A 144,179-nucleotide genomic window follows, 5' to 3' on the forward strand; every position below is an offset into this window, starting at 1 on the left:
GAGAATCTGTGAAGTAGTTTTGACATAATCCTTAAAAGCCTATAAGGAGAAACTTGATCCAGAATCTAGATCACCTCCAAAATTTAATGGAGTCTTCCATGGCCTAATATGCATCTGTGGTGAAAATTTTGTCAAAATCCTTGCAGTAGTTTTGACATAATCCTGCTAACAGACAGACAAATAAATGCTGGTGATTTTATTACGTCCTCGGCGGACGTAACAAACAAAAAAGAATTTACAGAGGTAGGAAATCCTGAATGCATCTCATAGGAATAATGACAAGTCACACAAACACATTTAAGCAATCAAATATTTTATCTTTTTTTTGCAATTTACAATTTAGAACAATCTGGCATTAGCATGCAATGTATTCTAAAGCACACACAAACCACGCTACCCAGAAAAATCCCTTAAAATCTAATAACTGAATAATAGTAACTGATTTTTTTTTATTGTATGTACATTTTTTTCCTTTAAAATCTACCCTAAAACCTCTTAAGTTCATTGATGAAGATAAGTAAACAAAGTGCTCTTGAGCACCAAGCCTTAAACATATTATTAAGTAAATTAAGCTAAAATATACTGTACTTTCATGTTGCTAGCTCAAACCCACAATTCCAGCAAATGAATTTCATTATTATATTCAATAGCAAAAGCCATCAAACAAATGCAATGATTGCCTAGGACTATGCCATCAAACAAGAAAATGGAAGAAAAAAAAACAAAAAAAAAACAATAAATTATCCAACTACTGGGAGTAAAACAAGACCTATGTAAAGCTCCCCAGAGAATTGACCATCTCAAATTATACTGTCATTATTTTGGCTGATATTAATTAAAAAGACACTTGAAATTCAACTTTAATGTGTCAAGTCGGGCTAAAAACATCAGGGTATATCTGCAATTGAGAAGCCTTGGGGTCAGTCCTTCACAAATCTATGACCTGATTGTCATACTGAAAACAAGCTATGTGGCACCATTTTTATACAAGTTCAAAGCCCAAATAAATCTTTGGGAAGACTTTAAAATGCACAACTTAACAGTTTGATACAGAACTCCATTTTCCCGGTGAATCAGATTAAGGCACACAGAACAACCTGCAGTATCTGTTAACTTGGCAAAGTAGAATCACAGTTTGTCGGGCCGAGCTCTTTACAAAACAGAGCCGTTTACAGATTTCAGAGATCAACAAGCAGAGGACTTGCTGTAGTTTGGCATCTGACAGAATAAAGGCAAAATGCAGGGAATGCATTTTCTTGTAAACATTATGAGCTGTCAAGCGCACATTCAAGCTTGCTGCCTATGCTTGCTTTACAATGAAATGCAGAGATAATAATCTAAGTCAACCACGCTCAAGTCTCTCTTCATGCCCAAAACAGTTTGCTAGTGAAAAGAGCCAACTTGCTCAGCGTGCTGTCACGCCGTCTCCTCTGTCAGAGGTGAAGCCAGACAAGGAGAAGGTTTACTTATTTCGTGCAGCACTTTCTTTCTTGGTCTTCCCAGCTCTTGGATCCACCTTCTTTCCCGGGGCAGAAGCACCTGCTGTTTTTTGGGTGCCATCTTTGGTTGTGTGCTGTGCAGCAGAGGCTGAATGATGACCACCAAGGGTGGAGGATTTGGAGGCCTGTGTGGACGCTGAGGTAGTGTTGGAAGGATGTCGTCGACCCCTACCTTCATCCCCGGCAGAGGATGAGTGATGCCTCCTTCTACCTCCCTCCTCTCCCATTGGTGGCTGTGAACAGAGATCAGAGGTCACCAAATGTTTACAGTTCATGTCGAAATATGAAAAGAAACAATTCACAGGCTGTGGATAAATCTCCAGCATTCAGCCCATAATGAAGATGGATGGAACTTCGTTGAGTACATGTACAGCACAACTCAAGTAATCTTAACACAAATTATACAAACTGTACATGAAGTCATTTTAGTTCCATATGAGAGATCCTGTAGAATTTTGTACATAGGTAAAAATTATGTTTGTGTAGGACTCCACTTACTGTTAAAATGATTTGTAGTTTTAACACATCATGGTTCTGCACACATGCATAAATCCCAATGAGTTGCTAATTCAGATAATAATCAGCAGTCTGCAAAATTTAACGGTTAAAAAGCAATGTTATTTGGATCAGTATCGCCTGACACGGGTTCTGCCGGCAAAGAAATGAGCGGTGGGTGGGAAAACAGCAGACCTGTGCTGTGGTTTCACTGCCCTCTATAGTGCCAAAAAGCACTCGTGCTCGATAGTAAAGGGCAAGATACATTTTCTAGCCTCAAAATTTTACTGTATTTTTTCATCTCTTTCTACACTCAACAAAAATATAAACGCAACACTTTTGGTTTTGCTCCCATTTTGTATGAGATGAACTCAAAGATCTAAAACTTTTTCCACATACACAATATCACCATTTCCCTCAAATATTGTTCACAAACCAGTCTAAATCTGTGATAGTGAGCACTTCTCCTTTGCTGAGATAATCCATCCCACCTCACAGGTGTGCAATATCAAGATGCTGATTAGACACCATGATTAGTGCACAGGTGTGCCTTAGACTGTCCACAATAAAAGGCCACTCTGAAAGGTACAGTTTTATCACACAGCACAATGCCACAGATGTCGCAAGATTTGAGGGAGTGTGCAATTGGCATGCTGACAGCAGGAATGTCAACCAGAGCTGTTGCTTGTGTATTGAATGTTCATTTCTCTACCATAAGCTGTCTCCAAAGGCGTTTCAGAGAATTTGGCAGTACATCCAACCAGCCTCACAACCGCAGACCACGTGTAATCACACCAGCCCAGGACCTCCACATCCAGCATGTTCACCTCCAAGATCGTCTGAGACCAGACACTTGGACAGCTGCTGGAACAATCGGTTTGCATAACCAAAGAATTTCTGCACAAACTGTCAGAAACTGTCTCAGGGAAGCTCATCTGCATACTCGTTGTTCTAATCGGGGTCTCGACCTGACTCCAGTTCGTCGTCGTAACCGATTTGAGTGGGCAAATGCTCACATTCGCTGCCGTTTGGCACGTTGGAGAGGTGTTCTCTTCACGGATGATGCGAAGGAGATGTGTTGCACTGCATGAGGCAAATGGTGGTCACACCAGATACTGACTGGTATCCCCCCCCCCCCAAATAAAACAAAACTGCACCTTTCAGAGTGGCCTTTTTATTGTGGGCAGTCTAATGCACACCTGTGCACTAATCATGGTGTCTAATCAGCATCTTGATATGGCACACCTGTGAGGTGGGATGGATTATCTCAGCAAAGGAGAAATGCTCACTATCACAGATTTAGACTGGTTTGTGAACAATATTTGAGGGAAATGGTGATATCGTGTATGTGGAAAAAGTTTTAGATCTTTGAGTTCATCTCATACAAAATGGGAGCAAAACCAAAAGTGTTGCGTTTATATTTTTGTTGAGTATAATAAGAACAAACAAACAAACAAAAAATCGTCCCGCCTTCATCACTTTTTTTTTCATGTCAAGGATGATAAACTCATGCTTTTTATGGTGTATTGCACACCAAGAGTATTGGAGTCACAATGTTAGAGAGGAACTGGCATCCAGTGAAGCAAATCAGCCTTATAAAAACATGCAACCGACCAACTCTACCTTCTCAATCACACCACAACACTTACCACCACCCTGAAGTCCTCCAGGTTCTTATAATGGGAAAGGTGTTCCTGCAGTCTTGGGTCAATGGGCTGGTTCTTAATTTTAGAATATTTCAAAAAGGCCCAAAACTTCTCTAGTCCATACAGCTGGCCTACAAAAGAGGAAGACAGGATAGCTCAGTGTAATAAGTGTGAGCCAAATTAGTTCTCAATGCAGGAAACCATTTTTGAGCTGTTGCAGAGTGCTTCAGACAAGGCGGCGACCGATTATCGGCCTGGTCGATATTCAACATCAGCTATTTATAAAGCCGATTTGCAGATAAGACCATTTCATTTGGCTATTTGGCTCTGATACAGCTACAGTTGCTGCTTTCCAGTGATTCATATATCATCCATCAAGATAACTTACCTTTTCCTAGTGCTGGGCAGTATACCGGTTCATACCGAATACCAGTGTTTTTTTTTTTCTATGATATGGATTTTAGAAATACCTACATACCGGTGAGTGCGTTGCGCAGAGCGGCGGAACGCCGTGCCCCCAGGGCATTGTTTGAGTGGGGACAGTTTAGCGGTTGCACCAAACAAGCAGCATGAGTACAGCCCGTGTAGAGTGAACGGATGTTTAGCGGTGAGCATAATGGCAAATCAGGGGTAAAGTTCTGAAACTGAACCAGAACGAGAAACTGAAACGGAAGAACTTGTACCGAAACGAGGAGCTGTGTCCGTTGTTTGGAAGTACTTTGGGCTTAAAAAGTCTGACGTCGACCAAACTACAATACTATGCAAATGCTGTCGCGCAAAAAGTTGTAGCAGGAGGAGGAAACACGAGCAATTTACTCCACCACCTCAGCCGCAAACATGTCCTGGAATATGAGGAATGTAAACTACGAGCTTCGTCCTCCTCGTCTGCAGGTAAAGTTAAAGCAAGCTGCACACCTTTTCTGTTTATGTTATTTATTTATGGATGATTCCTTATTGAATGTTCAGGGAATAAAGAAGTTTTACTTCAGTTACTTTGGAGTTATATGAGTCATATAGTTTACATTGTTTTCAAAAGATGTTTAAGTTGGAAAACTTACATAATAAAAATGTCTGTATTTTGACAATCAAGCATTCTTATTCCTCTTCATTAATACTAGTGTGGACATTCATTTTTCTACAATATTCACTCCTCATAACAGTAGAATACGCCATTCCAAGCCATTTTATTGCAGTAATTATTCTCTAAATCATTAGAAAATAAGGCAAACACCCAGTTGTGCTTGAAAAGAAAAAATACTGTCAAATACCGTGAAACTGATATAATTTAGAAAAATACTGTGATATACATTTTTGGTCATACCGCCCAGCACTACCTTTTCCTTCAGAAAAATGAACCGAACACATACATCCACATTTGTGAACCGCTGTCCCTATAGGAATCAGTCCCCCTTAGTACCATCAACAGAGGAGATGACAATTACACGACCAAGCTAAATAAAAAAAAAAAATCTGATGTTTTATATGGACTACAGTATTTTTCAGGCTGGGTATAAGTTGTGTGTGTGTTTTTTTTTTTTTTACTAGTTTGGGAGATCCTGCAACTTATACTCCGATGCGACTTGGATACAGGAAAATCACACATTCCTTATTCACAGTAATAACAATAATGACACTATTTATACAGGACTTTTCTAGGAAACAAAACCCTAAACAAAATAAACTGTAATAATAAAAGAATAAATATCAATAATATACAGTACATTACAGTGCACAAAACAGCATATTAAAGAGCTGATATACAGAAAATAGGTGTGATTTATACTCCAGTGCAACTTGTACTCCGGTATGACCACAGAGTGTTAATAATGGCCAAATCCTGTACATTTTTTTTTTATATTTAACCCAGTTAATCATAATTCAGTTTACATGAATGCTGCAAATTCTAAAACAAACTTTCAATTCTTCGATTCTTCTTTTTTTTGCAGAATATAAGCTGCATTTTCTTTTCATTCTTTTTTTTTTTTTTTTTTTTTTTTTTAGGGGAGATCCTGCGTCTTATGCTGCGCAACCTTTGGGTACCCCCCCCCTTCAAGGGGTACTTTTTTGACAGGTACAATTTATACTGCAGAAAATACAACAATTTTCAGCCAATGAGATCCTGTGAATAATTTTTATGGAGTTGTTGTATGTATTTTGGCTGTTGTTCAAGGTCACCACAATGGATCCAACACAGATTCGCATTGGGATGTAGCAGAAGTTTTACGCAGGATGCCCTTTCTGATGCAACTTCCATCCAAGTAATAACCAGGACCCTCTCTGCTGAGCTTCTGAGAGCTGACGGGATCATGCTCGCACAGAGGAGACTGGCTACAATAGCTGATGGAGTAAACTTATTAAAATTAAAAACTATCATCATGTGAAAGATCCTAATTTTAAGTTTGCATTGAACAACTATCACAATGACCAATTACATGAGTGTAATCTAAACATTTGGGCAGATCAACGGCGTCAGGTGTATTGCGAGAAAATTTGGCCACCGCAGCAGGTGGACAGTGGCGGTAAATATACTTTAGTATGTGATTACCTTTCTCAAAGTCCTTGAGAGTCTCTTCTTGAAAGTCCTTGAACAGCTCTAACCTGAATCTCTTCTCTAAACCATAGCTGTAGTATCTGAAGAGACACTCCAGACCGTACCTTTGGGAGGGGAAAACAAACAAATATTACCCACTTTCTGGTGTAGTGAAGTGTCGAACAAACATATGCAGCTTCCAGATAGAAATACATTTACATATACAACTTGTTATCCGATGTCCCCACTAAAATGATCTATAGCAGCCATTGCCCTCCTATGCCAAAAACACTTCTCAATAATGGAATCTCTGTGTAAGAGATTAATGGCTTTAATAAATCTGACAAAGTTCAACCAGAAAGACTAGTCATTTTGTTTAAATTAGGTGAATATCATATGCGTAAAGACCTGATGGGCATGTCACAGTGTTGGTCGACACCCCCTTGCAAACCATTCAGTACCACTTCTACATGTAGTGCTTTATTAGTCAAGAATGTGGGTTTGACAAGTGAGTAGATACCTCTGGCAAACATACAACAACGCCGTTATTAAAGAGCCTTTCCCAGTAACCCTTTAAGGTTGTCAGCTTAAACGTGACCACAACAGAAAATTACATCACTAAAGTCTCTGTCCAGGACTTGACTGGGAGATGCTTTATGTACAAGGTCAACATATTGGAAGACTAAGACAACTGGGAGGATTGCACACAGCATTACTATCAAGGGCATGGTTTTTGTCAGGCGAAATCAGAATAAATAAAATAACGTTTTAAAAATCGAATACACTATATGCAGTTGTATGCAAAGGTTTGGGCACCCCTGATGATTTCCATGATTTTCCTTAATTTCAGTTAAATATATCATACAGCAGACAAACAGTGATATTTGAGAAGTGAAATGAAGTTTATAGGATTTACAGAAAGTGTGCAATAATTCTTTAAACAAAATTAGGCAGGTGCATAAATAGAGAGAGAGAGAGAGAAAAAAAACAAAACAATATTTAGTAGATCCTCCTTTTGCAGAAATAACAGCCTCTAAATGCTTCCTATAGCTTCCAATGAAAGTCTGGATTCTGGTTGAAGGTATTTTGGACCATTCTTCTTTACAAAACATCTCAGGTTTGGTGGTTTCCAAGCACAGACAGCTCGCTTAACATCACACCACAGATTTTCAATAATATTCAGGTCTGGGGACAAGGGATGGGTATTGATAAGATTTTATCGATATCGATAACATTATTGATTCCGCTTATCGATCCGATTCCTTATCGATTCCTTTATCGATACCTCTTGTGAATTTTCTGTGTACTAAAAGTAGGCTTTACAGGTTTTCTATGTCAACAACATTTTAAATTGGTCACTGGATCCTTGAGCTCTGGACATAAATAAAAATAAATAAAATCTGTAGTTTTTGTCAAAAGCATTTCCTTTCACACATTTTGGCATGAATGTTTCTCCATACCCCTGAGCTGAGCTCAGACGGCTGATGCATGTCAGCGCAGGACGTCACATTTTGGGAGGAAAAAATGTGTTTTGATCGACTGCAGTTTGTTTGAATTACAACATTTGGAAAGAGTGTCATTTGATTTAAACTGCATTTTGCTTTGAAGTTAATTCCGACTGGACTCTATCGTTTTATCTTGACTAGGCAGAGAGCCGCGCAGCATTTGGAGCTGTGTGAACAGAACGGAGGACTATTCTCATTTCTTTCTCACAATAAGACAGGAGTCAAAAGTGACTCACGATTGACATATTCAGGGATGAAAGTAGTGAAAAACAAAAAAAAAAAGCTGTAACCCAAAATTACCCCCACATGAAAATGTTTGAATTGTACAAGCTCTGAAATGCAATCTGGGTCTATTCCAGACAATAAACTGCAGTGAGTGCAGCATCCATTTTGGTGAGAAAAAACCCAATTTTCCATATTCAAATTCATTCCAGTAGTATTCTGCTCTTACTAGGATGCAGCAGTTTTCTAGCTTGGCAGATAGTTCTGGAAGAAATCACTGAAGAAATTAACAAATTGAAAATATGGTTTGACCGAAACAAACTGTCATTAAACTTAAATAAAACAGGGATGTGAGATGTTCACAGGAAACAGTAATTTATTTCTACATTTATTTATTTATGTTCATTGTTAGTTGGTTTTATATTTTCTGTTGTGTTTTGTTTCATCAGGTTTTTTTTGTCTCTTTCTCTAAAATTGTATTGTAGCATTATTAGTTAATATGAGTTATTACTATTATTGTTGTTGCTATTATTATTAATATAGGAATAAAAATAAAAAAAACAAAAATTACAAATTGATTCCTTTACAAAAACGAAGGCTGAGCCATTAATTATCCAGAAAACAAATGCACACAAAACGTGCTGACTGAGACGCGAACAGCTTAATGCTAACTTTAACATTGAAAATGCCACAGACATGCTAACGCGTTAGCATCGGTCCCGCTTTTAAGTTATAAAATACATCAACTGTTTCATAACAGGTCAGTTTAACATAAAAAAGGTCAATATTACTCACAGACATATGCTCTTTAGGGTTTTAGCAGAGAAAAATTAAGATAAAGCAAAATAAAACAATGGAACAATGAAGCAGGAGATCGAAGCACTGTTTTGATCTGCGAATCACTGCTTTGATTGGTTCAAGGTTCAAAGCAAAGCCGTTCTGCAGAGAAGTTGATTACAGACCCGCTGCAGGGTCTGTAATCAATGTAGAGAAATGATCATTTTCCTGACAAACACCCCGAAAAACAACGACCACTCTGAAGGACCAATAAGGGAATCATTAAGCAAAAAGGTTATTGATGTCGGTGGATCAAATCACTTCTTAACGATACATGAAAGGAACCGGTTCTCGATACCCATCCCTACTGGGGACTGAGATGGCCATTCCAGAACATTGTACTTGTTCCTCTGCTTGAATGCCTTAGTATATTTTGAACAGTGTTTAGAGTCTTTGTCTTGTTGAAAGCTCCAGCCCCAGCGCAACTTCAACTTTGTCACTGATTCATGAACATTGTTCTCAAGAATCTGCTGATATTGACTGGAATCCATGTGACCCTCAACTTTAACAAGATTCCCAGTACCTGTACTGGCCACACAGCCCCACAGCATCATGGAACCACCTCCAAATTTTATGGAAGCAAGAGTTTTTCTTGAAATGCTGGGTGCTTTGTCACCATGCATACCACCCCTTGGTGGTGGTATGCATGGCTTGTCCCCCTGGCTTGTCCAAATGTTTTTTAGCATACCTCAAGCGACTGTTTGTGGCGTGTATGCAGAACAGGCTTCCTCTGCATTACAGCATCATACAGTATCTCCTTGTGCAAAGTGCGCTGTATAGTTGAACGGTGCACAGAGACACTATCTGCAGCAAGATCATGTTGTAGGTCTTTGGAGCAGGTCTGTGGGTTGACTATGACTGTTCTCATCATCCTTCGCTTCAGCTTATCTGAGATTTTTCTTGACCTGCCACTTCGGGCCACTGTGCCTGTGGTCTTCCATTTCCTCACTATGTTCCTCACAGTGGAAACTGACAGCTGAAATCTCTGAGACAGCTTTTTGTATCCTTCCCCTAAACCATGATGTTTAACAATCTTTGTTTTTAGATCATTTGAGAGTTGCTTAGAGGATCCCGTAATTGCCACTCATTAGAAGAGATGCAAAGATGGGAAACATTTGCAAATGGCCACATTAAATACCCGTTCTCATGATTAGATTCACCTGTGTAAGGACATCAAGTGTCAATGAGCTTACCAAACCAATTCTGTGTTCCAATAATTAGTGCTAAATGTATTCAAATTAATAAAATGACAAGGGTGCCCAAATTTATGCACCTGACCAATTAAGTTTAAATAATTATTGCACACGTCCTGTAAATACTATAAACTTAATTTCACTTCTCAAATATCACTGTGTTTGTCTGCTGTATGATATATTTAACTGAAATTGCTGACCCAAACAACCAATGATAAAGGAAAATCATGGCAATCATCAGGGGTGCCCAAACGTTTGCATTCAGCTGTATGTGTACACACACACACACACTGACCCAGATAGATTATTGCATCAATGTTTGTCGAGTAACGGGCAGGGTGCACATTGAGTGTCTGCTGTACCAACTGACACCACATGAAACATTATAAGATCATGCAACAGTAGCCACAAATGCGTAAAAATATTCCAAATATTTATGTGATAATCTAGCTTGGTCCAGTCTCTACAACATATCCAGCATGACCGAGTAGTGCACAGAAATTCTGCGGGTGAGCGAAGCAAGTTTTTCAGTTAATGTATCTGTGGTCACCATATTTACAAACATATTCCAATAAGTTCTGATATTATAGCTACTTGAATTCAAGGAGTGTTTTTGTGCTCACTCTATATATGTATAAAAAAGGGGTGCAACAATAAACTGTGGAACCTGAAAAACCAATATATATTTGTGTGTACTGAACTTTGTACTGTTAAAAAAACAGCAATGTAAAAACTTTAGGCAGAATGTTCAGGATTTGGAAACTATAGATAGTCAAGCCAGTTGTTAAACATTGCAAGTAATATTACTGCACTTTTTTAAATTTTGTGCAAGTATTTTTGTTCCAAACCTGTATGAAGAAACCTGGTAGGAATATATAATGATTTGCACCGTGACCTTAAAACCATCATTCATACTGAAAAATGAGGAAGGTGTACTGTTGCACGTCTAATACATAGAAACCAGCGATTCTCTACCCAGTTATTCAAGTGCCACATGACTAGGGATGGGTATCGAGAACCGGTTCCTTTCGGGTATTGTTAAGAAATGATTCGATCCACCGACATCAATAAGCTTTGTGCTTAACGAATCTGTTATAGGTCCTTCAGAGTGGCCGTTGTTTTGGGGGGTACATAAATAATAACGTACATAAATAAATACATACATACAGAAATAAATAAGTGTTTTCTGTGAACACCAATCAATCAATCAATCAATTTTTTTATATAGCGCCAAATCACAACAAACAGTTGCCCCAAGGCGCTTTATATTGTAAGGCAAGGCCATACAATAATTATGTAAAACCCCAACGGTCAAAACGACCCCCTGTGAGCAAGCACTTGGCTACAGTGGGAAGGAAAAACTCCCTTTTAACAGGAAGAAACCTCCAGCAGAACCAGGCTCAGGGAGGGGCAGTCTTCTGCTGGGACTGGTTGGGGCTGAGGGAGAGAACCAGGAAAAAGACATGCTGTGGAGGGGAGCAGAGATCGATCACTAATGATTAAATGCAGAGTGGTGCATACAGAGCAAAAAGAGAAAGAAACAGTGCATCATGGGAACCCCCCAGCAGTCTACGTCTATAGCAGCATAACTAAGGGATGGTTCAGGGTCACCTGATCCAGCCCTAACTATAAGCTTTAGCAAAAAGGAAAGTTTTAAGCCTAATCTTAAAAGTAGAGAGGGTGTCTGTCTCCCTGATCTGAATTGGGAGCTGGTTCCACAGGAGAGGAGCCTGAAAGCTGAAGGCTCTGCCTCCCATTCTACTCTTACAAACCCTAGGAACTACAAGTAAGCCTGCAGTCTGAGAGCGAAGCGCTCTATTGGGGTGATATGGTACTACGAGGTCCCTAAGATAAGATGGGACCTGATTATTCAAAACCTTATAAGTAAGAAGAAGAATTTTAAATTCCATTCTAGAATTAACAGGAAGCCAATGAAGAGAGGCCAATATGGGTGAGATATGCTCTCTCCTTCTAGTCCCCATCAGTACTCTAGCTGCAGCATTTTGAATTAACTGAAGGCTTTTTAGGGAACTTTTAGGACAACCTGATAATAATGAATTACAATAGTCCAGCCTAGAGGAAATAAATGCATGAATTAGTTTTTCAGCATCACTGACCTTTCTGATTTTAGAGATATTGCGTAAATGCAAAAAAGCAGTCCTACATATTTGTTTAATATGCGCTTTGAATGACATAGCCTGATCAAAAATGACTCCAAGATTTCTCACAGTATTACTAGAGGTCAGGGTAATGCCATCCAGAGTAAGGATCTGGTTAGACACCATGTTTCTAAGATTTGTGGGGCCAAGTACAATAACTTCAGTTTTATCTGAGATTAAAAGCAGGAAATTAGAGGTCATCCATGTCTTTATGTCTGTAAGACAATCCTGCAGTTTAGCTAATTGGTGTGTGTCCTTTGGCTTCATGGATAGATAAAGCTGGGTATCATCTGCGTAACAATGAAAATTTAAGCAATACCGTCTAATAATACTACCTAAGGGAAGCATGTATAAAGTGAATAAAATTGGTCCTAGCACAGAACCTTGTGGAACTCCATAATTAACTTTAGTCTGTGAAGAAGATTCCCCATTTACATGAACAAATTGTAATCTATTAGACAAATATGATTCAAACCACCGCAGCGCAGTGCCTTTAATACCTATGGCATGCTCTAATCTCTGTAATAAAATTTTATGGTCAACAGTATCAAAAGCAGCACTGAGGTCTAACAGAACAAGCACAGAGATGAGTCCACTGTCCGAGGCCATAAGAAGATCATTTGTAACCTTCACTAATGCTGTTTCTGTACTATGATGAATTCTAAAACCTGACTGAAACTCTTCAAATAGACCATTCCTCTGCAGATGATCAGTTAGCTGTTTTACAACTACCCTTTCAAGAATTTTTGAGAGAAAAGGAAGGTTGGAGATTGGCCTATAATTAGCTAAGATAGCTGGGTCAAGTGATGGCTTTTTAAGTAATGGTTTAATTACTGCCACCTTAAAAGCCTGTGGTACATAGCCAACTAACAAAGATAGATTGATCATATTTAAGATCGAAGCATTAAATAATGGTAGGGCTTCCTTGAGCAGCCTGGTAGGAATGGGGTCTAATAAACATGTTGATGGTTTGGATGAAGTAACTAATGAAAATAACTCAGACAGAACAATCGGAGAGAAAGAGTCTAACCAAATACCGGCATCACTGAAAGCAGCCAAAGATAACGATACGTCTTTGGGATGGTTATGAGTAATTTTTTCTCTAATAGTTAAAATTTTGTTAGCAAAGAAAGTCATGAAGTCATTACTAGTTAAAGTTAATGGAATACTCAGCTCAATAGACATGCTGTGGAGGGGAGCAGAGATCGATCACTAATGATTAAATGCAGAGTGGTGCATACAGATTTAGACTGGTTTGTGAACAATATTTGAGGGAAATGGTGATATTGTGTATGTGGAAAAAGTTTTAGATCTTTGAGTTCATCTCATACAAAATGGGAGCAAAACCAAAAGTGTTGTGTTTATATTTTTGTTGAGTGTAGAATGGATACATGTGAAGTGAAGCTTTCCGCTTGAAGCACACTCCCCAGTTATGACATATGCCCACAAATGTACAAACATACACACACACACACAAATAATGTAGATGAATTTTACTGAAGAATGACTACATTTTTGGAGAGTTTAAGTAATTAAGTAAAAGCACAGTTATGTCTCATTTGGACTTTAAAATGACTGAACTGATCTTAAGACTACTAAACCCTTCAAATTATAGCTCATAGTGGTTTGCAAAAGTTCTGTTTTTTTTAGAACAACTGAGGCAAAATGATAAACCATCTGCAAATATTTACTAACCATTAGCATTTTGGTACTTGCCCCTGGCTCCATCAGACTACCACAACTAAGCTTCTTTTACCCCACTCATTCATTCAATAAAAATGTACAGTTTTAGTTTGATTAATCATTTTTACACCAACCTGCAAAAAACACCACCCTGGTTTACTGGCAAAAATTTAAACTGAAGTGTTACTCTATTCCTCTGGACTAAAATTCAAACTTAAACTTCCTTAAAGTCTTGTGTTATCGTGCCAGAGTTCCTTCAAAAGAAATAGTAAGTGCATTCGGCTTCTCCTTTGTTTCACTCGGGGTCACCACATCAGATGCGAGGTGGACCTGCATCTTGATTTGGCACACGTTTTTCACAGGACGCCCTTCCTGGCACAACTCCAAATTACATGGAGAATGGACAGGGGTGGCCTTGAACCGGGAACCTTCCTCACTGTAAACAAGCACATTCAGCTGCTGGGCCACCACCTCTACAGTTCCTTCAAATTAAATACTGTGCAAAAGGAACTAGAGATCTGTGAGCAAAGTGATACACTTCACTCTGTTATGTTACATTAGTGGTATTAAATGTTTTACAATGAAATACCTGAATTAACAAACTGGTCAACTGTTGTATATGCAATTAACGCAATTAACACACACACACCAAAGTACAATTAACTTATAAGACACTGGACCATAGCTATTTTTAATGCACATCTTCATAGTGTGCTACCACAAGTTTCACTGAGATCCATAAAACAGTTTAGGAGTAGTTGTACTAATGAGACCGACATAATGCAATCTGTCAAGTAAATATAAAATTACACTTATCTTCCTCTAAAAATGTTAGATCAGAATTGTTTTCTTTCAAGCACATATTCACATGGTGTGCTCCCACTGTGTTTCACTGAAATTCATCAGAGGAGATGTGCTCGTGCTCACGAGGTCAGTATCATGTGACGTATCAATTCTCTCTACCACATATTGGGGGGGATGTGTTTATCCAATTTTGCAAGTGTGTCTGTCCATGAATGTTTGAAGAGGAAGCAATGTCAGGGTGTGGTGTGGACATGAGAGTTTGAAGTAATTAGCACTGCTAACTGTCAGCGATATCCATGTTAAAGGCCCTGTCACATCTTGACAATTTAGCCAGTGTATGCAGACATATGAAAAATGCACAGAATACACTGGATATATCTAATACATTAATGCAGCTGTCACACCATGATGATTTAGCCAGCGTATACTGACAGCCCCATTTCCACTGAGCAGTCCGGGTCGGTACTGCACGGTATGGTGCTGGTCAGAACGGTTAAGTCTGGCATGGATTGCATTTCCACCACCGGCAGTACCCTTTTGTTTGGCTGGTGGACATTTAAATGTTCACGAACACGTCTTCGAGCATGCATACGCTGTTGTGTGGCCCCACCCCTCCACAAGGAGGCAAAACAGAATAAATTAACATTCTTAAAATTAAATTTTAAAAATATTTAATTTTCTGGAGAATTTGTCCCTCAACGAGCTTTTCTTTGTACAACCTCCAAATCAAAGGTAAGGTGGCCAATTTCCTCCATGAACTGCTGGTGTAATCAGCCGCTCACTGCAAAAACTTAAAATATGACGGGACAGGAAGGAGTGAAAACGTAAAAGTGATCACAGCCTTTTGTGGTGTCCGATGCAGCAGGTGCACAGACTACTGGCCCCATCGGTTTGAAGAATAAGAAGGAAAAAAAAAAATCTGCGAGTGTCAGTGTTGAACTTTAGTTTTGTACCTCTGTTAGTGTGCATGTTCAGACTGCTCTGTCCGGTATATGCAAGGGGTTTTTAATGGAAATGCATTGCAGTCGCACAGGATGTTTTGTTTGATGTGAGTGAAAATCTGTGATACAAAATCCAGTATATATGATGTTTATATGGCAAATAATAATAATGCACCCAATACTGAAGACACACGGTAATGCAATGCAATACAGCATAACTGCAATAGTCCACAGAAAAAGCCTGCGCCTCCTTCTGGCTCGTCCCTTGCAGGGCCGTGGGTGCGCCTCCATGCTTTGGGGTTTTTTGTCCACTCTACCTTGGGAGGGCTGGGGTCTGGTGCATTGCCTCTCCTCAGAGCATGTGTGGCCTTCCAAAACTGCTAACTTTCAGTATTGATTTCAGTACACTAGCAGCTACTGACACAACAACGTGCAAGCACTTGTGTCAGATTAGCTTTCTGTCCGCAAAAGAGACCTGGTGACCAAGGAAGAAGAGGAAGAGGAGGAGGGATAATAAAGACAATTTCTCTTTACCATACAGACTCGCCGGCATATCCCACAAGTCATCAAAAAGCATTCAGTTTTGACATATGGTTAAAATTTTAATTTTAAACTAATTCCAGACAAGTTATTTAAATTAACATCACGTCTGTCATTTTATAGTGAAAATATCAGCTATATGTTTTAGTTTTAAAGTAATGCACTAATTTTGAAGGTTTTAATGTTTGGACAGACACACATGCTGCAGTGCATTATGGGTAAAGTTTCACAACAGGAGAAATGCATTGAGACACTCTGATCAGTCTGCACTTTAACCACTGCACACAGACAACAGCATTAAACTCTTTGTATATTGTGCCTAAAACTCTCATGACCATATTCTCTGGGTTTATAGATGTTGTTATTGTTTGTTTTATGTAAACATGCCAGAAACCTAAGTTGTATGAGCTACGAATGTTTCCTGTTCATGTCATTCTGGGGGAAAGTGAAGTTTGCTCTTTAACATCCTGCTTATTGTCCTTTACAACACTGTTTGTCCTCTTTGTTCCAGAGTAATACATAAAAGATGTCTGAAATTCGGTTTGCGTTGTTATTAAATTCCACGCAGATTAAACGTAGCAGACACAGATTATTTGGACTATTTGTTTTAGCAGTGTTCACGGCAGTATTCGCCCTATTGAGATATCCCATAATCCTTTGCACTCCAGAGAATTGCTGCAGCCTCCAATTAACGTGATGAAAAGCGTACAAATGTACACTTTGGTTGTATAATGTTCATTTACAATTGTCGTCATGTGGATTCTCTGTGCTGTTTAGACTGTGCTGTTCCTGTTCAGACGGTCCCTGGATGGCCGTCTGAGCAGGAAGAATTGACAACATATTTATGGAAAGAGCGCCACCAGATTGAGAGGTAGGGATTTTTTTTTTTTTTTTTTTTACCTCATGTTATCCTCGGAAAGAGACTCTAGGTGCATTTGGGTGGAAAAAACAAGCGTTAGCATTTGTTAATGCATGCAGATCAGCTATTTTTAGCCAGATCCCACACTGAGGGGCACAGAGTTATAAAGAAAAAAAAAAAGCGTAAAAAGTCTTTGTAAAGCTCAGTGCAGGTGTGCTGCCGTCACGGTGCTTTCAGAGCTGACAACTCTTCTCAACTCTGAGCTGCGTTGCAGCAAACAGATGAAAAGCTCACAGCATCAAATGCTTCGTGGGTGAAGTTGGAAGTTCCGTCGAACCGCGGCCTCCGCCTGCCCACGAGCTGCAGTGAGAGGTTGACATCACGCTGCCGTAAAGGGGTACTGGGCGTCTAGTATTGGAGCAGTTTTATGATTACAAGTACAAGTAAATACATATGGAATTGGACTGATACCAGATACTGGTATCGGCATCAGTGCATCCCTAATTCTATTCTAATGAAAAATCAGATAAATAGCAAATAAATAAATAAATAGCATGTGTCAACATTTTCACCTTCAATACTACATAATTTCCTCTAGGTAGTCCTACAAAGATAATGGAGCAGTCAGTAGCTACATTTACATGGGCAGTAATATTCATATTTTAATCTGAATAAGGCCATACTCTGAATAAGAAACTCCCATATACGTGTGAACAATTTGCGATTACTGTACCTTAACCCTCGGGGGTCGACGAGGTCGTATACGACCTCAGAGAGTTTGCTTTACATTTTCACGGGTATCTTTTGATCCGTAGAAGCTATCAACGTATTTCAACTTATTTCAAGCTTTCAGTGCATGTCTCCGGTTTCCAGTTTGGCCCTCCCTAACCTGTGTTTCTAAAGCTCTGAAAATGCCTGTCCAATGGCAGCGTGCGCCTTATGCATGTGACGCGTGGTTCTCCAATCAGATCGCCAATACTCATGACAAAGGTTGTTTGTGAACAAGAGAATGATCTGCTTCGACTCTGTACGTATGCTTGTAGTCACTCGGCTGACACTTTTTACAGCTATAAATTACTTTGGTGTGGCCCCTGGGGGATGAAGTCATTAAGTTTGCTGACTTGTCTTTCTGAGATTACAGTGTAAATGCTATATTGTTATAATAGTATAATGAGAGGTATTACAAGATACACAAAGTAACTTATTTCTCTTTTGTTTTAGTGATGAGTCACAGGAGGTCGTCAGCAAGCATGCCTCTTATGAGAGAAGGAAGTGTGTCCTATGCTTGGACAAACTGAACAAGCAGCAGTCCACACCATGGAAGTGTTTTCTATGTGATGTCCCTCTGTGCGTGGTGGCTGACAGGAACTGTTAGCACCACACCTAATCTGTCAGGACGAGTGACTTTTGTTATTTATTGAAGAAAAAAAATATATATTTTTTTTCCTTATTACAGAAATTCAAAATTTTGCACATTGGTCAAGTAGACCTCCAAGATCATATTTCAGCTGTGACTTTGCTTATTCATTGGTGTTTAGTGTGTTTTTACAATAAAACTTTGTAAGATTTATTTTATGCCTAAATTTTTCCTTTGCATTTCTTGTTTTATAACTTTTTGTACTTTCATGCAAATAGAACAAAGTGTGTATAGTATGAAAATTAGGCTTGTCCTGAATAAAAGGGTATATACTACTTGATTGTGGCTCATAAGGTGTTGTTATAACAGCACAATAAAAAAAAAAAGTCCAGGCGAGAGAAATGGCCAAAAAAGGCCTTAGGGTTAAATCAATTAAGGTCATAATCAGAGTAAATTAAATCCAAAGTACATAATAATCCAATTAAGACGTGGAGTATTTCGGTCTTACTATGATTGAATAAAGTACACTGTAGACATGTAAACACTTTAGACTATGACCTCCTACTGGAGTTTTACTAGCTTTCTGCAACCCATAAGACAGAGTGGATGCCAGGGCTCTAGGGTTCAAAAACTGTTAGCCACTGTGGATAATTGGTGGCAATAGCCACATGGGAAGTTAATTCGCCACACACTGAAATGATGAAGGGTGGGTGTGTAAATATGCACAAGTGTAAATTCAAAACAACATTCAAAACAGCCCATAAACTTTAATATAAACTGCGACTGAAAGAGGAAGCATGTACCGTTTTTACAGTTTGGGAGTAATTGAAATCACTAAATGACTTGTTTTGAGGAGAATGGGGGATTCCACCACCCTACCCACCCCACCTTGCATCTTGTATCACAACACCTGCCTTGCAACTTTAGGGATGCCAACCCTGTGTCCTTTGAATGAGAGTCTCACGTCTCTCAAGAAACACAAACTGCTTTATGACACTAGAACAACTGATACACGCCGTAGCTACAAACAGAGGTGGAAAACTCCAGCTTCAGAAAGTAAAAGTTCAACCACATATTTGTTCCAGCTTCCTAATAATCCAGCTGGCAGGTGGATGAGCTAATTATTGAGATCACCTGTTTTAGGTGCACAGGTAGAGAAGCAATACATGGCAGAGCTTTTATTTTCTGAAGCCGGAATTTTCCACTGCTGGCTACAAGCCAATGAAGACTTTATTCTTTACGTTCCTCATCGTGTGTGTGTGTAATGACAGTTTTGTGGCATATGTATTCCTGAGCTATAGGGGGAGCTCTGTAGAAAAGAACGGAAAAAAAAAACCCAAAAACAAAAAACCCAGTGAGAAACTGACCAGAGATGCACCATTCCACTTAAAAAACAAAAACAAAAAAACTCAACAGCACTACAGCTTAGACCTATCTATTCTGAAAGAACAAAATATCGCAGATTTGAATTTTCACTCTTAAGTTAACATCAGATCTGTGAGTGCAGTGATAGTTTCTTCTGCAATCCATACAGATTTCTTAAAAAGTACTCTAACATCAGAAATTACAGCATAATAATTTGCTGATGGACTTTCACAGTCAAGCAGCAGCCGCACTCAAGCAACCAGTCCTCACCTGTAGTTTTCTTTGGCATCATCCAGTGCATATAGTTTGAACTCCTCATACATCTTCCTGTTGAAATTGTCCCTCAGAAAGAAGGACCAGAACCTGAAGAGAGTGTTCATCTCCTGAGACTGGCCGATCCCCAACCGTTTCCTCTCTGGAGGAGGGGAGAGAACAGGAGTGTACATGATTATGCATGATATGGTATAGGACCTAAGACCCCAGAGAATCACACTGAGTGAAATTCTTGTGGTATTTATTGTTGTACGCTAATGCCCAGATATGGGTTTAATATCGGCTGTTCTGAGTCTTTGTAGATGGGTGAAGTCACGCAGGACTTGTCCAGTATATAAACAGTCTCTGGTTGTGTCAGATTTATGCACAACATTAATTAAATGCACCATGACCACCACAACGTAGGTTCACCCCAAAACACATTTCCATCACAGATGTTTCATTTTGGATGTGGGTTTTTTTTTTTTTATCTTTGTTGTGTACTAATTTTTTATTATTATCATTATTAGTATCATTTGTCATGACTGCAAAGGGAAATAGAAGAAAGCTGTAAGGCTGAATTATAGTATTTTCTATATGGGGTATTGAAGGCAAAATTAAACAAAAGTAGAACCAAATGGAAATAGTGAAGAAAATAGTATTTATGTTACAAAGAAAATTAAAAGCCTCCATCATTATAGTCATAAAATAAATACTGTGGAAATGATTTTTAGCAAGAATTTTTCCAAATAAGTGAGTAATTAATTCTGTTCCCATTTAGCTTGCCTACATTTTCCACTGGCTATATAGTTGGTAGTTATTTTACACTTCAATTATTTGAAAACAGATCTTTAATGTGAGATTATATTTTACTCACATTTACTTTTTTCAAGGACATGTCACAATGTGAGAGGTGTGTATGAACAAATGTAGCTGAGTCATGGCCTTGTACCATTTAGGCATCTTCGGCGGTACTTGTGATATCCCTGCTGAGTGAAGCCATTGTCTCTCAGAAGCTCATGTGAAGGATGCCAGAATTTGGGAAAAGACTGGGGTGTGCAGCCATAACTTCCGGACAGTGGGGCTCCTTCTGATGGAGAAGCATTGGAGCTGTTGTGCAAAGTTGGGGAAAAGAGTGGGTAATAGAGTGGAAAGGTAAAAAAGACCGTAAAGTTTTAATATGTACTTTTCAAGAAATACACATGCAGTTGAAGCTCAACAATTACATTTCTATTGCATCACAATTCATAGAAGTTCAAAGTCAATATTTTTCTTTTTTTATATTAAATACAATGTTTTATGATGGGTGAAATATTTGTATATTCAGGCCTGAGTGATATGGCCAGGTTACAAAAATTGATCCTTCACAGTAATGTTACATAAGTTCACAAACTAATAAGATCAAGGTATCAAGTAGGTGACCTCAGGCTAATGTTACCCAACTGTCACCATTAGAAAGAGCTGAGTGTATGGTGCATCCAGAAAGTATTCACAGTGCTTCACATTTTCCACATCTTTTTAGGTTACAGCCTTATTCGAAAATGAATACCCCATAATGACAATGTGAAAAGTTTTTTTTTATTATTATTATTGCAAATTTATTAAATATAAAAACTAAGAAGTCACACGTAGATAAGTATTCACAGCCTTTGCCACAAAGCTCAGACTTGGGCTCAGGTGCATCCTGTTTCCACTGATCATCTTTGAGATAGATATTACAGCTTAACTGGAGTCCACCTGGGGTAAATTCAGTTGACTGGACATGATTTAGAAAGGCACACACCTGTCTACATATAATGTCCCACAGTTGACAGTTGACAATGTCAGAGCACAAACCAAGAATGAAGTCAAAGGAATTGTCTGTAGACCTCTGAGACAGGACTGTCTTGAGGCACAAATCTGGGGAAGGGTACAGAAACATATATGCTGCTTTGAAGGTCCAAATGAGCACAGTGGCCTATAGAAGGCCACTGTGCTCATAAATAGAAGAAGTTCAGATCCACCAGGACTCTTCCGAGAGCTGGTAGCCTGTCTAAACTAGGGCCTTAGTTAGGGAGGTGACCAAGAACCTGATAGTCACACTGTCAGAGCTCCAGCATTCCTCTGTGGAGACAGGAGAACCTTCTAGAAGGACAACCATCTCTGCAGCAATCTTCCAATCAGACCTGTATGGTAGAGTGATCAGACAGAAGCCACTCCTTAGTAGGGCTGTCACGATTAGGAATTTCTGGAGACGATTAATTGTCAGACAAATAATTGCGATTGACGAATATATTGTCTATTTTTTTTCTTTTTTTCCCCCCACTTCTTTATATTCTACTATTGTAGTATAATTACACAACTCTGGAAGAACGTTTGGCTTCTGTGAGTGGAGAAACTGGGAACGTGCACCATTTTTATTTTTATCTTCATTTCATACAGTCCCAACTTTTTCTGATTTGTGGTTGTTTTTGTTGGATTTCTGAAATTGTTTCTCCTCATCAGTCACGTTTTGTGCTTAAACACTACATTAAGCTCAAGATTGAACAAATAAATACCTTTGGAAAATAACAGCTGTTAATGTTCAGTTCTCAGCTGCTTTTTGTTATCTGTGCTTTTTTTTTTTGTTGTGGCTCAGTTCATTCATATATTCTCATTTTTAAATATGTTTTAAAGATATCTGACCGTTTATTTCATCTCATGATCTCATAAATTCAGCATACGACGCGCACATGGTGTGAACAGGACGGTAACGGCAGAATCACACCTTTAGAGAAAGTTCAGAGAGAAGTAAAAGCTTCATGTTTTGGTTTTGTTAACATGTTCACTCGGGTTAAAATTGTCTCTCTGCTCCGCGCTCGCTGCGCACTGATGGTTTTCAGACTGTAACGTGTCGCGCCTGCATTCAGGAATCTCCCTCATGCACCCCCTCCCAGTCAACAGCCTGCAGACTGCGCTGCAGCCTGTTAACTCCGCACGCGTGCGCACACACAGACGCACACACAGACACACACACCGACAGCTCCGCATTTTAGACGGCTTTTGAGAAGACGGCCGCTGTTTTAATCGGCCGTCCAAATGGCAGGACGGATCGCCTTAAGACGAGAGCGAGGCTGCAGCCACAATGACGTTAGATTCTGAGTCGTTTTATGCTAACTGTGGATAAAATAAATAATTCACGGTAATCGAATATGAAAAATAATCGCGAATATGAAAAATAATCGCAACTGACGAATATTGTAATAATCGTGACAGCCCTACTCCTTAGTAGAAGCCACAAGGCAGCTCACCTGGAGTTTGCCAAAAGGCACCTGAAGGACTCTCAGACCATGAGAAAAAATTCTCTGGTCTGATGAGACAAAGATTGAACTCTTTGGCGTGAATGCCAGGAGTTATGTTTGGAGGAAACCAGGCACCATCCCTACAGTGAAGCATGGTGGTGGCAGCATCATGCTGGGGGGGATGTTTTTCAGCAGCAGGAACTGGGAGACTACTCAGGATTGAGGGAAAGATGAATGCAGCAATGTACAGAGACATCCTATATGAAAACGTGCTCCAGAGCGCTCTTAACATCAGACTGGGGTGACTGTTCATCTTTCAGCAGGACAATGACCCTAAGCACAAATCCAAGATATCAAAGGAGTGTCTTCTGGACAACTCTGTGAATGTCCTTGAGTGGCCCAGCCAGAGCCAAGACCTGAATCTGATCGAACATCTCTGGAGAGATCTGTAAATGTCTGTGCACTGATGCTCCCCATCCAACCTGCTGGAGCTTGAGAGGTGCTACGAAGATGATCTGGCAAAACTGCCCAAAGATAGGTTCACCAAGCTTGTGGCATCATATTCAAGAAGACCTGAGGATGTAATTGCTGCATCAACAAAGGACTGAGAAAAGGGTGTGAATAATTATGTACATGTGATTTCTTAGTTTTTTATTTTTAATAAATTTGCAAAAATTAAAAATTATCATTATGGGGTTTTGTGAGTAGAATCTTGGAGGAAAAAATTAATTCACTCCATTTTGGAAACTGTGTCACCATTCAAACATTACCAGTACAATAAAATTCAAGCAAAAGAATGAAGTAGCTTTATTGTGTTTTTCTGATGCAATTTGTAACCAATGTCTTTGATCCAAGCAGCAGCCTTATTACAGCTAAGGACAGAGGGTTTACTGAAACGAGCAAAAGGACCTGATAGATGCAGAGCGTGGTCGGTGCTCACGGGAATCCATCACCCAGCCAATGTGGGCCTCATGAGGGGGGTTCGAACTGTGGCTGGTCTTCTTCTTCCTTGGCATCTGACATAGAAAGCCAGAAAGAAATCCATGACAATCACATTTTAGCTTTCAAACCAAGCTGTTCATCATGACATAGCTCAAATCCAAAAAATGATTTTGCACTTCTCATGGCACTTTTACTTATAGCTTATTTTTAGAGCACAAGCACAAAGTATTCTAAACAACAATAGTGTCACCATTCATTTTCACACTGTCAACATAACATGTCCATTAGCGATGTCCCGATTAATATACAGTTTCATACAAACATGTTTCAGCAACTATTTATTAGAGCTGAAAGAACTGCTCAAGGAAGGCTAGTTGTAAACAGAGCACTAAAAAACAATGAGGCAATTTTTGCCTCACCTCATGAATTATTACACATCATACCAGTGCATTCCTGTTAATTACTGATCTAATAAAGAGATATAATTATGTTTTGACATGGTACCAGAAAGGGATCAGAACATCCAGTGAAAAATTTAAACAGCCCGTGTAGCAGCATCCTCTGCTCTGCTGTCCATTAGTTTCCTTAGTATGAATTTACGGGGTTTTTTTGTTTTGTTTTTTAGTACACCCAATCCTCTGTCTCCATGACTCTGTAATTCACAATGCTAACATTAGCAGCTAACGCATTTATGTAATTATGCAATTAATGATCAGTGAAAAGTCAGAACACACAATTATGATAATAATTAATAATTGTATACCAACAAGTTAAATAAAACTTCAGATTTTTTGTAAAGGAGCATCCTTCAACCCTATATACAGGGTGCTACCTTTCCATCGACCGTGCCACTCTCCTTCATGACAGGGTAGAAACGGGGTGTTTTATTGGGATCCTGGCGGCTAGGAGTGCGCGGCGTCCTGGGAGTTCTGGGTTGGTGAGTTGTGGGTGATTCAGGAACTGTTTTGGGCAGAGAGCAGGCCATTTCTGTGCCACTGTTCATGACTGCAAGCACACATTTTTAGAAAAGAAAAAAAAAAAAAAAAATCTTTCATAATCTGTCCACAAAAGTCACCGCAAGATGCAGCTTTCTCAATGGTAAATGTTTTCAATGAGTGATAACCATTTATTGTATGTTACTTGACAACAAATCTTATTCCTATATAGCATTTTAAACAACAATCTAAAGCTTGTTTCCTGAAGACTTTTTCATGTCTTCTTGACATAAGGATAATAAGCATTGGGACCTCGTGTGGACAAGACCTCCACATCTAGAGGATCCACACTTGGGTGCACATCAGGCATTTTTTTCTCACAATGCAGACTGCTGCAAAAGCAGTCCAAATGTTTAAAAAAAATGATTTTCACCTACTAAGGCCGAGCGCACAGCTACTTTCAGATAGTTTAACAAATAAACAAGACTGGTTGTCACACAACACGGGTAGTAATATAGCATATGATCATGCTCTAAACTGTGACCAAATCGTCTTGAGTCAGTGCTGTTGTGTGTGTTTTTGTAACTACTCATGCATGTGCAACCTGCAAATTTGCTAACTTTTTATTGGACAAACCAGGAGAAAAACTGTGTGTCTGCCAAATAAAGCTGACAATGACAATCTCATGTTGTTGAAGTCTGTCTCTCCGAGTCTGCTCCATTCAGATCAAATTTCAGAGCTCTGCTGACTTCAAAGGACTTTTAGTAGCAAAGTTCATTCCAGCCTTAAACCACACTGATTTAAAAAAAGAAAAACCCTAACTGTTAATTTAGCTGAAAACGGTTTTGTTTCTCCGTCTCTGCTCCCCGAGAGAGCGTGACCATGTGTGTGTGTGCGTGTGGGTGGGTGGGGGTCGTAACTGTTTAAATTCCAGCTCAAGTTTTCTTTATTTTTGTTTTCCATTCAGTTACTGTTCAATAAAATCACTTAATCCTGCACTTTATTACTGTGGTGCGACTTACTGTGTATTACGAAAACTAAGAACAATAATATACTAGCCGTTTATATAGGGCTTTCTCAGCAATCAAAGCACTAAACAAAACAAACTAACGATAAAAGACTAAATAGCACCAATAATAAATAAATAAATAGATAGATAGATACTACAATAATGCACAGAAATTCCAAAGTAAAGACCTAATAATTCATGAAGTGTAATTTATACTACAGTGTGACTCTGGGAAATATGGTATACTGAAAACTTGATTTATTTATTTTACATACTTAGATTTACCTAAAGGAGGAGGTGGATGAATCAAATATGAGTGAATACCTTCTACGTTTGAGTATATAATTTAAAATATAATCAGAAAAAGGCCTTTCCATCTGGTCATTACTTACACTGCTCACCTAATTAAAGGAATACTATGTTCCCTTAGTTTTGAGCAGTCTAGCCATGATACACACACACACACGAGTCAGAATATACCACTGACCAAGGAAACAAACAATGCAAATCTGAAAAAGTTCAGTGAATGTCCTGAACGGTTTGAAGATGCCCTGCTTCTTTAACCTGACCTGCACCCACTCAAAAACAATTTGAAGGCCCTGATGAAAATTCTTCAGCAAATTAACAAGTAAACAGGTTTTTAAAAAAACTGTTTATACTTTGTGAGGGCTTGAGAGAGCTTTTCTGACAGCAAGGCAAGGAAGGAAAAGGAAAAGAAAAACAAAAACACAATGATAAAGTGACAGCACAATGTTGAGGGCAACAGAGTAGAAAATGGTTACCAAACAGTTTTACTGTCATTTCTCCACAACCTTTGATTAAAATATAATCATTAAGATTATAAACATTAATCATTATAATCATTTCAGTTTCATTTTATTGTGCAATTAAATGCTTCTGGTTAGAATCATTTCCTAGACTCCCAAGATTTAGAAGTATTAAAGTAATGTAGCTACAGCTAACCATTAGGAAGGTTAGTTTGTGTGATGTTGGCTGCACACCAGCTCCATCAACACACCTGACATGGGAGGCGGTGGGACTTCCTGGTTTGGGTCCATTGGAACTTTGGGGGTGAGGGTGTCAAACTCATCTTGACTGATAACACTGAGCTTCTTAAAGTTCTCGATGTCCTGCTGAGGAAAAGATAAACAGTTAAAAATGGAATTTACAAAGCTATAATTCACAGTTTACAGTCCTGAACTGTTAAACCAACTACTTTGTTTGCCATCTTATTCAGTCAGCTGAGACAAATGATATTAATTGAGTTAGTGAAACTACACACAGTGAGTGAAGTGTAAAGCAAGTTGCAACTCAAATGCAAACTCAACTGAAGTCCTCAAAAGAGTCATCGACATAGACCAAGTTTAGTGGGTCTGCTGTCATTTCTTTGTAAGTTATGTTCACAAGCTGCGTCATGGACGCACAGGCAGATACATGGACAGACAGAAAAAAAATAAAAATTAGACACGTGTCAAAAATATGCCCACTGCATTATTATTATTATTTTTTTTTTTTTTTTTTTACAAGAAATTCGCTGTTTTGCTGTTTTGAATCTTGTCCCATCTCACGATCCGTGACTCGACGCGAGAAGTTGGTTTCAACAGAGTTCCGGTGTCACAGACCATAAGGGTCCCCCCCCTAAAAATGGGCCCGCCCTGCCTTCACTGCGCATGTGTCATTTGGGACCACAGCAGGTCATCTGAGACAGACTCTCTACACCCAAAGCAATCAAAAGGAATAATGTGATTATTAACCATCAGATGACAAAAGAAAAACCTCTTAAATCACTCTCAAGTCAGTCTGAAGCAGAAACGAGGCCATTTGGAGCAGAAACGAGGCAATAATCAGTGAGTCGCTACTGACTCTTTGAAATGACAGAGGCGCAGTGAAGGCAGCAGCTGAATTTATGTGGAAATGATTGTTGTACAAAAGCTTCAGGTATCTGTCGCTGAGAGAGATGATGACTGGAGGGCTGTTTTAGAAATAAGGTGATAACTAGCCATTGTTTACATGGCTTTGAAATGGCAGAACTCTGCTGGCGTACCGAATATAGCAATTAAAAGCACTGTTTTCCACATTTCCGAGATCTCACACCCCTACACGTTACTGTATCTCAGCTACGTATATCTGTTTTGTGACCAAAAACAGACAAATCAACTCTAAAATAATAACAATAATAATTAGATAAACAAAAAAGTTTCATATTACAAAACTGCTGTAACCAAGCCACATCAGCATATAAACCAAACCTGATAAAAAATTGATAACAGTGAAAACATGGTTAAAACACATGCCACACACTGTAGTCATGTGTGACACACAGCAGATGTGGAGATGTCCCAAGGCAGTGGACTGTGAACTCTACACGTCAGCATCAAAAGTTATTCTCGCAACCTTGGGATGTGTACTCAGATGTGGAATTACCCACATGCACATAACCTTTGAGCAGAAGAAGAGCTGATTACACAGAAAAGTGATGTTACTATCAGAAAACAGTGTTTGTGAAGTCGATTTTCCCTCTATTCAGTGTGACAATGTTTAGTAATTCAGTTTATTTATTAGAATCATTTAATTTGTATTAACACAAAGCTTTTTTTTTTTAAGTTATCCCACTTCCATTAAAGAAGACACTTAACATATTTATCTGCAGACTGGGCTTACATACACTCCAAAAAGTCCAATTATGTCTCCTTGAAGACAATGAACCAGTATTATTTTCCCTCATAAACATCTTTACATGATGTGCTACCAATGTGTGCAGTTTCATCAAGATCCATAAAGTGGTTGTGGAGGACTTGCATTAACTAAACAGTTTAGTTACCACTAACTACTACTTCCACATTAACACATTACACTCTGAAAGAACAGTTTAAAAAAAAATTGTGAGCACCAATAGCATAAACATCTTTCTCATTAAAGAGACATTATGAATCTCCCATGTGCCTTCTGGCAAAAAGCATCTGAAATTTAGCATCTTCGTAAGAAAATCCCTCTCTGTTCCATTCCACAATTAAGCTGTGTAACTCGAGATGCAAGAGACAAATGTTGCACTATGCAGTGTTTCCCCCCAAACACACCCACAGAAGCCTATAACTACTTCAGTGTTGCACATGTCTTGATGGCTTCCCTCACTAAGGCTCACTAAATGTAAGGCTGCAGGCCTTAAATTTAGGCCTGCAGCCTGCAGCCAAGGCCTCGGTGAACCCCATCCTGACCAGGTCCGCATAATCACGGGTACACCAAAATCAAAAGTCTGTAACTGCTTTATTATATGGTAAACAAGAAAACTGTGAGTTTGTCAAACATACTAAAACTGAAAAATCAATCTCAAGTTTCAACTATTTATTATTACTGTCATACTGCACCAACTGACATCCCATCGATCGGCTGGAGATGCCTGTAAAGTCCGTGACGAAGAGTCAGGCTTGTTTTCTTATAAAGTTCGCCATTCACCTGTCTAGCTTCCGCATAAAATCGACCGACTACTCCATCAAGCATCCGTCTGTCATAAGTTACAAAGTTGGGCGCATGTCCCTTTTCAGTGACGTACTTGCGAAACAGGTTGGCTGCTGACTGTGTATTTCTGCGGGTGTTCTTCGCATCTTTTTCATTGAAAATTTGTTTTAAGTCAGCGTCGCTAACAGACGCAAACCTGTCTTCTGCCATCTTGTCAACAAACTGACAGCCAAAGTAGGCACTGTATCGCGTTATCTGATTGGTCATTATCGATAGAAGACGTTGCTTGATTAGCTAGCACTACGCTGCACGTGAGGTGTACTAGTTTTGCACATGCTGTCTACTCGGCTCCACCAATGTCAACTCGGCATGTGGTACAGCTTAGAAAGTGGCGAATGGGCCAATCAGAAGTTGGCAAAATCCCATACCATATAATAATCAAAATAGTTATTTGTAGTAGCCCAAGTCATCAGCTACGAAATTATTATTTTATTTTCGTGTTGAAAGTTTAAACAGATCCGACATGTTCCAGTTTTTAAATTCTGCTGACATGAAGGCACAATATCACACAACCCAGACAGGCACAGAGACCGCATTCATTAATTCCACAAGGTCCACATTAATTAAATCTTTTTAGTATAGCACTGAATAAATTCAGCTTTGAATAAAAGTCCATTTAAGGCGATTTAAAATCCTCAGATTTCATACACAGGCATGACGCTTTACACCAGTTTATTGCCAAAAAGTCATGGAAAAAGTAACAAGAATAACCAAATCTGTTTAATTATGGAAGGAAGTGTTATCTCCCTTCTTCCTCCGTTTGTGGCTCTGACAACATGCGTAGCTTTCCAGCATTTTTCCACCTGTTTCTTGACAAGACTCACTGAGAGTCAGCGCACACTGCCCGCTGAGTTGCCCTGATCTAAAATGGCGACCTTGCCGGGACACTTGGCAGTGAGGCTGTGGACTCTAGTATTCATATTAACGTCTGTGGTGTAACCAGATCCACAAATGCATATTAAAAAAAAAAAATTAAAAATATCTGTGTCTGTAAAAATCATGCGACTAGATTGGGTGTGTCCTTACACGTGATTTTTGCTACACTCCTTTCATGGAAGATCCACAAATGCGTGCAGCAGTTTGTACCTGTGTGGAGACTTGTCTGTGCTTCCATGACTATACAGTGTCACACCACAAGGGGGCGAAATCACCAATGGTATCAGTCACCCCTATGTTTTAAGCCTGGCTGGAACCTCGAAGAACATCCATTGATTCGGTTTGAGGGCATCTTTTTTTTCCCCCTGTGTTTCGGAGACCAGGAACATGAATGGATTATGGGGCCATTAGTGTAGCAACACTAGTTTTGCTACACTAATGCCCCCATACAATAATGGCTACTAAATAATGAGTACTAAAGACACCCAGTCTGACGTAGTAATTAAGAAATCCCATCAAAAGCATTTTTAAATCAAAACAGTGCAACACTTCTGATTTCTGCACATTGTTGTCTAAGATAAATATCTTACCTTGCTGCACTCAGCCTGCTCCTCCCCTTTCCAAAGATCTTGTTCATAATAATACAACCCATCGTTAATGGCTTTGGCCAGTTCTGCAGTAATCTTGGCTCTCGACTCATGGTTGCCTGTCCGATCACCACCAGGATGTTTGCGGAGGTAGGGAGGGGTCTGGGTAACAATAATGATCTTGTTGACATCTTGGTCATCTAGCTCGTAGTCAGAGTCATCGTCTTCTGACCACTCAGTGAACTGGTTCTTCCGAGGTGCCATTTGCTCCATTTCCTCATCAAACATGAAGTCCAGTTCCTCTTGGTCAGGTTCAGCATGGGGTGGGCACCGCAAATCCATTTGAGGTACCTCGGTGCGTTCCTGGACAATAGACAACACAGCTATTAAAATGAAAAGATGTTAGTTTAGCTTTAGTTTTGGTTAAGGCGACGTCTGAACCCAAACAACTAGAACAATGAGGTCTAATGTGCCTGTTTAAAAGCAGGAGCTTATACAGTCAACTGCACCCTTGGGTCTTACCCAGTGCAAAGTACAAAAGTATCAAGCTCATGGTAAGGGTTTCTTCAATTCCCTGCAGTTACAGTAGTGTTCAGAATAATAGTAGTGCTATGTGACAAAAAGATTAATCCAGGTTTTGAGTATATTTCTTACTGTTACATGGGAAACAAGGTACCAGTAGATTCAGTAGATTCTCACAAATCCAACAAGACCAAGCATTCATGATATGCACACTCTTAAGGCTATGAAATTGGGCTATTAGTGAAGAAAAAAAAAAGTAGAAAAGGGGGTGTTCACAATAACAGTAGCATCTGCTGTTGACGCTACAAACTCAAAACTATTATGTTCAAACTGATTTTTTAGCAATCCTGTGAATCACTAAACTAGTATTTAGTTGTATAACCACAGTTTTTTCATGATTTCTTCACATCTGCGAGGCATTCATTTTGCTGGTTTGGAACCAAGATTTTGCTCGTTTACTAGTGTGCTTGGGGTCACTGTCTTGTTGAAACACCCATTTCAAGGGCATGTACTCTTCAGCATAAGGCAACATGACCTCTTCAAGTATTTTGACATATCCAAACTGATCCATAATACCTGGTATGCAATATATAGGCCATAGTAGGAGAAACATGCCCATATCATGATGCTTGCACCACCATGCTTCACTGTCTTCACTGTGAACTGTGGCTTGAATTCAGAGTTTGGGGTCGTCTCACAAACTGTCTGCAGCTCTTGGACCCAAAAAGAACAATTTTACTCTCATCAGTCCACAAAATATTCCTCCATTTCTCTTTAGGCCAGTTGATGTCTTCTTTGGCAAATTTAACCTCTTCTGCACGTCTTTTATTTAACAGAGGGACTTTGCGGGGGATTCTTGCAAATAAATTAGCTTCACACAGGCATCTTCTAACTGTCACAGCACTTACAGGTAACTCCAGACTGTCTTTGATCATCCTGGAGCTGACCAATGGGTGAGCCTTTGCCATTCTGGTTATTCTTCTATCCATTTTGATTGTAGTTTTCCATTTTCTTCCACATGTCCGTGGTTTTTTTTGTCCATTTTAAAGCATTTGAGCTCACTGTAGATGAACAGCCTATATTTTTTTGCACCTGCGTATAAGTTTTCCCCTCTCCAATCAACTTTTTCATCAAACTACGCTGTTCTTCTGAACGTCTTGAACGTCCCATTTTCCTCAGGCTTTCAAAGAGAAAAGCATGTTCAACAGGTGCTGGCTTCATCCTTACATAGGGGACACCTGATTCACACCTGTTTGTTCCACAAAACTGACGAACTCACTGACTGAATGCCACACTACGATTATTGTGAACACCCCCTTTTCTACTTTTCTTTTTACTAATAGTCCAATTTCATAGCCTTAAGAGTGTGCATATCATGAATGCTTGGTCTTGTTGGATTTGTGAGAATCTACTGGTACCTTGTTTCCCATGTAACAATAAGAAATATACTCCAAACCTGGATTAATCTTTTTAGTCACATAGCATTACTATTATTCTGAACACTACTGTACATGATTCATAAATGTTTTCACATCACTTTTTTTTTTAATGATGCTGTGCCAGAGAAACTGCTCAACTAAATGTTGCATGGATCAGTAAGTCCTTTAAGGCCTTCCTGGGCCAGTGCTCATCTCAGGTTTCCATGGTGTGAAGCAGACGAGAACCCATGACTCAGTCAGATCCCAGCAAAGGCCGGTACCCATTTTACAGGAAAGTGGACTGAGAGAATGCAGATTAAGTGTCTTGCCCATTTCCTTATCCACTGAGCTACCTGCTCCGCCACATAACACATAGGAGGTCAACAGTACAGAGTGTTGTGGAATGAGTCACAGTTAATAGAATTAAAATAAGTGACAAGTCATCATACTGTAGGTGACTCATCTTGCTAAAAGGCAAATCAAATAAAAAAATATTAACGTGTTGCCCGTGGGAAACCACGGGCTCTAGATTGGGTAGTGTTTATAAGATAGGAAGCTGACATTTTTCAAGGGTGGTAATAAATTATGCAAAGTTTCTATAATAATTTTCACTGAAAGTGCAGGAAATTAAAATGAGAAAGTTTTGTGAACAATTGTATTTATTCATTTGGCTAATTTTGTTGATGTCATATTTTACAACAAGCATGGTTGAGATATTTCCTTTGTTCAGAGCTTGTATGGTTACCAGGGACTGTTCACTGTTGTTAGGTAATATCCCTAATTTCTCCAAAAACATTAGTCCTATCAACTTCCAGTTATCACAGCATTCATCCTTGATCCAAAACACATAAGCATACTAAACAGCAAATGTCAGCTTCAGCTCTCCCCAGATTCTCCGCGATGGAAGTTACACCCACACACACGTACACAGAGGCCACATGGCTTTTAATATATATATTCAAGGAAAACCAACTAGAGCCCGACCATATGGATTTTTTGAGGCCGATGCCGATAACGATATTTGGATGAAAAAAATGCTGATAATCAATAAATCGGCTGATTTGCTGATAGCCGATAAATCAGCCAATATTTTTTTTTTAAATGAATATGTTCTTTTTTGGACCCTTAACAAAAAAGGTATGAGCTAAAAGCTGAAGCTTTGTCCTCATATTGATTAACTTTATAACAGAGAAGAATTTTCAAGTTCAAAAAAATGCAAAAATGCAATTGGAGCAGTTAGGGGGCTATTCAAACGGGCCAACTAGTAAGATATCACTCCTGAAAACGATCTTTGCCATATCATGTGAGGTAAATCTGCCCTACAATTGGATTTTGGAAAACCATGTGACGGAGAACCAATTCCGATTGGACACTCACATTGCGCACATCGTCACACATCTTCTATGAGGAGTATCAAGGTAGCCCATGGTGGATCGAAAGTCCGCGTAGTTAACTTTTCAGCAAAAAAAACAAACAAAAAACAAAATAAAACAAAACAAAAAACTTTCTGATATCATTAAAAAGTTATTTACAATTTAGTAAAGCTTGGTCCCAGCCGTCGTATACGACAGCGTCAGTGCCAGAGGGTTAATGGGGAACGGCAGTAATTCCCAGAACCCTTCCGGACAACCAGTGAATCTGAATGTTTCAACCTCTTAGCAGTAAATGAAAGTTTTTCATGTTAGAAATAAGGTCTACATAACGTGGGCTTAATAAAATGCATGACTGACACAATGAAGCACATTTGACACATTACTACATAAACTGAGTTAAACTGAAACGGGAGAAATGTGGGGTGAATGTAATGGCAAAGTTATTACAAACAACATCCTTATAAACGTACTTGTATGCTTTTGTCAGCCGATCAGTGCAGTGTGACAGCAAACTACGGGGCCATTGATGAACACATTTAAGCAGGGGTGTAAGCAGCTCTCAGCTGAATGGAGTCAGAGCTCCATCTACTGGACAAACGGTGCAAGGGCATTTTACACTGCCGACACAAACATTATTTCTGTTCTGTTTATGAGAAATTATCAGCGTTCTATCGGCAAAATTTCGGCCGACAGTGAGTACTTTGAAAAAGGCTTATATCGGCCGATAATATCGGCTGGCCGATATTATCAGAGCTTTAGGCAGGGCTGGTGGCCAAGTGATTAGTGCGCTTGCTTCAGTGCAGAAGGTTCCTGAAGTGATCAGATGCGGGAATATGGTATATCGTCATTGGCAAAAAACATAAATAAAATGCAATGTCAATTTTTCCAGTATCATGCAGCTCTATTTATGAGGATGAGAAAATGTATTAAGAAGTATGAAGTGTGGAACTAACAATGGGTCATATGAAATAAGTAAACAGAGAAGAAGGGGCAAAAAGCCAGAAAAGTTGTAAAGGAAGTGAGAGGGGAAAAAAAAAAAATACTCAACTGCAAATGGCGGGAGGTCAGGTTGGAGCAATGAGGGAGAGGAAGATTCGACAATACAAACATCACCACTCACATGCTGACTGTTGTGTGGGCCGCTGAAGAGGTGGTACTGCTGGCCCACCACCACCAGAGGGCGCCCTGCCTGGAGTGCGGGCTCCAGGTACCAGAGGGCGCTGCCGCCTCACAGGAGCAGCCAAGGTGACAGCTGTCACCCATTAACCAAAACAGCTGACATCCATCAGCGGAGGGGTATATCAGCTGGACGGCATCTCCACCTCATTGCCGAGATATCGCTCTATCAAAGAGGTAACGATCTCAGCCAAACGTGCTATTAACTGAAGCCGTAATACTTGTTGCTTGTTTGTAGGACAGCTGACTACTGGACTGGACATATTTGGATAAGTACTCACCTTCCTACATTTCCATATTGTTTTTGACGAGAGGTGGTGTCTCCACCCTCCGTGTTGCTGGGTGCAGCCGCACCCACACCTGACTGTTTTTGTTCCTCGCCAGCAGTACCGGATCCGACGAGCGGAGGCAGTGGCCACCTGGGAGTTCGGGACTTGGCAGCTCCAGTATTCACGGGGGTTCGGTGGCAGAGGAAATCGGGTTGGTTCCGGTTCGACTTGGACAGACGTCTCCTATCGTTGAGCCTGCCCACACGACACCGCTGTAATTGGACTCAATCTCAATATTGTAATAGGTTGTGTTTGTTGTGCCTATTTCACAACAGTAAAAACAGTGTTATTTGACTCCTCCATTGTCTGTTCATTTGCGCCCCCTGTTGTGGGTCCGTGTTCCTACACTTTCACAACAGGATATCTCGGCCAGCGTCATGGATCCCGAGGGGCGTCAACCGGCTGTTGAACGGCCAATGGAAGAACAGGGCGCACAGGCGTCCTCAGGAGGGGTGATCGGTGAGTTGCAGCGGATCCTCACCGCTTTCACGACTCGGTTGGATTTGATGACCGAGCAGAACGTCCTCCTGAACCGCAGGGTGGAGGCTCTCGCCGCGCAGGCTCTCCCTCCCACCCCCCAGAGCCGTACGGAGGCTGTGTGGAGACGTGCGCAGATTTTCTTATGCAGTGTTCGCTCGTCTTCGCACAGCGTCCCGTCATGTACGCGACAGATGCTAGCAAAGTAGCTTATGTAATAAACCTGCTTCGCGGCGAGGCACGCGCTTGGGCTACAGCGCTCTGGGAGCAGAATTCATGGCTCCTTCTGACATATGATGGGTTTGTGAGGGAGTTCAGAACCGTGTTCGATCACCCTAATAGAGGAGAAACCGCTTCAGCCGTGCTACTGTCAATGAGACAGGGGCGTCGGAGCGCAGCTGCCTATGCAGTCGACTTCCGCATCGCGGCTGCGAGGTCCGGCTGGAATAGCACTGCTCTCCGCGCCGCCTTTGTAAACGGACTGTCTTTGGTTCTTAAGGAACACCTGGTGGCTAAGGACGAACCGCGGGATTTAGATGGGCTCATCGATCTTGTCATACGGCTAGACAACCGGTTAGAAGAACGTCGTCGGGAACGAGACGAAGGGCGTGGCCGGGCACGCGCCGTCCCTCTCCCTTCCGGTTCCGACCGTGCTCCGCCTTCTCCACGCTCCACGGCCCCCGCGCTCCGTGTGGCTACAGCTCCCCCTGCTGACGAAGCTATGGACACGAGCAGGGCAACATTTAGGGCACCAGATGCACAGAGGAGGCGGGCCCGCGGAGTATGTTTTGTTTGTGGCTCGATAGAGCATCATGTGAGAGACTACCCCGAGCGGTTAAACACCAACGCCCGCCCCTAGAGACTGGGCTAGGGGTGGGCCGAGACATTCACGTGGGACACACCCACATTGCTACACGACTCGCAGTTACGATCCTTTATGAGGAATCAACCCTGAAGGCCCCAGCACTGGTGGACACGGGCTCTGAGGGGAATCTGTTGGACAGCAGATGGGCCAGGGAGATAGGGCTCCCTCTGGTGGCGCTTACCTCGCCTGTGCAGGTTCGAGCACTAGATGGCTCCCTACTCCCTCCAATCACACACAAGACACCCCCTGTAACTCTGGTGGTGTCAGGGAATCACCGGGAGGAGATCAAGTTTTTTGTGACTCCTGCCACCTCCCTGTGTGATTTTAGGATTTCCCTGGATGTTGAAGCACAATCCCCGGATTGATTGGCCGTCCGGGGTAGTGGTTCAGTGGAGCGAAACCTGCCATCGGGTGTGTCTAGGTTCCTCGGTTCCTCCCGGCTCCCAGGCTAAGGAGGAGGTCAGAGTCCCGCCCAATCTGGGGACGGTGCCGGTGGAGTACCACGACCTTGTCGACGTGTTCAGCAAGGATCTGGCGCTCACTCTTCCCCCCCACCGTCCGTATGATTGTGCCATTGATTTGGTTCCGGGCAGTGAGTTCCCGTCCAGTAGGCTGTACAACCTCTCACGGCCTGAGCGCGAATCAATGGAGACCTACATCCGGGACTCGTTAGCCGCCGGGTTGATCCGGAATTCCACCTCCCCGATGGGTGCAGGTTTCTTTTTTGTGGGTAAAAAAGACGGCGGACTTCATCCATGCATCGATTACAGGGGACTGAACGATATCACAGTTCGCAATCGATACCCGTTGCCCCTGTTGGATTCGGTGTTCACACCCCTGCATGGAGCCCGAATTTTCACCAAGCTCGATCTCAGAAACGCGCATCACCTGGTTCGGATCCGGAAGGGAGACGAGTGGAAGACGGCATTCAACACCCCCTTAGGTCACTTTGAGTACCTGGTCATGCCGTTCGGTCTCACAAACGCTCCCGCGACTTTCCAAGCGTTGGTTAATGATGTCTTGCGGGATTTCCTGCACCGGTTCGTCTTTGTATACCTAGACGATATACTCATCTTTTCTCCGGATCCTGAGACCCATGTCAAGCATGTACGTCAGGTCCTGCAGCGGTTGTTGGAGAACCGGCTGTTTGTGAAGGGCGAGAAGTGTGAGTTCCACCGCACGTCTTTGTCCTTCCTGGGGTTCATCATCTCCTCCAACTCCGTCGCTCCAGAACCGGCCAAGGTTGCGGCGGTGAGAGACTGGCCCCAACCCACAAGCCGTAGGAAGTTGCAACAGTTCCTAGGCTTTGCTAATTTCTACAGGAGGTTCATTAAGGGCTATAGTCAGGTAGTTAGCCCCCTGACAGCCCTGACCTCGCCAAAAGTTCCCTTCACCTGGTCGGATCGTTGCGATGCCGCGTTCAAGGAGTTGAAACGGCGCTTCTCGTCTGCACCCGTTCTGGTGCAGCCCGATCCTAGTCGCCAGTTAGTGGTTGAAGTGGACGCCTCGGACTCAGGGATAGGAGCTGTGCTGTCCCAGAGCGGGAAGACCGATAAGGTCCTTCACCCGTGTGCCTATTTTTCCCGCAGGTTGACCCCGGCCGAACGGAACTATGACGTCGGCAATCGAGAACTCCTTGCGGTGAAAGAGGCTCTTGAGGAGTGGAGACATCTGTTGGAGGGAACGTCCGTGCCATTCACGGTTTTCACTGACCACCGGAACCTGGAGTACATCAGGACCGCCAAGCGGCTGAATCCCAGGCAAGCCCGCTGGTCACTGTTCTTCGGCCGTTTTGACTTCCGGATAACCTACCGTCCCGGGACCAAAAATCAGAGATCGGATGCTTTGTCCCAGGTACATGAAGACGAAGTCAGAACGGAGTCATCGGATCCCCCGGATCCCATCATCCCGGAGTCCACTATCGTGGCCACCCTCACCTGGGACGTGGAGAAGACTGTCCGGGAGGCCCTGGCACGAGACCCGGACCCCGGAACCGGGCCGAGGAATAAACTCTACGTCCCACCAGAAGCAAGGGCTGCGGTCCTGGACTTCTGTCACGGTTCTAAGTTCTCCTGTCATCCTGAGGTGAAAAGAACCGTGGCAGTCGTCCGGCAATGCTTCTGGTGGGCGTCCCTGGAGACCGACGTCCGGGATTATATCCAGGCCTGTACCACCTGCGCCAGGGGCAAAGCCGACCACCGCAAAACATCGGGATTGCTACAGCCCCTGCCCGTACCTCATCGCCCCTGGTCTCACATCGGCCTGGATTTCGTCACGGGCCTCCCGCCGTCCCAGGGAAACACCGTCATCCTCACGATAGTGGACCGATTCTACAAGGCGGCCCACTTCGTGGCCCTCCCGAAGCTCCCAACGGCCCAGGAGACAGCGGACCTCCTGGTCCACCACGTCGTCCGGCTGCATGGGATACCATCAGACATCGTCTCCGATCGCGGTCCCCAGTTCTCCTCGCACGTCTGGAGGAGCTTCTGCCGGGAACTGGGGGCCACGGTCAGTCTCTCGTCCGGGTATCACCCCCAAACCAACGGGCAAGCAGAACGGGCCAATCAGGAGATGGAGCAGACCCTACGTTGTGTGACAGCCGCGCACCCGGCGGCCTGGAGTACCCATCTGGCCTGGATCGAGTACGCCCACAACAGTCAAGTGTCATCAGCCACCAGCCTCTCCCCTTTTGAGGTGTGTTTGGGGTATCAGCCCCCATTGTTTCCGGTGGTTGAGGGAGAGGTCGGTGTGCCCTCGGTCCAGGCCCACCTGCGGAAGTGCCGTTGGGTGTGGCGTGCCGCCCGTTCTGCTTTGTTGAAGACCCGGATGAGGGCGAAGACCCATGCAGACCGGCGGCGGACCCCGGCTCCTACGTATCGTCCCGGGCAGGAAGTGTGGTTGACCACCAAGGACATCCCACTGCAAGTACCCTCCCCGAAACTAAAGGACCGATACATAGGACCGCACAGAATCCTCAAAGTCATCAATCCCGCCGCAGTGAGGCTTCAGCTTCCGGCCTCACTGCGGATCCATCCCGTGTTCCATGTCTCAAGAATCAAACCACATCACACCTCACCCCTCTGTACTCCGGGTCCGGCACCACCTCCTGCCCGGATCATCGATGGCGAGCCGGCCTGGACTGTGCGCCGGCTTCTGGATGTTCGACGGATGGGCCGGGGTTTTCAATACCTGGTGGACTGGGAGGGGTACGGCCCTGAAGAACGCTCCTGGGTGAAGAGGAGCTTCATCCTGGACCCGGCCCTCCTGGCCGATTTCTACCGCCGCCACCCGGACAAGCCTGGTCGGGCGCCAGGAGGCGCCCGTTGAGGGGGGGGTCCTGTTGTGTGGGCCGCTGAAGAGGAGGTACTGCTGGCCCACCACCACCAGAGGGCGCCCTGCCTGGAGTGCGGGCTCCAGGCACCAGAGGGCGCTGCCGCCTCACAGGAGCAGCCAAGGTGACAGCTGTCACCCATTAACCAAAACAGCTGACATCCATCAGCGGAGGGGTATATCAGCTGGACGGCATCTCCACCTCATTGCCGAGATATCGCTCTATCAAAGAGGTAACGATCTCAGCCAAACGTGCTATTAACTGAAGCCGTAATACTTGTTGCTTGTTTGTAGGACAGCTGACTACTGGACTGGACATATTTGGATAAGTACTCACCTTCCTACATTTCCATATTGTTTTTGACGAGAGGTGGTGTCTCCACCCTCCGTGTTGCTGGGTGCAGCCGCACCCACACCTGACTGTTTCTGTTCCTCGCCAGCAGTACCGGATCCGACGAGCGGAGGCAGTGGCCACCTGGGAGTTCGGGACTTGGCAGCTCCAGTATTCCCGGGGTTCGGTGGCAGAGGAAATTGGGTTGGTTCCGGTTCGACTTGGACAGACGTCTCCTATCGTCGAGCCTGCCCACACGACACCGCTGTAATTGGACTCAATCTCAATATTGTAATCGGTTGTGTTTGTTGTGCCTATTTCACAACAGTAAAAACAGTGTTATTTGACTCCTCCATTGTCCGTTCATTTGCGCCCCCTGTTGTGGGTCCGTGTTCCTACACTTTCACAACACTGACGGTCAAAAGGTGGCAGAAAACAAACAGCAAGAAAGGAAATGGCAGAGAGAGAACAAAGATGATACAGGCAATTAAAATAAATAAACAGCTAATGTTTGGAAAAGTAAAAGTAGGAAAATATGACGTGGAAGAAATATTCTGAGGTTTAAAGCTGACTGACATTTCCTAGTGAACAGTGGATGCAACCAGCCACTTTTGCAACATCTGATTGGCTTCCTGCTGTTCAGTACCTTTGCCTTTCCAGCTGACTGACGATGGCGTTTCTCCACCTGGATCCAGGCATCTGGGTCAGGCTGGGTTGTAGCAGCGTCTTTGGAAGGGTCTGTGCCAGAAACTGAATCTTGGCTGGAGGAGCTGGATTCAGTAGAGTCCCGAGGCTCTGAAGACTCAGCAGTAGTCTGGTTTACAGGTGATGTAGCTGAAAGTACAGTCACATCACACCCAGACAAAACATCAGCACAGCCTCAAAGATCGCTCATCATACTGTCTGCTCTCATTCAGGTACAGAGGCGCTACAGTCTGGAAAAATGACCTTAGATCTAATTCCATTTTAAATTCAGCCAACATTCAACATTAATCTAATTGGAGAAACAAGAGATGTCACCATGGCATTTATTTATATAGTGGAAATACTTATAGAACATTAACAGGTCGAATACACAGATAAGGCAATTAACAATAGTGATAATTCAATCTCATCAAAAACTACAAAAATAAAATGTCCATGATTCAGTGCCTCAAGTGTATCATTATTCTGTTTTATGTCACAAAATGATACACCAGTAAAGCATATTTGAAAATGGAACATTTTTGGCTTTTTGTTTGTTTTAAAGATTACATTAGACAGTGCAGATTTGTACATTTTAAAGATTAAATTAGTAAAAAAATAAATAAATAAAATCTATACACTGACGATCACAATGACCAAATCTGCAGTCATAATGCATAGAAAGAGGGTACTTATGTGCTGTAAGTGGTTATTTGGATAAAATAAGGTTCTCTTTGTATTACATTATGCAACTCAGTTCATTTTTACACTGTTTATAGCAATGTGTCAATATCAATCCAGATATCAAATTAGGGTGGATCCTGGCTTTTGAGTCACAGATACTGGCTGAGCATGCATGCTGATCAATTTCTGATCCTTTAAGTTGGAGATTTTGCTGTCATACTGTCAGCTTCCTTGATTAAGCACGACATCATAACAAAGCCACCCCACTGGGAAGAGCAAGTGAGCAGATTCACAGCATCAACACAGCAAAGAGTCACAGAGGTGACTTCTGCTTAATTAGCCAATGTACTGTCTCAAGTGTCACTGCAGTTTAAAGTTGCATCTGAATGTCAGTGTTTTGTCCATGAATGAAATGGATGAAATAATTAGATCTGATTGACAGTAGAGGCAGGTGATGTACACTGAGCATAAGAAGACAGCGAGTGAGAGACTAAGATATATTTTAACTAATGTAATCATGGCAGTCCAACAGAAAGGAGGCAACCACAGCTCAGTCAGTACAGCAGGCATGCATGAACCACAAATAGGCGGATCTGAATCCCTGTTGTGGCTGTGCTTATGTGTTCCTACCCAAACTTTTAAAATGGGTGAAATGTGATCTTAAAGAATGTTCACCACCATGCTGTACAAAGCTATTAATTAGGGGCAAAGAGTGCCTAAAAATATTTTAGAAGCACTGATATCACTCTGTACTGAGATAGACAATATTAAATGACCGTCTTGTGCCTAAAAACATCAGTGACATCAGGGTTTGCATTAGAGGTTTTGGCCACCGAGTTCTGGGACACACTAGGTATTGAAAATGTGTCTCCCAAGGCCCAGCAATAAGACCCAGCACCTCAATGCAGCAAAGCTGCCTTGCACGAGCACTAAATTCAATCCATAGAGCTGCTAATTTCAGGAGCTACCCCAGTGTGCTGCAGTGTATTAAGAAATATGACAAACGATGCCATGAAGGCAAAGTGTGTCTGAAATTATGTAGTTTTACATTTGGAAAAAGGCAACGTAAATAAAAGTAAATCCATGACGATGTAGGGGTGCAGGTCTTTTCAAATTAAACAGCAGGTTGATCTGGTTATTCCTTTTGCATGTTCAGAATTGCCTGGAAATGTTATTAAAGTGAAGCAAAATAAAATAAATAATTCACGATCTGTAATGTTTATCTATTGTAAGCACCACATCTTGAACCAATTTAATTTAAATATGATGCACATTTCATATTTAATTTTTACATTTTATGCTGTTATATATTAGTCATAAATAATGTTAAAAACAAACTGATATTTGATGGATGTAATGTTTGCTGCTGTTTAAAAAAAAAAAAAATCAACACACTATCTTTAATCTGAGCAGCAGAGAGCTGCGTCACACACTTTAACACCGTGAGACAGAGTGCAAATGTAAACTTTTTTCATTAAATATTTGTTATTTGCATCGGATGAATAGACTCTGCTGCATGATTATTATTTCTTTATTTGTTGACTAGTGGCACAACGGGTAACATAATAATTGCCATCATTTTCTCAAACACAGAGTCATTAAACCCAAACATGTTTCGATACGCTTTGGCTTATAGATTCCAAATGTTAAGACAACCAATTCCATTTATTCTTCCAAACTATCTGGACAGAGGGGTACAGGCTGTTGTCCACTCTAGTGGTCTGTACAGATCTATGCTCAAAAACACAGCATGCTGATTCCTCCTGCTGCGTAAATGAGAGTGAGAAGTAGACACCAGTTAGGAGAATCAAATTAAAGAGACAACGTTACTTTAAAAATAGATTTTTTAACATTCTGAATATGTGGGATGTCCTGCGACCCGGGGATAAGGTACATTTTATATCTTGCATCCAGCGTTAATGATTTTGTATCAGGACAGTGTCACCGTGAACCCTGAAGAACACATCTCTAATTATGTATATTAATAGAAGACATAAAGACATGGGTGACCTCTAATTTCCTGCTTTTAAATTCAGATAAAACTGAAGTTATTGTACTTGGCCCCACAAATCTTAGAAACATGATGTCTAACCAGATCCTTACACTGGATGGCATTACCCTGACCTCTGGTAATACTGTGAGAAATCTTGGAGGCATTTTTGATCAGGATATGTCATTCAATGCACATATTAAGCAAATATGTAGGACTGCTTTTTTGCATTTGCGCAATATCTATAAAATTAGAAAGGTCTTGTCTCAGAGTGATGCTGAAAAACTAATTCATGCATTTATTTCCTCTAGGCTGGACTATTGTAATTCATTATTATCAGGTTGTCATAAAAGTTCCATGAAAAGCCTTCAGTTAATTCAAAATGCTGCAGCTAGAGTACTGACGGGGACTAGAAGGAGAGAGCATATCTCACCCATATTGGCCTCTCTTCATTGGCTTCCTGTTAATTCTAGAATAGAATTTAAAATTCTTCTTACTTATAAGGATTTGAATAATCAGGTCCCATCTTATCTTAGGGACCTCATAGTACCATATCACCCCAATAGAGCACTTCGCTCTCAGACTGCAGGCTTACTTGTAGTTCCTAGGGTTTTTAAGAGTAGAATGGGAGGCAGAGCCTTCAGCTTTCAGGCTCCTCTCCTGTGGAACCAGTTCCCGATTCGGATCAGGGAGATAGACACCCTCTCTACTTTTAAGATTAGGCTTAAAACTTTCCTTTTTGCTAAAGCTTATAGTTAGGGCTGGATCAGGTGACCCTGAACCATCCCTTAGTTATGCTGCTATAGACTTAGACTGCTGGGGGGTTCTCCCATGATGCACTGAGTGTTTCTTTCTCTTTTTGCTCTGTATGCACCACTCTGCATTTAATCAATAGTGATTGATCTCTGCTCTCTTCCACAGCATATCTTTTTCCTGATTCTCTCCCCTCAGCCCCAACCAGTCCCAGCAGAAGACTGCCCCTCCCTGAGCCTGGTTCTGCTGGAGGTTTCTTCCTGTTAAAAGGGAGTTTTTCCTTCCCACTGTCGCCAAGTGCTTGCTCACAGGGGGTCGTTTTGACCGTTGGGGTTTTTCTGTAATTATTGTATGGCTTTTGCCTTACAATATAAAGCGCCTTGGGGCAACTGTTTGTTGTGATTTGGCGCTATATAAATAAAATTGATTTGATTTAATAGAGTATATAAACTTAATAACCAGCACCCGTAACTGACTCAAATGCCACTTCAGTGTTACTAAACAGTTAGGAGTGGATTGGAGAGGATACCTACCAACATTTGCAGGGTTGAGTTGTGGAGTCTGTCTAGGTACAAACTCAGGACAGTTGATGAGCTGAGAGAAGTCGGTCCGAGGGGAACCCACGATGAGAGGCAATGGAATAGGCCAGCGCTCAGGGTCACTTTTACAACGGACCCTATCATCTACCAGTTCCACCTCTGTGCTGTTCTTCAGAGCCTGAGCAGGATTGATTAAAACAAGCACAACACTAACTTAGTAAAGATATTATTTAATCACTTTCAGGTTCCAGAATGTATTGACACTAGAATTTCTATACTGCATGTGAATGTTTTGGCTAATCACAACCATATAATTATGTTACTGTTTAATGGATTACCTCCATGATGAGGTTGACATCAGTGGTAAGGGCCTGGACTCTGTGGAAGCTAGCAATAAGGGAAATGGGGAGGAAGCCTTGTGCATCCATTTTCCTCCGAAGGAAAAAGTCTCGCTCCAGGTTGTGGAGGCTGAAGTAGTACTCACTGGAAGACAAAAATCATACACTGACTGGACAAAATCATCATATGTTTTTGATTTAATTAAATTATAATCTAATATAATATAATTCCTGCCACAACTTAACTTGATCTGTTGTCAAATGCTTTCAATTACAACACTAAGTGCGAACTTAGAGTGGCTTAAAGGACATATCGCATTGAAATCATAACAATTTAGATTTAGGTTGTTAGTTACCATCCGATGATCCACCAGGATTACTTTGTGCACTTACGCAAACGGTTTCAAACTATACGGCATTTGCAACAAACAGCAACGGAGACGTCGAAAAACAAAGTACTCGTCAGTACTCTGGTGTTTCCGACAAGTGACGTCACTACTACAAGCACCCCAGCATGTGCTTCAATGGAATGTAGCTGCTAACGTTAAGAACCACAGATTAATTCCAAAGTTGACATAAGTGTGATGTTGTGTTATGATGACTCGTTTTTAAGTGAGAACTGTTCATTTTGATATAGTAACGGTAAAAGCTGTGGCTCCAAGAAGGTTGATGTGCACCTGAAGCCGCGAGTCATAAACGCAGCCTGTTAATAACCATCTCTGCTGCATGATCACCTTTGTTCACGATTGAGTGTTATAAAAAAAAAAAAAAAAAAATCTGCTGTCACAGAAAAAAAAGAGCGTCTCATCAGCTGCACAGTGTACGCAAGCACACACAGTGAGCTTCGCAGCACACATACATACACACATTCCAACTCCAAATTCACTCTCTCAAAGAAAAAAAAAGAAAAAAAAGAAAGAAATATAGCCACAAAACATAAAAGGAGTAAAATCCTGAATATGCCAGACTCACCGTCATGTTATGGATTAATTTCCAAATGTAAACTCACCTCGATCAAAGGCACGCGTATGTCCTGGAATGCAGACACACACTGCTCCAGCAGCGGCTCCAAGCGCGTTTAGTTTAAAGCATCAAGATCAATGTTAGCTTTGGTTTCGTTTTGTTCCTCTTTCGTACCTTTTGCGCTAATGATTTGCAGGCTATTCAGTGATGAGAAAAGTCAAAGGCTCATTCGTCCACCTTTTCTCGACGATTTGTGACTTTTTTACTTTTTCCCTTTGTTCAGGAATTGTCGTATGCCGTGGGACTGGGCCATTGGCTAAATATGATAAAAACAAAACAAAAACAGTTCATGTGAAAATAGAAACTTTTCACAGACATGCATTTTAAATGATCACAATATTCATCTAGATATTTGCCGATTGACAATGTACAAATATATCACATAAAAGGTACAGAGTACACATAACAGGAAGTATGGGATCAAAACTGTGTGTGGTGTTCAGGTATGGTTTTCCAATTTTCCCAGAGACAACAAGAGTGACTCCAAAAATCACAGAAAACAGACTTCAATTTTAGATGTTGTATTATGTAGATGCCCACACTCAACAGTTCATCTTTATATCAGCCTGCAAGATGATCACAAACACACACTCTGCCTCCTGTCTTCACCCTACATTCCAGCCTCACCCCCAGATGGGTGGGCTGTTTGCTCAATGTGGATCAATTAATTATGTGTTTATAGTTGAAAGATGTTGCAGTTAGACCTTTATTTGCGGTGTGTGCACTCGTATTCAACGGAATGTGTAAAAGTAAAAATGTGGTCTGTCCGTGTAGCGTGATAAGCAGGACAGTATGTATCATGGCACACAACATAAGGCTATTATTATTACTATCGTTATCTGTTTAAGAGGATATGATGTTATTAATAGTACAACACCAATTCCAATGAAGTTGGGACGTTGTGTAAAATGTAAATTAAAAACAGAATATATTGATTTGCAAATCCTCTATATTCAATTGAATACACCACAAAGACAAGATATTTAATATTCAAACTGATACACTATTGTTTTTGTGCAAATATTTGCTAATTTTGAAATGGATGCCTGCAACACATTTCAAAAAAGCTGGGACAGTGGTATGTTTACCACTGTGTTACATCACCTTTCCTTTAAACAACAATCAATAAGCGTTTAGGAACTGAGGACACGAATTGTTGAAGCTTTGTAGGTGGAATTCTTTCCCATTTTTGCTTGATGTACGACTTCAGTTGTTCAACAGCCTGGGGTCTCCGTTGTCATATTTTGTGCTTCGTAATGCGCCACACATTTTCATGGACTCATCAGACCACAGCACACTTTTCCACTTTGCATCTGTCCATTTCAAATGAGCTTGGACCCAGAGAAGGCGGTGGCATTTCTGGTTGTTGTTGATGTATGGCTTTCACTTTGCATGGTAGAGTTTTAACTTGCACTTGTAGATGTAGCGGGGAACTGTATTAACTGACAATGGTTTTCTGGTGTTCCTGATCCCACGCGGTAAGATCCTTTACACAATGTCGGTTTTTAATGCAGTGCTGCCTGAGGGATTGAAGGTCACGTGCATTCAATGTTGGTCTTCGGCCTTGCCGCTTACATGTAGAAAGTTCTCCAGAGCTTCTGAAACTTCTGATTGTATTATGGACTGTAGATGATGGAATCCCTAAATTCCTTGCAACTGAACATTGAGAAACATTGTTCTTAAACTGTTGGACTATTCTTTCACGCAGCTGTTCAAAGTGGTGATCCTCGCCCCATCTTTGCTTGTGAACGGCTGAGCCTTTTGGAGATGCTCCTTTTATACCCAATCATGACACTCACCTGTTTTCAATTAGGTGTCAATTAGGTCTTTGAGCACTGATCAACTTTCCCAGTCTTTTGTTGCCCGTCCCAACTTTTTTGAAACGTGTTGCAGGCATCCATTTCAAAATGAGCAAATATTTGCACAAAAACAATAAAGTTTGTCAGTCTGAACATTAAATATCTTGTCTTTGTGGTGTATTCAATTGAATATAGGTTGAAAAGGATTTGCAAATCATTGTATTATGTTTTATTTGCATTTTACACAATGTCCCAATTTCATTGGAATTGGGGTGGTATTATGTTATTTGCATTATATGAAGCTAGCAAAGTAGCAAATTAGCCATGAGACATACTGCTCCAACACTGGACTGAATTATTGTTTAGTACTGTGTAAATAAACAGACTATATTAAAAATCTTCTAAATGTTTGTGTAACAGTTAATGAGACATTTGAGCACCAAACTATAAAGGCTAATAAAAAAAACCCCCTCTCACTCCATTATCTGTCACACCATATAATATCATCAGGCATGTCTATATATACACACACACAGACACACAAGCCTGCAGGCAGTAACCATAGCTGAGTGCACACCCTGAATAACATAGAGATTAGAGAAACTCCCCCTTTCCAATGCCCTATTCTCTCTCTTCCTCGTTCACCAACACTCAGTTCTGTAGCATTTCCTCCCACAGGCCTACATATAATTCATCATGTCCCGTCCAAGGAAGTTGGTCTATATTTAGAAGCACTGCACCTTTCACTATTCTGAGCTTTCTTCTGCTATGAGGCCAAAGCTGTCAGTGAAACTCATAGCCCAGGCCGCCCCCTGCAGGTCAGGCCAAAACCAGAGGTGATTTATTGGTTACACATGCTGTTTCTCTCACTCAAACAAACACACACACACACCATAAAACAATTAAGGGAACAGTGTTCTATTTTGAGCGGTATATACGAGGTCTATTAGAAAAGAAACCGACCGTTTTTTGTTTTTTTTTTTAAACTATATGGATTTGATTCATATGTTTTTACGTCAGCCAAGCTTGAACCTTCGTGCGCATGCGTGAGTTTTTCCACACCTGTCGGTGACGTCATTCACCTGTGAGCACGCCTTGTGGGAGGAGTGGTCCAGCCCCCTCGTCGGAATTCCTTTGTCTGAGAAGTTGCTGAGAGACTGGCGCTGTACTTCATCAAAATTTTTTCCAAAACTGAGGCACATCCGAGTGGACACCATTCGACAAATTAAGCTGGTTTTCGGTGAAAATTTTAAGCCTCTGTTGACCCAGGACGTTGTGAGAGAACAGAGAACTTTCAGAAGAGGTCAGAATCAGCAGTTTATCCGGACATTCCACTGTTAAAGGAGATTTTTTTTAATGACAGACGTGCGGACGGATTGGGGTGTTGGCTCCCAGCTGGCGCGGCGCGCCCGCCTCAGGAAAAACACCTCCGTGTTGATAACCATTTGTAAAATCCAGGCGGCTTTTGGTGGCTTTCAGTTTAGTGAGTATCTGAGAAACTGTTTAACAGCAGGGCATGTTCCAACTTGTCCTTAAGGCTTCCAACGGAAGTGTTTGTCCTGTGGCGGGCGCGCCGTGCCGGCTGTGAGCCGATGCGCCAATCCGTCCGCACGTCTTTCATTAAAAAAAATCTCCTTTAACAGTGGAATGTCCGGATAAACTGCTGATTCCGACCTCTTCTGAAAGTTCTCTGTTCTCTCACGACGTCCTGGGTCAACAAAGGCTTACATTTGGAGGTTTTCAGCTTGAAACGTCACCTCGGAGCGCTGCGCAACGTCTCGCTCTGTGGGAAGTCCTTACAGCAATAGAAACAATCCAAAATCTCTCATCAGCCGTTAAAATTTTCACCGAAAACCAGCTTAATTTGTCGAATGGTGTCCACTCGGATGTGCCTCACAGTTTTGGAAAAAATTTTGATTAAGCACAGCGCCAGTCTCTCAGCAACTTCTCAGACAAAGGAATTCCGACGAGGGGGCTGGACCACTCCTCCCACAAGGCGTGCTCACAGGCGAATGACGTCACGGACAGGCGTGAAAAAACTCTTGCATGCCCACGAGGGTTCAAGCATGGCTGATGTAATCACACGTGATTCAAATCCATATGGTTTTTTAAAAAAATAATAAGGTCGGATACTTTTCTCACAGACCGCGTACTCAAAAATAAAGTGTATTCACTCATATGACTGTTTCAATGGACAGTGCATCCGGAAATTATTCACAACACTTCACTTTTTCCACATTTTATGTTACAGTCTGATTTCAAAATGGATGAAATTCTTCCCCCCCCCTTAAAAATACTCCATGAGGGCAACATGAAAAAGTTTTTTTTAGATTTATGCAAATGTATTACTATTAAAAATAATAATAATAAAACACTAATAACAATAATAATAATTCAGTTCATTGGCTATGATTTGGGCAGCATGTGGTTAGCACTGTTGCGTCACAGGAAGAAGGTCATGGGTTCAATTCCCACCTGTGGCCTTTCTGTGTGGAGTTTGCATGTTGTCCCCATGTTTGCGGACTTTTCTGCCAAACATTCCTCTATCTGATCCATGAACGAAATGTAATCAGCGTACACGCTGCAAAAATGTTTAAAACATTACAGGAGAGGAAGGACTGAAAATGGAAAAGTGACCAATCACAGCGTTTGCAGTCTCCACTGTTAAAGCAGGTGCGCGTCAGCCTATGGGGAAGGTCCGCAGCCACATAGAGGGCTCTGTTGCGACTGGGCACGTCCAGAGTGCTTTGTCCAGTACATGCAACGGGTTTTTAATGGAAATACATTGTGATGGGACAAGACATTTTGTGAGCGAAAATCCATGATACAAAATCCGGTACATACGGTGTTTATTACATGGAAAACAATACAAAAATACTGGGACTTTTGCTTTTGTCTGGTGAGTGCGAGTATTCAGTTTATACGATGATGTTTAAGTGAGTTTTATGGCCTGATCACACGGCATACGACGATTCCTGAAAGAAGGAATAAAAGTCATAAATCGTCAAAAAAAGGTGGACAAATGAGCTTTTGACTTTTCCCATCACAGAATAGCCTATGAACCAAGAGCGCAAAAGGAACAAAAGAGAAACAAAACAAAACCAAAGCTAACGTTGATCTTGACGGTTTCAACGAAACGTGCCTGGAACCACTGCTGGAACAGTGTGTGTCTGCATCCTGCTCTGCGTCCCAGGACTCAGTGCTGGGACAGAGCTCTGTAGCACCTGAGTCCTGGAGAAGCTGCAAAGAGAACCGTGCGTTCCGACCCACTGTGGAGATCTGTGCGCACGTCGGTGGTCCACCTGCACCTGGTGCTCATCCAGAACAAAAGAGGGATCATCTCCATCATCAGAACCCTCACTGTCTGCCTCATTAAAAAAAACAAAAAACAAAAGAAAACAAAAAAAACACCACCCCACTAAACAAACACTAAATACTTCACCAAAATAATACACACTCCAAACACGCCAAATATTTCTCAAATCTCTCAAATACCAAAACTCTAATCGCTGTCTGTACACCTGCAATGCTCACATACTCAGCGTTTTTCGCCTGTCGTTGCGTTTGTAGATTTGCTTGCAGCTGCGTATGTTTGCTTTTAATGTATGAGTACTGTAGTGTGTAGCCCTTACCGCACTCCTGCCTACATTTTTTTTTTGCATTGCAGAAATGCACTCCGTTCTCAAAACGATAAAGCAAAAGGCACTCAGGTTTCCAGATGTACATCGGGACACACTACATCCTTGTCAGAGTTGGGAACATCAGATCGCAAAGTTCAGAGTCCTTTTGTCCACCCCCCTACCCCCCCAAAAGCAGAAAATATTGCCATTTAAAAAGTCACAAGCAAATTTAAAACTTCCTGTCTCTTGTTTCAACATTGAGAGCGAGGCAGAGGGAGAGAGAGAGAGAGAGAGAGAGACAAGGAGGAGAGTAAGAGCTGTCTCTCTCTCTCTTTTTTTTTCAAAACCCTGGTGTTTCTGATCACCAATCAAAGCTGTTCACACACGAATGTCTGCTGCTGCTGAAACTTTTTCAAACTTGATGCTCAAAGTCATATTTCTGTAAACTGCTGTCTGGTTTGCACAAACCGAGGTGCAGTTCACTCAGAGATCACCGCAGATGACACAAAATATTATGTTGTGACGGCCCTCAGCAGCTCCATGGCAACGAGGCTGATCGTGCTCCTGCAAAGCCCCCCCACTGGCTGGACTTTTTGTGCAGCAACACCCTCCTCATGTGCGTGTAGCGCTGGAACAATACCACGAAGCAAACAATCAATTTTTCAAATTTTTCGACAGTTTAAAAATCCTGACAAAGCGCCAGCTGCAGGAACGAAGCTGCGCGAAGGTTAAACGATGCCAACAAAAGTCAATCAAAGTCCAGATTTCTTGTTTCGTTTGGGCATCGTGTCCTTCGTTAGTGCCATGTGATCGGGCATTAAAGAATAATAATAATTTTACTGTAGCATACATTTCAAATTAATTTAAATAAATCATAATTCAAAGAAAGGCTTTCAAGAAAAAAAAAAAAAGCAATTTATGAGTGACTGGTGAGGGAACAACGCAGTTCCTTTCATTCCTATGGTAGTGTACAAATCTGAACCAGACCATGAGCATACCACACCAGTGTTGGTAATTACAACTTACATTTATGGAAATGCGTCTGTCTACTCAACTTTAAGCAACGATGACGACCAAACACATGAAAAACAAGGATATTCCAAAACACTCACATTTGTCGTTTGATGTATTCTTTAAGAAGTTTTTCATCCACTGCATACATCTGGACCTTGTTGCCGTCATCATAGTAGTAAACCATGTTAGTGACAAACTCTGTGGGAACTTGGACAGAGGAGCCATCAGAGGACCGAGAGTCCCGGTATGTCTGAGAATACTCATATCGACCTGAAACAGCCAAAGAAAAAGACAGAAAGAAAGAAATATTTAAAAGCTACTGTTTGTGTGCAGACTGATCTGTCCATGTGTTTTTGCCAACAGTTTGCTCTTTTGGCATGTCAGTGAACGTGTCTGTTTAAGACAGCAACAAGTGATCACAACTGTGGCTTGTTTGTTTTGGGAGGGGATTTTTTTTTGGGGGGGGGGGTGTGCAACAGGTGTGAAAAATAATGAAAAGCAGGAAAAAAAAAATTATCACATTTTTCTAATGTTAAAAATAGTCTGTTCAGGTAAAAAGAGTTTCAAAGCTTTGTAACATGGACTTAACATTAGACCAGCAAATTACACAATTATTTAATGAGAAAATTCCATCACTAAGGTAAAATTACCTCTACCACGACCTCTCCCACGACCACGACCTTTCCCTCTGCCTCGAATTCCTCCACGGATGCTGCTGCCATCGCTTCGGACATTCGTAGAATCATCCCCAAAGTCCCGAGGCTCTCTTCTCCAACCTGTGTACAAGATATGTGGTGTGAAATACTACACATACTTCATGTATTTGTAACATAACATAAAATGAAACAGTCCTCTGGAGGGCTCCATGGACACATTCAGATGAAAGTAATGCTTTTTAAAATCTTGTGTCATGTGTAAAATTTGACAACTAAACTTTTTGTTTATTCAACACACACACACACACACACTGACTGTGTGCAGTGGGTGACCGTGTCCGTTTAAACTGGCAGCACAAGGACAAGACAAGGTAATCATCCTAGTAGTTTATGGTGTACTACAACGTTATGTCATTAAATATGAACTCTGTAGTAATTTTAACTTATACACATAAAACTAGAAAATTGTGTGCTTATTTCAAAACCTCCGCTCATCTCTCAGGTGACTCATGTAGAAGACATCTTAGAATTGCAGTAATACAATCTGTTTTTTAATCTGTCCAGCGAAATCTATGGTTCTATTTTTTTCCTGGCAGCGGTTGCTTTCAGACATTATGAAGGAAACCTTTTTTTTTTTTTCTCAAATAAATTTGAAAAAAAACAAGAACAACAACCTTTTCACATTATCATTATGGCTTATTTTGTGGAGAATTTTTAGGAAAAATATGATTTTTTTTCCATTTTGGAATAAGGCTGTAACATTAAAAAAATGTGGAAAAAGTGCAGCACTGTGAATACTTTCCAGATGCACTATAAATTAACAAATTAATCTGAAATTGAAATCTGAAATAAAAATGAATCTGACCATACATGAAATATCTCTGGTTCATGCTGTGTGCAATGAAACAGAAATAAAAATAAATACAAGAATCTCTCATTTTGTTTATTTTTTGCATTTTCCATGTAGTTCCCCTTTTTCTGACAGATATAAAATAAAAATATAATTAAATAAATGTCTATATGAGGTCATACTATTGTGGGACTTGAACGTATAAAGTGCATATCACTAGCAAAAAAAATGTCAACTGAGTGGACTATTCTAAAAGAATAAAAAATTATGGTGTAAATTAGGGTGTGTACCCCGCCTCACCCCCTTTGACTGCTGGGATAGGCTCCAGCCCCCCGCAAGCCTTAACTGGAGTAAGCGGTTGAAGATGAGTAAGTGAATGAAAATATTGATGTATTTAAGGATTATTAACTGAGCACGAGATCTGTATGTGAAAATATCAAACCGAGGTATTGACAGTACGGACCAAGCGTTAGCGAGGTTAATAATTTGTTTATTATATGGCTATATATACACACATATATATATATATATATATATACACACACACATATATATATATATACACACACATATATACACACACACACACACACACACACACACACACGAAGTCTGTGAGAAAAGTATCCGACCTTTTTATTTTTTGCAAAAACCATATGGATTTGAATCACGTGTGATTGCGTCAGCCAAGCTTGAACCTTCGTGTGCATGCCTGAGTTTTTTCACGCCTGTCGGTTGCGTCATTCGCCTGTGAGCAGGCTTTGTGTGAGCACTGGTCCACCCCTCTCGTCGTTTTTTTTATTGCGAATAAATGTCTGAACGATTTGGAGCTTTGCTGCATCAATTTTTTTCCAGAAACTGTGAGAGACCTCCAGGTGGACACCGTTCGAAAAATTAATATGGCTTTCAGGGACGATTTTATGGGGATTAAACAGATTACGGAGTGTTACTGCCGCTTTAAGGATGGCCCACAACTGCTGAGAGCGCTGTGCGCTCCCAGCGCCGATCGACTTGTTCAGACCCCGCTGAAACAACCAGATCATTTCCAACGTGAAGGCTTTGTTGATCCGGGAGGTCGTCTGACTTTCACAAAACGGCAGGAGACGTGGACATCAGCACTTTTTCGGCACATTCCGCTGTCACAAGAGTTTTTTTCATGGAAAAAGAAGCGGATGAATGCGCCACCATGCCGCTCATGGCGCGGGACAAAACCACCTCGGTGTTGGTCTCACAGGACGGCTTTGAGATGGCTTTCAGACGGATTCCGGTTGCTTTCCAGTCGTGTGATTATCCGATTGTGATTGTGCATGAGCTAGACATGCCCCAACATGTCCCGTGAGGCTTCATCACGGTGTTGCTTACATACTTTTGCTCTTGCCTTTCGACAGACAATGCACTGGTTGATGACTTTTTGGGCAACTCTTCTACCGTGAACAACCCAAGCCTTGCTCCTCATCCTTAGCAGCGTTCCAGCAGCTCCTTCATGATGACTTTGTTGGGCCAAGAGAACACCAAGCCAAGACTCAGCCGGTAATAATGGGACACTGATTTTGTCTTCCTTGAAGTGTTGAATTCTGCCACCACAAATCAATAGCCCACTTGCTTCATCCTTGCACACAACAAGTCTGTCCATGGTGGTATTGGAGAAGTTCTTGCCTTCCTGGGCTGCCAGACATAGATCTCGGAAAGCATCGCCATGCTCCTGGGGTGTACAAACTCCAGCCAGCTGGACTGCCTCCCACTTTAATCCTCTGGCCCTTCCTCGAAGGAAGAGTTTTGCTGCCCTCCATACTAACGCAACAGTTTTCAGCAGCTTCCACAGATTGCTGAACCTTTTAACATCCAGCAGTTCTTTTAACATTGTTCCTGCTGCAGGCCTGTGTAGATCTAATTCAGGCTTGTTTGAGATCGTGTCAAACTTTTTGGCTCGAGTCTTCTTTTGGAGTTTAATAACATTATCTTTTGCAGCTGCAGCAACATCCTTTGCGGACTGCAGGGGCCACTCCCATTCTGGAAGATGGAGAAATCCCGGCCCAGCCTGCCACTGGGACCCTTGGTCCAAATCTTTGGGTCCAGCTCCTCTAGTGATGATATCAGCAATGTTCAAAGGCCCCGGGACCCACCACCAGTCTTGGATATTGGTCTTGCTTTGAATTTCTCCAATTCGGTTGGCAAAAAAGGTTTGATAGCCATAGCTCTCTCGCTGGATTGCCCCAAGAACCGTCTGGCTGTCCACCAGATGGTACCACTTCCCCACATTAATCTTACAGCTCTTCAGGAAGTATTTCTTCAAACGAGAAGCATAGACAGCCCCACAGACCTCTGCTTTGACCGCATCTCCCTCATGCTACAACGGTGTCAGCTTGGCCTTTGATTCAACCAACCGAACAACCACATTTTCTTGGCATCTCCATCTCAAATACAACACTGCGCCATAAGAGTGCTCACTGCCGTCAGAGAAGGTAATGCCCCAAGGCTCAGCTTTTGGGTCAAAAGGTGTCAGTGCCCTTGGGAATCTCAACTTGCCAAGCTCGACATAATCCTCCAGCAGACAGATGGGTCTTCTCGAAGTGAGTCAGACAGAGGAGTGTCCCACGTGCTCTCAACTTGGCCGCCCTTTTCCTTCACTTCCTGAAAGGCTCTCCTTACAAGGATAGCTCCCCTCTGCTTGACAGGAGTCACAAGTCCAAGAGGATCATATAACCCAGACACTTGACTAAGGAGCTCCCTTCGAGTGAGTGGATTCGGAGCCTGCAGCTTCACTTCCTCCTTTGACAGTTCGGCACCCAGCCTCATCTTTCTCCGCTTCCTTGAGACGTTTACAGCAACCATTAAGTGGAACTCATCCACACCTGGGGTATAGCCCATTTCCAGCGCCTTGTTGTCTTCCTCAGTGAGCTGATTTGGGAGGACAAAGACGGCAGAAGTAACTCTCTTTTGCTCCTCCGGGTCTTCCCTCCAAAGTGGGAGGGAAGACCCAGAGAGACGGAGTACACCCAAGGTTTGAGCTGAAACCCACCTGCTTCAAGGATTTGCCCAACGTTATCCGTCAACTGCTTGAGTCGTTCTAAGTTGTTATGGGAGGTGAGTATATCATCAACGTAAGAATCTTCCTCCAATATGCGGCGCTCTTCCTTGAGGTGGACAAACTCTGGCAGGCTTGCAGTCTCTCGCATTGCTACCTGTGCAATACAGCCGGCAGGTTTATCGCCGATGTTAACTCTTGTAATGGCGTATTCCTCAATGTCCTCAGCCTCAGAATCTCTCCAGAGAAACCGATGGAGGTGCACCTCTCTGTCCTCCAGCCAAACCGAGTTATACATCTTTCTAATATCACCCAGTGCAGCATACGCGCCTTGCCGGAACCGAAGTAGGACAGCACGAATGTTATTCAGCACGTCGGGGCCTTTAATGAGGAGGTCGTTAAGGCTCTGGCCCCTAAATTTCTGACTGCTGTTCCAAACAAGACAGACAGGGGTGGTGACTGAATGGGGGTTTGGAGCAATAAGGTGGCTTACGTACCATACGGGCCCAGCCCAGCTTTTTACCGTCTCCTCTGAGAGCTTGATGGCAGCCTTCCGCTCAAGCATATCATGGACTTGCGCCTTGTAGGCCACCTTCCACTCAGGCTCCTTGCCCAATTGCCGCTCTGTCCTCAAGAACGTAGCCTCCACAGCCCTTTTGTTGTTCGGCAACGTTGAAGGGTCCTCCGTCCAAGGGTACCTTGCATGCCAATGAGGCTTGTCACTGTGGTGGTCCCCAGCTACATATGTCAGGCCACTCTTCACCTGCTCAAGCTCTCGCTCCTCCCACAGAGTCATCTCCTTTCCGCCGGGCTGACACTTCCCACAACGACACCCGCCACATCGGGGCTCGCAGGCGGCACCAATGCTGTCCCACTTCCACCAGCTTATAAAATCTCAGCTGGTGCTTAAGGTAGTAGCCAGGGTGCCCTGAGGTAGCCTCTTTTCACACTTGTGGATGAACTCTGTGTACTTTTCCGCAGCACTCCGCATGGAGCGGGCAAAGTGGGTTCGTGAGGCATGGGCTGTGATGTCGACTTCCTCCATGAGGTCGGGGTGAGAGCCTGCAACAGTTTTACCCAAAGGGCCATCCCATCCCACAGGACGAGGTCTCCTACTGAGCGCACCTTTTGTGGAACAAGCTGGCCCTCGTTGTGGCTAATGAGTAACTGAATTTGTGTAGGACGAACAAGTTCCCTCAGGGGGACATCTGGAAAGATGTTCTGCAACCTTTTAGCGGAGACATGATGGTGAATCTCTGCAATGCTGTCAAGACCATAGCAAACAAGTTGGTGAGATCTCAAGGTGCCCTCTGAGGTATTGACTCTATTTTCAGCAGATATCTCTTTGTTTCCACCGTGACCTGCATGCCACCAACTCCGTGTACTACGAGAGAAACATCTTCGCTCCTCAGCTTCAGTTCACTTGCAGCTTTATGAGTAATAAAGTTGGTGTCCGATGCAAGGTCTATCAAGGTCCCAATTTTCTGCCCGACATTAGCAGTGACCTACAGAATCATCATAATAACCGGGAACTCTTGAGGACTGTCATCACACATCAACTGATCACCAAGCACAGAATTGAGTGTCCTTGCAATGGTGTTACAAAAGACGTTGCGACATTGCTTGGCCAATTCTGGGGGAAGCTGCGTCAGGAACTCCTCTTGCTCTTTGGTGCACCTTCTCCCACTGCGATCTGCTGAATTCGACTTTGGTCTGGCCTTTGGCATGCCTCTCTGAGAACTTAAAGCATTAGGACATAGAAGGTAGTGGTGCTCCTTCACTCCCTTGCCCTTACAGCAGAATGACGCTTTACATTCCCCATTCTTGTGGACCTCAAGACAGTTAATACATGCCCCAAACTTCTGAACTGCTTCCTTCTTTTGAGCAAGGCTGAGAGATTTAAACCTTTTGCACCGATACAAGCGTCGCTTGTGACCATTCTCCCCACAGACAACGCAGCCTCCTTGGGGATTTCCTGTCCTTGTTGCCATTGTCCTGGCGAGCTTTGGCTGAACTCTTTGGTCCCTTCTTGGGAATTCCTCATCTTTCAACTGTTCCAATTCCTCATAGATTTGCTCTTGACCTTTTAGAAATGCCAGTAGCATCTCAAAGCGGTCCCTTTGTGGCTCTTCACACCTCTTCTCCGCAACGAACAAAAGCCACTCTTTTTTTAACAAGTCAGGCAGCTTGCTTTCCAGCGACTTTGTCATTAGCGGATTCCTCAGAGCCCCTATATCACCCAGCTCACTTAGGTCACTCAAGGCTTTCTCAATCACCCTTATGAGGTCCTTCCTTGTGCATAAATTCCTCTTGCTTGCCTCTACTGGTGGTTGGCTCTCACTGCGGTATTGTATCACTTCCTGTTCCGGAGCACAGCGGTGTTTTTCTGTATCTGTTAGCTGTTTAATCTGCGCAGTTAGATTGATCTAGTTATCTAGATTACGATTTGTTTCCCAGTGTAATCTTTACGTGCCTTAACTAAAGCACTCCTTCTGCTGAATCACCTCTAAATTATTAACACATTATTCACTTTGCGTGTTTTTAGGAATCCGCTAGCTTAACGTAGCTACTAGCTCTTAGCCGATTTAGCATGGCGGCTTCTCCTGTCTCTCCCGCACTTTTCTGCTCTGGGTGTGAAATGTTTAGTTATTCCTCGGCCTCCTTTAGCAGTAACGGTACTTGTAATAAGTGTAGCTTATTCGTAGCTTTGGAGGCCAGGCTGGGCGAATTGGAGACTCGGCTCCGCACCGTGGAAAATTCTACAGCTAGCCAGGCCCCTGTAGTCGGTGCGGACCAAGGTAGCTTAGCCGCCGTTAGTTACCCCCTGGCAGATCCCGAGCAGCCGGGAAAGCAGGCTGACTGGGTGACTGTGAGGAGGAAGCGTAGCCCTAAACAGAAGCCCCGTGTACACCGCCAACCCGTTCACATTTCTAACCGTTTTTCCCCACTCGACGACACACCCGCCGAGGATCAAACTCTGGTTATTGGCGACTCTGTTTTGCGAAATGTGAAGTTAGCGACACCAGCAACCATAGTCAATTGTCTTCCGGGGGCCAGAGCAGGCGACACTGAAGGAAATTTGAAACTGCTGGCTAAGGCTAAGCGTAAATTTGGTAAGATTGTAATTCACGTCGGCAGTAATGACACCCGGTTACGCCAATCAGAGGTCACTAAAATTAACATTAAATCGGTGTGTAACTTTGCAAAAACAATGTCGGACTCTGTAGTTTTCTCTGGGCCCCTCCCCAATCAGACCGGGAGTGACATGTTTAGCCGCATGTTCTCCTTGAATTGCTGGCTGTCTGAGTGGTGTCCAAAAAATGAGGTGGGCTTCACAGATAATTGGCAAAGCTTCTGGGGAAAACCTGGTCTTGTTAGGAGAGACGGCATCCATCCCACTTTGGATGGAGCAGCTCTCATTTCTAGAAATCTGGCCAATTTTCTTAAATCCTCCAAACCGTGACTATCCAGGGTTGGGACCAGGAAGCAGAGTTGTAGTCTTACACACCTCTCTGCAGCTTCTCTCCCCCTGCCATCCCCTCATTACCCCATCCCCGTAGAGACGGTGCCTGCCCCCAGACTACCAATAACCAGCAAAAATGTATTTAAGCATAAAAATTCAAAAAGAAAAAATAATATAGCACCTTCAACTGCACCACAGACTAAAACAGTTAAATGTGGTCTATTAAACATTAGGTCTCTCTCTTCTAAGTTCCTGTTGGTAAATGATATAATAATTGATCAACATATTGATTTATTCTGCCTTACAGAAACCTGGTTACAGCAGGATGAATATGTTAGTTTAAATGAGTCAACACCCCCGAGTCACACTAACTGTCAGAATGCTCGTAGCACGGGCCGGGGCGGAGGATTAGCAGCAATCTTCCATTCCAGCTTATTAATTAATCAAAAACCCAGACAGAGCTTTAATTCATTTGAAAGCTTGACTCTTAGTCTTGTCCATCCAAATTGGAAGTCCCAAAAACCAGTTTTATTTGTTATTATCTATCGTCCACCTGGTCGTTACTGTGAGTTTCTCTGTGAATTTTCAGACCTTTTGTCTGACTTAGTGCTTAGCTCAGATAATTATAGTGGGCGATTTTAACATCCACACAGATGCTGAGAATGACAGCCTCAACACTGCATTTAATCTATTATTAGACTCTACTGGCTTTGCTCAAAAAGTAAGTCCACCCACCACTTTAATCATATCTTAGATCTTGTTCTGACTTATGGTATGGAAATAGAAGACTTAACAGTATTCCCTGAAAACTCCCTTCTGTCTGATCATTTCTTAATAACATTTACATTTACTCTGATGGACTACCCAGCAGTGGGGAATAAGTTTCATTACACTAGAAGTCTTTCAGAAAGCGCTGTAACTAGGTTTAAGGATATGATTCCTTCTTTATGTTCTCTAATGCCATATACCAACACAGTGCAGAGTAGCTACCTAAACTCTGTGAGATAGAGTATCTCGTCAATAGTTTTACATCCTCATTGAAGACAACTTTGGATGCTGTAGCTCCTCTAAAAAAAGAGAGCCTTAAATCAGAAGTGCCTGACTCCGTGGTATAACTCACAAACTCGTAGCTTAAAGCAGATAACCCGTAAGTTGGAGAGGAAATGGCGTCTCACTAATTTAGAAGATCTTCACTTAGCCTGGAAAAAGAGTCTGTTGCTCTATAAAAAAGCCCTCCGTAAAGCTAGGACATCTTTCTACTCATCACTAATTGAAGAAAATAAGAACAACCCCAGGTTTCTTTTCAGCACTGTAGCCAGGCTGACAAAGAGTCAGAGCTCTATTGAGCTGAGTATTCCATTAACTTTAACTAGTAATGACTTCATGACTTTCTTTGCTAACAAAATTTTAACTATTAGAGAAAAAATTACTCATAACCATCCCAAAGACGTATCGTTATCTTTGGCTGCTTTCAGTGATGCCGGTATTTGGTTAGACTCTTTCTCTCCGATTGTTCTGTCTGAGTTATTTTCATTAGTTACTTCATCCAAACCATCAACATGTTTATTAGACCCCATTCCTACCAGGCTGCTCAAGGAAGCCCTACCATTATTTAATGCTTCGATCTTAAATATGATCAATCTATCTTTGTTAGTTGGCTATGTACCACAGGCTTTTAAGGTGGCAGTAATTAAACCATTACTTAAAAAGCCATCACTTGACCCAGCTATCTTAGCTAATTATAGGCCAATCTCCAACCTTCCTTTTCTCTCAAAAATTCTTGAAAGGGTAGTTGTAAAACAGCTAACTGATCATCTGCAGAGGAATGGTCTATTTGAAGAGTTTCAGTCAGGTTTTAGAATTCATCATAGTACAGAAACAGCATTAGTGAAGGTTACAAATGATCTTCTTATGGCCTCGGACAGTGGACTCATCTCTGTGCTTGTTCTGTTAGACCTCAGTGCTGCTTTTGATACTGTTGACCATAAAATTTTATTACAGAGATTAGAGCATGCCATAGGTATTAAAGGCACTGCGCTGCGGTGGTTTGAATCATATTTGTCTAATAGATTACAATTTGTTCATGTAAATGGGGAATCTTATTCACAGACTAAAGTTAATTATGGAGTTCCACAAGGTTCTGTGCTAGGACCAATTTTATTCACTTTATACATGCTTCCCTTAGGCAGTATTATTAGACGGTATTGCTTAAATTTTCATTGTTACGCAGATGATACCCAGCTTTATCTATCCATGAAGCCAGAGGACACACACCAATTAGCTAAACTGCAGGATTGTCTTACAGACATAAAGACATGGATGACCTCTAATTTCCTGCTTTTAAACTCATAAAACTGAAGTTATTGTACTTGGCCCCACAAATCTTAGAAACATGGTGTCTAACCAGATCCTTACTCTGGATGGCATTACCCTGACCTCTAGTAATACTGTGAGAAATCTTGGAGTCATTTTTGATCAGGATATGTCATTCAAAACGCATATTAAACAAATATGTAGGACTGCTTTTTTGCATTTACGCAATATCTCTAAAATCAGAAAGGTCTTGTCTCAGAGTGATGCTGAAAAACTAATTCATGCATTTATTTCCTCTAGGCTGGACTATTGTAATTCATTATTATCAGGTTGTCCTAAAAGTTCCCTAAAAAGCCTTCAGTTAATTCAAAATGCTGCAGCTAGAGTACTGACGGGGACTAGAAGGAGAGAGCATATCTCACCCATATTGGCCTCTCTTCATTGGCTTCCTGTTAATTCTAGAATAGAATTTAAAATTCTTCTTCTTACTTATAAGGTTTTGAATAATCAGGTCCCATCTTATCTTAGTGACCTCGTAGTACCATATCACCCCAATAGAGCGCTTCGCTCTCAGACTGCAGGCTTACTTGTAGTTCCTAGGGTTTGTAAGAGTAGAATGGGAGGCAGAGCCTTCAGCTTTCAGGCTCCTCTCCTGTGGAACCAGCTCCCAATTCAGATCAGGGAGACAGACACCCTCTCTACTTTTAAGATTAGGCTTAAAACTTTCCTTTTTGCTAAAGCTTATAGTTAGGGCTGGATCAGGTGACCCTGAACCATCCCTTAGTTATGCTGCTATAGACTTAGACTGCTGGGGGGTTCCCATGATGCACTGTTTCTTTCTCTTTTTGCTCTGTATGCACCACTCTGCATTTAATCATTAGTGATCGATCTCTGCTCCCCTCCACAGCATGTCTTTTTCCTGGTTCTCTCCCTCAGCCCCAACCAGTCCCAGCAGAAGACTGCCCCTCCCTGAGCCTGGTTCTGCTGGAGGTTTCTTCCTGTTAAAAGGGAGTTTTTCCTTCCCACTGTAGCCAAGTGCTTGCTCACAGGGGGCACACAGGGGGTCGTTTTGACCGTTGGGGTTTTACATAATTATTGTATGGCCTTGCCTTACAATATAAAGCGCCTTGGGGCAACTGTTTGTTGTGATTTGGCGCTATATAAAAAAATTGATTGATTGATTGATTCTCCGCTGAAGATCCTCCCTCACCGCAGAAGGGGCCCACCGGCTCCACTTATAATGCACCTCCTTTGCTGCGAGTCTCCAATTGGCTTAGCATATACTCATATGCTTCCATTCTCATGTCTGCAGCGGGGGTCGGAGATCTCTCATACTCAGCTTCAGCCAACTCTAGTGCGGTGGATAACTCAGGGTACCCAAAATTGCTCCAAATTATATGTCGAATCCTGCTTTGCTCCTCCTCCAATCGCTGTTCACACTCACTCGCAGTACTCTTAATGTCTTCGCACTGTTCCCGCTTCAAAGCAGATCCACCCTCTTTATCCGAAGTTTCTGACAGAGCCGCCTCTAGATCGTCATTTGCGTCAATCACTTTATCTGCTTCTACTGCAATCTTAGTGAAGGCATCCTGCAGCTCATCCACAGACATGCTCTTACATGATCTTGCAATTGAGTTGGCTAGTCTAGAGAACTGCCTCTTAGCAGTGGTCCTGTTGGTCTTTAGCTGTTGCAAACCTTTTGATTCCGACATTATTTTAGCTGGAGCTTAGGCTTTGGGCTGGAGCTAAACTTTGAGCTTTTATTTTGCTGATGACTGGCTCCAGTTTTTTACTGTCGAGCGTTATTCCTTGTTTTACTGCGCCCCATGGTCGAACGGGTTTCACCCGCAATTCTTTAGTCATGCAGCAGATGTTTTACTCAGATGACACTAACATTTCCCACTTCTTGTTTATTGAGTTTTGCTTTGATGTCACCAGGTAAAAAAACCTTAAAACACACATACATACATAACTGTAAATATGATATACCATAAACCATTACCAAAATAACTAGCTTAAATTAATTTAACGGTGCATACCTTATAAATCAATTAATCAATTTCATTTAATTAAATCATTTCCTAAAATTCATATGAAAACAGCCAACACCAAATTATTGTCCTCATTATCATTACTGATTGATACAGCCACATGATTGGACAAATTACCCATTGCACATTGCCCAATAAATAATCAGCGGCTTATATTATCAAACTGTAAAGTAACAATTAAGAATCATAATTTAAAATCATAAGCCCACAGCCAACCAGCTTACAGCTTCAATGCACGTGAATTTAATTGGATATTCACGCCCACACCACATACACAAAGAGACCCCTTTTTCCTGCAAAGTATCTACAAATCATCCCATCCAAACTACACACAAACAATGCCCCATGGTGCCCACAGTGCCTTCACAAGCGCAAGTAGCGACGTGAAGCAGAGGTAAAGACGCCCAACAGTGTGATCGTATTAATACACAAAAGTCTTACCGGCTGCCTTTCGCAGATTGTTGCGGGTATACGCGCAGTTGTTTGAAGTCAATCGGAACGAGCGTAGCCTAAGACTCGCCCCGCAACCACTACTTGTTGCTATAGTAACATCCGGTATGAATGAAGTCCACCACTATAAAGGGCCCAGGTGCACGCGCTAACCAGCTGAGAGTTCCGCCCTGATCAGCGCAAATGACAAACAGCTGATCAGCGCGACACTTACGCATAGAAAGTTCACCAAATTCTCTGAATCTTCTGATTATATTATGGACTGTAGATGATGGAATCCCTAAATTCCTTGCAATTGAACACTGAGAAACATTGTTCTTAAACTGTTGGACTATTTTTTCAAGCAGTTGTTCATAAAGTGTTGATCCTCGCCCCACCTTTGCTGGTGAACGGCTGAACTTTTAGGGGATGCTCCTTTTATACCCAATCATGACACTCACCTGTTTCCAATTAACCTGTTCACCTGTGGAATGTTCCAAACAAGTGTTCGAGCATTCATCCACTTTCCCAGTCTTTTGTTGCCACTGTCCCAGGTTTTTTGAAACGTGTTGCAGGCATCCATTTCAAAATGAGCAATTATTTGCACAAAAATAAAGTTTATCAGTTTGAACATTAAATTTCTTGTCTTTGTGGTGTATTCAATTGAACATAGGTTGAAGAGGATTTGCAAATTATTGTATTCTGTTTTTAATTTACATTTCACACAACGTCCCAACTTAATTGGAATTGGGGTTGTAGAATCATAAGAAGAATACCATAGTACGATACTGAACTGCAGCTTCTTATTTTCGGTTTAAATTTTTGGTATAATTTCTTTGCATCATGTTGAACTGCATGGTATCGCACCAATTCGCATCGCGAGGAATTGAATCGCCATCAAATACATACCAAATCGCATCGAATCGGGAACAGGGGTGAATCGTATCGCCAGTATCGCTATATGTATCGTATCAAGATGCTTATTGAATCGTTGTGTGGGATACAGTATATAATGTTAGAGTGCCTCTGCAGACATTTCCCCAGCTCAATTACATTTCATCCGTTTCGCACTTGGTGTTTTACGACCCAACGTCCCTCGCTTCTTGGGAGGCATATCGAGAATCAACCAATCTGCATGCTGAGCACAGCAGGTACATTTTAAGTCAAAATATACACGCTTTAACTGGCACACAGCGTGCTGGCCCATTAAGATTCTAATTAAAGTGCACCCTAGCCAGCGGCTACTACACAGAAAGTGTGATGCTTGCTACCTGACCCGAGTACCACGTGAACTGTGAAAATAAGGGCTCCAGCGAGCTGGTCGTGATCTAATATATAAGGCTGACTGTGTGTGTGTGTGTTTGCGCACGTACACTTTCAATCTAAGGGCTGCAGTGACCTCCACCTTGGTGCCTAGTCACCACAGCAAGTATTGATTACTGGTGTCAATTACTTAATTGCTGTGGCTGTGTATAGCAAACATGCACGCACACACGGTCAGCTTTATATATTAGATGAATGAATCTCCACTATGCAGAGAGCGAAGAATCAACTTCTGAGTGCCAAGGCCACATTCTACTTTTAATTTGCAGAATGTGAGCTATCTTGAATTATATTTTTATTCTACTTACATTATCTAGTAATATATATTTTGTGGGTTATGTATAAATTATGAGATTTTATGATGTATTTAAATTTCTGCTGCAACTCATCAATTTCCATTAGAATCGTTAAGTATATCAATCAATCAATAAACTTTTTTTTTATATAGCGCCAAATCACAACAAACAGTTTCCCCAAGGCGCTCTATATTGTAAGGCAAGGCCATACAATAATTATGAAAAACCCCAACGGTCAAAACGACCCCCTATGAGCAAGCACTTGGCTACAGTGGGAAGGAAAAACTCCCTTTTAACAGAAAGAAACCTCCAGCAGAACCAGGCTCAGGGAGGGGCAGTCTTCTGCTGAGACTGGTTGGGGCTGAGGGAAAGAACCAGGAAAAAGACATGCTGTGGAGGGGGGCAGAGATCGATCACTAATGATTAAATGCAGAGTGATGCATACGGAGCAAAAAGAGAAAGAAACAGTGCATCATGGGAACCCCCCCACAGTCTACGTCTAAAGCAGCATAACCAAGGGATGGTCCAGGGTCACCTGATCCAGCCCTAACTATAAGCCTTAGCAAAAAGGAAAGTTTTAAGCCTAATCTTAAAAGTAGAGAGGGTATCTGTCTCCCTGATCTGAATTGGGAGCTGGTTCCACAGGAGAGGAGCCTGAAAGCTAAAGGCTCTGCCTCCCATTCTACTCTTACAAACCCTAGGAACTACAAGTAAGCCTGCAGTCTGAGAGCGAAGCGCTCTAATGGGGTAATATGGTACTACGAGGTCCCTAAGATAAGATGGGACCTGATTATTCAAAACCTTATAAGTAAGAAGAAGAATTTTAAATTCTATTCTAGAACCAACAGGAAGCCAATGAAGAGAGGCCAACACGGGTGAGATATGCTCTCTCCTGCTAGTCCCCGTCAGTACTCTAGCTGCAGCATTCTGAACCAACTGAAGGCTTTTTAGGGAAGTTTTAGGACAACCTGATAATAATGAATTACAATAGTCCAGCCTAGAGGAAATAAATGCATGAATTAGTTTTTCAGCATCACTCTGAGACAAGACCTTTCTGATTTTAGAGATATTGCGTAAATGCAAAAAGGCAGTCCTACATATTTGTTTAATATGCGCTTTGAATGACATATCCTGATCAAAAATGACTCCAAGATTTCTCACAGTATTACTAGAGGTCAGCAAAATGCCATCCAGAGTAAAGATCTGGTTAGACACCATGCTTCTAAGATTTGTGGGGCCAAGTACAATAACTTCAGTTTTATCTGAGTTTAAAAGCAGGAAATTAGAGGTCATCCATGTCTTTATGTCTGTAAGACAATCCTGCAGTTTAGCTAATTGGTGTGTATCCTCTGGCTTCATGGATAGATAAAGCTGGGTATCATCTGCGTAACAATGAAAATTTAAGCAATACCGTCTAATAATACTGCCTAAGGGAAGCATGTATAAAGTGAATAAAATTGGTCCTAGCACAGAACCTTGTGGAACTCCATAATTAACTTTAGTCTGTGAAGAAGATTCCCCATTAACATGAACAAACTGTAATCTATTAGACAAATATGATTCAAACCACCGCAGCGCAGTGCCTTTAATACCTATGACATGCTCCAATCTCTGTAATAAAATTTTATGGTCAACAGTATCAAAAGCAGCACTGAGGTCCAACAGAACAGTAGGTTAGTATATCTACTAACCTACCTACATCTGGGGGAAGGGAAAAAAAAAAAAAAAAAAAACACCAAAACAATTCAGAGCAGGTAGCTCAGTGGGATGAGAATTTATCCCACTGAGCAAACTTACAGTACCTTTTTTGATTCCCCATCATGCTAACTGTGTCCTTGGACAGAGACTTCATTTGCACTGTCCCAGTCCCCTGAGCTGGAACAGCAAGCCGGTTTGGCATACTCTGAATTTCTGGGGAGAGCCCTGTAGGACTTCCTTCTTTCTTCTTCTACATCTCCAGAAGTCTTGTTTTGTATACACATATGTACATACACTATATAAACCAGCTATCTCAGCAAACCACTGGATCAAATAGGCAAACAAGCTATTTAGCTTGGTGGCTACAAAAAGAAGAACTTGCTCACAAGCAAATGTATTTGTATTACCCATTATATTATTATATAACTGGTGTTTATTTGAAAGATACAATTTCCTTATTTCACCTCAAATCTCAGGAGCATCAAGAAGGTTTAGAGAAATATTTTATGTATGTTGAAGCCGATGTGAATGTTTTGCCACCATGTTCCAATCTGCAGATTGCAATGAACTACACACAAACCAAATCTGGCTGAAAATTTCACAGTTGAAATGGTTGTGACTGCCCCCATAAAGCTATGTACTTGATCAGAACTTGGGATTTACACCATGCTTTCATATTGCCATGCATTAGCATAGAAATGTGCCTGTACAGCTTATAAAGATAGAAGTTACGAGCAAAGAAGTAAGCAGTCTTAAGTGCTACCAGAAGGCGGGAAAGCAAACAATGAAGTCAAGCCAGCAAGTGCAGCAGCAGAACATATAGAGGGTGACACAAACAACAGTGAGCTACTGACAACTTACTCCTGTTGCTATCATGCGCCCTGTTATTATGGAGCGTGTGATTGGGCGATGCGGGGTCAGGCGAGTTGCTGCTGTGCTCTGTGTCCAACTGTGTCGGGCCCCCACCTGGCATCCTGGCACCGTCCTCCTGGGGTACTTCCTCCAATGGTAGAGAGACCCACTTACGTTTGTTACCTAGCGATGATTGCACACCGAAAACAGCACGTGAAGAGTTCTGTTCCAAAATGACGACAATGCAGTTTGTATCAAAGTGAGGTCAACCAGAGGAACTACTCCATGTCCATCAAGACACCTTATTCTCTTTGTCAGCTGCATGTCTATAGATTTGTGCCTTGGTAAACGGGATTATATTTGTTTCCAACCAGCACAAATTGGGTTCCATGACATTTATAAAGCCATAAAGTCCACCTGAAAAATTACTAGGTCACATAGATAGTATGATTAAAAAAAAAAAAGCTCAATAATTTTCTTACACTGGTCCTATGCTATTTATTGTTACTTTCTCTGCTCCGATGGCTGATGAAATCAATACATTGGCTGTGATGAAAGGCTCTACTTTAGTCTAACTCAATGTTCCACCTACAACATTATTTGATTAATAAACATGAGGAAGCAGCCCACTAGCACTGAGCTCTGTATTTGTGAGAGATGCCTCAGTAAGAAGAATGCAAACAGAACAATACAATGCTGGATTTCCCCCACCCCCAAATGTAAGAATGCAGATATTGCTGAAGTAGCATAAACACCACAGTCAGAATAATTTATTACATATAAATTATTCTGAAGATCATGTACTCAACAAAATTATAAATGTGACACTTTTGTTTTCGCCACCAGTTTTCATGAATAGACCGTTGGTACAGTCTCAGTAGTGCGTAAATTTCACACGACAAAGCATGAAGCCCCAGCTCCGCTGTTGGCATGGGGAAGACAGCGTGAAGTGCATGTTTGTCTCCGGACCGTAAGCTAATGCTGCGTTCACACCGGGTGCGACACGAGCGACAGGTTGCCATGTAATCCCTATGGAAGGATGCGTTTTGGCGCCAAACCACGCAGCGCGACGCGATGGACACGAATGAATCGACGCGAGTGAAGCGATATTGAGCGATTGGCGCGATACTGCGTCACGTCACGTCGTGTTGCCCTCCTCCCCAAGTTGAAAAATCTGAACTTTTTCGTCTTGTCGCGCCGCGATGACCAATCAGGGACTGAATATGTAGTGACGTGGAGATGTCTGGAGTTTGACTGAGGATGTGAACGTGTCCTGTCTCTGGTAGCCAGCCTGTGAGCAGGACTTATGTCCCTTTTGTCCTTTATTTCACAATTATGACAGTTTTTGGAGTGAGCTACAGCCCCACAGCAGGGGGAGCGGAGTTTTTTTTTTTTTTTTTTTTTACGTGTGCGCGCAAGCAAATCGTCCATGAAGATTATTTTACTTATTAACTACACAGATGTATAATAAAGCAAATGGTGACTGGTTTCTAAACACAATTATGACAGAGTTTTGGGGGAAGAGCGAGGAGCAGCCCCACAGCAAGCAGAGGAGTTTCTTTCGTTTTTTACGTGCGTGCGAGCGAGCGAATGGTCCGTGGAGATTATTTTACTTATTAACTACACAGATGTATAATAAAACAAATGGTGACTGGTTTCTAAATACAATTATGACAGAGTTTTTTGGGGGGAAGAGCGAGGAGCAGCCCCACAGCAAGCAGCGGATTTTTTATTTTATTTTTTTTAATTGTTTACATGTGCGCGCGTGAACAGGACAGGAGGTCCTCAAACTGGGTCCTGCAGAGGCAGAAGGACCACTGAAAGCGGCCGTCATCCAGACGCAGCTCCTGCACCAAATGATGATACTCCCCCAATTGGGAGCTTTCCACAACAGCTCGCTCCGTGTGATCAAGATCTGTCATGTTAACTTGACTGACAACCGGAGCCGGCGAGCAGAATGGAAGCTCCTCTTATTTGATGATGCACTGGGGCGAATTTTCACAGCGAAAGCAGAGCGACACACCGGGCGATGGTGGCGTGTCTGTCGCCACGCGACCGCAGCGCATTTGTGGCGTCTGGTCACTCCCGGTGTGAACACGGCACAAGGAGGACCTAATGCCATCCAGATCAAAGACACCAAAGTATCCTCTAATATGGATACTTTGGTTTATGATAAATTCAAGTGGTGTCTGTTGAAAGAGCCGCTGAGACCCTGAGGCCTCCAAGCCCAGGGGCAAAGTCTGAGAGGTGAGGTCACATTCAGCTGCTTACAGTTCACCTTTTAGTTTTTATAAAGGCCTAAAAATATTGAGCTTTTCATGCTGACTGGAGTAATACGCTTGAGTATTTTAGATGAATGAACGCTGCATTTTTATAGCGCTCTGCAATCTGACTGAGAATGTCCCATAACGGAAAACTATTTTTCCGGCTGCCACACCCCTCAAACATATTAATCATTTGTGCGAAGCACATTTCAATCAAGACATTAAATTTAATTTTCACACAAGCTATTTTTATTGTTGTAATATTGAATGATGTTCATGAATAAAACCCCAATCCTATAGCTCAGCGATCCATTGTGGTCCAACTGGTTCAGGTCAGTGCAAGTTGAATGTGACTTCATTCTGTAACTGTGTTTATATTCAAGCATTTTACATTTGACAAACACTTTCTCACAAATATAGTACATCACATTCTCATTTTGGAACAAAACTCTTCTTGTCCTCTCTGGTTTGGACATTATGGACCCAGACAAGTGATACACTCCATCGCTATTAGTGCTCGCACCTTATCTTGTTATTCCTCCATCTTCTGTCTTCAAGAAAATGAAGTGGGAGGAATACAACACTTATGCCATCTTTCCACTCATACATGATATCAAACTCTGACCACACCAAGAAAATCAGTGTCAAAATTGCAAGCATTTCTAAGCAGGGACACCTGTGCTGACCCATGAAACCGAAACTGCACATGTCTAGACCCTAACCAGCGCCATCCTCCAACAACACACTAAATCACTATCAGAAATGGCTCCAAAATAAACTGCCACACATATGACAAAAGGGACATTTCAAGTCATTCCCTGTGTTTTTTTTCCTGTGGAAAGATTTGATTCTTAAATTCAAAGAGAACAACAGCCAATGCTGCACACAGTACTGATATGTACTAAAACTATTTTACTAATCTATAACATGTGTTCTTACAGAACATCATCAACTGTGTCTTTTCAGGGTATATGGAAAACACTTGAGCCGTATTTTGATCATGGATTCTAGTTCCAGGTGTTATCACCATGGTGGTCAGTTATCCCAGCCACATGAAAACAGAGTTAACAACAGCACAGAAACCACAGATCATGCACCAATTTGCAACAAATAGCAATTACCAACAGTGATCAATATAGTTATATGCGTGCACCCCTCTACAATCAAGGATACAAGTCATCTATGTCCCCTGAAACCCATGCATTTCCAGATTGGGTTTAATGTTTTCAATTAAACTGAAGACTCATGAGTTAAGACTTTTTTGATTTTGATTTTGTATTTATCTCTTCAAGACAAATACGTATTTTGGAGCCCGCGCTGTATGCAAAATAATCATCACTGCATGGTCATCAAAGCTTAAAACTGACATTTAGAGTTTCAATGGACAGAGACAAAATGTGCATTCATTAAACTCAAAAAGGGCTGCAGCCACTATTTGCACCATTATTACAGACCATAAGAAAGTTGCTCTTGAACATGCTTCAGCCTGTGAAACACACTCACCTCCTCTCTTCTTTAGGCTGGCACTCTTGAAGTCTTGTCCCACCTGGGACTCCTCATCCTTGGGTAGTGCTGCAAGTGGGTCAGTCTGAGCCTCCTGGTTCTCTTTGCTATCACCACCATCGTGGCTGCTCTCAGATTTCCTCTCCGTCCGCTCTCTCCTCTTGTCCCTCTCTCTGCGTGAGGATGAAGGCTTCTTTCCATTGTTGTTGAGGACATTTTGCTGTTGCTAGCACATGGAAATCCCTGGTGTTAATCAGCCTTTCATACAATGATTAAAGTTCATTTGATGAAATGACTCCTAGACATTTCTGTTTGTTACTCTGAGTGGGTTTGCTTTGTATTTGTTGTTCTGAAAGCAGTAGGTAACTTGTTTGGTGTAATCATTATGTTCATATAATCTGAAGCTTAAGACCAGCACTTCATAGACATGTTCATTGCAACACAAAAGACCCAAGAGGAACCAAACCCAGGATGTCTGTTACACAGCTACTTGTCATAACCACTACAGAATCCCTGAATCATATGGGGAGACTGTAGCTTTAAGTCACAGAAAACCTGTTGCTACTAAATTTAGGCAGAGTGATCTCTGACACATCAATCAAGCCTCCTGTTTAGTGATGCTCTCGTCATCCCATCATCATAAGGGAAAGAACCAATTACGTCATTTTACGCTATTTAATGCCATTTACTTCAACTTTTCATGAAATATTTTAGGGAGTGCAAATTTAAGACTAAAATGTATGCACCGGAGTACTGTGATAATTTTCTGCCCCCCCACCACCACACACACAAAAAAAAAAACCCAGCTGATTGCCACAAAAAAAAAAAAAAAAAAAAAAAAAAAAAGGTTTCAGGACTCCATGCTGGTAACCAATAGAAACCTGATACTATTAAAAAATGTTTTGTGCTTTTTAGAATCATAAAATCGAATGGAGAATGGGAGAATGTGATTGTGTTTGTCCGTATGTGTCGATAACTGCCATAAACCAATGGCATGTCTAGGGTGAATCTCGCCTCTAATAGCCTCATTGAAGGTTTCAAGGAATTTCTGAAGACCTTTTTTCATAAAGGAGGACACACTCTCTACCGTCGTTGACATACTGGAAGTCCAGGAGCAAAGCGGTAGTAATTTTCTTCTTGGCTCTCAGATGACTCAGACTGAAGAGCTTTCCATCCATTCTGTACACCATGTGCGGTGGCACCTTGTCCTTGATCAGGTGGAGGACTGTTGCCACAAAGATGAAGAGTGTAGGGATGACGACGCAGCTCTGCTTTACTCCTGACTGAACATTGAAGGCTTCAGTATTTGTGCCATTTACCAGAACTCCGGAGGACATGTCACCGTGGAGAAGCCTCAGCATCTTGATGAATTTCTCCAGACGTGACACACTGTCGAACGCCTTTTTTCAAGTCGATGAAGGCAAGGTACAATAGTTACCCCCAATCTCAATTCTCTTTTGTACCCCTTCCCCTTGGCCCTACCCCTACCCCTTTAAAACAAGGGGTAAGGTGAAGGGGTACGCCTCTAGCCCTATGAATTGAGACACCCCTCCGCCTTAGGAGAAAAAAAAAAAACTGCCGGTGTCAAACTACCGTCTTCACTGTTTGTTAACATGGCAACCGAAATGCAACTTGTTGCAGTAGCCTGTTTGCTCTTTTTATTTTCTCGCCTTTCTGCGTAAATGCAAAGAAATAGAAGAAGTCGTATATTTCTTTGACGCATTGCAATCACGTCATGTTAATTAATTTAATTTGTAATTTATAATAATAACAATAATAATAATTCACAGTATTAATAATTAATTGATTAGTAATTTATTGTTAATGATACTAGTAATTAATCAATAATAATTAATCTTTGATTAATTATTAATTGATTGATTAGTAATTAAAATAATTTATGACTGTAAGGAGATTCTGCAACGGTTTCCACAGTCAGGCTTGTCTCCTTTCTGCTTTCAGATGGTGACAATCGTGTGTTTTCATTGAACTGTATAAGCGGGTACAGAAAATGAATTAATATATGAATGAATAAATATAATTATAGCTTCTCCTTTGGTATAATCCAGTGTGGATATAAGAGTTCAACTGCTGAGAACATAACTGACTCCATGGGACCAGACAGCGGTTATGTGACATCTCCCCTCATCACAGAAATGATTAAAAAAAGAAAAAACTGCTGATCTATTTTATATGTGTGGGACTTTTTTTCCCCCAGTCATAGAAAGCCCAGTACAGGGTGTTAATTATTTAATGTTGCTGGTATGATGGCAAATGCCCAGAGATTATTTCTCATATGGCTGCATATTTGGCTCCTCCAACAGAGACCTGAAAGCCGGTGCTATGTTGTATCTAGAGAAATCTCATTTTGGAAAGGTGGGAGAGGTCTGTGACAATGGGTGCCACCAGTGACTTGTTTAAGGCAATTTTAGGAGTGAAAAAATGCTAGGTGTATGTGCCGTGGGGGATTATCAACTTACTATTCAGAGGTGAATGCTGCACCATGATAATGTCCAGAAAACAAGCTGTCTTCATTAAATGTGATTTTAACTTTAACAACAATAAATACATACACACCAAAACATACAGACCCAAACACCCATAAACTGTACCTCTTTAGCAAGTTCACCAGGCGTGGGCCAATTTGTGATATCACTGAAATCACTCGACTGTAAAATTAAGCAAGACAGAAAGAACAGCAACATTAACAACAGCAACAGTTAAAGTCGATGAGTTCATTCCTGCTGGTTGGACTCATGAATAATTTTCTCAGTGACTAATTAAGTAAAGACTACAATTTCTTGAGAAAGCAGAAAACAGGGAAGGAAAAAGTCAGTCTGTAGGGACACAACAATGATAAAGAGGATGAGTCTCTGCTGTAAATGTAAGTTTGGACTGGCTGATAGGAGCTCAAGGTTAGAGAGACAAGAGTTACAGCTGAGGCCATAAGTTATACATACAAGTATATTTGTGCTAAAGCATTTCAAAGTCTATTTTTTTCCAACTACACATTTCACCAAAACGTGTGTGAAGTCTAGGGATGGGACCGATCTGATCCCAGATCGATATCGTCGTAATTCACGTATCTATGATGATATTATGTATGATGTCATCATAGATAAAACGTGGAAGCAACGAGAACATCCATCCATCCATTTTCTTCCGCTTTATCTGGAGTCGGGTCGTGGGGGCAGCAGCTCAAGCAAAGCCACCCAGACCTTCCGATCCACACACACCTCCCCCAGCTCCTCTGGGGGAACCCCAAGGCGTTCCCAAGCCAGCCGGGATATGTAGTCCCTCCAGCGTGTCCTGGGTCTTCCCCGGGGTCTCCTCCCAATGGGACGTGCCCGGAACACCTCTCCAACAAGGCGTCCAGGGGGCATCCGGAAAAGATGCCAGAGCCACCTCAACTGACTCCTTTCGACATGGAGGAGCAGCGGCTCGACTCCGAGCTCCTCCTGAGTGACCGAGCTCCTCACCCTATCTCTAAGGGAGCGCCCAGCCACCTTGTGGAGGAAACTCATCTCGGCCACTTGTACTGGCGATCTCGTTCTTTCTGTCATGAGCCAAATCTCATGACCATAGGTGAGGATCGGAACATAGATCGATCGGTAAATCGAGAGCTTTGCTCCCCTACTCAGCTCTCTCTTCGCCACGACGGTCCGATACAGCAACCACATCACTGCAGATGCTGCACCGATCCGTCTATCGATCTCACGCTCCATCCGTCCCTCACTCATGAACAAGACCCCGAGATACTTAAATTCCTCCACTTGAGGCAAGGACACTCCACCAACCTGAAGAGGGCAAAGCACCTTTTTCTGGTCGAGAACCACGGCCTCGGATATGGAGGTGCTGATTTTCATCCCGGACGCTTCACACTCGGCTGCAAACCGCCCCAGTGCACGCTGAAGGTCCTGATTTGACGAAGACAACAGAACCACATCGTCCGCAAACAGCAGAGACGAGATTCTGTGGTTCCCAAACCAGACCCCCTCTACACTTTTTCATTTTTTTCATTTATTATTTTTATTTCATTCGTTAAAGAATGCAGCATACATACATACACGCATTTAACACAGATATCATGAATAAAAAGGGACAGAAAGAAGCAAAAGCTTATAATGTCTGCCCCCTATCATCTAAATAAACAGTAACTGTTCCAGTTAGGTTGTGCTGCTGAACACAGATACTTCAAAACATTCAATCAATAACACAAAGCTTCTCTGCTATACATTAGTAACATATCTGTTCAATAAAGATTCTTTCACACTTTTCTTACACATATGAATGGACCTGGAAGTTTTTATACTACCATCAAGGCTGTTCCATAAATCAACTCCTTGAATTGATATACATCTTTCTTTCGATTTTGTTCTAAATTTTAATTTTGAAAAAACTTCATCTGCTCTTAATTTGTATCTGCTCTCTCTCTTTTTAAACCTGTTTTGCAAGTTATCTGGTAACACTTTTTGGTGAGCTTTATACATGGTTTTAAGTAAATTATATTCAACCAATTCATTAAATTTTAGTGTTTGTAATTGCATAAATATTGGGTTAGTGTGGGCCCTGAATCCACTTCCGGTAACGACTCGAATAACACGTTTCTGTAAAAGAAAAATTGAATCAATATATGTTTTGCAAGCTCTTCCCCACACTTCAATACAATAATTGAAATATGGTAAAATCAGTGAATTATACAACAGAAACAAAGCACTATTATTAAGAAAATATTTAACCTTATGTAACACTGCTACAGTTTGTGATACCTTTGTTTTGACAAGCTCTATGTGAGGTTTCCATGTCAACTGTTCGTCAATCGTAACACCTAGGAACTTAGTCTCATGCGTCCTTTCAATTGCTGATCCATTGCCTCCTTTCCTTCCCACTGTCGCCAAGTGCTTGCTCACAGGGGGTCGTTTTGACCATTGGGGTTTTTACGTAATTATTGTATGGCCTTGCCTTACAATATAAAGCGCCTTGGGGCAACTGTTTGTTGTGATTTGGCGCTATATAAATAAAATTGATTGATTGATTGATCCTCCTATAACCAAAGATGCAATGTAATCAGTGCGTGCACTGCAAAAACTATTAAAATATGATGGGACACAAAGAAGCAAAAGCAGAAAAGTGTCAAATCACAGCATTTTCTGTCTGATTTAGTAGGTGCACATCAGGCTGTGGGTGCGTGTCTGAGCATGGTGTGGGAAAAAAAAAGGTCGGGCTTTTAATCACAGAGATGACTCCGGTCCCACTTTCCTCAAATCGGTGAGTGTCAGCGCTGAACCTTAATTTGTACCTCTGCACATCCAGACTGTTCAGGGGTTTTAATGGAAATACATTGAAATCAAACAGGACATTTTATCCGATGTCAGCAAAAACCCATTATACAAAATCCGATATATACAGTGCTTAATAAATAGAAAACAATACAAAAACATCCGGTTTACACCATGACTGTTCAGATAAGTTTAAAAATAGTTAAGCTATCAAATTTACAATTTATGATGATTTATTTAGTTGCAGTTTAATCAATTCTTTCAAAGTACAAATTAAGTAAGTTTTTTTCAAACATCTATGGGGAACCCTGAATTGGAACCTGCGCCTCATTTAATGACTGGGTCAAAACTTCCTCTGAAATTTTTTTTCTGCCAAACATATTTCATCCATTATCAAAATGTAATCAGCGAGCGCACTGCAAAAAGTATTAAAATATGATGTCAGACGAAGGAGTGAAAGCAGAAAAGTGTCAAATCACAGCCTTTTGCTGTGTTTGATTTAACAGGTTCACATCAGGCTCCGAGTGTGAGCACGGTGTAAAAAAATAAACAGCCGTTCTTTAATCACAGAAATGACTTTGGTCCTATGTGCGAGCGGTTTTTAATGGAAATACATTGTGATCAGATGGGACATTTTATCAGAGGTGAGCGAAAAGTCGGTTATACAAAATCTGTTATATACGGTGTTTATTACATGCAAACAATACAAAAACATTGGGACTTTTTTGGTCCGGTGTCTGCAAATATCCGGTTTATACGATGACAGTTTAGGTGAGTTTTACTGTACGCAGGACTGAACAATAAATTTACCTCTCAAAACTTTGACGATGTCGTTTCCATCCCACAAAGCTGAGTATTTTCCCAAATCTGTGCATCTTGAAGCCCTTGCGATGTCTATTTGTGTATCTAAATGCACAGCAACCCAGCATTTTCAGCGATTAAATAAATAAAATAGCTGGCTTTAGATGCAGATAGATTAACAGTGAATGCTATTTTGGCCCCAAGATGGCACCATGAGTCACATGACCACTTTCTTTAATTGTCATGTTGCTACTCTCTCCATTAAGAGACTCTAGGATATAGAAGTGCTTGAGCTTGTTTGTCTGTGTGGAGGATGAGGTTGCGTGAGCACGTGACAGCAGGAGTTCATCTCTCCATGAGGCAGATTTTTTTTTTTTTTAAACAGGCTGTGCGAGCGCTGAACTGTGGCGTTTCTTTTAATCATTCTGTGATTTCTATCGCAACTGCATACAAATTAACACAGTCATCACTTTAAAAGTGAATTTTCATGAAATCACACTTATGTCAACTTTGCAATTAATCTGCAGTTTACATGCGTGTCAATCCCTGGAGGGGCAGTGCATATGGATAAAGGATCAATTGTGATCTGCTGCAACACTGAAGTGTGGAAATCCACAATTACGCAAAAATTTCACATCTCTGACATTTACAGGGAGGCCTGGGACATTCATTGGGTTTTGATTCAATTTCCACTTATGATATTCCAGGATCAAATGATCAAATTAAAGAAATGTCCTTTCGTGAAGATTTGTTTAACGACACAAATGGTAATTTTTGTAACCTTTTCCATGAAAATGCCACATTGCTGTATGAAGAGAAAAGCTTTGGTCAATCACATAATTTTTTATAATTTTTCATTCCCCCAAAGATATTCATTTTAAATTGCTAATCTGGGAAAACAGGTTGGTAAAGCAAACAAAAGTACCAGAAAGCAGCTAACACATGGTTCATGGCAAATGTAAATTTCTCACTTTGAATATAAGTACATGGCAAAAGCTGCAGTGAGCATGTAATCATGTGTCTCTTTACAGGTAAAAGTAATGACACTCCAAATCAACCATTATTTGTCACATCTCAAGCTCACATAAAGCAGAATAAATCAGCTCAGACATTACACAGACTAATGCAGCAACACATACTGTATTAATGTTACTGCAGGGCCACAATATCAATTTGATTAATAATACCAAATTTTCCATTTTGAGTATTTAGACATCTTATACTTCATGAAACTTAAGATCACAGAAAGCTTAGAAAATAAAATCAGCATTACCTTGCTGGATTTTCTGATTCGGGGCTTGCTGGCACGGATGACTTTCAGAGCATTTTGCTGATCTGCAGATACAGAATCAATAAATAAAAATCAATAAATAAACCTAGCATTATTACACCGTACAGAACAGACCCACAGCAAAGGACTTGGATCTTTTAAACAGAATTTGACACCAGTGAAGACAATTAATGGTTTCTAGCACTGGAGTAAACACTAGAGCAGTCTGCAAGGTTGTTGTGTTTGTGCAACTTTTTGAGAAGTGTGGCAAGTACGTTAAGAATATATATCCTCTCCCAGGGAATGGGCCACTAGTTGAGGTTGACGTCCACACAGCCAGTGGTGTACGTGGTGCTTGCCACAGGCAGCTGTAGGGTGGGAGTGGCTCCACGCAGCCTAACCGTTCCTATCATTCTGCAGAGAGTGGTCGCCTTGATAAGAGATCATTGCTATCCAGAACACAAGTGATGCCTTCAAAGGTCTTATTTTGTTCATAGCCCAAAGATATTCACGTTATTGCCAGATATAAGAAAAGCTGTTCGTAAAATAAATCAAAAACAATCCCATTAAAGAAGCTGAAAACAATGTAGATTACAAAAAACTCAAAAAGACAAACAGATTATCAAAACAGTTGTTGACAGCCACCCACAGCACTGGTGATTCTGTAAAATGATGCCTGTGGACTCCTCAGAACCGTATACTTAAATATAGCGCCTCCTGGTCACACATACGTATAAACCATTCTAATTTATGTGACATTTCAATTTCAGCAAAGCCACTCTATTAAGCTTTGACTATGGCTCGAAACATTATATGTGCACAGCACCTGGAGCAGGTGAGCTAGCATGCACACTTCTTTCTGATGACACTAGTGTTTGGAGTGTGCTATGTGGGCGTGCCCTACAGATCAAGGGAAATGCAAATTCCTGCTGCTGCACTGGTTTTCCCTTCTAGCTTCTTTTTTCACATACTTACACTTTCACCTGCACACAGTGTAATCTCTTTACCTTGTGAGTGATTTTTGTTTCTGAGCCAGAACAGATTTTACTATTCAAGAGTTGGCCTGTCACGATGATATATGTTCCCGGACTATGTAATGACTCAGAAGGGCAGGGGTGGTGGCCAAGTGGTTAGTATACTTGGTTTCAGTGGAGAAGGTTCCCGGTTCAAACTCCACCCCTGCCACAGTTCTCCATGCAATGTGGAGTTGTGTCAGGAAGGGCATCCAGCGTAAAATTTGTGCCAATTCAACATGCAGATTCACTTTGGATTTGCTGTAGCAACCCCAAATGAAAACAAGGGAGCAGCAGAAGGAACTTACTCAGAAAGTAACAGTAAATGATAGTATAGTATAATAATGTAGTATCAACACTGTTGTAAGACTATTTTATGCAATTGAAATAATGATAATGTAGCATAAAAATTCAAGTACCACCTTTCAAAGAACAGTGAACTTTTAATTTTCAAGAATACTCAACATTGTAATTGAAATGTGGAAAATACCCTGAACAAAAATAAATGCAACACGTTTGTTTTTGCTCCTATTTTTCCATGAAATGAACTCAAAGATGTCCAAGAATAGATTTTTAAAAAGCATTTTTTAAAAACATTTTCTTGCTTACTTGCTGCGTGTACTGTTTGTCAGGTAACGGCTTCCGTCCTACAGCGTCCCCACGGGGGGGGGGGGGGGGGGGGGGGGTCCGGCGTGCTTCAAACAGTCCTGAGCTGCAGAGTTCAGTGGCTGTAGTTTAGTATGGCGGACGAAAAGCTAATTCAGCCAGCACCATCTTTGCTGAAGGCAAATGTTTGGGTGCATTTTGGATTTTATTATTTGCTGCATAAGAAGGAGCTTGACATGACTTATGCAGTGTGCAAAATCTGCAAAATCAAAGTCAAGTACTTCGGAAACACTTCAAATCCGCAAGCCCACATGCTACGCTATCACCCAGAGCTGAAAGAGGGGGAGCAGCGGTCTCTGCCAACTACTGACCAGCACTTCACTAAACTGCCAGCCAACTCCAAACGAGCAAAGCAGATAAGTAAATTTACATCTCGAATCACTTGATTAACCTTTTAAAGCTGCATTTTCTTAAACATAATTTTTTAAGTTCTCAGTTTAAGCGGTTTATGGATTTCAGTTTACAGATCAATTACTGCAGGAAATCTTGATAGCAAACTCTATCACTGCAAAAAAAAATTTTTTTTTGGTGGGGGTCACTACAGCCTGAGGAAGTGATCCAAGCAGCTGTCACTTCTGGTGTCAAGCGCCCAGTCCCACTGGGTGTGTCCCAATGCGGGGACAGTGTCAGGTGAGGAGTTTGACTGTGACGGCCCACTTGTCAAACTCACAAAGGACAGAAACCTCCCCCTCATGTAAACAGCTCAATAATCTTAAGAGAAACGTTGCAGAAAAACAAAGCCCACTTGTCAAACTCACAAAGGACAGAAACCTCCCCCTCATGTAAATAGCTCAATAATCTTAAGAGAAACGTTGCAGATAAACAAACAGTTTCTAACCTCAGGAAGGTAGACAACAAGCTACAACCTTATTTTTATCCATATGAGCCGTCATCTGAGCTGGAAAAATTATATTGATCTGAACGATTTATATATCATATTCACGTTTTATGAGACCCGCATTCTCGTTTTGTAGGGATGTGAATCTTACAACTCACGATTCAATTCGATTCCAATTCTTGGGGTGACGATTCGATTCAGAATCGATTTTTGATTGAAAGAGCTGAGAAATACTTATATTACTTAAAAAATGTATATATGTTTAAGAAAATGCAGCTTTAGAAGGTTAATCAAGTGATTCTAAAGATGTAAATTTACTTATCTGCTTTGCTCGTTCAGAGTTGGCTGGCAGTTTAGTGAAGTGCTGGTAAGTAGCACTTGTGTGCTGCTGCTTTATGGTCTGTCTGGTGCCTTAACTAAAGCACTCCTTCTGCTGAATCACCTCTAAATTATTTACACATTATTCACTTTGCGTGTTTTTAGGAATCCGCTAGGTTAGGGTAGCTACTAGCTCTTAGCCGATTTAGCATGGCGGCTTCTCCTGTCTCTCCCGTACTTTTCTGCTCTGGGTGTGAAATGTTTAGTTATTCCTCGGCCTCCTTTAGTAGTAACGGTACTTGTAATAAGTGTAGCTTATTCGTAGCTTTGGAGGCCAGGCTGGGCGAATTGGAGACTCGGCTCCGCACTGTGGAAAATTCTACAATTAGCCAGGCCCCTGTAGTCGGTGCGGACCACGGTTGCTTAGCCGCCATTAGTTCCCCCCTGGCAGATCCCGAGCAGTTGGGAAAGCAGGCTGACTGGGTGACTGTGAGGAGGAAGCGTAGCCCTAAACAGAAGCCCCGTATACACCGTCAACCCATTCACATCTCTAACCGTTTTTCCCCACTCGACGATACACTCGCCGAGGATCAAACTCTGGTTATTGGCGACTCTGTTTTGAGAAATGTGAAGTTAGCGACACCAGCAACCATTGTCAATTGTCTTCCGGGGGCCAGAGCAGGCGACATTGAAGGAAATTTGAAATTGTTGGCTAAGGCTAAGCGTAAATTTGGTAAGATTGTAATTCACGTCGGCAGTAATGACACTAGGTTACGCCAATCGGAGGTCACTAAAATTAACATTAAATCGGTGTGTAACTTTGTAAAAACAATGTCGGACTCTGTTGTTTTCTCTGGGCCCCTCCCCAATTGGACCGGGAGTGACATGTTTAGCCGCATGTTCTCCTTGAATTGCTGGCTGTCTGAGTGGTGTCCAAAAAATGAGGTGGGCTTCATAGATAATTGGCAAAGCTTCTGGGGAAAACCTGGTCTTGTTAGGAGAGACGGCATCCATCCCACTTTGGATGGAGCAGCTCTCATTTCTAGAAATCTGGCCAATTTTCTTGGATCCTCCAAACTGTGACTGTCCAGCGTTGGGACCAGGAGGCAGAGCTGTGGTCTTATACACCTCTCTGCAGCTTCTTTCCCCCTGCCATCCCCTCATTACCCCATCCCTGTAGGGACGGTGCCTGCTCCCAGACCACCAATAACCAGCAAAAATCTATTTAAGCATAAAAATTCAAAAAGAAAAAATAATATAGCACCTTCAACTGTACCACAGACTAAAACAGTTAAATGTGGTCTATTAAACATTAGGTCTCTCTCTTCTAAGTCCCTGTTGGTAAATGATATAATAATTGATCAACGTATTGATTTATTCTGCCTAACAGAAACCTGGTTACAGCAGGATGAATATGTTAGTTTAAATGAGTCAACACCCCCGAGTCACACTAACTGTCAGAATGCTCGTAGCACGGGTCGGGGCGGAGGATTAGCAGCAATCTTCCATTCCAGCTTATTAATTAATCAAAAACCTAGACAGAGCTTTAATTATTTGAAGGCTTGTCTCTTAGTCTTGTCCATCCAAATTGGAAGTCCCAAAAACCAGTTTTATTTATTATTATCTATCGTCCACCTGGTCGTTACTGTGAGTTTCTCTGTGAATTTTCAGACCTTTTGTCTGACTTAGTGCTTAGCTCAGATAAGATAATTATAGTGGGCGATTTTAACATCCACACAGATGCTGAGAATGACAGCCTCAACACTGCATTTAATCTATTATTAGACTCTACTGGCTTTGCTCAAAAAGTAAATGAGTCCACCCACCACTTTAATTATATCTTAGATCTTGTTCTGACTTATGGTATGGAAACAGAAGACTTAACAGTATTCCCTGAAAACTCCCTTCTGTCTGATCACTTCTTAATAACATTTACATTTACCCTGATGGACTACCCTGCAGTGGGGAATAAGTTTCATTACACTAGATGTCTTTCAGAAAGCGCTGTAACTAGGTTTAAGGATATGATTCCTTCTTTATGTTCTCTAATGTCATATACCAACACAGAGCAGAGTAGCTACCTAAACTCTGTAAGGGAGATAGAGTATCTCGTCAATAGTTTTACATCCTCATTGAAGACAACTTTGGATGCTGTAGCTCCTCTGAAAAAGAGAGCTTTAAATCAGAAGTGTCTGACTCCGTGGTATAACTCACAAACTCGTAGCTTAAAGCAGATAACCCGTAAGTTGGAGAGGAAATGGCGTCTCACTAATTTAGAAGATCTTCACTTAGCCTGGAAAAAGAGTTTGTTGCTCTATAAAAAAGCCCTCCGTAAAGCTAGGACATCTTTTTACTCATCACTAATTGAAGAAAATAAGAACAACCCCAGGTTTCTTTTCAGCACTGTAGCCAGGCTGACAAAGAGTCAGAGCTCTATTGAGCTGAGTATTCCATTATCTTTAACTAGTAATGACTTCATGACTTTCTTTGCTAACAAAATTTTGACTATTAGAGAAAAAATTACTCATAACCATCCCAAAGATGTATCGTTATCTTTGGCTGCTCTCAGTGATGCCGGTATTTGGTTAGACTCTTTCTCTCCGATTGTTCTGTCTGAGTTATTTTCATTAGTTACTTCATCCAAACCATCAACATGTTTATTAGACCCCATTCCTGCCAGGCTGCTCAAGGAAGCCCTACCATTATTTAGTGCTTCAATCTTAAATATGATAAATCTATCTTTGTTAGTTGGCTATGTACCACAGGCTTTTAAGGTGGCAGTAATTAAACCATTACTTAAAAAGCCATCACTTGACCCAGCTATCTTAGCTAATTATAGGCCAATCTCCAACCGTCCGTTTCTCTCAAAGATTCTTGAGAGGGTAGTTGTAAAACAGCTAACTGATCATCTGCAGAGGAATGGTCTATTTGAAGAGTTTCAGTCAGATTAGAGCATGTCATAGGTATTAAAGGCACTGCGCTGCGGTGGTTTGAATCATATTTGTCTAATAGATTACAGTTTGTTCATGTTAATGGGGAATCTTCTTCACAGACTAAAGTTAATTATGGAGTTCCACAAGGTTCTTTGCTAGGACCAATTTTATTCACTTTATACTTGCTTCCCTTAGGCAGTATTATTAGACGGTATTGCTTAAGTTTTCATTGTTACGCAGATGATACCCAGCTTTATCTATCCATGAAGCCAGAGGACACACACCAATTAGCTAAACTGCAGGATTGTCTTACAGACATAAAGACATGGATGACCTCTAATTTCCTGCTTTTAAACTCAGATAAAACTGAAGTTATTGTACTTGGCCCCACAAATCTTAGAAACATGGTGTCTAACCAGATCCTTACTCTGGATGGCATTACCCTGACCTCTATTAATACTGTGAGAAATCTTGGAGTCATTTTTGATCAGGATATGTCATTCAAAGCGCATATTAAACAAATATGTAGGACTGCCTTTTTGCATTTACGCAATATCTCTAAAATCAGAAAGGTCTTGTCTCAGAGTGATGGTGAAAAACTAATTCATGCATTTGTTTCCTCTAGGCTGGACTATTGTAATTCATTATTATCAGGTTGTCCTAAAAGTTCCCTAAAAAGCCTTCAGTTAATTCAAAATGCTGCAGCTAGAGTACTGACGGGGACTAGCAGGAGAGAGCATATCTCACCCGTGTTGGCCTCTCTTCATTGGCTTCCTGTTAATTCTAGAATAGAATTTAAAATTCTTCTTCTTACTTATAAGGTTTTGAATAATCAGGTCCCATCTTATCTTAGGGACCTCGTAGTACCATATTACCCCATTAGAGCGCTTCGCTCTCAGACTGCAGGCTTACTCGTAGTTCCTAGGGTTTGCAAGAGTAGAATGGGAGGCAGAGCCTTCAGCTTTCAGGCTCCTCTCCTGTGGAACCAGCTCCCAATTCAGATCAGGGAGACAGATACCCTCTCTACTTTTAAGATTAGGCTTAAAACTTTCCTTTTTGCTAAGGCTTATAGTTAGGGCTGGATCAGGTGACCCTGGACCATCCCTTGGTTATGCTGTTTTAGACGTAGACTGTGGGGGGGTTCCCATGATGCACTGTTTCTTTCTCTTTTTGCTTTGTATGCATCACTCTGCATTAAATCATTAGTGATCGATCTCTGCCCCCCTCCACAGCATGTCTTTTTCCTGGTTCTCTCCCTCAGCCCCAACCAGTCTCAGCAGAAGACTGCCCCTCCCTGAGCCTGGTTCTGCTGGAGGTTTCTTCCTGTTAAAGGGGAGTTTTTCCTTCCCACTGTAGCCAAGTGCTTGCTCACAGGGGGTCGTTTTGACCGTTGGGGTTTTTCATAATTATTGTATGGCCTTGCCTTACAATATAGAGCGCCTTGGGGCAACTGTCTGTTGTGATCTGGCGCTATATAAAAAAAAGTCGACTGATTGATTGAGTAGTTGGTAGAAACTGCTGTTCCTCTTCTTTTAGCTCCGGGTGATGGCGTAGCATGGGCTTGCGGATTTGAAGTGTTTCCTAAGTACTTGACTTTGATTTTGCAGATTTTGCACACTGCATAAGTCATGTCAAGCTCATTCTTACACAGCAAATAATAAAATCCAAAATGCGCCCAAACATTTGCCTTCAGCAAAGATGGTGCTGGCTAAATTACCTCTTCGTCGGCCATGCTAAGCTGCAGCTCACGAATGTTTGAAGCACGCCGGACCCTCCCCTCGCTGGGATGCTGCAGTACGGAGGCCATTGCCTGACAAACAGTACACGCAGTGAATAAGCAAGAAAATGTTTTAAAAAATGCTTTTTAAAATCTATTCTTGGACATTTTGGATTGATTCAGAATCTTAATAAATAAGAATAGCGATTCAGACGTTAATCAATTTATTCCGGCACCCCTATCGTTTTGTGAGACAATTTTTCAGTATTCACATTCTGCAATTAACAGTTTGCAGATGATTCACGTTTTGGGGATTAACACTTCAATTTTGCAGAGATAATCCATCCCACCTCACAGGTGTGGCATATCAAGATGCTGATTAGACAGCATTACTGCACAGGTGTGCCTTAGGCTGGCCACAATAAAGGGCCACTCTGAAATGTACAGACTTGTTTTATTGGGGGGGAGCATTACTGCCACCAACTGTTTGGGTGTGGAACTGAATGAATGGATTTTGACGTATGGTATAAAAAATAACCCCGTAAATGTTCACCATGCGAATAAAAACCCAGATTTCTGGTCATTTCCAGAAAACCTTCATCACTGTACATGGAATTGGTTAATTTACCTTTTTCTTCAGAACTATGAACCTAAAAGCAAAAGCGTACTGATCCACATTTGTGTTCAATCGCTATCCCCGGACGAGATCAATCCAATCATTCATTAAAAACATACACCACCAACAAAAGTTGATGTTTTATATGAATTAGTGTAAAATTTCAAATATGGAATGGCTGCTGAATAATGACACAGGGTACAATTAGGGATGTGGTCAATCTTCTTCTTTGTCTTTCGGCTGTTCCCGTTAGGGGTTGCCACAGCAGATCAATTGTTTCCATCTCACCCTGTCCTCTGTATCTTCCTCTGTCACACCAACCACCTGCATGTCCTCTCTCAGCACATCCATGAACCTCCTCTTTGGTCTCCCTCTTCTCCTCCTGCCTGGTGGCTCCATCCTCAGCATCCTTCTCCCTATATACCCTGGGTCCCTCCTCTGCACATGTCCAAACCATCTCAATCTCGCCTCTCTGACTTTGTCTCCAAACCGTCCCACCTGAGCTGTCCCTCTGATATGTTCATTCCTAATCTTGTCCATTCTTGTCACTCCCAAAGAGAATCTCAACATCTTCAGCTCTGCCACCTCCAGCTCTGCCTTCTGTCTTTTTGTTAGTGCCACTGTCTCTAAACCATACAACATAGCTGGTCTCACTACTGTCTTGTAAACTTTCCCCTTCACTCTTGCTGATATTCTTCGGTCACAAATCACTCCTGCCACCTTTCTCCACCCACTCCACCCAGCCTGCACTCTCTTCTTCACCTCTCTACCACACTCTCCATTACTTTGAACAGTTGACCCCAAATATTTAAACTCATCTACTTTCACCACTTCTACTCCTTGTAACTGCACTATTCCACTGGGCTCCCTCTCATTCACACACATGTACTCAGTCTTGCTTCTACTGACTTTCATTCCCCTTCTCTCCAAAGCATATCTCCACTTCTCCAGACTAGACTCAACTTGCTCTCTACTCTCACTACAGATCACAATGTCATCTGCAAACATCATAGTCCATGGGGACTCCTGTCTGATCTCATCTGTCAACCTGTCCATCACCACTGCAAACAAGAAAGGACTCAGAGCTGATCCTTGGTGTAATCCCACCTCCACCTTGAATGAGTGTCATTCCGACTGCGCATCTCACCGCTGTCACACTATTCTTCTACATGTCCTGTACTACCCTAACATACTTCTCTGCCACTCCAGACTTCCTCATACAATGCCACAACTCTTCTCTTGGCACCCTATCATAAGCTTTTTCTAAGTCCACAAACACACAATGTAACTCTTTCTGTCCTTCTCTGTACTTTTCCAACAGTATTCTCAGAGCAAACATTGCATCTGTAGTGCTCTTTCTCGGCATGAAACCATATTGCTGTTCACAGATCTTCACCTGTTTTCTAAGCCTAGCTTCTACTACTCTTTCCCATAACTTCATGCTGTGGCTGATCAGCTTTATGCCTCTGTAGTTACTGCAGCTCTGCACATCACCCCTGTTCTTGAAAATAGGAACCAGCACACTTCGTCTCCACTCCTCAGGCATCCTCTCACTTTCCAAGATTTTATTAAACAATCTGGTTAAAAACTCTACTGCCATCTCTCCTAGACATTTCCATGCCTCCATTGGAATGTCATCTGGACCAACTGCCTTTCCACTCTTCATCCTCTTTATAGCAGCCCTCACTTCTTCCTTGCTAATCTCTTTTACTTCCTGATTTACTCTCACCACATCATCCAGCCTTTTCTCTCGCTCATTTTCTTTATTCATCAACTCTTCGAAATATTCCCTCCACCTTCTCAGCACACACTCCTCACTTGACAGCACATTACCATGTGCATCTTTTACCACCCTAACCTGCTGCACATCCTTTCCAGCTCTGTCCCTTTGTCTGGCCAATCAGTACAAGTCCTTTTCTCCTTCCTTACTATTCAACTTCTTGTACAGCTCGCAATATGCCTTTTCCTTTGCTTTTGCCACTTCTCTTCTCGCCTTACGCCGCATCTCCTTGTACTCCTGTCTACTTTCCTCATCTCTCCGACTATCCCAAAACGTTTTCGCCAACCTCTTTCTCCTTATGCTTTCCTGGACCTCTTCATTCCACCACCAAGTCTCCTTGTCTTCCTTCCACTGTCCAGATGTCATACCCAGTACTGCCCTAGCTGTCTCCCTCACCACATCTGCAGTACTCTTCCAATTGTCCAAAATTGCTTCCCCTCCAACTAGGGCTTCTCTCACCTGCTCGCTAAATTTCACACAACAGTCTTCCTCCTTCAGCTTCCACCATCTGATCCTTTGTTGAGCTCTCACTCTCTTCTTCTTCTTTACCTCTAAAGTCATCCTACAAACAACCATCCTATGCTGTCTAGTGACACTCTCTCCTGCTACCACCTTACAGTCAGTGATTTATTTTAGCTTGCATCTCCTATAAAGAATGTAGTCCACCTGTGTGCACCTTCCTCCACTTTTATATGTTACCCTGTGCTCCTCCCTTTTCTTAAAGTAGGTATTCACCACAGCCATTTCCATCCTTTTTGCAAAATCAACTACCATCTGTCCTTCCCCATTCCTATCCTTGATACCATATCTACCCATTACTTCCTCATCACCTCTGTTCCCTTCACCAACATGCCCATTGAAGTCTGCTCCTATCACCACTCTTTCATGCTTGGGCACACTCTCCACCACCTCATCTAACACACTCCAGAAATCTTCTTTCTCCTTCATCTCACAACCTACCTGTGGGGCATATGCACTGATGATATTCATCATCACCCCTTCAATTTCCAACTTCACACTCATCACCCTGTCAGACACTCGCTTAACCTCCAACACACTTTTAACATACTCTTCCTTTAAAATGACCCCAACACCATTTCTCTTTCTGTCCTCACCATGGTACAACAACTTGTACCCACCGCCGATGCTCCTGCTCTTACTTCCCTTCCACTTGGTCTCTTGCACACACAATATGTCTACCTTTCTCCTCTCCATCATATTAGCCAGCTCTCTCCCTTTACCAGTCATACTACCAACATTCAAAGTCCCCACTCTCATTTCCACCCCTCTAGTTTTCTTCTTCTCCCGCTGTTCGTGGCAACGTTTTCCTCCTCTTCTTCGTTGTCGTCTTCGCCCAGCAGTAGCCCAATTTCCACCGGCACCCTATTGGGCAAAGCACCAGTGGCGGATGTTGTTAACCCGGGCCGCAACCGATCCTGTATGGGAATTTGATTCTGAGTCTGTATAGTTGGGTTGGCTTGTTTTACGCCAGATGCCCTTCCTGATGCAACCCTCCTCATTTATCCGGGCTTGGGACCGGCACTCAGAATGTACTGGCTGCACACCCCATGTGGCTGAGTTGGATGTGGTCAATCCAATCCAGTATCAGTATGGGGTTCCAATACAGAAAGTTTGACCACATTACACCCATTTTGGCATCTCTTCACTGGCTTCCTGTCCCTGTGAGATCAGATTTTAAGGTTCTCCTACTAACCTATAAAATTGTTCACGGACTAGCACCTCCCTACTTAAACCCTAGGTACCGGCCTGGGCTCTGCGTTCTCAGGGTGCAGGACTACTTTATGTCCCCAGGGTAAATAAAAAAAAATCCACTTGTTACAGAGCTTTCTCTTATTGTGCCCCTGCTTTGTGGAATGATCTCCCTGCATCAATAAAACAGTCAGATTCTGTAGAGATTTTCAAGTCCAGACTTAAGACGCACTTATTTTCCCTTTTGTATGGCTAGCATACTGGCATAGTATGTTATTATGCTTTTTACCCTTTTAAATTAATTTATGAGTAAACGGCAGCCTCAACCTCTGGGTCTTCATCATTGTAGTGATGCTTAGGGCTAGTGGCTGGCGATCACCTTAGTATTTGTTCTGTTTTTGTTGTTGCTTAATGCTGACAAATTATACTGTATTTGTTGTCTTTCTGGTGCCTGTGATTTTTTCTCTCTGTTTGAGGTGCGGCTCCATCCAGAGATGGGAGTGGTGTCTACTTCTGCAAGCCTCCCATCCTGTGCACTGGCATGGACTCCCAAAATTTCCTGTATATGTCGGCAGCATGTCCCAAGCAGAGGGAAAGCCCTTTGAGTCTGGTCTGCTTGAAGTTTCTTCCTAAAATCATCAGAGGGAGTTTTTCCTTACCACTGCCACCTGTATGCTTGCTCTTGCGGTTGGTATGGTTAGACCTTACTTGTGTGACGTGCCTTGAGGCAACTTTGTTGTGATTTAGCACTATATAAATTAAATAAACTGAACTGAATTAACTGAATTGACTTCAAGATGATGGGCTGCATAAGTAATGGAACACTGGTAAAAAAAAACCTGTAAATAATCAGTTTTATTACCCGTTTTCTTCAGACAAGTCAGGGAATGGATACATGAACATTTCCAAGTCATTGAATATGTCCAGGACTTTATTTACATCAATTACAGGGATGAAAGGGGTGGGAAAAAAAAGCTGGAACCCAAAATGATCTCTCCCCCCACCGAAAATTTTGGAATTCTAGAAACTCTGAAATACAATCGCTGGCTATTACAAACAATAAATTGCAGTGAGTGCAGTACCCATTTTGGTGAGAAAAAAAAAAAAAAAAACTTTCCTTATTCAAAATCACTCCAGTAGTATTCTGCCCTTACTAGGATGCATCGGTTTTCTAGGTTGGCAGATAGTTCTGGAGGAAATCACTTAAGAAATGAACAAATTGAAAATATGGTTTGACCGAAACAAACTGTCATTAAACTTAGCTAAATAAAACAAATGCTATTTCTGTATTGTAACATTATTAGTTATTATTATTATTATTGCCGTTGTTGCCATTATTTTTAGGCTAATATATAAATGAAAAAAAAAATTTGTAATACATCTGACTCTGTTAAGACAACAAACACTGAGCCATTAATTATTATACAGAAAAAATGCACATAAACGTGCTGAGATGCGAACAGCTTAATACTAACATTGAAAATGCCATAGACAAGCTAACGCGTTAACGTCGCTCCCGATTTTAAGTTAGAAAATACGTCTATCAACTCTTTCAGAAGACCATATCAGGTCAGTTTAACATAAAAAGTTAAATATTACTCACAGACATATGCTCCTTAGGGTTTTGGCATGGAACAAATTAAGATAAAATGAAATAAAAACAACTTTGCTTCAAGGGCCCCAAAGCTGCCAAAAACCTGTCTGATCAAAATGCATAGCACTTAATGCTTCCTACTGAACAATACTGATTTAAAAAGTGACCCAGTCAACTGGCAAAAAAGCGGAAATCCACCAAAAAGCGGACATTTTTCATCCCTGCAATTATGAAGAAATACAAACAGTACGGCATTCTATGGTACATCTGTGTGGAGTAGACAGTTCTCAAAACTGAGTGACTCTTCAAGAAAAAGAGGAGTGAAGAAAGACACCAAGACAACCCAGAAGAAATTATAGGCTTCTCTGGCTGTGATTGGAGAAATTGTGCATAGTCCATGTTTTGAATTTTATATCCCCACTTGTATTCATTTCTTTCAGCAAAACATCAAATCTAGGCTTGCTTGCAATGTACCTTCTGGCAAATTGTAGCTTAACTTTTAGGTCTTTCTTTTTAAGAAAATCCTTATCATGACACTGTATAACGGGCTACAAAATATCCTCATATAAAATCAACAATAATGATAATAATACTATTAAAAGCAAACAGAGCTCTGGTATAGGAATAGTATTGTATTGGCAGATATTAAAATTCAGGTATTGGGATCGGATCGGAAGTGAAAAAATGTGGGATCGGTGCATCCCTAGGTACAATGATTTCAAATGTGCCCAGTGAGGTTCTATAAATATTTACTCTAAACACAACAGGAGATGATGCAACAATGACTGCAGTATGTCTGTTAATTAGGATTTCTCAATGTGACATAAACCTCTAGATGAAATCATTTTTTAATTTAGTTCAACATTTAATTACATCCTCACTGACTATGTGACTGCTCCTCTGCAGCTTCTGCCTCTTGGTGGAGTTTTTGGAGAAACTCTCCTCACATTTTGAAGAGCAAAGACGTTCTCTTCTCCCATCTGGACCTCAGATTTTGGTGCTCAGCTCCATTACTGGAAGTTTTTGAAGTGCATCTGTATTTACAAGGTTCTCCGCACATGCTCAGAACAGATCATCGAGCCAGTGTGCATGTGTGTGACTGCATGATCCACGCAGGCAGCATGCAGTGCCTGTGCGTGCTTACAACAGGTGATCGAGCCGGCATACGTTTGAGTGCTCAGAACAGTTAATCGAACCGGTGCACGAGTGTGTGATGAAATGATTCCTCAGCTGTGTGTTCATAAAACTGCTTAATGAGCCGTCTCACTCTCTCTCTCACACACACACACACACACACACACACAAAAACAGGATGTTTAAGTATGCTAGAGAGTTTAAAAGGCGAACATTTTCTACATTTTTGGGGACACACAACAGACCCTGAACTTTGTGATCTGATGTTGCGAGCCCTAAGGAGGCAGGAGTGTGTCCCTGTACATCTGGAAATGTGAGTGTCATTTGCTTTTCATGTACCGTTTTGAGAACAGAGTGCATTTCCACAATCCCCAAACAAAAAAAAAAAAACAAAAAGTAGGCATGAGTGGACTGTGAGAGGCAGAAAAATAGCAGCGAGGGCTACATACGTGACAGTAAGCATACAGTAAGCAACCATACGCAACTGTAATCAAGACTAGGAAAGCAACCATATGCGACCGTACACCAGCCTACACAGGGACAATGCCAAATCTGTGCAATTTTCCAGCGTACTCCATACGCATCACAATGCAACTGTATGCAAGCCCGGTGTGAAAGGGGCTTTTAATGGTGAGAGTTGGGCTTTCAGTGCAGCTCATGTTTGGCTGTATGACGTAGGTTAGCTTCTCTGGGAGATAACATTAGGCTGGGTTACACACTGTGAGCTCCTAATTTACCGGATGCAGCCGTAGCCTCCCTCTTTCAGTGGACTTCCACTACTTTCCTTATATGCCAGTTGTAGGTCTTACAATAACGGGTCAGTTTAACATAAAAAGGTAAGTATTACTCACAGACGTAAGCTCTCTAAGGTTTAGCATGAAAAAAATGAGAATGATTCTCACAGTCGGCATGACATCACACATGCCATAATTTCTAGACGCCATCTTTGTTTGGGGGAAACGTGAGCACGTCCACCAAGTTCGTTGTCTCTCTACTTCCAAGTTTGTTTTTGATGATGTATCAGTACAAAGAGAATTTGCCACTGAGGCACAGAATCGATACAAAAAGAAGCTGGAGTTGGCAGAAATCTGAAAATAACCATATAATAACCCTGACCTCTAGTAATACTGAGAAATCTTGGAGTCATTTTTGATCAGGATATGTCATTCAAAGCGCATATTAAACAAATATGTAGGACTGCTTTTTTGCATTTACGCAATATCTCTAAAATTAGAAAGGTCTTGTCTCAGAGTGATGCTGAAAAACTAATTCATGCATTTATTTCCTCTAGGCTGGACTATTGTAATTCATTATTATCAGGTTGTCCTAAAAGTTCCCTAAAAAGCCTTCAGTTAATTCAAAATGCTGCAGCTAGAGTACTGACAGGGACTAGAAGGAGAGAGCATATCTCACCCATATTGGCCTCTCTTCATTGGCTTCCTGTTAATTCTAGAACAGAATTTAAAATTCTTCTTCTTACTTATAAGGTTTTGAATAATCAGGTCCCATCTTATCTCTCGTAGTACCATATCACCCAATAGAGCGCTTCGCTCTCAGACTGCAGGCTTACTTGTAGTTCCTAGGGTTTGTAAGAGTAGAATGGGAGGCAGAGCCTTCAGCTTTCAGGCTCCTCTCCTGTGGAACCAGCTCCCAATTCAGATCAGGGAGACAGACACCCTCTCTACTTTTAAGATTAGGCTTAAAACTTTCCTTTTTGCTAAAGATTATAGTTAGGGCTGGATCGGGTGACCCTGAACCATCCCTTAGTTATGCTGCTATAGACGTAGACTGCTGGGGGGTTCCCATGATGCACTGTTTCTTTCTCTTTTTGCTCTGTATGCACCACTCTGCATTTAATCATTAGTGATCGATCTCTGCTCCCCTCCACAGCATGTCTTTTTCCTGGTTCTCTCCCTCAGCCCCAACCAGTCCCAGCAGAAGACTGCCCCTCCCTGAGCCTGGTTCTGCTGGAGGTTTCTTCCTGTTAAAAGGGAGTTTTTCCCTTCCCACTGTAGCCAAGTGCTTGCTCACAGGGGGTCGTTGTGACCGTTGGGGTTTTACATAATTATTGTATGGCCTTGCCTTACAATATAAAGCGCCTTGGGGCAACTGTTTGTTGTGATTTGGTGCTATATAAAAAAAATTGATTGATTGATAAGATTATTGCAGACAACTGGTTAGACAATCCTAAACAATGACCAGAAATTGATTATGAAGACGTCTACACATACTTCATCAAGAGTGCTCGTGAGTGTTCTTTTTTATATATAAGAATATATTAATAATTGTATCAGTTAATCCGCAGTCACACAGCACTAACGAAGGACACCAAAGCCAAAACAAAACAAGAAATCTGGACTTACATTGACTTTCGGAGACACTGTTTAACCGTCATCCAACTTCATTTCTGTAGCTGGCGCTTTGTCAGTATTTTCAAACTGTTGAAAATTGTGAACGGATCTTGACGACAACCTCAATTCATAAATCATAAATATTAACACAAAAAGTACTTACCAGATGAAATGGGCCAGATACTTCCATCTGTGTTTACAACGGTCCTGTTGATTGCAGCGAGCCATTTCTCAGATGGTATATTACTGCCACTAGGCATAACTCTTGATTGGCTGTACATCCCGGAACACAACAACTTTTGAGCATTTTTGTGCTGCTTTCGATATTAGCAAAGTCGCTCAATTCCCCCAAACAAAGATGGCGGCTCGCTTCTGGCTAGGAAGTTCCAGAATGTCCGACTGCGAGAGAATTATGAGCGCACTCATGGCTCGAAAACTCAGAGGACCCTTTACTGAAATAGCTGCCCAAGCTGCCTGATGTAAAAAACACTAAATTCAGCGATGGAAGCTGCTATCAATGATCTTAAAAATGACCCAGGCAACTGGCAAAAAAGTGGAGATTTTTCATCCCTGTATTTAGCTATATCACGAATGTTAATCCAAAAAGCTGGTTTCTTGTAATCCAGAAATAACCATTTTTTTTATATGTGCATTTGAAATAAAATCCCCTGTTAATTTAAATATTTGTGTTTTATCAATATTTTTGAACTAGAAAATGTGTAAACTTGTAAAATTTTTCACTTTACTAAGAATTTTATAAACTGTTCATAAACACAAAGGTTTTAATTCAACGGGTTTAACAACATTTTTTGCACTGAACACGTCAGACTTATGGACTTTGTATACACTGTAGCTCCACTGTCTGAGCCTATGAGTATCTGGACAAACTCAACACAAGTATTTTTAATACAAATAATCACGTTTACACATTTCATTAGACGAGTCAGGGGACAATACACAAGTATTTCCAAGTTGCTGAATATGGCTTACACTTCATTTACATCAGTCATTAGAAAATACGAACAGTATGGTACTCTACAGTAAATCTGTCTGTAGTGGCACAAAATGGATTTTCACATAAGAAACTAGAATATGTCAAGAATCAGGTCCTCCCACGTGCCTTCTTGCAAACTATAGAAAAAAAACCTCAAATCTTTTTAAGAAAATCTTTCTGTTCCTCTCCACATGATGATGCTAGAGACAAAACTCTACTATACACAGTTTCAACAATTATCACCAAAAAAACTTACAACTCCTTCAGAGCTGGCTAGGTGTCTTTACTCAGTGAGTTTCCCCTGATACAGTACTAAGTTTCTGAGAACTCCATACTGCAGGCAAAGCAAGTAGTGGGATACGAGTTGACCTCCCCATATAGGCCCGCGCTTGATTCCCAGTCACATTATCCATTTTTGTCCTTGGACAAGACAGTTTAACTGTACTGTCCCAGTCCATTTATTCATGCTCTATACCCATTTACTCCAACTGGGCACCGCAGTCTCGTTTGAGGGTGGGCGCTAAACGGGTAGGCTAAAATATGACGTATGAGACAATTTTTCTGCATCCAGGGACAGCCCACATCTGTCAGAAATATGGTACTTTCTCTGAGTTTTTGGGCAAATTACATGACAAACAAAGTTAAAATGCAATGAAAAAGTGTGACGATGCGGTGGAACGCGGACATGTGTTGCAGTTTGTTTATGACCGGAGCAAAAAACGTGTCAAGGCAGTTTTGCAGGCAAGAGAACACAGCTACTCTTGCTAGGTGTGTAGATTAACACTTACTGTCACGACCTCTCCCATTTGCTTTGTCTTCCCTTGTCCACTGGGAACCAGGGGAAAAAAAAAATGCACTTTTCGTGACTGCTTCGGTGCGTGCAACCGAAAACAAAACAGTAAAACATTTTTCCGTTAGAAGTGACACTGTTTGTGGGGAGAGACTAATCCCTGGGCGGAGGGTGGGTGTGTCGGCACAAACCATTCGGAGAACGGGGTTTCAGCGGAAACAATTTTAAACCGGCACGTCCTCTAGGTGGCTGCAAGTATGCTTTTAGGTTTACCAAGCCAGGCAGAATGGTTTGTGCTGAAACTCCCACACTCCGCCCGGGGATTAGTCTCTGTCGTGTTTGTGCAGGCTGTCCCCAGATGTAGTCAAAGCCCATGATATCAAGCAGGGGTTCAAACGAGACTGCGTTCCCCTATTAAGAGTCACAGGGAAGCAGGAGCCTATCCCAGCAGTCACAGGGGCAGGGTACACCAATCTATCGCAGGGTGACATAGACAGACAAACTCACTCACACTGGCACACACACCTACAGTCGATTTATAGTTCCCAGTTCACTAAGTGCATGTCTTTGGAAGTGGGAGGAAGCCAGAGCACCAGGAGGGACCCCATGCAAACTCCACACAGCAAGGCCCAGGTGGAAAGTGATCCCACAATGTTCTTGGTGTGAGGCAAGAATGCTAACCACTAAACCACCATGTCCCAGTCCACTCAGCTGCAAATGGATCATTTACCTTCTTCAGACTGGCGCACCATCCAAGTGGAGTCGTAGACTCTCAGCCGCATCATGCTACTGTATCTGGGCATGAGAACCTGCGCAATGGACCTCAGAGCCCACATAGGAATGACTTATTACTCCAGACAGATGTACCAAAGCTTAAACCATTATAATAATATATATATATATATATATATATATATATATATATATATATCAGGTGTCCCAAAAAAATATGCAACATTTTATCAGCAAAGAAAATGGTCAAAGCATATGTCTAGGAAATAAATTTATGGCTGGATAGAAAGCTGAAAGGTTTAAGTTTTTCATACCAATGTCAATATTGGCCCTGCATTTTGTCAGTCTAGCATAAAGTCGCTGCACCTGTTACTCTTGGTCTGGTGCCAAAACTCAATATTTTTTGTTCGCTGTAGTATGGTTAATCTTGGCATTTTCCTGAGTCTTGCTTGGCATCAACATAAACTTCAGGGTCTGTGCAAGTAAAAAAGAAACATAAGTGATTAAGTTTGTAGCATTTAAGGGTCAAACCAAGTGTTTTAAATGTATTTTTTTGGGACACTCTCTATATATGTCATATAATAATAATATATAAAACAATGTATATAATAATATGATATAATACACATCACAAAGTGAAAGCCACCTCTCTGAGATCTTGCGAGAGTTTGCGGGCTTTGAAACCTCAATCTGGTGACTTGATTGCCGGCTACGGTGAGTGTTGCTTTTGGTAGCCATCTCACCTTATGTATATAATTGACTGTAATACCTAAATGCAAAGATTTATTGAGTCCCTCAAATTAAAGCTAAAAGTCGACATTACAAGTACATCTTTATTGGATTTTGCCTCACACTGTTGTGCACAAGGGCAAAAAAAAAAAAAATTGTCTGTCCAAATGTCAACACACCTGACAAGTGGAAAAAAATGATAGACTGAAGTGCCCCAGGAATAGACTGGCTTGATACAAAATTGATATAACTCTTGAAGGACCATTTTGTTGTAGGCTATGTAAAAGCAATCATTTGTGGTTTAAAGGATTACTTTTTTAAATAACATTTCACCCCAAATTAAAACAGAATGGACTTCATAGCTACACTGTAAATGTGTCAAAAAACGTCAGTTTTGTTGCATAAGTGGATTATTAGTGGATAATTACAAAATAACTCTTCATAGTACGTCTAATTTACAACCACCTGACAACCACCTTGTTCACAGTTTCAGCAGTGCAGGGAGCTGACTGGTGGGAGGAACTGCAAGCAGACAGGCCATTGGACATGCAAAACGTGTCTTTACAACAGCAGAACTAGTTAGCTTGGCCATCTCAGCATTTCCGACTGAGTAAACACTTCAGTATAAGTTAAAGTCTGATTTTAGCGCAGATCGTGCTTTTCCTTGCTCTATGGGACCTATTAATGTTTGATATTCCGCCACTGACATTTCCAAGAAGAGAATGTTAACGGGCACTAGCTTCACAGGCTAAAGAAGTAGCAGTTGTCAGCAGTCAACACGTGGTGCTTCGAAGCAATCCGAGCAGAGGGGGATGGGGCAAATATGCTACCATCAACGCCTTTTTACTTTGCTGTCACCGACATTTATGGGCTTTATTCAAGTCAAAATAAACTCAGATGAAACATGACAACCACAGACAGAGGGATATTTCTCCGCAGAGAAGCTGACAAAAACGTTGCGATGTAAACATATTGTACAATTAAGTCAGGAAATGTCGCCTTCATGTGTGGTAACTCAAAACCGACTCACCCTTTTCTTGGGAACTGGAGTTAATGTTGCCGACGGGCACTCTGCCTGTGGTCCTCTTCGTCCATGGGTTGACTTTGGGTGGCGGAGCTTCCACAACTTTCCGCTTCACCGTCTCCACAGCCGAGTCAGCGCCGCCGCTTTGGTCGTTCTCTTTATCATTTTGTTTGCACTTTTTGTGCATATCCGTCGGACTCTTCGTCCCCTCTGAACTGTGACCACCCGGCAGTTGCTTTTCTGTACATTTTTGTCCTTGTTCTTCTTGGGGTTTGTGCAGCTGAGCCCCCTCGGTCTTGTTTTGGTTTTCCGCTGCTGCTGCAGCGGAACTGGCGGCTGTCAAACCTGACTCAACCTTACTACATTCGACCTCTGCGGACATCCTAATTTCTGCGCGGTGTTAAATCCAGTGTGAAGTTTTGGTCCTTACGCTCTTATCCCAGAGAAAAGAGACGTGAAAGGTACAAGGCGGACCACATCCACAACTTGAGGTAAACAACTTTTGGGCTGGACCTGGTTAGCCAGCTAGCTCCTGCAGCTAACGTTAGCCAACTAGCTACCATGCAGAAACCCAAACTAAGTATTACCGTTCGTCTCGCTAAGTGGCTGTATCATATCAAGACGTAGTTACCTCTTAGCTTGTCACAAGTCACCATATGAACAACACACTTTGATCTGTTAAAGTAACGAGCTTCAATAACTTTTTTGTTGTCTTAAAAAAAAAAAAAAACACTACGGCGAGCTCGTGCCTCTGCTCCCGTTCCAACTCCACGCTACCAACTCGAGCTCGTGCAGGCCACTGCTTCTCTGTGTAAACAGTAACTCTGGCGCCTCTGGCGGGAAGACTGTGGTAGTGCAACCATCCGGACGACATTTGACTTACATTCAATTTAAAGTAACGGAACGCGAGAAAAAAAAAGCATGTTTGGTCACCAAACATGAGTGGTGTGGTAGAAATAGCTCATTATTATTATTTGATATAATCATATAATATACAGCATTGTGCAAAAAAAAGACAGTGGTATTGTGTTCTGTAAAGTGAGAGTGGTTTGAAAAATCATGTCATGACAGTGTGCAGTTATGCGTACAAAGTGTGTAAATAGGGGGGAACTAACCTGCTGTGACCTTTAAAATGGTACCATAGAGGTCATAACACTTCAACATTAAGACGCTTGCAAATACAGATAATGCAAATGCGATGCAAAAAAAAAAAAAAAAAACACTGGCTTCATTTCAACAAGTAGTTGCATCATAAAACGTCCAACAAACTTGCAAACACAAACAAATAAAAACCAGCAGCACATGCAACAGTTTGATAAAGTTTTTTTCCCAGCAAAATCACACTTCTTCTTTGTCTTTCGGCTGTTCCCGTTAGGGGTCGCCACAGCAGATCAATCGTTTCCATCTCACCCTGTCCTCTGTATCTTCCTCTGTCACACCAACCACCTGCATGTCCTCTCTGAGCACATCCATGAACCTCCTCTTTGGCCTCCCTCGTCTCCTCCTGCCTGGTGGCTCCATCCTCAGCATCCTTCTCCCTATATACCCTGGGTCCCTCCTCTGCACATGTCCAAACCATCTCAATCTCGCCTCTCTGACTTTGTCTCCAAACTGTCCCACCTGAGCTGTCCCTCTGATATGTTCATTCCTAATCTTGTCCATTCTTGTCACTCCCAAAGAGAATCTCAACATCTTCAGCTCTGCCACCTCCAGCTCTGCCTCCTGTCTTTTTGTTAGTGCCACTGTCTCTAAACCATACAACATAGCTGGTCTCACTACTGTTTTGTAAACTTTCCCCTTCACTCTTGCTGATATTCTTTGGTCACAAATCACTCCTGCCACCTTTCTCCACCCACTCCACCTCTTTACCACACTCTCCATTACTTTGAACAGTTGACTCCAAATATTTAAACTCATCTACTTTCACCACTTCTACTCCTTGTAACTGCACTATTCCACTGGGCTCCCTCTCATTCACACACATGTACTCAGTCTTGCTTCTACTGACTTTCATTCCCCTTCTCTCCAAAGTATATCTCCACTTCTCCAGACTAGACTCAACTTGCTCTCTACTCTCACTACAGATCACAATGTCATCTGCAAACATCATAGTCCATGGGGAGTCCTGTCTGATCTCATCTGTCAACCTGTCCATCACCACTGCAAAATCACACAACGCTTCCAAATTCACATTGCAATGCATTTGTGTTGGCACTGCAAGATGTGTTTGAAGGTCATGAAGAAGACATTATGTGTTTGCTGCAAATTCACACAACACACCCAGATATAAAACACTTTGCAAAGCTTCACAGCACAATAGAAGCAGTAATAACACAATGTCGGTACTCAAAACACAAACCGCTCAAGGGCCCGTTCATTGCAGCATGTGGTGCTCTGCTCTATATCACTACCTGGTTGGCAGAGTGGACTAACTTTCTTTGCTTTATTGATGACTTTACTGTTATGCCAGCTAATTTTTCATATTGTATTATTTTATTTGTAATGCATTAAACAACAGAAGTCCTCCTGGCAAAAATTTCTGTTTGTGTTGACAGCAGTTCTGTTGTGTTGTGGTCGTTTGCGATACATCTTTTTTTTCTCTTCTTTTTGTTTTTGGCATGCATGCATACATTGTGTGATTTTTCAGCAGACATGTTCACTAGAGGTGATCAATCATAATATCGATACCAACGCTGGTATTGATATTGAATGATCCTCGTGTAAAAAGATTGATACTCAAGTTTTTTTTCTCTCCCGCACGCACTGACTGCTGCGCACGCAGATTCATCAAAGTCTACTCTCTGTCTGTAAGAGCAGTGCTGCACTGTCACACAACACGGAGCAGCGCACCCTTGTATTGTGGTTTGTTAGCCCTCTACCTCAGGAGATTTTGTTTTAAGTTGTGTTGAGTGATTGTTTTTTAAACAATAATGTTGATTGTGATAATAAAGTATTTTGTTGTCACATACAATGTTTGGCGAAATTCTTTTGGATCCTTTGGATCTACGAAGCTTAAATATGAAAAAGTATCGGTGTCGGTATCGATATCGGCGATACTGGGCCTGTATTGGCCTTGGTATCGGATCAATACCAAAGTTCTTGGTATCGCACACCTCTAATGTTCACCAGTTCAAATGTTACATGTGCTGGAGCTTATGTTTGTATTTTTTTTGTTTGCAAGCATTTTTATCCAAGGCCATCAAAATATGGCCATCGGGTATTACGAAGGCTTTGCGTCCATTTGTCCATCTGTGCTCAGCATAAGTCCAGTCATATTACCGCCAGAGTCTGCAAATTCACAGGGAACATTCTTGGGACACAGACCTTGGACAAGTACAAAGATGGCTAACCTAGACCTATTTTAACAGGTTAATAAGTCATATTCTGCTTCTGTTTTTTTTTTGCTATAAATCATGCAAATCCGTTTTTTTGTGGGGGGATAAGAGCCAGTCAGTGTAGAGGGCCACCATGATGTTACTAGCTGGTCTCTCTGGCACTCCAAAACCACTTTGTTTTTGGCTAAATATAACACGTTTCTTATAGATTATGTACAAGGTAGCGAGAAATAAACACCTCTAAAACTGAAAATACTGTTTTTGTAACCTGATAACACCTCTGGAGTGATGTACAAGACATCTTGGAGATGTTAGCGTGGTGGCGTCACTGCCCGGTCTAGCTAGCTGCTAACCACTTTGTTTCTGTGTAAATAAATATAACCTCTTTTGTCACATATTATGTAAAAGCTAGCGAGAAATAAACACTTCTAAGTCTGAAAACTCTGTTTTTGTAACCTGAAAACACCTCTGGAGTGATGTACAAGACATCTTGCAGACGTTAGCGTGGTGACGTCACTGTCTGGTCTAGCTAGCTGCTAACCACTTTGTTTCTGTGTAAATAAATATAACCTCTTTTGTCACATATTATGTAAAAGCTAGCGAGAAATAAACACTTCTAAGACTGAAAACTCTGTTTTTGTAACCTGATAACACCTCCGGAGTGAATTACAAGACATCTCGCGGATGTCAGTGTGTACGCGCATCACATGCGTTCAAAGCTAACGTCCAGCCTTTTCAAATGCTCACGCATGCGCACACGCTCCTGCAGATGCTGATAAAAGGTAAATAAAATATTGTTCATGATTGATAGATTAAGTTTATTCTGCAACATCAATATAAACAAAAAGATGTGAATATATCAATGATACACAGATAACTCAATAAAGCATAAACGCATATTACGTCCGCCAAGGACGTCATAAAATCAACTGCATTTATTTGTCTGTCTGTTAGCAGGATTACATCAAAAGTACTGCGCAGATTTTGACTAAATTTTCACCACAGATAGATATTAGGCCATGGAAGAGCCCATTAAATTTTGGAGTTGATCCGGATCCAGATTCTGGATCAAGTTTCACTTTATATAGGCTTTGAAGGATTACGTCAAAACTACTGCACGGATTTTGACGAAATTTTCAACACATATACATATTAGGCCATAGAAGGCTCCATTAAATTTTGGAGGTGATCCAGATCTGCATACGGATTCTGGATTAAGATTCCAGTTTATATACCCTTTGAAGGATTACGTCAAAACTACTGCACAGATTTTGATGAAATTTTCAACACATATATATTAGGCCATGGAGGACTCCATTAAATTTTGGAGGTGATCTGGATCTGGATTCTGGATCAAGTTTAACTTTATATAGGCTTTGAAGGAGTACGTCAAAACTACTGCATGGATTTTGACAAAATTTTCAACACATATACATATTAGGCCATGGGACGCTCCATCACATTTTGGAGGTGATCCAGATCTGAATCCAGATTCTGGATCAAGATTTCAGTTTATATACGCTTTGAAGGATAACGTCAAAACTACTTCACGGATTCTCACCAAATGTGCACCACAGATAGATATTACGGCATGAAAGACTCCACCAAATCTTGGAGGTGATCCAGATCTGGATTCTGGATCAAGATTCACTTTATATAGGCTTTGAAGGATTACGTCAAAACTACTTCACAGATTCTCACCACATTTTCACCATGGATACATATTAGGCCATGGAAGACTCCATTAAATTTTGGAGGTGATCCGGATCTGAATCCGGATTCTGGATCAAGATTTCACTTTATATATGCTTTGAAGTATTACGTTAAAACTACTTCACGGATTTTGACAAAATCTTCAACACAGATACAGTTTGGGCCATGGAAGACTCCATTACGTTTTAGAGGTGATCTGGATCCGGATCTGGATTCTGGATCAAGTTTCACTTTAGTCTTTGAAGGATTACGTCAAAACTACTTTACGGATTCTCACCAAATTCATACCACAGATAGATATTAGGGCATGGAAGACTCCATGAAAGTTTGGAGCTGATCTGGGTCCAGATTGAGGGACATCAGAAATCTCAGTTTGCTCTTGTTTCCATTGTGATCCTTGTGAAATTATCACGTGACAAAATAGGGAGGCTTGATTGAACATGTACAAACTGTATATAAAACAGTAGGATCTTAATAATTATATATATATTTATATATATATATATAGAGAGAGAGAGAGAGAGAGAGAGAGAACGTTTGCACTGGAATACTAATTAAACAACTGCAAATCATAAAGAAGACAATGCTCATGGCCGAGGGAATTTTAGCATTGCATTATATTTCAATTTGCAAAACATTTTTTGATCCAACAACCTGTTGTGGAATTGATGGTGTGTTTTTTGGTGTGTGTCTTTGTAAAGGTTTTCTGATTTTACTCCTGTTGTCTTAATTGTAAAATGTTGTGGCACAAGGTCCTGCAATCTGATTGTTACAGCTGGTCTCAGACGATCTTGGAGGTGAACATGCTGGATGTGGAGGTCCTGGACTGGTGTGGTTACATGTGGTCTGCGGTTGTGAGGCCGGTTGGATGTACTGCCAAATTCTCTAAAACGCCTTTGGAGATGCCTTATGGTAGAGAAATGAACATTCAATTCACATGCAACAGCTCTGGTGGACACTCCTGCAGTCAGCATGCCAATTGTATTTTCCCCTAAAACGTGGGACATCTGTTGCATTGTGCTGTGTGATAAAACTGCCTATTTCAGAGTGGCCTTGTATTGTGGCCAGCCTAAGGCACACCTGTGCAATAATAATGCTGTGTACTCAGAATCTTGATATGCCACACCTGTGAGGTGGGATGGATTATCTTGGTAAAGGAGATGTGCTCACTAACACAGATTTGTGAACAATATTTGAGAGAAATAGGTCTTTGTGTTTGTAGAAAATGTTTTAGATCTTTGAGTTCAGCTCATGAAAAATGGGAGCAAAAACAAAAGTATTACCTTTATATTTTTCTTCAGTGTAGTTGAGGTCATTGATCATACACTATCATGTGGAAATGTTTCACTCAAACCGTCTTGTAGTGTTACTGACTGCAGTGTTATTGACTTTAGTGAGTCAGACCCAAGCTTTGCACAGCCTGTTGAGCTGCACATGATGACAGAGGACAAATACACAAAGCAGTGACACTAGCGTGCACATGCTCATGGAGAAATGTTTTGGTGACAGTGCAGTTGATCCCACCAGAGGACTGGTGTAGATGCTCATGGAGAAGTACAACAAGAAGTACAACAAGAAGTCACCAACTTTATCCATCAACATGAAAACGTGTGAATGTTGTTGGTGCTGTTGTACCTCTGGTGGGCAGACAAGTTTTATCAACTCTGATAAGTTTTTATCTTCTTTTTCTCCTTCTCTCCCTCCGCCTGGAACTGATTGGAGGTGGTTGAATTGTTTTTCAGAGATCAGTTCTTCAGGATTTTCTGACCTGCAACGAACTGATACAGTAAGGACAGCAAACTTGATGCTTCAGCTATTTCGTGCAGCAGATACAGTTGTATGTAAAAGTTTGGGCACCCCTGATGATTTCCATGATTTTCCTTTATAAATCATTGGTTGTTTGGCTCAGCAATTTCAGTTAAATATATCATATAGCAGACAAACACAGTGATATTTGAGAAGTAAAATGAAGTTTATAAGATTTATAGAAAGTGTGTAATAATTCTTTAAACAAAATTAGGCAGGTGAATAAATTTGGGCACCCCAACAAATAAAAATATTTAGTAGATCCTGCTTTTGCGGAAATAACAGCCTCGAAATGCTTCCTATAGCTTCCAATGAGTCTGGATTCTGGTTGAAGGTATTTTGGACCATTCTTTTTTACAAAACCTCTCTAGTTCAGTCAGGTTTGTTGGTTTCTGAGCATGGACAGCCCCCTTAAAATCACACCACAGATTTTCAATAATATTCAGGTCTGAAGACTGAGATGACCATTCCAGAATGTTGTACTTGTTCCTCTGCATAAATGCGTTAGTAGATTTTGAGCAGTGTTTAGGGTCGTTGTCTTATTGACAGATCCAGCCCCGGCACAACTTCAACTTTGTCACTGAGTCTTGAACATTGTTCTCAAGAATCTGCTGATATTGATTGGAACCCATGTGACCCTCAACTTTAACAAGATTCCCAGTACCTGCACTGGCCACACAGCCCCACAGCATGGTGGAACCACCTCCAAATTTTACTGTAGGTAGCAAGTGTTTTTCTTGAATGCTGTGTTCTTTTTCTGCCATGCATACCACCCCTTGTTATGTCCAAATAACTCAATTTTAGTTTAGTTTAGTTAGTCCACAGCACCTTATCCCAAAATGAAGGTGGCTTGTCCAAATGTGTTTTAGCATACCTCAAGTGACAGAAAAGGCTTCCTCTGCATTACAGCATCTCCTTGTGAAAAGTGCGCTGTATAGATGAACAATGCACAGCGGCACTATCTGCAGCAAGATCATGTTGTAGGTCTTTGGAACAGGTCTGTGGGTTGCTTTGACTGTTCTCACCATCCTTCGCTTCAGATTATCTGAGATTTTCTTGGCCTGTCACTTTGGGCCTTAACTGGTACTGTGCCTGTGGTCTTCCATTCCCTCACTATGTTCCTCACAGTAGAAACTGACAGCTGAAATCTCTGAAATAGCTTTTTGTATCCTTCCCCTAAACCATGATGTTGAACAATCTTTGTTTTCAGGTAATTTGAGAGTTGTTTAGAGGCTCCCATGTTGCCACTCATTAGAAGAGATGCAAAGAGGGGAAACATTTGCAAATGGCCACCTTAAATACCCTTTCTCATGATTGGATTCACCTGTGTAAGGAGGTCAAGAGTCAATGAGCTTACCAAACCAATTTTGTGTTCCAATAATTAGTGCTAAATGTATTCAACTCAATAAAATGACAAGGGTGCCCAAATTTATGCACCTGGCCAATTTTGTTAAAATAATTATTGCACACTTTCTGTAAATACTAGAAACTTAATTTCACATCTCAAATATCAGTGTGTTTGTCTGCTATAGGATATATTTAACTGAAATTTCTGATCCAGACAACCAATGATTTATAAAGGAAAATCATGAAAATTATCAGGGATGCCAAAACATAGCCATACAACTGTAACTGAAACAATCCTTCAAATGGTGATGCAAGCACCAAATTCAGCACAAATACACCTTACTGTTTTGAGAAACTGACTGCCTGGCCACTTGAATTTTCTTGAATAGGTAGGAGTCAGTTGAAGAATTACACAGGGGTAAAAAAAAAAAAAAAAATGCTCTGATCATATAGAAAACTATACCACATTATTTGTCTGATCACAAAGATTCCAAAAAAGTATAGTTTGGACTATGTATGACTGAATGTTATGGAGTTATGGAGTAAAAACATTAAGAATGGTAACAAAGGTCAATTTCAGTTTGTACAGGGATCAAAAGTTAAAGTTGCTCCAATTTTGGTTAAACGTGGTGCAAATTATTGGTTGAGCTAATAGGATTAATAAATGGAATCGCTTTGACTGTGTTGAATGCTTGGTCTCCAAAGTAAAGGTCAAACAATGTTGATGTCCATTGGATTCTATGACATGTGACATATGTTCCCCCGTAACATGATAACTAAGCACAACACATGGTGAAAACTATTCTTTTTAAAAACCCTATAAACAAACAATAAATTGTATTTGTAACTTTTGACCTGTATACAAATTGAAATTTACCTTTGTCACCATTCTTAATGTTTTTACCCCATAACTCCATAACATTCAGCCACAGATAGTCGAAACTAGACCTTTTTTGGAATCTTCACTTTCAGATAAATAATGTGGTATAGTTTTCAATATGATCAGAGCATTTTTTTAAATTTTGACCCCTGTCTGCCTGTTGAAAATTCAAGTGGCCAATCCATTTTTTCAAAAGAGTAATGTCAAAGGAGTATCTTTGCCGAATTTGGTGCTTGCATCACCATTTGAAGGATTCCTCTGTAAATATTCTTTTATCTGCTGCACTCACTGTCAGTGAGGGTTGAGAAATGTTGTTTGTTTTTTTTATTTCTGTAGCATGAAGGCAGCTGTACAGCAACTACTCACAAATGTGTGAGAGCGATTCTGAAAGAGACACCTGTGACTGTTTGCGGAACACTTCAAATAGAACATGGAGACAACAAGTGCACTCACAAAAACAATGTCTGGCAGAATCAAGAATTCCTACAATCTTTCAATGACATAAACGTTTCTAATCAGGCCCCAGATTAAGTTTTTGGGGTCCTTGATTCGAGGTTCATTACAGTTGCGAAACGTTTTCATGGTGACCACAGTTCAGTCTGTAAAGGGGGTTGTCCACTCTAATGGTTAGTTTACACAAACTGTCCTTGTGGAAGACACTGATCCCCTAAACCTCTCAACACTGGGGCCACGCCATGCACTTTGACCCCAGATTACCTGAAGATGTGGTCGTAGATCTGATTTGTATCTGACCTCTGGTGACACCAGAGCGCAGCGTGAACATACGTCATCAGATGATTTATTTTCAGTCAGTGTGGAGTCACTTTCACAAACACAAATGTGAACCATCTGTAAAACAAAATAACAACAAAAAGAAACAGTGTGTGCTCACTTTAATTTGGAATGTTAACATAGCCTAATATGAAATGGTACAAACAAGTAACTCAACCTTTCGTTTTCTTTTTTTTTTTTTTTTTGGCTGTATCATTGGTGAGCAGTAAAGTGTTTTCTAGATTTTTAACTCTTCTTCTTTGCTGTTGTAGGTTTTTTTTTTTACTTGATGTGCCAGTGGTAACGAGGGGTACTGTCATCGCTCCTGTGTGCAAATTAACTCAGAATCAGATTAGTAGATTTCCCCCAAATTTGGTAGGTGAGTGTCTCCACATGATTTACTTTTGCAGCAGATTGGTCAAAGGTCACCAAAATTATAGTTATCGTGGAACATTTATTTGTCTATCTTCACAGTCAGTGTGTGGAGAAAAGATTATGTTGTTTTGCCCCTGTCTTAAAGTAACCCTAATGATGTACTTGTTATTATTACACTAATTGCACGAATTTGTTTTTGTAGCCACTAACGACTGGGAGTGAAGCATGCTGGGGTCATTCTGAACTGGGAGTGAAGAGCTGAGGTTATTATGTTTTTGCAAGAGGAAATAACTTTCAGATGCCTGTTGATTAAAGGAATTATGTGCGCCAGGGAGTTTGAGATGGCCACTCACCCTCCCTTCGCGCACACACTAGAAAAGAGGGGGCAGAGCCATGCTCCGATAGAGTCTGCTGCAGGTTTCGTACGAACGCCCAGCCGGTTGACAAGCGCACTCTACCGAAAGGTGTTGGCTCTCCACCTTAAAGGCGTCACGGTAAGAGAGAAAGAGATATTTTATGCGCTGCAACCACTTGTGTTTGATGTAACTGCTTTTGTGGGGAATAAATATACGCCTGTTTGTTCTAGCAAAATGCAGTCTGTGTGATCATTTCTGTGTGCCGATCTGACCGAACCTTGTTTCAAAACAGTCAGTATGGCTATAGAGAGGTGTGGCAAAGCTTACATCAATCAGGAAACTATTTTTAACCAAATAGTATGAGAGATGTCAAAAATATGTCACAGAATTACATCTAAAATCATATTTTTTTTAACATTTTCTACTACAGTTAATAAGGTTAGAGATGTGATCAGAAGCTTATAGTGTGACAGAGGCCAGCAGGAGTCACGGTGCATGTGGTAGTCAATGGGCCTCACTCCCCCGACATTCAAAGTATACTCTGGACACTCCAGCCAGAGCCTAGGTTTTGGCCGACTGGTCAGAGCGTCCACCTCCCATGCCGACGATTGCGAGTTTGCGTCGCAAATGGGAGGAGTCCAACACAATGCAGAGGAGCCGCTATGTTACCATCATGTGTACATGCAGAGTTTGTGTCGCCCCGCTGAGGCCTTTCAGATTCTTTTCTAAAGCCAAACTCTGGTGATCAGCGACCACCACTATTTGTAACACTTAATTCGAAATCCACTCTAAAACATGTTTACATGAAAGTTATGTCTCCAAGCATGATTCTTTGCCAGACAAGCTGGATTTGTTGCCCCACAGTTTGAACAGATCAGTCACGGCCTAACCTAAATAAAAAAACAGACCAATCACAGAGGTGGTGGGTGTGGTTGGAGGAAAAAATTATTCTTCTCAAAGGATAACTCTTATTTTTAACGTAGAATCCAGAGCTAAAAGATTAGACTCAAATGTTTAATGACAACAAATGTTTAATTTTTTCTGATAAAGCTACTTGAACTATACAACACTTTCTTTGTACTATTGTTATCACATCTGAATAATTAAATAATCACTTTTGTGGACTTGGAGAAGGCGTATGATCGTGTACCCCGGGAGATACTGTGGAGGTGCTGTGGCAGTGTGGAGTGAGGGGGTCACTTCCCAGGGCCATTTAATCTCTGTACTCACAAAGGCTGTGTTCGGGTTCTCGGCAGTAAGTCGGACTCCTTTCCAGTGGGGGTTGGCTTCCTCCAGGGCTGCGCCTTGTCACCAATCCTGTTTGTGATATTCATGGACAGGATATCGAGGCATAGACGGAGGGAGGAGGGTCGTCAGTTTGGCGGACTCAAGGTCTCATCACTGCTTTTTTGCAGATGATGTGGTCCTTTTGGCATCATCGGCCTGTGACCTCCAACACTCCCTGGATCGGTTCACAGCTGAGTGTGAAGCGGCTGGGATGAGGATCAGCACCTCTAAATCTGAGGCCATGGTTCTCAGCAGGAAACCAATGGATTTCCTACTTCAGGTAGGGAATGAGGTCTTGCTCCAAGTGAAGGAGCTCTAGTACCTCTGGTCTTGTTCACGAGTGAGGAGAAAATAGAGCATGAGATTGTCCAGAGAATTGGCGCAGCAAGGGCAGTGTTGCATTCACTCTACCATACTGTTGTGATTAAATGGGAGCTGAGCCAAAAAGTGAAGCTCGTGATCTACTGGTCAATCTTCGTTCCTACTCTCACCTATGGTCATGAGGGTTGGGTCATGACCGAAAGAACTAGATCCCAGGTACAAGCAGCTGGAATGGGCTTCCTCAGGAGGGTGGCTGGTGTCTCCCTTAGCGATAAGGTGAGAAGATCAGTCATCTGTGAGGAACTCGGAGTAGAGCCGCTGCTTCCTCGCGTTGAAAGGTGAGGTGGTTCGGATCATCTGGTAAAGATGCCCCCTGGGCGCCTCCCTAGGGAGGAGTTCCAGGCACAACCATCTGGGAGGAGACACTGGTGAAGACCCAGGACAAGGTGGAGAGATTATATCACCACACTGGCCTGGGAATGCCTCAGGATCGCCAAGTCAGAGGTGGTTAATGTGGCCTGGGAAAGGGAAGCTTGAGGTGTTGCTCCCGTGACCTGATCCTGGGTAAGTGGTTGATGATGAGTGAGAGAGTCAGTGAGTGAGTAGCGTGTTGCCCGTGGGGATCCACGGGCATTAGAATGGGTAGTGTTTATAAAATAGGTAGCTGACATTTTTCAAAAGGTGGTAATAAATTATACAAAGTTTGTATAATCAGTTGGAATGGCATGTGAGTCTAGAATGTTTTTAGAACCATAGACACCAACAATTTTTAGAAGAACTCAACCCTTTTAGTTCCTGTTAATTACATAATTTTTGTAATGCTAATTTACAGTCTTAATGCATTTCATAAATTGTTCACGTTCTTGTTATCAGATACACTATTATTATTATTATTGTTATTATTTATTTTTTTTATTTTATTTTGTTATTACTTCTATTTTGTAATTTGATTTTTAAATGGACCACAATGGAAATAGGTGTTTTCACTTTCTTGTGTCATCCATGTATTTTTAATGTATTTACAATTATATTATGTACTTACATTGAACTTACTAAATAAAATCACACACGTACACAGATGCCACTCCCCTTGTAACATGTAGATGATTTACTGCCCCCTGCTGGAATGGCATGTGAGTGCAGAATGTAATTATCAACATCCATTGTTCAGTGTTGTTAGCTAATATTTGTAGTTTCTCCAAAAATATTAGTGCTATCAACTTTCAGTTTTCGCAGCATTCATCATTGACCCAAAATACATAAACATACCAAATGTCAGCTCTCCCCAGTTTGTACGTGATCAAAACCATACACATGCATGCACGCCACTTGGCTTTTAATATATAGATGTTCTGTTCCATTCCAGACAGTCACAAGTAGCCCTGCCTATTCAAGTGTTGAAAAAACTCACACTGAATGGAGGCGTATGTTTTTGTGGAAATTACAGTGTGATTAGAAATTTACCATATTGTTCCATGATCCCTGTGCCAGTCCTTCATGTCCCTGAACAGTGAAGTGGAAACAGTCTGCTGTGAAGAAGCTGAAGTCATTGCTCCCGTTCTGAAATTAAGAGAACAACATTTAGACTCATACTGTTGAAGATCTGTCATGCTGAAATAAATATTTAATGTACGAAGAAAGAAAGGTCATTAACTTAGAGTTCAGTAAAAATGATAATTACAATAAGGCCTGATATGGCATGAGCCTTGCTCATAGGTAGGTGGCTCCAGGGTTTCAGGTTCCAGGGGCTGTACCCCTTCCCCCGACACACACACACACACACCACACACACACCACACACACACACACACACACACACCACACACACACCACACACACACACACACCACACACACACACACCACCCCAAAAGAATTTCAGTAATCCCACCAGAAGATTTCAGCCTCAGCTTCTTAAAATGTCTAATATTATTTACGCTCCTTCTACCAGGGGCAGATCCAGAATTTTGTAAAGGGGGGGGGGGGGTGTGGGTGGGTGGGGTGTTTGGGGACATCCCTCCCCCGCCCCCCAAAAATTTAATTTTAAGTACCATTTCCTGCATTTTGGTGCATATTGTGCCACAAAATACAACCACAGAGACAGTGTGTAGGGCAAATTACTTTAAAGAAAGTAATTAGTTATACACTCAACAAAAATATAAACGCAACACTTTTGGTTTTGCTCCCATTTTGTAGGAGATGAACTCAAAGATCTAAAACTTTTTCCACATACACAATATCACCATTTCCCTCAAATATTGTTCACAAACCAGTCTAAATCTGTGATAGTGAGCACTTCTCCTTTGCTGAGATTATCCATCCCACCTCACAGGTGTGCCATATCAAGATGCTGATTAGACACCATGATTAGTGCACAGGTGTGCCTTAGACTGCCCACAATAAAAGGCCACTCTGAAAGGTGCAGTTTTGTTTTATTGGGGGGGATACCAGTCAGTATCTGGTGTGACCACCATTTGCCTCATGCAGTGCAACACATCTCCTTCGCATAGAGTTGATCAGGTTGTCAATTGTGGCCTGTGGAATGTTGGTCCACTCCTCTTCAATGGCTGTGCAAAGTTGCTGGATATTGGCAGGAACTGGTACACGCTGTCGTATACGTCGGTCCAGAGCATCCCAAACATGCTCAATGGGTGACATGTCCGGTGAGTATACCGGCCATGCAAGAACTGGGACATTTTCATCTTCCAAGAATTGTGTACAGATCCTTGCAACATGGGGCCGTGCATTATCCTGCTGCAACATGAGGTGATGTTCTTGGATGTATGGCACAACAATGGGCCTCAGGATCTCGTCACGGTATCTCTGTGCATTCAAAATGCCATCAATAAAATGCACCCGTGTTCTTCGTCCATAACAGACGCCTGCCCATACCATAACCCCACCGCCACCATGGGCCACTCGATCCACAACATTGACATCAGAAAACCGCTCACCCACACGACGCCACACACGCTGTCTGCCATCTGCCCTGAACAGTGTGAACCGGGATTCATCCGTGAAGAGAACACCTCTCCAACATGCCAAACGCCAGCGAATGTGAGCATTTGCCCACTCAAGTCGGTTACGACGACGAACTGGAGTCAGGTCGAGACCCCGATGAGGACGACGAGCATGCAGATGAGCTTCCCTGAGACGGTTTCTGACAGTTTGTGCAGAAATTCTTTGGTTATGCAAACCAATTGTTTCAGCAGCTGTCCGACTGGCTGGTCTCAGACGATCTTGGAGGTGAACATGCTGGATGTGGAGGTCCTGGGCTGGTTGGTTACACGTGGTCTGCGGTTGTGAGGCTGGTTGGATGTACTGCCAAATTCTCTGAAACGCCTTTGGAGACGGCTTATGGTAGAGAAATGAACATTCAATACATGAGCAACAGCTCTGGTTGACATTCCTGCTGTCAGCATGCCAATTGCACGCTCCCTCAAATCTTGCGGCATCTGTGGTATTGTGCTGTGTGATAAAACTGCACCTTTCAGAGTGGCCTTTTATTGTGGGCAGTCTAAGGCACACCTGTGCACTAATCATGGTGTCTAATCAGCATCTTGATATTGCACACCTGTGAGGTGGGATGGATCATCTCAGCAAAGGAGAAGTGCTCACTATCACAGATTTAGACTGGTTTGTGAACAATATTTGAGAGAAATGGTGATATTGTGTATGTGGAAAAAGTTTTAGATCTTTGAGTTCATCTCATACAAAATGGGAGCAAAACCAAAAGTGTTGCGTTTATATTTTTGTTGAGTAACTGAGTTACAGCATTATAAAAGTAATTAGTTAATAAGGAAAGTAACTATTGCATTACTTTTTAAAAAAATGTTCAAATAAATATGTCAATAAATTTGACATTCCCCCATGAACTTTACATTCAACTGTATGTTCAATTATTTATAATAAAATTAAATATTAAATATGTTCAGTGAATTAAATGGAAACATACTAGAATAAATTATTAATAGAAAATACTGTACACAAATCTACACTATTTTAATGTTGCTGTGGGACAACTTACTTTTGTTAAATGTTCAAATATGTCAATGAATTTAGATCCCCCCCTTTAATAAAGTTTATATTCGACTGTGTATTAGATTATATTAGCTTATTTATAATAAAACTGAATATTAAATGTTTAATGAATTAAATGGACACTTAATAGAAAAAAATTAACAGAAAACACTGTACACTAATCTACAATATTTTAATGTTGCTTTGGGACAATGTGAATATATTAGTCTAGATATGATCATTACTACATTTCTAATAGTAGAACAATCAAACATAATAGATATTTTAGAACTTTTGACATTTATTGCACTTCAACAGGCCGCAACCCATCAATCAAATAAATCTAAAATTACGTTATGCTTGCTCACATGTACATTCTTACCTTTTGTTTCAGTCAGGGTGAAGTAATGTCTGTAGTTCCAGTTGAAAAACACAAATGATGCATTTGTGTTTGTGCGTGAACTCCCTCTCGCCCACCTCTGCCTCTGGTTGGCTCACCATGAAATTTTACTCTTCCTTAGCCGATCACCGTCACTTATGCAGTCACTTAACATACGGAAGTGGCCCGAGCTACAACCTTGTTTGTCCTGTCTAATTACAGTGTCTGTAACCATTTATTAGTTATTATAGAAATCATTTTGGTCACGTACCAATTAGAGTGACGTAAATGCAATACTCCAAAGTTGACCTGAAACCTGTATTTATGTCTGTCAAATTTCTAGCAGAGCACTTAACTGGTCATAACATGCCATGTTCACAAAGTTGGTGAAACAATACAATCAACTCAACATGTGCTGGAATTTCCAGATTTGAAAGCAGCTTCTGGTCTATTGTCAACCACCCAATGCAATTACAGCACTCTGACATGTGTTCAATTTAACAATGATGACAGAAAATAGCACTTAATAGCATAACAATTTAGATATAAAATAGCACTGCAGATAAGTGGAAAGATTGTTTTATGGTAAAAGCACAAAATTTTCCACAGATATCGTTTGATATATCATTTAAAAAATGTTGATCTCATGCCAAGCTTATCCCCCCACCCCCCATTTTTAAATCAATGTAATTATGGTTGGATTGCATTTGTGTGTAAGAAAATGGAGAAAGCGATGTTTAATTTGTGTCTGTGTGACATATAGTAATAAAGATGGAGCATTTTGAATATATTCTGTACTCACTCACTCACTCACTCACCTTCAACTGCTTATCCAGGACTGGGTCGCAAAGGCAACAGCTTCAGCAGGGGACCCCAGATTTCCCTTTCCCAGGCCACATTAACCACCTCTGACTGGGGTATCCCGAGGCATTCCCAGGTCAGTGTGGAGATATAATCTCTCTACCTAGTCCTGGGTCTTTGCCGGGGTCTCCTCCCAGATGCACGTGCCTGGAACACCTCCCTAGGAAGGTGCCCAGGAGGCATCCTTACCAGATACCCAAAGTACCTGAGCTGGCTCCTTTCAATGCGAAGGAGCAGCGGCTCTACTCCGAGCTCCCCACGGATGACTGAGCTTCTCACCTTATCTCTAAGGGAGACACCAGCCACCCTCCTGAGGAAGCCCATTTCAGCCGCTTGTACACACAATCTAGTTCTTTCAGTTGTGACCCAACCCTCATGACCATAGGTGAGAGTAGGAACAAAGATTGACCAGTAGCTCGAGAGCTTTACCATTTGGCTCAGCTCCCTTTTTGTCAGAACAGTACAATAGAGCGCATGCAACACCGTTCCTGCTGTGCCGATTCTCCAGCTAACCTCATGCTCCATTGTCCCTTCACTCATGAACAAGACCCCAAGGTACTTGAATTCCTTTACTTGGGGCAATACCTCATTCCCCACCCGGAATAGTAATGGTAGGCAATCCATCAGTTTCCTGTGGAGAACCATGGCCTCAGATTTAGAGGTGCTGATACTCATCCCAGCTGTTTCATACTCGGCTGCGAACCAACCCAGTGAGTGTTTGAGGTCACAGGCTGATGAAGCCAACAGCACCACATCATCTGCAAAAAGAAGCGATGAGACCCTGAGCCCACCAACCCAAAGACCCTTCTCCCCCTTACTCCCCCTTCTCCTGTCCATGAATATTACAAATAAGGTTGGTGACAAGGTGCAGCCCTGGCGGAGGCCAACGACTCCGACTTACTGTAGGGAACCCGAGCACAGCTCGCGCTTTGTGAGTACAGAGATAGGACGGCCCTGAGAAGGGACCCTCTCACTCCATACTCGTGTAGCACCTCCCACAGTATCTCCCGGGGCACGCGATCATACAGCTTCTGTTGGGGAAAATGTAGTGACACGGACCCACAACAGAGGGTGCAAATGAACGGTCAATAGATGAGCCAAAAGGTAACAATTTAATGTTGTGAATGTGCACAACGACTATACAGACAATCTCAGAATATGATAGCAGTCAATACACAAAGGTGACGTGTGGGCAGGCTCAAGGATAGAAGATGTCTGTCCTGAGAAGAGCCGGAACCACATGATTTCCGCCGCCACCGAACCCGGTGAATACTGGAGCCGCCAAGTCCCGAATTCCCAGGTGATCACCGTCCCCGACTGTCGGATCTGGTACTGCTGGTGAGGAGCACAAACAGTGAGATGTGGGTGTGTGCACACCCAGTAACAAAAACAGACAGAAGGTGGAAAGTCACCTCCACCTCTAATCACACACTCATGCAGCTCCTGTTAACCACTTATCTGGCTGGAGTGTGAAGCGAAGCCGTCGCTGATCACACCAAACGCCAATCCCACAGATAAAGAAACACTTACAGGAAAACAGCTGCAAAGAAGTTCAGACTATTAGTCAGTGTTTTCAGTTTAGCAGAGAATTACCTTCACAGGTAGATGATATCTCGGCAGTGAGGTGGAGATGACGTCCGGGTTTTATGGAGTAGTATGATGAAGCGTAGATGGGTGACAGCTGTCATGAGATAATGAGTGACAGCTGTCACCCCCAGCTGTGTCCGTGGCGGCAGCGCCCTCTCGGGCCTGAAGCCCGCACTTCAGGCAGGGCGCCCTCTGGTGGTGGGCCAGCAGTACCTCCTCTTCTGGCGGCCCACACAACAGCTTCTTCAAGTCCACAAAACACATATAGACTGGATGGGCATACACTCAGGACCCCCCAGGATCCTTGTGAGAGTGAAGAGCTGGTCAGTTGTTCCACGGCCAGGACAGAGCCTGCATTGCTCCTCTTCAAACCAAGGTCCGACTATTGGCCAAACTCTCCTTTCAAGCACCCTGGAGTAGACTTTACCAAAGAGGCTGAGTAGTATGATGTGTTGGGAAAGTGTAGGTACACGGACCCACAACAGGGGGCGCAAATGAACGGACAATGGATGAGGTCAAATAACAACACTTTACTGTTGTGAATGGGCACAACAAATACAATCAGATTACAACAATAGACAAAAGCCAAATCACAAAAGGTGTCGTGTGGGCAGGCTCGAAGATAGGAGACGTCTGTCCAAAGCAGAACCGGAACCACACGATTTCCTCCGCCACCAGACCCCGGGAATACTGGAGCCGCCAAGTCCCGAACTCCCAGGTGGCCACTGCCTTCGCGTGTCGGACCTGGTACTGCTGGCGAGGAACAAAAGAACAATTAAATGTGGGTGCATCTGCACCCAGGAATCCGTACGGCAGGAAAACTACCTCCACCACTCGTTGGAAAAGGAGTCAGCTAAACAACTCACAAAAGTCACAAAAGATCACTGTTAACCAGTCAGCTGAGCACGTTACCTTCCAGGTAGAACGATATCTCGGCAAAGAGGTGGAGGCGTCGTCCTGCTGATATTCCCCTGCTGATCAGATGATGGGTAACAGCTGTTGCAGGTGATGCGTGACAGCTGTCACCCTGGCTGCTCCTGTGAGGCGACTGCGCCCTCTCGTGCCTGAAGCCCGCACTTCAGGCAGGGTGCCCTCTGGTGGTGGGCCAGCAGTACCTCCTCTTCTGGCGGCCCACACAACATGATGCCCATGTAATTGGCACACACTCTCTGATGTAAACATTTGTTCATGGTCATTTGGGTAGTTTCTGTTGTCATTATGATTTAAAAAGAGTAAACACAGTTGTTTGTGTCATGTAAAATTATTCATATTTGCCTTACAGATAGCCTGCCTAAAACTTTTGCATTTAAACTCCCAACTCTGTATTAAAAGTGCCTCCATGTAACTTTGCAGCTGGGAAAACACACCGTTTCTGCCTGGTGCCCTCCCTTTTTCCTCCCTAGCAGAAACTGTGGTAACATTCATTGTTCAGCGAGAGTTTTCATAGGAAAAGCTGAGATGTATTCATGTGTAATGGGCTGCTTGCTGTGCTGACCCGCCTATCTCTGAATGTACAAAAAGAGCACTTTCAGAAGGTGCTTTGTATACACTTATTCAAAATCCTGCTGTAATGGTTTTGACTTTGCGTGTGTCTTTGAGGCCTCAAATTAAAAGCCTGTAATTTTGACAACCTGTCAATTTCTTGACTTTATTTCCACAAACAGCCTCAGACAGTCAAAAGTCCTTTTATGCCTCAACATTTGACAATAAATGTCTTCACACAACCACTAACCATGAGAGGAAAAAGGTTTTGTGTTATCATTCATAGTCTCTGAAAAATGGCCATGAAAAAATAAAATTCTGCCAGAGTATATACATTTTTGAGCATAACTGTATTTATTTATGACTCTGTTCTTTCATTGAATTAGTATGTGGCTAAAAAATTACTGGAGGATTTACTGATTAAATTAAACTGCAAGCACAAACCATGCAAACTGTTGTACAACCCACTGCTTTGTAAATCTGACCCCAACTGAACTTTTGGACCCGATATATAGGCTTGATTTTAATGTGAATTTATTCCACAAATACAAAAGCATTTCCTTCTGCTTGGAAGCATCATAGTGCCCCACCAGTTAAACTAGATAAATAAATAAATAAGTTCAGTATCATGTTGGAACGTGAAACCTTTCACCAAATGTTGTGGAGAAGTGATCTTTGGATCAGGAAGGAGTTAAAATTTGCTGGTTTTCCAGATCTGCTTCAAAGTCTTTCATTTGTTTCTTGATTAACATGACCGGGCAGGTCTGGCTGTTTCTGCTTCTTTTTTTCAGCATTCTTACCTTATGATATTACAAAGATCTGACTGGAGGAGGAAATGTGGGATCTTTGATTATTAACAATGGTCGACCTTGAAGCTAAAGACAATAAGCTGTTCCAATGTGATATACACCACAGTGACATTATTATATTAAGTTTATGTTATATTTCTGTAACTGATCCATTTCTGTATACCTATGGATTATATGGAGAGTTCCATGAACACATGATGTCATATGTGGAGGACAATGAAAATCCCACTATCAGGATACGTGGTGGCATGGCTCACAAAGTGGATAGACACATATGCAGACTCATGGCCAAAGTGTAGGCAGAAAAAAGGCTTTTTCTGGGATTCAGGCAGAGGTTCGGTACACAGATAGCGGGGTGAAGGTAAACAGGTAGGTGTCAGGCTGAAGTGTCGTCAAAAAACAAGCAGGGTTCAAAACACGGAGAGACAAAATCCGATTGGCTGAGACAACAGGTGAAATACAGAAGACAAAGCAAGGTAAAAAAAAAATGGCTGGGCTAACAGGACTATGACAGGAAGGCTGGAACAAAGACACAAGGTACGACAAACTGGCAACGACATACATGACACATGAGGCTTAAATACCCAGTGGGTAATCAGGCCGTGATGTGAGACCGTTGCGGGAAATGTTCAGGAAGAGGGCGTGGTCAGATGATATATATATATATATATATATATATATATATATATATATATATATATATATATATATATATATATACACACACACACAGTTGTGCTCAAAAGTTTACATACCCTGGCATAAGTTTAGTTTTTTGGCCATTTTTCAGAGAATATGAATAACACAAAAATGTTGTTTCACTCATGGTTAGTGGTTGGGTGAAGCCATTTATTGTTAAATAACTGTTTACTCTTTTGAAATCATAATAATGCAAACTACCCAAATGACCCTGATCAAGTGTTTACATACTCCTTTTCTTAATATGGTGTGTTGCCCCCTTTAACATCAATGACAGCTTGGAGTCTTTTGTGGTAGTTGTGGACGAGGCTCTCTAATGGTAAAACTGCCACTGAATATGCCTTATTTACATTAAGTACAAAGAAATACAAACAGTATGGCACTTTATGGTAAATCTGCATGGAGCAGACAGTTCACAAAAACTGAGTGACTTTGCAAGAAGGAGAAGAGTGAGAAAAGCCACCAAGACACCCAGACAACCCAGGAGAAGTTATGGGCTTATGTGGCTGTGATTGGAGAAATTGTGCACAGTGCAAGCTTTGTATTTTGCCTCACTACTCTTAGCTTCATAGTGGAGTAGAGCAGAGAAGGATTTTCTTTCACCAAAACAGATCAAATCCAGGCTTGCATCTCAAATGTACCTTCTGGCAATTTGTAGCTAAACTTTCAGGTCTTCTTTTTAAGAAAATCCTCCTCTATACCACTTCATCATGAAGATCGATAACTGGTGATACAAAATGCAAAGCTTGAACTATGCATAATTTCTCCAATCACAGCCACATAAGCCTATAACTTCTTTTGGGTTGTCTGGGTGTCTTGGTGGCTTTCCTCACTCTTCTACTTCTTGCACAGTCACTCAGTTTTTGAGAACTGTCTACTCCATGCAGATTTACCATAGAGTGCCATATTGTTTGTATTTCTTCATAAATAAAGTCTAAAATGTTATGTGTCGGACGCAGCTCGGAGAACCGACCAGCGTTTGAAGGACCCAGTATGAAATAAGCAGAGCACGGTACAAAGGCTAACTGAATTTAATACATAACAGTGATGTGATACAAAACAACAAAAGAGTGTGCGGTCTGGCGTGGTGGTGATACGGTGCGCTCCCAGCAGCGCTAACGGTCCGGAGCCAGAAGCCGTTCGGACCCAAGGACCCCGCCGACACCCCCCAGGTGGCCGCAACAAACCGAGTCTGTGAAAGAAGGAACCATTATGTGAGTCCACACTCTACACACAGAGAGACCACTCAAAGGTGTACATAAACAGCAAACACTTCCTGGCTTAATTACTAATCAGCTTCCCAACCTGCAGGCATGGAACATCCAGTTCACAAAACTCCACTGCAGTGGAAGCCGATACATGACTAACGTACAGCTCAATATAATAAGGTGTGAGGGACACCACATTTACTGACTGTATAAACGTTAGTCACAAAATCTAACGTACCTCAGGAAGTGTGCTGACGAGCGTGAGACCTCACCCCCTCCTCTTTCACAGACCGTGCATCAAACCCTGGACGTTCTCTGCATCCACTGATGATGAGATGGCTCCCGAGATGACGATCTCACCCGTCTGGTCACAAGGTTGAGTCTCTGGCAAATACACACTGTATACTCCAGTCTTAAATGCCACCATGTTCCAATCCATATAGATGCACCTCAGCTGTGAGTCCTGACGAGCCGCAGGTGATCAGGGTGAGGTCCTGATAACCTCAGCAACACAGCCACTCAGTCCCAAATGCAAGCCACCTGGAAGGAAAAACAAAAGACAGAAACAAAAAGGCAGCCAGGCCCCCCCAGCCATATAACATAAAACATATTCAGTGGCAGCTTTACCCTCAGAAAGCCTCGTCCACAACTACCACACAAGACTCCAAGCTGTCACTGATGTTAAAGGGGGCAATACACAGTATTAAGAGCAGGGGTATGTAAACTTTTGATCAGGTTAATTTGGTAGTTTATGTTGTCATTATGATTTGAAAAGAGTAAACGTTGTTTGCCAATAAATGGCTTCATCCAACCACTAACCGTGAGTAAAAAAACAGTTTTTGTGTTATTGTTCATATTCTCTGAAAAATGGCCAACAACAAAAAAAATCTGCCAGGGTATGTAAACGTTTGAGCACAACTGTGTGTGTGTATATATATATATATATACACACACACATGTCCTGTTAGTCAGGAGGATATAAGACATACTGTAATAATAAGTCCCACTGTGACTAATCGCACAGTTTACTGATTCTAAACCTGGGGATTGCTTATTTGCTGTGTTTAAGGCAATAATTTCCTCGTACAGTGGTTTTGTATTGTAGTAGCTGGTACGTTGAACTCTGAGTACAGCAACCAGCGTTTGAATCTTGGCAGAAAATAAATGTCTAATCTTGTGGTTATTACAGAAGACAACTTAGCCGAACTGTCAAACTGTAGAAAAAGTATTTTATTTTGTTCAACAGGACATACTAGGTCTGTTAGAAAAGTATCCGACATTTTTATTTTTTGCAAAAACCACATGGATTTGAATCACGTGTGATTGCATCACCCAAGCTTGAACCTTCGTGCGCATGCGTGAGTTTTTTCACGCCTGTCGGTTGTGTCATTCGCCTGTGAGCAGGCTTTGTGTGAGCACTGGTCCACCCCTCTCGTCGTTTTTTTTTTATTGCGAATAAATGTCTGAACGATTTGGAGCTTTGCTGCATCAATTTTTTTCCAGAAACTGTGAGAAACCTCCAGGTGGACACTGTTTGGAAAATTAATATGGCTTTCAGGGATGATTTTATGGGGATTACACAGATTAAGGAGTGTTACTGCCGCTTTAAGGACGGCCCACAAGTGCTGAGAGCGCGGCGCGCTCCCAGCGCCGATCGACAGGCTCAAACCCCGCTGAAACAACCAGATCATTTCCAACGTGAAGGCTTTGTTGATCCGGGACGTCGTCTGACTTTCACAAAAAGGCAGAAGGCGTGGATATCAGCACTTTTTTGGCACATTCCACTGGTACAGGTGGTTTTGTGAAGCGTAATGAACGGCTCCGTGGCGCGTCCCTCCGCTTTTCTTTCCATGAAAAAAACTTCTGTAACAGTGGAATGTGCCGAAAAAGTGCTGATATCCACGCCTTCTGCCTTTTTGTGAAAGTCAGACGACGTACCGGATCAACAAAGCCTTCACGTTGGAAATGATCTGGTTGTTTCAGCGGGGTTTGAGCCTGTCGATCGGCGCTTGGAGCGCGGCGCGCTCTCAGCAGTTGTGGGCAGTCTTTAAACCGTCTGGATCACTCCTTAATCTGTGTAATTCCCATAAAATCGTCCCTGAAAGCCATATTAATTTTCTGAACGGTGTCCACCTGGAGGTCTCTCACAGTTTCTGGAAAAAAATTGATGCAGCAAATCTCCAAATCGTTCAGACATTTATTCACAATAAAAAAACAACAAGAGGGGTGGACCAGTGCTCACACAAAGCTTGCTCACAGGCGAATGATGCAACCGACAGGCGTGAAAAAACTCACGCATGCGCACGAAGGTTCAAGCTTGGCTGAAGCAATCACACGTGATTCAAATCCATATGGTTTTTGCAAAAAATAAAAACGTCGGATACTTTTCTAACAGACCTCGTATAGGTGAGGGTTACTCACAGTGCCTACAAAAAGCCTTCATGACATACAGCCACCTCCCAAGCTTAGTTTCCGTAGAAGTATGATTAGTTGATTAGTCACAGCTTAGAGCTGTGCCGGGGCTCCACCCCACTGTATGTATGAGGAACACCTCCAGAGGGAGACATCCAGGTAGCATCCTAATCAGATTTTCAAAAAACCACAATTGACTATACATGAAAGTGCAAAGGTTCTGTCAGGGTGGGCGGGTGCCAGGCACCCGAAGTGGCTGGACCCACAAAGCGGACTCCCAGTCTAGGCTTAGGTGGGAGAGTTATCATGATCTTTATTCCAGGCTCTGGTATGGTACACAGGTGGTCAGTCAGTGGAGCAGAGGTACAATCAGGGTCAGGCAAAAACGCAGTCATGGACGAGCAGGATTCAGGGGCACGAGTATTCACAGACATCAGAGATGAGGCAAGAGGTGCAGTAGAGGAGAACAGAGCAAAATATGATACATGGCTAGCTAGGCAAAAACAGGACTGAAGACAAGAGGCTGGAATGTGTACAAACAATGACAAAGTGGCAGGGGGGTGATGGCTGGGAGGCGTTTAAATAAGACAGGAGTTAACAAGGTGCAGGTGAGGAACAATATAGAAAGGGGGTGTGGCTGGAGGACAAAGATTATACATAGGGCAAGATAATGAGGAAGGGAGTGCACAAAGTGGACTGATGTAAGACACAATGACGTGTGAACAGGTGCCAAGAGTGAATGAAAGAGTGAGTGAATGAAAACACAAAACAGACAGAAACAAAGTGAGAGACCAAGACACAATGGCAGGTGCAGTGATGTGGAGTGGGAATACATGATTCAAAACCCGAAGACTGAATGCAATACAACTATTAGCAGGAATGAACTAAGCATGAACATGAGAACAGAAAGGCGAACCGAAAGATAATAAACATAGAAGCTAAACAACATGAGCACTGATCAGAGAATAATAGGAAAATAAACACTAAGAATAAATTAAACTGGAACAGACTAAGAAATAAACTATAAGTCAGAGGTGTCAAGTAACGAAGTACAAATACTTCGTTACTGTACTTAAGTACACTTTTTAGGTATCTATACTTTACTCCATTACTTATTTTTCTGCCTACTTCTGACTTCTACTCATTACATTTTCACCCAAGTATCTGTACTTTCTATTCCTTACATTTTTAAAACAAACAGCCTCGTTACTCTTGGTTTCAGTTTAATGTTTATATATATATATTTCACGTCATGTGCGCCTGTAATCAACTTTTCTGCAGCGCGGCTTTACTTTGAACTGTGAACCAATCGAAGCAGTGGTTCGCAGATTGAAGCAATGCTTCGACCATTGCTTTGTTTATTCTTTCTTTCTTTCTTTCGCTTAATTTTCCCCCGCTAAAACCCTAAAAAGCATACTTCTGTGAGTATTATTTACTTTTTCTATGTTAAACCGACCTGTTATGGTCTTCTGAAACAGTTGATAGATGTATTTTATAACTTAAAAACGGGAGCGACGCTAACGCATTAGCATGTCTACGGCATTTTCAATGTTAAAACTTAGCATTAACCAATTGCAGCCGTCATCACGTTCGGGTGCATTTGTTTTCAAATTGTAATATTTCTTAAATTTATTTTTGTTTATATATTAATAATCTAATGATTATTATATACAATTCTAGAGAAAGAGGCAAAAAGAACCTGAATAGAAACACAACAGAAAATATAAAAGCAACTAACAATGAACATACGTAAATAAATCAAATCAAATCAATTTTATTTATATAGCACCAAATCACAACAAACAGCTGCCCCAAGGCGCTTTATATTGTAAGGCAAGGCCATACAATAATTACGGAAAAACCCCAACGGTCAAAACGACCCCCTGTGAGCAAGCACGACAGTGGGAAGGAAAAACTCCCTTTTAACAGGAAGAAACCTCCAGCAGAACCAGGCTCAGGGAGGGGCAGTCTTCTGCTGGGACTGGTTGGGGCTGAGGGAGAGAACCAGGAAAAAGACATGCTGTGGAAGAGCAGAGATCAATCACTAATGATTAAATGCAGAGTGGTGCATACATAGTAAAAAGAGAAAGAAACACTCAGTGCATCATGGGAACCCCCCAGCAGTCTAAGTCTATAGCAGCATAACTAAGGGATGGTTCAGGGTCACCTGATCCAGCCCTGACTATAAGCTTTAGCAAAAAGGAAAGTTTTAAGCCTAATCTTAAAAGTAGAGAGGGTGTCTGTCTCCCTGATCTGAATTGGGAGCTGGTTCCACAGGAGAGGAGCCTGAAAGCTGAAGGCTGTGCCTCCCATTCTACTCTTACAAACCCTAGGAACTACAAGTAAGCCTGCAGTCTGAGAGCGAAGCGCTCTATTGGGGTGATATGGTACTATGAGGTCCCTAAGATATGATGGGACCTGATTATTCAAAACCTTATAAGTAAGAAGAAGAATTTTAAATTCTATTCTAGAATTAACAGGAAGCCAATGAAGAGAGACCAATATGGGTGAGATATGCTCTCTCCTTCTAGTCCCTGTCAGTACTCTAGCTGCAGCATTTTGAATTAACTGAAGGCTTTTCAGGGAACTTTTAGGACAACCTGATAATAATGAATTACAATAGTCCAGCCTAGAGGAAATAAATGCATGAATTAGTTTTTCAGCATCACTCTGAGACAAGACCTTTGTAATTTTAGAGATATTGCGCAAATGCAAAAAAGCAGTCCTACATATTTGTTTAATATGCACATTGAATGACATATCCTGATCAAAAATGACTCCAAGATTTCTCACAGTATTGCTAGAGGTCAGGGTAATGTCATCCAGAGTAAGGATCTGGTTAGACACCATGTTTCTAAGATTTGTGGGGCCAAGTTCAATAACTTCAGTTTTATGAGTTTAAAAGCAGGAAATTAGAGGTCATCCATGTCTTTATGTCTGTAAGACAATCCTGCAGTTTAGCTAATTGGTGTGTGTCCTCTGGCTTCATGGATAGATAAAGCTGGGTATCATCTGCGTAACAATGAAAATTTAAGCAATGCTGTCTAATAATACTGCCTAAGGGAAGCATGTATAAAGTGAATAAAATTGGTCCTAGCACAGAACCTTGTGGAACTCCATAATTAACCTTAGTCTGTGAAGAAGATTCCCCATTTACATGAACAAATTGTAATCTGTTAGATAAATATGATTCAAACCACCGCAGCGCAGTGCCTTTAATACCTATGGCATGCTCTAATCTCAATAATACATTTTTATGGTCAACAGTATCAAAAGCAGCACTGAGGTCTAACAGAACAAGCACAGAGATGAGTCCACTGTCTGAGGCCATAAGAAGATCATTTGTAACCTTCACTAATGCTGTTTCTGTACTATGATGGATTCTAAAACCTGACTGAAACTCTTCAAATAGACCATTCCTCTGCAGATGATCAGTTAGCTGTTTTACAACTACCCTTTCAAGAATTTTTGAGAGAAAAGGAAGGTTGGAGATTGGCCTATAATTAGCTAAGATAGCTGGGTCAAGTGATGGCTTTTTAAGTAATGGTTTAATTACTGCCACCTTAAAAGCCTGTGGTACATAGCCAACTAATAAAGATAGATTGATCATATTTAAGATCGAAGCATTAATTAATGGTAGGGCTTCCTTGAGCAGCCTGGTAGGAATGGGGTCTAATAGACATGTTGATGGTTTGGAGGAAGTAACTAATGAAAATAACTCAGACAGAACAATCGGAGAGAAAGAGTCTAACCAAATACCGGCATCACTGAAAGCAGCCAAAGATAACGATTTGTCTTTGGGATGGTTATGAGTAATTTTTTCTCTAATAGTTAGAATTTTATTAGCAAAGAAAGTCATGAAGTCATTACTAGTTAAAGTTAAAAGAATACTCGTTTCAATAGAGCTCTGACTCTTTGTCAGCCTGGCTACAGTGCTGAAAAAAAACCTGGGGTTGTTCTTATTTTCTTCAATTAGTGATGAGTAGTAAGATGTCCTAGCTTTACAGAGGGCTTTTTTATAGAGCAACAGACTCTTTTTCCAGGCTAAGTGAAGATCTTCTAAATTAGTGAGACTCCATTTCCTCTCCAACTTACGGGTTATCTGCTTTAAGCTGCGAGTTTGTGAGTTATACCACGGAGTCAGGCACTTCTGATTTAAGACTCTCTTTTTCAGAGGAGCTACAGCATCCAAAGTTGTCTTCAATGAGGATGTAAAACTATTGACGAGATACTCTATCTCACTAACAGAGTTTAGGTAGCTACTCTGCACTGTGTTGGTATATGGCATTAGAGAACATAAAGAAGGAATCATATCCTTAAACCTAGTTACAGCGCTTTCTGAAAGACTTCTAGTGTAATGAAACTTATTCCCCACTGCTGGGTAGTCCATCAGAGTAAATGTAAATGTTATTAAGAAATGATCAGACAGAAGGGAGTTTTCAGGGAATACTGTTAAGTCTTCAATTTCCATACCATAAGTCAGAACAAGATCTAAGATATGATTAAAGTGGTGGGTGGACTCATTTACATTTTGAGCAAAGCCAATTGAGTCTAATAATAGATTAAATGCAGTGCTGAGGCTGTCATTCTCAGCATCTGTGTGGATGTTAAAATCGCCCACTATAATTATCTGAGCTAAGCACTAAGTCAGACAAAAGGTCTGAAAATTCACAGAGAAACTCACAGTAATGACCAGGTGGATGAGAGATAATAACAAATAAAACTGGTTTTTGGGACTTCCAATTTGGATGGACAAGACTAAGAGTCAAGCTTTCAAATGAATTAAAGCTCTGTCTGGGTTTTGGATTAATTAATAAGATGGAATGGAAGAATGCTGCTAATCCTCCGCCTCGGCCCGTGCTACGAGCGTTCTGGCAGTTAGTGTGACTCGGGGGTGTTGACTCATTTAAACTAACATATTCAACCTGCTGTAACCAGGTTTCTGCAAGGCAGAATAAATCAATATGTTGATCAATTATTATATCATTTACTAACAGGGACTTAGAAGAGAACAGGGACTTAGAAGAGAAAATACATACATAAATAAATAAGTGTTTCCTGTGAACACCTAGTGACTCTTACACCTCCACTTCATCCCTGTCTTATTTAATGACAGTTTCGGTCAAACCATATTTTCAATGTGTTAATTTCTTCAGTGATTTTCTCCAGAACTATCTGCCAAACTAGAAAACTGCTGCATCCTAGTAAGAGCAGAATACTACTGGAATGAATTTGAATAAGGAAAGTTGTCTTTTTTTTTTGTTTTGTTTTGTTTTTCCTTCACTAAATGGATGCTGTACTCACTGCAGTTTATTGTCTGGAATAGTCCCAGATTGCATTTCAGAGCTTCTAGAATTGAAACATTTTCGTGCAGGTGGTGTTGGGTGTAATTTTGGGTTTTGGGTCTTGGGCCACATGTAGAACGAATCAGTTTTTAAATTAAGCTTTCAATTCATATAGTGTCATCTACCTTTTTTTTTTTTTTAAAAGGTTACTTTATACTTTTATACTTTAAGTAGGTTTTGGAGCACATACTTTTTCACTTTTACTTGAGTAAAGAGGTCAAGTTGATACTTCAACTTTTACCAGAGTGTTTTTAAGCTGCAGTATCTATACTTCTACTTAAGTAACAAATGTGTGTACTTTTGACACCACTGCTATAAGTAAAACAGAGACTAAGTGATAAACAAAACCTGACATTAAAGCATTACAGAGAATAACAGGAATGAGAACAGCAAAATAAGCAGATGATAAATGAGAGGACCTAAATAAACAAGTGATAAACTAATGATCAATAATGAAAACACAAACCGGCTGAACACAACCAGAACAGAACTGAACAATGGCTAAAGTATACAAGTAACAAAGAAACAAAGTGACAAAGCAAAACAAAACAGAGAATAAACAAGTGACAAAAATAATTTATAAATCAAAGATGGATAAAAGAATGGAGAAAAATAAAACACAAACCCCGATCAAGGCTGAGGATGACAGGTTCTACTTTGAGCTTTTCAATTTTCAATTTATTTTAATTTATTTAGCACCAACTCACAAAAGAGTTGCCTCAAGGCTAACCCCCAGAGCAGCAGTGGTAAGGAAAAACTCCCTCTGAGGAAGAACCCTCAAGCAGACAAGACTCAAAGGGGTGACCCTCTGCTTGGGCCATGCTACAGACATAAATTACAGAACAATTCACAAAAACGAATATACAGGAAATGCTGTTGGTGCGCAGGACAGGAGAGTCTCCAGCACAAATACCACACCCATCTCTGGCTGGAGCTGCACCTTAGAAACAGAGAGAAAAAAACAGAATCAGGCATCAGAAAGACAAGAAATACAGCATAATTTGCCAGCATTAAACAACAAGAGAAACAGGAAATACTAAGGTGATCGCCGGCCACTAAGCTTCACTAAAATACTCAGAATTTAGGTAAAGTTGAGGCCGCGGCACGCTCCGTTTCCTAATAAAATGAATTAAAAGAGTAAACAGCGTAGAGCTATACTATGACAGTATGCTACCCATACGAAAGGGAAAATAAGTGCGTCTTAAGCCTGGACTTGAACGTCTCCACGGAATCTGACTGTTTTATTGATGCAGGGAGATCATTCCACAGAACATGGGCACGATAAGACCCGCAGACTTCTTATTCACCCTAGGGACACAAAGTAGTCCTGCACCCTGAGAACGCAAAGCCCGGACCGGCACGTAAGGTTTACTTAGGTCAGTTAGGTAGGGAGGTGCCAGTCCGTGAACAATTTTATAGACTAGTAGCAGAACCTTAAAATCTGATCTCACTGGGACAGGAAGCCAGTGAAGAGATTCCAAAATGGGTGTAATATGGTCAAACTTTCTGCTTCGTGTCAAAAGTCTGGCTGCAGAATTTTGAACCAGTTGGAGAGCCCTAATGCTGGACTGCAGTAAACCAGAAAATAGAACATTGCAGTAGTCCAATCTAGAAGAGATAAACGCATGGATCAGGGTCTCAGCATCAGCCATAGACAGGATGGGACGAATCTTCGCTATATTTCACAGGTGGAAGAAAGCAGTCCTCATAATATCTCTAATGTGGAGGTCAAAGGACAATGTAGGATCAAAAATTACCCCAAGGTTCCTCACTTTGTCAGTGTGATGTATGATACACGAGCCGAGGCTAAGCGTTAACTGGTCAAATTGATGCCGATGTCTCACTGGACCAAGAACCATCATTTCAGTCTTATCAGAGTTTAAAAGTAGGAAGTTTCTAGACATCCAGCTTTTCACTGATGCAAGGCAATCTTCTCAGGATTTTATGTGGATGAGATTACCAGCAGTTATCGGCATGTATCACTTCTTTCTAGATGAACTCCTCATCCTGTCTCCAAAGGTTGTCTGGCCAAGATAACTCATTTGTATCCATGGTATCATTCTTTTGATCATTACTCAACAAGTAAGTTAAAAATTTTGCCTTCTTTGTACAATCTATACCAGAACAATTTAACACTGTGACAGAGTTGATTTAATACTATTTTGGATCAGTCCATATAAACTCACTAGTAAGATCTTTTGGCTTCTCCCTTTTTGCTCGAGGTCAGCACAGCAGAGCTGATATGGATCTGTATGTTGATCTGGCACAGGTTTTATGCAGGATGCCCTTCCTGATGCTACTCCACATTCCATGGAGAAGGGGCAGGGGTGGTCTTGAACTGGGAACCTTGGGTTTTGAAACCAAATGCACTGAGCCCTTGGCCACCACTCTGCACACCTTATGCACTCACTGCAGGGTCAATTTAACTCTGCAAAACCTACTGTGTCGTCTTTTAGAGTCACATTCTGACTACATCATCTGCAAAAGGCAGTGACCTGCTCCTGAGACTACCACAATATGGGACACTGTCCGGCCCTCAGCTGCACCTTGAAATTCTAAAAAGCACATGGTTGTGGAAACTAATGCAGGATTTTCTCTTACAGTAGTGTTCAGAATAATAGTAGTGCTATGTGACTAAAAAGATTAATCCAGGTTTTGAGTATATTTCTTATTGTTACATGGGAAACAAGGTACCAGTAGATTCGGTAGATTCTCACAAATCCAACAAGACCAATCATTCATGATATGCACACTCTTAAGGCTATGAAATTGGGCTATTAGTAAAAAAAAAAAAAAGTAGAAAAGGGGGTGTTCACAATAATAGTAGCATCTGCTGTTGACACTACAAACTCAAAACTATTATGTTCAAACTGCTTTTTTAGCAATCCTGTGAATCACTAAACTAGTATTTAGTTGTATAATCACAGTTTTTCATGATTTCTTCACATCTGCGAGGCATTACTTTTGTTGGTTTGGAACCAAGGTTTTGCTTGTTTACTAGTGTGCTTGGGGTCATTGTCTTGTTGAAACACCAATTTCAAGGGCATGTCCTCTTCAGCATAAGGCAACATGACCTCTTCAAGTATTTTGACATATCCAAACTGATCCATGATACCTGGTATGCGATATACAGGCCCAACACCATAGTAGGAGAAACATGCCCATATCATGATGCTTGCACCACCATGCTTCACTGTCTTCACTGTGAACTGTGGCTTGAATTCAGAGTTTGGGGGTCATCTCACAAACTGTCTGCGGCCCTTGGACCCAAAAAGAACATTTTTACTCTCATCAGTCCACAAAATATTCCTCCATTATTCTTTAGGCCAGTTGATGTGTTCTTTGGCAAATTGTAACCTCTTCTGCACATGTCTTTTATTTAACACAGGGACTTTGCGGGGGATTCTTGCAAATAAATTAGCTTCACACAGGCATCTTCTAACTGTTACAGCACTTACAGGTAACTCCAGACTGTCTTTGATCATCCTGGAGCTGATCAATGGGTGAGCCTTTGCCATTCTGGTTATTCTTCTATCCATTTTGATGGTTGTTTTCCTTTTTCTTCCACGCGTCTCTGGTTTTTGTGTACATTTTAAAGCATTGGAGATCATTGTAGATAAACAGCCTATAATTTTTTGCACCTGCGTATAGGTTTTCCCCTCTCCAATCAACTTTTTAATCAAACTAAGCTGTTCTTCTGAACAATGTCTTGAACATCCCATTTTCCTCAGGCTTTTAAAGAGAAAAGCATGTTCAACAGGTGCTGGCTTCCTTCCTTAAATAGGGGACACCTGATTCACACCTGTTTGTTCCATTGACGAACTCACTGACTGAATGCCACACTACTATTATTGTGAACACCCCCTTTTCTACCTTTTTGTTTTTACTAATAGCCCAATTTCATAGCCTTAAGAGTGTGCATATCATGAATGCTTGGTCTTGTTGGATTTGTGAGAATCTACTGAATCTACTGGTACCTTGTTTCCCATGTAACAATAAGACATATACTCAAAACCTGGATTAATCTTTTTAGTCACATAGCACTACTATTATTCTGAACACTACTGTACTTCCATGAAGTACTGGATTGGTTTATAACATCGCTCTTTCCTTTCTTGAGTTTATTTTGTGGTTGTCTAGTTTGTTATGGTTTCTACTGGGTTCCAGTTACTCAGCATTCCCAGTAAGCACAACATGTGGTTGATTTTAAAGTCATTAATATCTTGCACCAGCCTTGTCCTGTATTTACATTTTTCCGATGGGGAAAACACTGTAATTCCACTTCATTCACAGTTAAAGAATCTCCCAGTGTGCCAATGACTTTGACGTCTGCTGCTTTGACATATTCCACTGGAGCAAAGAACAAACAAGAAAAAACATTATTAACCTTCTCCTTTTGTTTTTCTTTGGGAAATCCTTCAGTGTGCCATCACAGTCACAAAATCTGTTAAGCAATAAAATAATTCTTTAAAGATTTTAGTTTGAGTCGAGACGAGGGAGAGTAACAGAAGAATCACTAGTCAGCCTCTCTGCCAAAATAGGTTAAAAATAATTTACAAATTACAACAAATTGTCTGATTTCCTTTATTGTAATTGAACAAGCTATAGTCAAAACATAAAAAAAGTAATACATCACAATCATCAGTAAACATACAATACCAACTACCATACCAACTTTATTTGCAAAGCACTTTAACACAACACCTGCTGACACAAAGTGCTGTACACTAAAATATCCATTAAAACATATGACTATAAAATACAATTTAAAAACTAAGTCTCGCTGGGGCCGAAGGCCAAGAAGAAACAAAAATAGCTTTTTAAACAAACTTTAAAAATGGGCAGTGAAGAGGCCTCTCTAACAGAAAAGGGCAAACTGTTCCATAGTTTAGGAGCAGCAATAGAGAAGTCCCTGTCCCTTCTCAGCTTGCTTCTGGATCTCGGTACTTCCAGGTGCAGCTGGTCAGCTGACCTGAGAGACCGACAAGGTACATAAGGATGAAGAAGCTAAGAGAGGTAAAGCAGGGCCAGTGGTGGTTCTACACTGATTTACTAATTTTTAAAATTATTTTATTGTTATTATTTTATATTTTAGAAGTGACCCTGAAATTGCAATTGAAACTGACATTAAAAGACTGCAGGCTACAATACAACTCTTATACAAAACATCCATGAAACATGCCCTCACATGTTAAATGTCTGTCATTAAATGCTTTATTAATCTGTCTTTCAGGCAAGAACAAATAGCACTTTTGTTAAGGTGCATATTTGTCTCAACATTTAGCTAAATATTTAGCTTGATGTTTGTAAAACCACCTAAAACAGTTGTGCATTTTTAAAGGTTTAAAGTGGTCTCATCATTTTCTTACTTATTTATATCTGTTGTCAACCGTTAGTCATATTGACTATGGTGTAGCACTAGAAGGTTCATCTTGTTTGACTGTGTCCACCAATGTTAGATTTACATCCTCTGGGACATTTCTGACATATGAAGTGGAGATATGCGGATCGATCATAATATCGATAATATCGACACCAACGCTGGTATTGATATTGAACAATCCTCTGTAAAAAGATCGATACTCAAGCTTTTTTCGCAGATTCATCAAAGTCTACTCTCTGTCTGTAAGAGCAGTGCTGCGCTGTGTCACACAACACTGAGCAGTGCACCCTTGTATTGTGGTTTGTCACCCCTCTACCTCAGGAGATTTTAAGTTGTGTTGAGTGATATTTTTTTAAACAAAAATGTTGATTGTGATAATAAAGTATTTTGTTGTCACGTACAATGTTTGGCAAAATTCTATCCTAGGTCTTTTGGATCCTTTGGATCTATAAAGCTTAAATATGAAAAAGTATCGGTATCGATATCGGCGATACTGGGCCTGTATTTACTTGGTATCGGATCAATACCAAAATTCCCGGTATCACCCACCTCTAATATGAAGACAGACGTCTGTTGTAGATGCCAGTGATTTTGCACTGCTGAATTTCCTTCTGGCCTTCTTTCATCATTACAGTTTCTGATGAGAGCCCCTCCCATTTCTAAGTCCTTGTGATATTTGTTCCTGAATCTTTGTTGTTGTTGTTGTTGCTTTTTCCTGTTTGTGACAGTTATCTGATCTCACAGCAGTCATATCACCAGTGATGACATAGAAAGCAGAATGAAATCAGAACTGACTCTGATCTCTGAGCACATACACAAAGGAAGGTAACAGGAAAAACACAAATTAAACTTGACATGTTCAGACAGCTCACAAAACAGTAAGGAGCCCAAATCTCACATCAAAAAATTTGATTTGGCACATTCACACTCTGCTATATCCACTGAATCTAGTTCTGCCAACTGGCCCCACATACCTCGGTTGTTTAAATATTAAACAGTATATACTGTAAAATACAAAACAGTCAATTGTACATTTTGTTAAATTAGCTATATATGATATTTTGTTGAACAACCAGATTATGTGGTGAGGGTTAACAAAAAGTTATATGAAGTACATATATTTTGTAATTTGTTAAAGTGTACATTGCGTCAGACATCAGATGCAGGCACAGAAAAGAAACAAGTCAGATTGAAATCACTTAGCTTGTAATGTGACGCAGCTCAATTTCTAAACCGTCCTTACAAACAGGGAGGCTCTCCTTTCTGCAAACTTTTTTCCTCGAGTGAGCAGTTTGTCCTCTCTGGTGAAATTCGAACACGTCCGTTTCAAACGCCTGTTCTGGGTGCAGAGTTCTAGCTCTGTGCTGCATCCTAAGTGGATTTTGCCACCGGTCAGCAGGATCCTGCTGAACAGAACAGCGGAGAAACAGGTGCACTGCAGGATGATCCGTCCAAAGTCAAAGCGGAGCAGAGCGCCTGTCCCAGGGGACAATGCAGGAGACAACTTTCACACTGGTTCTGTTCTCTGCAGTTCAGCAAGATGGGGCACCTACAGCTGCAGGGAGGGAGCACCAGTTTGCTAATTCCCCACATAGTGATATGATAACTGCTTTGCGGTGCAGATGTTGATTATCTATTTTTTCTTAAGTGTTTGTGCCGCCCCCTGTGTGTCATGAAAAAATGTGCCCCGGGCGACTGCCAGCTTCACCCACACCAAAAACTGTGTCTGAGCGGGGCAACACTTTGAAGAGATTTAAAAACAAACATAAGAATTTTAAAATGTACCCTAAAATATACAGGCAGCCAATGAAGTGAGGCCAATACAAGAGTTATATGATCTCGCTTTTGAGTTCCTTTCAAAACTTGTGCAGCTGCATGTTGAACCAACTGCAGATGCGAAAGTAGTGACTGATTGACTCCCAAATCAAATCAAATCAATTTTATTTATATAGCGCCAAATCACAACAAACAGTTGCCCCAAGGCGCTTTATATTGTAAGGCAAAAGCCATGCAATAATTACAGAAAAACCCCAACGGTCAAAATGACCCCCTATGAGCAAGCACTTGGCGACAGTGGGAAGGAAAACTCCCTTTTAACAGGAAGAAACCTCCAGCAGAACCAGGGTCAGGGAGGGGCAGTCTTCTGCTGGGACTGGTTGGGGCTGAGGGGAGAGAATCAGGAAAAAGACATGCTGTGGAAGAGAGCAGAGATCAATCACCACTGATTAAAAGCAGAGTGGTGCATACAGAGCAAAAAGAGGTGAATAAAAAGAAACACTGGGTGCATCATGGGAAACCCCCCAGCAGTCTAAGTCTATAGCAGCATAACTAAAGGATGGTTCAGGGTCACCTGATCCAGCCCTAACTATAAGCTTTTTCAAAAAGGAAAGTTTTAAGCCTAATCTTAAAAGTAGAGAGGGTGTCTGTCTTCCTGATCCGAATTGGGAGCTGGTTCCACAGGAGAGGAGCCTGAAAGCTGAAGGCTCTGCCTCTCATTCTACTCTTAAAAACCCTAGGAACTACAAGTAAGCCTGCAGTCTGAGAGTGAAGCACTCTATTGGGGTGATATGGTACTATGAGGTCCCTAAGATAAGATGGGACCTGATTATTCAAAACCTTATTAGTAAGAAGAAGAATTTTAAATTCTGTTCTAGAATTAACAGGAAGCCAATGAAGAGAGGCCAATATGGGTGAGATATGCTCTCTCCTTCTAGTCCCTGTCAGTACTCTAGCTGCAGCATTTTGAATTAACTGAAGGCTTTTCATGGAACTTTTAGGACAACCTGATAATAATGAATTACAATAGTCCAGCCTAGAAGAAATAAATGCATGAATTAGCTTTTCAGCATCACTCTGAGACAAGATCTTTCTAATTTTAGAGATATTGCGCAAATGCAAAAAAGCAGTCCTACATATTTGCTTAATATGCGCATTGAAGGACATATCCTGATCAATAATGACTCCAAGATTTCTCACAGTATTACTGGAGGTCAGGGTAATGCCTTCCAGAGTAAGGAGCTGGTTAGACACCATGTTTCTAAGATTTGTGGGGCCAAGTACAATAACTTCAGTTTTATCTGAATTTTAAAACAGGAAATTAGAGGTCATCCATGTCTTTATGTCTGAAAGACATTCCTGCAGTTTAGCTAATTGGTGTGTGTCCTCTGGCTTCATGGATAGATAAAGCTGGGTATCATCTGCGTAACAATGAAAATTTAAGCAATGCTTTCTAATAACACTGCCTAAGGGAAGCATGTATAAAGTGAATAAAATCGGTCCTAGCACAGAATCTTGTGGAACTCCATAATTAACCTTAGTCCATGAAGAAGACTCCCCATTTACATGAACAAATTGTAATCTATTAAATAAATATGATTCAAACCACTGCAGCGCAGTGCCTTTAATACCTATGACATGCTCTAATCTCTGTAATAAAAGTTTATGGTCAACAGTATCAAAAGCAGCACTGAGGTCTAACAGGACAAGCACAGAGATGAGTCCACTGTCTGAGGCCATAAGAAGATCATTTGTAACCTTCACTAATGCTGTTTCTGTACTATGATGAATTCTGAAACCTGACTGAAACTCTTCAAATAGACCATTCCTCTGCAGATGATCAGTTAGCTGTTTTACAACTACCCTTTCAAGAATTTTTGAGAGAAAAGGAAGGTTGGAGATTGGCCTATAATTAGCTAAGATAGCTGGGTCAAGTGATGGCTTTTTAAGTAATGGTTTAATTACTGCCACCTTAAAAGCCTGTGGTACATAGCCAACTAATAAAGATAGATTGATCATATTTAAGATCGAAGCATAAATTAACGGTAGGGCTTCCTTGAGCAGCCTGGTAGGAATGGGGTCTAATAGACATGTTGATGGTTTGGATGAAGTGACTAATGAAAGTAACTCAGACAGAACAATCGGAGAGAAAGAGTATAACCAAATACCAACATTACTGAAAGCAGTCAAACATAAAGATATGTCTCTGGGATGGTTATGAATAATTTTTTCTCTAATAGTTAAAATTTTATTTGCAAAGAAAGTCATGAAGTCATTACTAGTTAAAGTTAAAGGAATACTCGGCTCAATAGAGCTCCCACATGAAGGAAATTATAATACTCCAGTTGATATGAAATAAAAGCATGGATCACTGTCTCAAAATGCTGCCAAGACAGAAAAGATTTCACAGTTGCTAACTGCAGTAGATGATAAAAAAAAAAACAGACTTAACCACAGCTTTAATTTGGCTGTCCAATTTAAAATCACTATCCATCTTAAAACCAATATCAATAATAGGTCTAAAATAAACCTCCAAGGGTCCCAAGGCAATGGAGGAGGACTCACAGGGGCCACTGGGTCCATACACCATCACCTCTGTTTGTTTTTCACTAAAATTTTAAAAGTTCAAGGACAACCAAGCTTTAATGTTGTCTAGGCATACTAGGAACTGTTTTATGGAACTGACATCCTTCTGCCCTAAGGGCAGATAAATTTGGCAATCATCAGCACATCTTTGAAATGAGATCCCATGCCATCTAAAGATGGAACCCAGAGGCAGTAAATACAATGAAAAAAGCAGTGGCCCTAGAATTGAACCCTGTGGGATGCCACATAACAACAAAGCTGCAGATGATTAAGAACAATGAATATGGACAGAAAAGGTTCTGTCTCCCCAGTAAGACCTAAACCTAAAAACAGGTGAGTATGATACAGACATAAAAACACCGAGTGCAAAGAAATCATACAAGTTTGAGATAAATAAAATAAAACCATAGATCGAATTATATACAATAGAAAGTAGGTTTTAATATGAGACTTAAAGTGGAGTTTCTAATGTCAAAGTAGGAGCACAATAAGCAAATGCTCTACTTACTGCTTACTCCTTACACCCCAATTCCACAGAATACAGAAAATCAGGGTGCGTTCTGAAGCAACAGAGTAATGTGTTGATCCATCTTTAGTCAATCTTGAACAAACTTGGTATACGCAGTAATTACGGCCAACATCTGCACCAGTTTTGAAATTGGGGTGGCAAATCCATACGTGGCTCATTATTCATGGATTTATTATTTGGTGGGACCAAGGCTTTAATGACTACAAACCTGTGGCCCTAACATCACATGTTATGAAGTCACTTGAGAGGCTCGTCCTGAGGCACCTGTCGTGGAACCATCACTGGACCCCCTGGAGTTTGCATATCAGCCCAAAAGGGGAGTGGAGGATGCCATCATATTCATGCTGCATAGAGTTTATTCTCACCTGGAGGAGGCAGGCAGTGCTGTGAGAGTCATGTTCTTTGACTTCTCCAGTGCATTCAACACCACCTGGCCTGACCTGCTTAGCAGTAAGCTACGGGACGTGAAGGTGGAGGCTCCACTGGTGGCTTGGATTACCAACTACCTCACAGGCCACCCACAGTATGTGAGGCTTCGGGGCGTTACATCCAACACCATCAAGAGCAGCACATGGGCACCTATCTCCTCTCTCCCTTCCTGTTCAATTTGGCACAAGTTTTATG

The 144,179-nt window shown here is 41.5% G+C and overlaps 1 protein-coding gene across 6 annotated transcripts; it reads right to left on the reverse strand.

Annotated features, from left to right (window-relative positions):
* Positions 1–296: 296 nt before the first annotated feature.
* On the reverse strand, positions 297–118,313 carry larp1b (La ribonucleoprotein 1B). Of its 6 annotated transcripts, none has more exons than XM_034194885.1 (23): positions 118,300–118,313; positions 106,142–106,144; positions 105,981–105,987; positions 102,296–103,001; positions 81,354–81,415; positions 76,613–76,669; positions 74,001–74,226; positions 70,243–70,416; positions 53,928–54,053; positions 53,376–53,547; positions 45,822–45,966; positions 45,478–45,661; positions 41,480–41,667; positions 35,374–35,448; positions 31,016–31,375; positions 27,052–27,163; positions 24,922–25,094; positions 24,057–24,163; positions 20,840–20,997; positions 19,906–20,050; positions 6,186–6,295; positions 3,644–3,771; positions 297–1,732 (listed from the first exon to the last, which is right to left on the reverse strand). In XM_034194885.1, the coding sequence occupies exons 4-23, from the start codon at positions 102,669–102,671 to the stop codon at positions 1,463–1,465; spliced, it is 3,348 nt and encodes a 1,115-aa protein (XP_034050776.1). In that variant the 5' UTR covers positions 102,672–103,001; positions 105,981–105,987; positions 106,142–106,144; positions 118,300–118,313; the 3' UTR covers positions 297–1,462. The 6 variants fall into 6 exon arrangements, with proteins under 6 accessions (XP_034050776.1, XP_034050774.1, XP_034050779.1 ...); XM_034194883.1 differs by having other exon boundaries at positions 27,052–27,166; XM_034194888.1 differs by lacking the exon at positions 70,243–70,416.
* Positions 118,314–144,179: the final 25,866 nt, after the last annotated feature.

This window comes from Thalassophryne amazonica, chromosome 19 (assembly GCF_902500255.1).
Source record: "Thalassophryne amazonica chromosome 19, fThaAma1.1, whole genome shotgun sequence".
NCBI classification, from domain to species: Eukaryota; Metazoa; Chordata; class Actinopteri; order Batrachoidiformes; family Batrachoididae; genus Thalassophryne; species Thalassophryne amazonica.

Coding starts and splice junctions, on each gene's coding strand:
- larp1b (XM_034194883.1), bottom strand. CDS start 102,671: ATGTCCGCAGAGGTCGAATGTAGTAAGGTTGAGTCAGGTTTGACAGCC. Junction 41,668..45,477: donor ACTCAACCCTGCAAATGTTG/GTAGGTATCCTC, acceptor CTGTACTTTCAG/CTACATCACCTGTAAACCAG. Junction 25,095..27,051: donor CCCACCGCCTCCCATGTCAG/GTGTGTTGATGG, acceptor GTGTGCTTGCAG/TCATGAACAGTGGCACAGAA.